Source organism: Hetaerina americana, unplaced genomic scaffold (genome assembly GCF_022747635.1).
Source record: "Hetaerina americana unplaced genomic scaffold, ioHetAmer1.1.p SCAF_32, whole genome shotgun sequence".
Taxonomy (NCBI): domain Eukaryota; kingdom Metazoa; phylum Arthropoda; class Insecta; order Odonata; family Calopterygidae; genus Hetaerina; species Hetaerina americana.
In genome coordinates, this window is record NW_027286897.1 from 1,611,916 (window position 1) to 1,756,094 (window position 144,179).

Below are 144,179 nucleotides of genomic sequence, written 5' to 3' on the forward strand. Positions count from 1 at the left end.
AAAATATATGCTAACCAAATACCATATACGTAGGTGTTTATATTTATGCATTTGTTATGCTCCTATTTTATATTTTCGTGACCAGTGATTGCCAAACTTTATTGCACCAGTGTTCTTTCAATTTCATGACAAACGTGAAAAAATGAATGCAAACTGTAACAAACATTACATGAAATAATACTTATAAAATCAATTTATACGATTTTTACTTGAAAATCAATACAATTAGACGATGGAATGTTACTTATTTACTACAAATCTGAAATAAATGACTGGGATTTACTCTATGTTACTTGGTATCATTTATCTGTGCAAAAAATAAAAATATTGAAGAAGAACTAAAAATTACATTTGCAAAATATTTTCCAAAAATAGAAATCAATGAGTTCCTCCTCTTATACCCTGAGTACAAGTGTAATTGCGGATTAAGTGTGTATTCTGCCGACCAGAATGGGAGAGCATGAGAAACTATCAGCTCTGATTGTATGTTCCAACCCCCTGTTAAATGTTTGTAAAATAATTGTTTAAGAAATCGAGTAGAAGATCATTTCACATATGCTGAGACACCATATTCAGCGGTAATTCTCCAGATGAATAAGAGACTTTGTAACATGATTGATTTGTCCGTAACCTGTAAGAAGGGGTTATGAAAGGGAATTTGCCAAAGGTTGATCCAGAGATCAATGATTAGACCAAATAAAGAAGGATATGTCAGACGAATGAGCTATTACTGCGTGAGAAAATAGTATTCTATAGGGAATCAGACGCCTTCGGTCATTTAATCTCTGGATTTAAAGGCTGATAATAAATGCATTTTGCGTTGCTGTAATTATTTCTATGTTTATTTTGAGGACTGCATCAGCCCCGATACCCTCATACGGCACTCGATAGCCACTTCATGGTGTCCGAGACCACCTTGGGGTTGACCCTAACTATGTGGGAAGAAGGAAGTCTCCTTGGAGCTAGAGGATGTGACCGTCCAGGAAAAAGATCAAGGCCTTCAAGGTCCCACCCCCCGTCTCATCCCCCTCTCCATCTCAGCGGGAGAAGAGGGGTGTGGAGAGAATTGTGGAAGGGCGGGGGCGGCAAGCTAGGGCATTGTGTACTAAGGACAAGAGTTCAAAAACTCGAAGAGATCGGAATAGGGTAAAGTCTTACTTCCTTTGCTGTCATCTCACATTCTGCGGCAGGCTGAGAGGTGGGGTTGATGCGGGGAGCGTCCACCTTTGTCGGTGGGTTCGGAAAGAAGAAATAAGTTAGTTCAGGAGAGTAGGGGATAGCGGAGCCACCGTCGCTCCCCATCATCCCCACTCCTCTCCCTTTCGCGAAACCAGACACTGCGCTGTACGCGCAGCGGCATTCTTCGATTTCTCTTCATCCCGTTCGGAGGTGTGTCAGTCGGAAGGATATCCCTTCGTTTCAGTGCTCCCTCAGCACCGCTCGGTCCTGTGTTGTGTTTTCATTCGTTTTTGTGATCGTCGGCGTGCCGGTGCGGTTGGCGAAGGATCCGCGGACGTCGGTGTCTCTTTCCCGAGGATAATCGCGCCGGAAGTTTGTGAGCTATGGACGAAGGGGCCTCCGCGGCGAGGGACCTTCCGACGTGAGTTCCCTTTATACCCTGCTTCGACTTGCGGCATCGGTCGTTGAAATCACCGAAATTGCGTGCCGAGGGGGAGATATTCCCTGTGCACCGCGTTTGGTCAACGTTCGTATTTGAGCATCACTGGGAGAGAAATTGGTTCCCACCCTGATAGACGTAATTTCTGCTTTGTTTATGTAGTGGCGATGGCTTAAAAGTCGCAGTTTAGCCTGTTGGATCCCATGTTCAAAGCCGAAGGATGGCTTTGGCTCTCCAGAAAAACCCTTGGTTGTTTTCTGTTCACCAGAGCTTTCTGGAAAACCACTCGAGGCACAGAAAAAGAAATCAGAAATGAGACACCCTACAGCAAATGTGTGAATGTCACCTACTATTGAGTCGGGGTCCCACAAAGTGTTTCAATCCGGCCAGTAGAGAGTTGGACTATTAGATTTATGCGATGTTAATAATCTGCTTCTGAAAATTTTAATCAATTTAAGAGGTTACGCCCCCATAATTATTTGAGAACTTGACGGAAGAAACGTGGAGTTACGACCCCTGATATAGTTCGTTGCATTCTTACAAATTTGAATTTCACTGATAGCCTGATTTAGTTGAAATGCATTTTTCGATGTAAGCAGACAACATGCCATTCACATCACCGCATCGTGTTTATATCACATTTTTAAGAAAGAATCCGAGAAATAAGAAGTACAGCTCAGTGTTGAAAGATATGCTTGTGATTTTTGAATATATTCTATTGTTTCAGGCTTCACTTCGTGGAAGTGTTTAATACCCATTCTAAAAAGAAAGACTTGTACTTTTCCAAAGATTTAGATTCAGATTTAAATCTGTGGAAAAGTACAAGTATTTCCATTTAGTATTGTAATTTTTGATTTTTTCCTGGCACGATTCTTGAATACTATATAACCAAGATAACATACATAAAATACATAAAACCCAGAGAATTTGTAAGATAGACATGGAGTGAATTTTTATTTCTTAATCCTTATCAATAATATTTAGCACTCTTTATCATTTTGATTTGAAATGATAATGTTCTTACGTACCTTGCCATACGCCTGTGTTGGCTTAGAAGATACAATATTATCAATGCTGAAACGATGCTATCAAGAGCTTGTGATTTTACGGAACTTTTACAGTATGTTGATATTTATCTAATTAAAAACTAGGGTTGGTTGTATGAATGAAAAGGGAAATATACCACGGAAATCTGACAGCGCAACACTGATAGTCCAGTTTCGCGGTATCCTCTACTGCATGAAAATCTCAATGTATGCATCGGAAGGTTATCTTCTTTCTTTATTATTCCGTACGTTCTGGGAATATCACTCGTCCCTGCCTTTGTATTGAAACCTACTGGGTGGTGTATTTTCTGCTGGGTTTGACGACTGAAATATTTAGTGTAATCTCTTTGTAAACCTTTGCGTCGTATAAGAAATCGCGTCCTTCAATGCTGGTGTGTTGTACTAAAGAGTTTCATATTTTCACACTTTGCGGTGCAAATGAAAGGCGTCGCAACATGTAAAAATCCTTTCTCCCCAGGGCCTGTAAAACGATGATGAATTCTATGCCGGAAGCTTGCCAGTTGCACATACAATTGCACATACGATATGCGCGTTTTCAAGTTCGAAATAGGAGAGTGGAGGAAGTAGGGGAGCGTCGCCTCTTCGATAAAATCCTCTCTCGTGCCTTTTACCGCGATCGCTCAGATTTCCAGCTGTTGGACGGCCGACTCACGGGAATTCATTATATATTGTGTGGAACAAATCTGTGAGGCTATGAAATATGAGATAATTTTTGAGTATCAGGAGTAGTTGAGAGTTTGAATATCTTGTTGTGAAGTGAGCAATATGCGAAAAATATTATGGAATGCAACCAATGATTTCTTGTACATCTATATATGATCTATATGATACCTTTATAGCCACCAAGAGGGTGTGTGGCAAGGAGTAGATGCACACTAGACTTGAATTATCAACATCATGTATTGCTTAATGATTAGAAACTAAAAGAAAGACGATGGCAATGAGTCTTACAAACGGTTAGTTGTTAACCACAGTAATTTAGTTTCAACTACTATTTTACCGATACTGGGGATACATAGTATTCATAGCATTAGTTTCATATAAGTTGGGTAAAATAATGGTGAAAAACTTGGTCAACTACAATAAAAATTATAACTGGGAACATTTGACAATAACAATTATAATGGTTCCTCATCGCTTTTGAGAAAAAAAGGCATTTATTTGTTTTTGTAAAGAGACGTGTAATTTCTATACTTTATCATTATCTCGCCTTGTACACTCTATTACATGCATCTCTCTTATGCATGCTCTCTTATATATCTCCTTCTCGTATCTCATATACATGAGATATCCTACCTACGATGAGATTTGTAAATCAGTTATAATATGCTCATAAAAGGGGCCTGTTTCTAGTTCAGATTAATAAAATAGAGATATCATATATGTTTTGGCCAGAGAGGTGCAATACACTTTTTAATTTGGATATTGCGCTTGTTGTTTATTGTTAGTTTCTAGATTTTTATGCAAATCTCGTTATTCTGAAGTTTAACTTAGCCAAAAGTTTGTTGGCATGGCACCTATTTTTGGAGCTATTGAAATGTGGAGAAAGAAATACTAGAAAATTTCGTCGGAACTCTAACAGTGCTGAAGAATATTTACTACGCTGCCAGCCATTATGTGGTGTCACTGTTGCATAATTTCGAGGAATAAGCTCTTCAATGTGGAAAATATTTCTATGTGTCATTATAAGAACAAGTTTTTTACTTAACATTGTTGTCATGGCAACTAGTTTCTATGGTTGCTTTAAGTATTATTTGAAACCTGACACGGAGAAAACAAAACTAGCCGGCATGAAAACATTGTTAAGACAAAAACTGAAGGCTAAAATTCACCTGAGAGAATTACATGCTAATTTCAATAATTCTTAAATAAATTTTCCGGCTGAACCTTATGTAGCTTTATTGTGTTGTTTCTTTGTTGATATTCATGATTCCTTAGATCATGGTTAAAACTCAGGTGTGCTCGCGTCAAACAATTTAAAATAAATACAGTATTTCGTAATCAATTTTATGTAATTGAATTCCTTGAAGTATTTCACGGAATGACTGCAATTACGTAAGGTGCGAGATCTAACAGAAAAGCTATGCCCAAGGAAGAGGATAGATGCTATCAAAAGTTTCCGCTGCATGAATCTTTATTGAAAAATATTCCTCTTATTTCATAATTTCATCATATTTATTCATCTCACGGCCGTAACTAATCAGCAAAATAAGATATCCACAAACTGGTTGAAGCTGTTATTCGGGAAGTTTCCGCGGGCACAAGACCCCCAAGCGGATTAAAAAATAACCAACCGGAGGCGCGGTATAAAAAAGGTCGGGTACCTTTTGAACAGGCATCGTACGTTTTTACGACCTATTGCTCTGGGTGGAGAGTACTCTTGAGTTCGGTTCCCGTCCGTCAACTGGGACGATTCGCCGTTAACCCCATCTCATTAACTGCGAGAGTTAACCACTCCCTTCTCTAGTCCCTCTCAACCTTTCTCGCCTCTCTAAAATCCACTCTACGCGTAGCCACCCCCTAGAGGCTGTTACTCCTTATGGTAGCGTCATCCGTGCGGTCAATAAGGGTGATAGTCTGACAAAGTGGAATCAAGAAGGGAAGTCTAAAAGGTGGCGTCCGGCGGAGGGTGGATGACGATTTTTATTTGCGTTAAAGACGATGAAAACCCATGGAATAGTTTACCTTCGTCCACCAGTGCGTATTAAGGTCGTTTTGCATGATTTTTACTTCAGTCATTCGTACCAGCACTGAAATCAGAAGGTTCAACGTGGGATGCGAACTCGGAGCTAAAACTCTCTATATCTCTCAGAATATACTTTTACACGATAGAACGCTCCTTTCAATTTTCGAATTTTTTAGCGCACACTTTTGTTTTGTTTTCGATCGACTCTAGTGTTTATGTTTCAATTCCAACAAAGATTTATGTCCGTTTACACAACAGATGTACCGACCACCGCAACGCGTCGAACGCCTCCTGGAAATTGATAAGAACTTACGAGCGTCTTATCTTATCAATTTGTACTGTCAAACCGCTGTCGACTAGCCTGTATGAAATTTTGCTATTATTGCCCAGGGTGCAAATCGGCATGTACAGAAAATAATTTAGAAAATTTCTTTCATGTATACAAAGTTTTATTGCAATTAACTTTGAAAAAACCTTTTAAAAAGAAAAAAAACAATTTAATTGGGCGTATTAAACGCGCGAAATTGTTTACGCGGTTTTCATTTATCCGTAGTTCTTTTTGTGGAGGGCAACGTCGAGTTACGATGTAGTGAAATGGCAGTGTGGACCCACGTACATGTTGGTTGTTACGTTGCTACGAATGTCATCAGTGTAAACTGGGTATTAGCATTCATCATGACAGATCCCATCCATAATTATGACGAGGAAACGGCTGTGGTATCAGATGTAATGTCATTTGCCGTACATTTACTACACTTAAAAATGGCCAAAGCATTACTTTCGTTGGAGATCGCTAAAGAACCTCACTGGTGTTTTGACGGTAATGTGCAATGCACTGCTGAATTAGAACACCATCAGTAATAGAGGTTATTTACGAATGTCTCCCATTTGTAAACTCTGAGATATTTCAATCTTCGTGCGGCGTTTTTGTCCTGGAGCACATTTTTATCGACAGATGATGGAAATTTGCTCTCTACAAAAATAATTTTGATTCCAGCACCGCAGATAATAGAAACACCTCTTCATATGTGATAGGCGAATTGAATTCAAGAATCGGCTGGAAAATAATTATCGCATTTATTTCTCTTTTCATTACTGAAAATGGAATATGGCCCGTATATCGAGTACGATTCGCCCTTTTGAACAATGCAATTTGAAGTATCCTGAATTTAGTACTGAATTCAATGCTGAAATAAGTGAAAGTTAAAATCGTCGTTTAAGGACAAAATTCGCCTATCCGGTTGATACTATTGAATTAAATTCAAAATTTTGCCAGTGAGGTGTTTTGGTGGTGGTAATTTCAACATTCGGGTTGGCGGTTTGGAACTCGGTGTCTTCAGAAATTGTCACAAAATGTTTGACGTAAAATCTAACCAGGCACCATCGGTGAAAGAGACCTCGGGAGTGACTTCTCTTTCTTTCGTTCACTCATTTTTCAATGGTTAATTTCCCACGCATTCAGAAACGGTGAAAATGGCTTCGCTAGACGCATGCTTTCTGGTTGCTCTATTGCAATCGATTGGCAAATCTCAGCTGTCCACTGTGTGTATTTTAGTGCTCTCTTCGCCCACGTATCTTGTTAATGGGAGGTATTGCCTCAGTTTGACTGCTGATGTTAGCAGAAAACATTTAGTTTTTCTGGGAATTAGTAATAAAAGTTCAGTTCTCGGATATTTTAGTAAACGATCATAAATCTCTCCTTGATTATCATCATAGGAAACAATACAACTCTTGAGAGCTTCTTTGAATCATCTCTTGATGAAGGCAGGCATATCAGGTAATAAATGATCTGCCTATAACAAAGAACCGTTTTTACGGTCCATTCATGACTTCTGAAAAACATACAATGGATAAGTGTGAAACAATAGCATATAAAGCGAAAATCCGACGAAATAGATACTAAAAGATCTTTCTGCTGTGGTCTTCAAGTCTAAAAATCTTTTCACAGGTGATGCTTGGCCTGTTGGTTTAAAATTGGTTTTTTTACTACAATGTATTTTGTGTCCCTGCTTCCGCGAAATTAATTTTGAACCTTCTCCTTTTATTCCTTTCTCATTTTTTAATGTCTTTGGGTGTCCGCTGAAACTAAAACAATTTTTTGGGGGTATTTTTATGTACATCCTCATGCTCAGTTTATGATGAGTCGATTCACTGAAGAGAACACTGATTAATAGAGCGAGTAATGAATTTTATATAGGAAAGATTTTAAATATCATGAAATAGAGCAGAAGTTTCAAAAGCAAGTATCAACTAACGCAAAATTCAAGGTTTAAACAGAATGTGAAAGCAAATTCGATCATCAAAGTTTTCATTTTCCAAGGCCAAAAATATCTAAATTTGAGGCCTTGGTAGAGTAACCAATGAATTTAATCGCAAACGTCATCCTCTATCATAATTATTTTGAAACCAAAAGAGCACGATGATCGAAGGACTGCATTGTTTCAAGATTGATTTCCTCATCGTCTCTGTGGAAAGAAATACTTACCAAATGTCGAACACAGGAGCTGAGATGAGAAGGTGGGATATTGAAGTATTATTTTCATTCCTTTCATTAACTACTTAAGCGTACCCTTACTCACGAGCTTTCGTGGGTGAAACATATACGGGGAATATGTGGACAGGCTGAGAAAAAATAGGACTTATTAAGATGAGTACTGGGGAATGGTTTAAATATCAATATTATATTTCGCTGGCTAGGCTTCATTTAGAATATGCTGCAAGTGTATAGGATCTTTACGAAGTTGAATTGATTGTCCCATCGAATCGCGTGCAGCGTAGAGGAGCTAGATTTGTAAAACGTTTTTATGATAAACTTAGTAGCGTACCCAAAATATTATAGCAGCTAGGCTGGGAATCACTCACGGATCGAAGGTTAAATTATAGACTAAACCTGTTCCATAAATTGTGATGATGTTGAAAATGTATCATTAGCCCCTTCTTACTACAGGAGAAATAATGTAAATAAAATTTGCGAGATAGTGTACAGATAGATGTAAGATATTATTTTCCCCACGAACGATAAGGGATCAGAATAACTTTACCCGACCGCAGTAGGAGTTAAATGCATTTCATTTCCAAAGTAGTCTGGTATGCAATCACTCCCTACTACACACCCTAGGTGGCTTTGCAGGGTATCATGTAGATGTTTGCAGATATTCATACTTTTGACGAGTGTGGATTCATTCCCATTCTATAGACATTTGCGTAGTTCAGGTGGCTCACAAAAGTCACGCTCGAAAGAAATCGTGGATCTTGTGACTAAGGCCTTCCTTAGGTACGGAGGCCGTTTATACATGATTATCCTTATCACAATATTTGTAGAACTGTCAGAACGTTTTGGAATGTTTATTAATCGATGGTTGGGCATTGAGTATACAACAAATGACATATTTGAGTACATCATTTTCTATTAATCCCATGAGTACATTTTATTTGAATGGCAGTAATATTATGAAAGTAACATTCTGTCATTATAAACAAGTAAGTCTATAACATGAGCTCCCTTCATATCACGGGTTCTGTGAAAGAAATGGTACGTCCATTGTGGGCAACCTGCCTATCGAGATTACCTGAACAGGACATTTAGGTTAATGTGTACTGATCCATTCAATCGTCCTGGTCGCTTAAATCGCATCCAAATATATGATAATATTATAAGAAACAAAATAATATTTTAATTATTGAATTCAAGCTCCAAATCGACATCCTCAACATGAACACGGAGTTCTAAAATTGGAGTATCCAGATATCTTCTAGGCTCCATACTCTTAAACTTCAACAAATAATCACGCAATAAATTAATATGTGGACAGTGACTTCGTATACTTAAAGATAAATTAATAAAATGAGTTAAGGATTTTCGTTTGGGGCCCAAGTGATGAAAAGTGACAATTTATGGAATTCTGTGATTGCCATTATGCCATTGAGTCCGTCTTCTTCATTCCGTCCGTCTTCATTTTCTCCTTTACGTCAATAACGTCAATTCCCATATAACCGAAACGTCATAATATTCGCCCATTTTTGGGCCATCTACCGATGCTTAAAGAAATCAAACGGACTATGAGGCTCTTTTCAGCGATCTTAACAACTTTGCCTCCTACCCCTGGCAAATTTTTAACAACAAGCCTTCCTTGGACAAGCAATCCTTATGAATGTACAATCAAAGCCTAGAAGGGATGGATATGAAATCTGCAATCATGTCTAATATCTGGAAATCAAACTATCATTGGACGTGACATGTTGGAAAGCACTTTGGGAATATCTTCGGAGCTGCACGAAGGAAACTAGGATCTATCAAGCAAGTGGCGGGGAAATTAGTAATAGTGGAGAGTGAGTAGAAAAGTTAAGAAAATCATTTTTGCTCAGAGATCATGTTGAATACCTATCAACCGTTCGGGGGCGATCCCAGACACACCTACAAGTTATCTCCGAATCAAACAAAATACCTAAAGAGAATATATTTCCGATTTTAGAAAATATAAAGGGATAAACGAAGGGGTTATATTTTGAGGTAGGCCTTGGAAGAACAAAACATTAGCTATTAAACTATCAGATCAATGCAAATAATTTGAATTCAACATTAAAACAGAGGAAATTTTCATCGTTCCGAATTAAATAGTTGTCCTAGACCATATCGAGAAGTTACGGTACTTTGTCTACCGAACAGATGGCCTTAAGGAGTCTTTTTTCTCAGAGGTCACCTTGACCTCCTTGCACCATTCATGATAAAAACAACTGTGGCTATAACGTAGGGTATTTCGTATTTCCCAAAAGCAAAACGATACACCGTGTTAATAATCGCCAATAATTCTAATGGTCGGTGATCTAACACTCCCTGCCACACGCCCTCGTGGTAGGGAGTGTTGAATAGATCCTTGCAGGATATGCAGTTATGCCTTATGCTTGTCCGTGCTCAATTGCAACAGTTAAGCTTTCTGGAGATTCAAAGGGAGATTGGGTTTTGGGGAGGGGATCGGTGGGTGGAGGAATGGACACGCGAGAGAGTTTAACAGTCCTTGGTCGACACTCTGGGTGGAGGGGTTGCGATGAGTAGGGGCGGAGTGCATCAGGGGTTAACCTTGTATGCCGAGGGGAAAGTTTGATTGGTTCAGGTTGGGAGCTGTGTATTTTACTCCTGAGATGTGAGGATCAATTGCGCCTGTTGGGGCCGAGCTCATTGACCAAATATTCAAAAACTAAGTTTGGCAATGCAAAATTTCCAATCGCTCTTTTGGTCCCGTCCAATCCTCCTTTAAAATGATTGATTGTGGTATACTAATAAGTGGGCCCTTGAGGAGCTATTCTACAAAGTGGGGAGTTGTATTATGGTAATAATTATTAATGGAACACAAGCTGTATTTTATTGTTTGAAAATTTCATCCCGTATCCTCCATATGACAGGAATTGCAATTCTTGAATTACTTAGTGTCTGTTACATCGGTATATTGATATGTAATATATGCGATACTGTGCTGTTAACTACGTGGCACATTTATGCCGCCTGAAACGGTGTCTTGGAAGGTTTAATTCCATTCAAGCTGACTCAGTGAGATAGTATATACACAATTAGGATCCCTTTTTTAACATGAAAACAAGATTCAATTGAGGGCATACACTCAATTATATATTCAAAACTCAAAACCTAAATAATATTGGTCATCTAGAACCATAAGAAACTTTATCCCTAACCGATTGTTTTGAAAGATTAGTGAGGCCACGACTTTGTAGTGTTCCAATATGGTGATAGGAGAGGAAAACAACATTGATGACTTAACGTTCCACGGAAAATACTCTTGTTATGTGCATAATAGTTTCTCCGCGACATTGTCAAAGAGGTGGTGGTTGTTCGGGTCCTATCTCTCGCCCTTTTCCCTGTTCCTCTCACGTTCCCAGTCATCTCCTCATGACGATACATATGCATATGAGTGTTTGTATATTACATTATGTATGAGTATTTCTATTATAGCATTAATCCTGTAGATACTACGGTGTAGCGAATTCATTTGACTCTTAAGTGTATACTCTGCAAACCAATAAGTCAATATTTTTTGTTATTTTCCTCTTAAAAACGGGTTTATTTCTTAGTGCTCGTAGCAATTGTCGATTTAATTGAAAAACTATTATGCATTTACAGAGCTTAATTCAGGAGCCAAAGTTGATTATTCTAATAGCGTTGTATTTACACACAAATGATTTATTGAGCAGTTATCACCACGTGGTTCGCGCGATTTTTAGATTGTTCATCATAGCCCATAATGACTTACAATCAGTGGGTTGCGACACTTTAATTATGAAAACGTGTGTTTCTCATTGAAACTTTGGCGATCCCGGACCTCAGAAGGGCGTGGTTCCTTTGGTATTTTGGAAAAAAGACGATCGATTCTCAGGCGGGCCATTAAATTGGGGGCAGAGTGAAGGCGGGAGCTGTCGGGGCGAGAGGGAAGAATTGGGGACTTCGCAAAAAATGCTGAGCTTTCGACGAATTTCTCATCCCATGACTTGCTGTTCCAACTACCTGCTTTTTCAATGAAGTTATTTTTGCTGAAATCTTTTGATGAACCTGTTGTAATACCTTGTCATGCTATTTTTTCATGCTTGAATATTAATGCTATTTTTATGACTTAGTTAGTCCTCATTTTTTTTATGAGCTCCTTGAAATAACAATGGTAGGATATTTATTCCCGAGGAGGTTTCAGAAAAAAATTCTTCCCCCGCTATGATTGCTCCGCGACCTCAATTTGCAGTAACTTGTTATCCGGACCTAACTGGTGTAAGTATTGATAATAGTTTCTTGCTTATCGCTACAAAGCTAATTGTTTGTTTACCGTTATTATGGAGAACGTTTGGGAATGGAGAATTCCTTTCATAAGCATGGATCACAGATTATTTACTGAGAAGTCATTTTACCGCGATGGTAAATGTTTGGAATCTTGAATCAAAGACAAAATAATACGGATATAATAATTAAGGAAAATAATTAGATTTCCTTTTCATTTTTGAAGATAATAACGTGAACTTAAATAGGCCTCGTACATAGTCCTTCTAATTCCATTCGACAGCTGTTCTGTTCGTGGGATCTCAGGTTTTTCCGGCGTATGGTATTCAAGAAGTTCTCTCGGGTTTCCCACCGGGTCAGGTTGCAGTACACCAGGGTACACCAACGCTGTTAACAAAATTTTGTGTTTTTAACATACCTTCGGATTTGTATTCAGTAATGTCAGTATTTTTTTATTTTTAAATTTTACCCTGACCTAAGAGATTCCTCCATTAGTTCACCAAAACAAAATTCCTTGATTCACTAAAACCAAACTCGCTGAAAATATGATTTAAGAAATACGATTATTAAAATTCTGAGACTGACTAATCCTTCAGCGTCCTCCAAGACGCTGAAACGCTTTAACGTGACGCTTGTATCGTACGAAAGTTCACCATAGTTGATCTTTAATTAAACCCTAACTGTTTTCAAGGTATTTCGCGTCATCTGAATGTAAGTGATAACAGCGTTCAGTAATTGATTTCTAATAACCCTGGTTTTGGGATGATTTTCATGTGTATAAATTTGGGTTGTTTTTGCATGAAATTTCATTACACATGGGCATTCAAAGTAAGTCAACAGCTTGAGTAAATGATCTCACTCGGTTTCTCTTGACGACTTCGAGTTCTTGAGCGCCCACATAGGGAAATCAAGAGCTGAGAGGATGCTTATCGTCAGCAAACAAACTCCTGGCATTGCAAAATTTATTACGCGAGCATTGTTTTCAAGGGAATCCGATTCCTAGATGAGGAACGCCCGAATTTCGATGGCCGTGACACATTTCTGGCCCTAAGATCAACCTTAGAGTGTTTGCAACTCCACGTTCAATTTCTCCGTCCCGAATACTGGGAAAGTACTGCTTATCGCTAGCTAGCTTTCGATAAATACACTCATTCCGATGATATAATAGACGTGTATTAAAGAGCAACGATTAATTGGATCACTTGCTATGGTTTTTCACGAAATAAATCCGCTTCAAATGTGAGATTAAAAAAAATACTTCACCTGTTAAGAGCTCATTGCCCTTTGGCGACCGAACTCAGAACCTCAAGTTACGATCTTCGTGTTTTTTTTTAGGTTTTCCGCGCGATATTTATTTGTTCAAATTTCCCTTGAAATATTATTATAAAACAATAAAATGCAGATTGGAACAACTTGAACGTATAATTCTCTCTTCTCAAGATTATTCGATACAACTATATTCGATAAAATAAGTCATCGAACAGGTTTACTGGTAAAGCGAATGGGAGAAATGTGTCACCGTTTGACGATAACTTGAACGCACCCAAATACTGAAGAACTCGGGTGACTCGGCGAGAAGAAAACATTTATGTTTATTTATACGCCGCTAAAAGAGGAGCGTGTCAGTGTACCACTGGCAAATGACACTTTGGATAAAAATATAGACTTGATTTACTTTATTGTCTTCCATTGTTTGATAAACCAGAACGATTTTGAGGCTGCACTGGCGTTTTTCATAATGTTGAGTTTGTATCAGCATCCAAATCCTACCCTGCAAGCCATTACGAGTGCTAGTGGCAGGAGTTTAATGTGTACCAGCTATTGGAGTAATTTTTGGTTAATAAAATTTGGTAGTATTTTCTGAAAATTCTATTTGTCCTGCGTGATGTTTCCTAGTGTTCTTGTCACTCTGAGAGAAATGGAAAATTTCCTTATGTTGGTCTGCTCCGCAGTCAATTCCCCTTAACTTCTTGTTGTGATCACACCCACTAATATAATACTACATCATCTCCTATGCCACCATTAAACTCGTACGATTTTTCTATTGATCAAACAGTTTATTAGTAAATATAATCTTCTCGCTTGCAGTAAATCTTAACCCAAGATACCCAATACTGGTGTGGCGCTTTGTGCTCGTCTGTGCTTATTTTTCTTCGAGTCTACGACTTCTCTTTGTATTTCATTCTCAAAATTTACAAGTAGGTTCTTCTTTGTAGAAACCCAAATACTCTGCCCAGGTTTAAGGTTAGGTCTCAGTCGGATAACGTAATTCTGATCCCTAATCGTTTGTGGGAATAATGAAATTATAGACCTGTCTGTTTTATGTAATATCCCTAATTTTATTCACAAGACCTCTCCTACCATAATACGATGGGGCTAATAATTCATTTTCAATATGATTGCTAAAAAGACATCCTTCCGATTCATCCAAGAGATTATATCTGTAATTTAACCTTTGTTCCGTGAGTGCTTCCCAGCCTCTGCGCTGCTTCTTCTACGCTGCACGCGATCCAATTCGGCCATTCAATCCAACTTCATGAGGATCCCATACACTAGCAGCATTTTCTAAATGAAGCCTAGCCAGCGAAAGATAACTCTTTAAACTCTTCGTCCCACTTCTCCGATCCTCTTCTAACAACTCCTAACTTTTTGATAGCTTTTCCATATATTCCCCGTTTATGTTTCACCCAGCAGTGGTCGTGAGTGAGGGAAACGCCTAAGTATTTCATCGAGTCTACATTTTCTATTTTGGTATTACTAATACAGTAGGCATTCGGGAGGGAATTGATCTTTTCCTAAAGAATGTGGGCGTTAATGACGTGCTCTATTTTATTATTTAACATGGACAGAGCGCATGAATTCCATCTCGTTGTTGAATTCAGGGGATCCAGAAACTCCGTATATGATCTTTGATTTCTTAGATGAACGCGTCTTTCATCGGGAGGATTATCGTTATGCTTTCAAATCTTACTCCAACCACAGTGCCAAACCTTTAGCCAAAATCTTTACGGATCAACGTTCAACTATTATGGGTCCGTGTGAAAGGAGAAAACAGTTTGCATGACACTAACTGGCTTCCGAGTTGGCTGAGATAATTTCTATCACGTTTAGTTTGCATCGAAGTTTGATCGGGTGACACGGGCTTAAGACTCTTAAACTCGCTAGAATGAGTCTCCTAGTCCTCTATATTTCTTTTATCTCGGAAGTGTGAGACCATATCTTTGACGAACGATCTTTGGTGGTTATTTCTGCGATTAAGGGTCAAGCTATTTTTACTGTTTTTTGTTGTCTGTTAATTATGTTGTCAGTTGAAATCGTGTGCGAATCCTGTAATATTGTGTTAAACTAAGAAATTCATTTAAAATTTTGCAATGAAAATGGTCTTTCTCAAGGTATTCATTGTTATTTCTGGCCAGGTAAATGAATATACTACACGTATCTCTTTGCGGGGATTCAACATATTACTTTAGCGTAATGGTCGCCGTTGGAACCGAATTTGGAAGTTTAACATCTTAAATACTGTTTTTCATTCATATAACTCTTCAGATAAGTTCAATTCCAAGCGTTTCCATTAAAAGCAATATCTTGAACTGCCATATCGATTAATATTATGAAAACTCGTTTTGGTACATTAAGTTTGCACTCATTTGAATGGGGCTATTTTCAATTTCGAAGAAAATGCTACTTATAGAAACATTCCGACTCGACTAACAGGACCGTGATTTATCTTTACGAAATCTTTCACTCAACTTACTTGCCGATGCACGTGACCACAACTTATGGCACCAATAAAGTTTTGAAAATCATTCTACTTTCCCTCTTGCTCTGTTTTTTTCTCCCTGAAAGAGAGGAAACGCGTTTGAAACAAGATGATAACCGGCTCTCACCAATGCATTCTCTTACATCACGATCTCAGGGTGAATTTTCAACGAGTATGTGGCTTCCACGGCATTCAAATTTGCAATTGCAATACGCCAACAGTTTACCACTCACAATTAAAACTTCAATAAAGCATTTATTGCCAGAGAGATTTAATGGCAGCGCGACATGTGACTTTGACTCGCCGACCAATTGAGCTCAGCATACTTGCATCAGTTCCATGCATACCTAGGCTTGAGTCACCCACTCTTGCAGCCGCAGGGCAACTTCTAACGGCTGTTTAGGTGCGCAGAGCGTCACTCGATGGTCAGTCACCCTCACTTGGCCGTGAAAAGTGTCTAAGAAGCGAGTGGAAATCCTAAGCTATGTGAAGCAATATATTACCTCGTTTGAGGATGTCTAATTCGCCTTCCGGCATGATTTCTTTCGAGTAGGGCTATAGATTCTCCACTTCTCTCAGTTACCGTCTGTGTTTTCACCAAAGGACGTGATTTTTTTGGTGAGTTAAGGTAAATCTAAGTACCGCTCAGAATTGCATATTGCAAGCAGTTGGTCGTGATGTTGAAATATCAACGTAATAAAGCAAATTGAAACGTTACTCTTTCCAACTCGTTAAGCTATTGGAGTAATCCCTTTCAGGGATGGAGTTTAATATAAGAAATTGAATAGCGTCGACATGAATTGAAACGCAGGTGTTACATTCAGGTGTTAGTCTTTTCATTAATCCGAGTTTAACTGGTACTGATTACCAGTCACCTATCGGTTGGGACCATGTAGTGAGTCGTGTGGGTAGGAGATAATCCAGGAGTTGTCAAACGTGTTTACTAAAAATCGACTTGCGGGTAGCGCCAGTCATTTTAAAGTTCAGTTGATAACACTGTCTAGAACACAGTTATCACCCGCTTGAAAATGTATAATGTTTACCGCGTCCTGTGTTTTCAGAGCAACGATTCTGAATGTGGGACGCTAAACTATTGAATGGCTCAATTCGTTTCACACTATTATCGTCTACGGCATGTCTACCGACTTGAACTCATTCATTCGGCTTTGAAGGCTCTCATTATGTATCGCTGTTGCGGTCGATGGAAATGCATTATTTTAATTTTTGTAATGGTTATGCAGTTTCCTCCCTCTTTATGTTGTTTTTCTTATTTCAATCACTTTTGGATGCCCAGCAGTACGATTATTTATTTATCTCTAACTTTAAGCTAAAAAAAAATTGCATCGCATTTTATTTTTATTTGAAATGGTTCCTTTTAAAGGAGATGCAGGTTTTGTGCTACCCAATTTTTTGTGATTTTGAAGCCTATTGTGTAAGTCTAACGCAGATAAATTGACAAACAAAATAGGATGCTACAGCTTTAAATTCGCTCTAGTCGAAAATATAATGAGCGAATAAAATACAAGGTCTGTTTCAAAAGTAAGAGGGCTGAGTCGATCAAAAAAATGTTATTGTCAGAATTGATACATTCACTCAAATCTTTTCGAAGTAGCACCCACACACCGCTGCCAGCGGATTTTCCACGCCTCGCACGTCTTCTGGAAGGCGGCACCCGGAATCCTGCTAAGCTCCCATATCACGGCCTGTTACAACGCTTCCACAGAGTTGTGGTGACGTCCTTTAATCACGGATTTGGGGGGGGGGGAACATTGTCATTTTCGACGATATTGTTTAAGAAATTTGCATCCTCACTCACATGGTCGAGAGGCTATTGGCAGATCCGCGTGCGAGTTCCCTTTTGTTCCTCTGGGCGCCCTCGCGGCACCAACTGCGCACACACGTTTCTCATGCTCATGTTTTCGGGCAAAAGTCGATACATATTACTTTTAGGCATTCCCAAACCATCAGAAACCATGGAAACACTTCATCTGCGATCCCTGTCCAAAAAAACCTTCACTCCTGCAAGAGTTTCGTCACTTTTTGAGGTCCAAGAACGTCCTCATCGTTCGGCGTCTTCAGTATCTTCTCTACCCTCTCGGAACCATTTGTGCCACTCAAAAACACCCTACACGATCTAACCATGGCAAGATCACCATAAGCTGCCTTGAGCATGTCATGAGTCTTTTTTTTTTGTTTCACGTAAAATTTGATGGCGTAGCGCTGTTCCAATAACCGGTTTATGACGGAGCGTAACGAATTCACTTTACAGAGGTTTCACTCGAAACGCACTCCGCAAGGACCTGGAGCCAACTTCCACCAACCTCCAGCCTTTCCTGAGACTCCCTAACCTCAAACCCAGCCAGAGAAACCGCCGCCCGTCCGTACGTTTATCCGGAAAAAAACAAGTCATACTATTTTTGTAACTGACCTTGTTTACCTCTATGATTTTTATTGAACATTTATGAGTACAGGTATACAAATTTTTCGAATGGTTTATTAAAGTAGGTAAACTTAGATAGAACATGAAATATGTTAATTATCAGTTAAACAATTTGTAGCAATAGTGCACACAGCTACATTACCTAGAAAACTATACCAAATCCCTCAAAACCAGTTTCTAAACTAGTAATGAACTCTTTGAAAATTCTCAGGCTTAAGCATAGCATTTATTTTAGGCAATTTTCATTCCGTATTTTGTTTTGTGAGGGTGGGGTAGTCTAGTGGGTAGAGCGCTGGGCTGGGCTCCATTCCGGGTGACTCCTCTAAGAACCCCTCAGCCTCAGCAAATCTCTCGATCTTCCAGAGAAACCACAGGCGGCACATGAAAAGGAACTGACCCCCTACCCTGACACGTGACTTTCACGAGCTATTAGGCTTAATACGTACGTGTGATTTACTTTCATGTGTGATTTAATTTCATCCAGTGCTTGATCAAACTGATACCTGTGTAGAAGTCTCATAATTGGGATTGTGCATGCATGACTGGTGACTTACCACCCCCCGTCCCATGCCCTTGCGGCGGTTTGCGGGTAATGATGTAGATATAGAATACTAGACGAGCTCAATATTCTCAGCTAACTAACTTAACCTCAGGTTGATCACCGTGGTTCATTGGTGCCGTTATGCGTAATGGCGTGGTCGGAAGAATTGCAGATTTTATAAGAAAACCAATGGTGACTTTTTTTATTCAGGAGTTGTACTCAGTGTACTTACTCTATATACACAACATGAGAGTGCACGTAAATCTAGTTCAAATATATTTTTTAAACATGAAAGAGAGAAATATAATTCTCAATTTGTACCAATATATATTCTAATGCTGGGAGAATGTGGCAAATATTAAATTCGTTAATGAGACGTTACAAGTTACGGGGATTATGCTTTCTGATTCTGAGCTCAGCTGTATTCGGCGAAGTTTTCCCCATGCCCAATCCACGGTGAAGTCAGTAGAAATGATTGAAAATACCCAATCAAACTAGCAATGGCCTGTTGAACGATTGTCTAAAAGGCTTTCATTAGTTGATGACATCGTCATTATTTTCCGTATCAACTGGCATCACCCGAAAGAGCAGATACGCATGCACAGCGATGCTGATTGTTCTTGAGTGTGTGTATGAATCCGGGTATCTTTACATTTCACCGTACATACCTGTAGACGAACGCTGCTGAGCACCAGGAACTTAGGATCGTATTCGCCTCAGGACCTCCATGAATTCACATCAATGACATTGAAAAAGAAGACCTACAATTAAAAAAAATCACATTCACCATTTCCCTGGTGTAATAGATAAGTAGGAAGGATTATAATAATTGTATCAAACCTCTCCTAGTCCTTTAATCTTAACGTTTTATCAGAAATATTCAATGTAACGAAAGAGGAATGTAGGCACCCCCAATAGTTCTTGTGCTGGTGTTGAAATTAATAAAATGATTATCGGAGGTGGAGTGATTTTGCGACTAAATAAGTTCAAAATTCACATAATAACTATAAATTATTATAATGTAGATTCATTATGCACAAAACTCATAATTAAATTCGAAAAGTTACTATACGGGATGATATGTTTTTGAATTCTTGTTAAATATGGAATAAAACCAACAAATATCTATTATGTGAGCGTGGTTTCCTAGTGCGTAAATCTCTGGGATACTGACAGGATCCAGATTAAATTCCCGATGCCTCCTCAGCACACTCTCAGCTTCACCCACACTACGTGATTTTCGAGTGCCAGATCTTCCTGGGAAGCCACGGGGGCAGAGGGCAAAGAACTTGCCTCCCTTCCCTGATATGTGAATTTAATGCACCATATTAGGTGAATGCCTTCCTTCACGTATCAAATTAACCTTCGGGTGGATTGCTGTGGTCTCTTATGTCATATAATTCATCATGGCTATTATATCGTATATATATATAGCATATAATGCACATCAAGTTAGTACTAGCGAACAAAAACACAAAAAACAAAAAAAAGAAAAGAAACTCACACGTTTTCTAATTTTCGGTGGTCAAGCCACCTCTCTCAAGGAAGAAAAGGAAGGAACTCCTTCCTTCCTTCTCTAGAGGAAGGTGGCTGAACTAATTCCAAAGTGTGTGAGTTTTTTTCTTTTTTTGGGTGTTTGTATGTTTTTGTTTTTTTTTGCTAGTGCTAACTTGATAAGCATTATTATTCACACCCGTGATACTTTCACATAATTTATACATTTATATAGTGTGTATATAAATCTATTCATTATATATCGTATATAAATATAATATTACATCATATGCAACGCATACAATGTTAACTGTGCACAGTTGTTCTATTTTTGCTTTCTATGCGAGTTATAAAACGAAAAAATCATGCTTTTCCACAGGGATGCGGTTCCTATGGTGCAAGAGAATGCCGTGGTGGTGCGGGGTGGATGCAAGACCCTCGGCAAGGGCTCCACAGCCACTCTGGTGCTCAATAAGATGGACATGACGGTGCCCAAGGGGTGCATGTAAGTAGCCATGTGGCGATGTCGGCCAACTGCTCCGTCTTCCCTGCCCCAGAATTCTTCCCCGTCCAGTCAGTGCTCTTACCCCTAATATAATGATTGGATGTTGAAGGCAAGCGCACAATATTACGGAACCACAGGGAAAAACCCTCCGTAGGGCAATTTACTGATGTTAGGTTGAAGATTTCAATTAAATATGAAATGAAAATTCAAGCGCGGGCTAAAATTGAAGGGAATGTTGGTACGTGAATGGGCAAAATGTACGTATGCCTGAAAAAGGAACATGACTCGAACTATCACTAGGTGAACAAATAACTTTGGTTATTTTTTGGTGTGATCCATATATTTTTATTTTAATAAACATTCTTTGGAAGTGGACGATCAGACATGTATTTCAAAGCTGTTTAATTTATATTATCCTGGGTGATCGAAAGTGGGATTCTGAATATCCGTGATGTTTAAATTCTAATGAAAATCCTTTAGAAATGAAAATGGAACTAAAATTATTCCCAGAAAATCTTGGTCTCAAGTCATTAAAATGAGAAACTCGAATGATTTCCACCATTCCAGCCTGAATGATATTTTAGAAGACAGAAATTACCTCGCATTTTTTTCAAAAAAATGAATAGTGGTTTATTCAGTTGTCTCTTGCTTATATTAAACAAGTGTGTATACATCTTCTCTTTTAGGTTGCCCTTGATCGTTTATATTCGCATTGAGAGGTCATAGAGCGAGGTTAAGGAAAAGATAAAAAATTGACATACCAATTATCGAAGGTAGAATAAGCTTGTCGATGACAAAGCTACACTCGGAAAGAAGAAAAATGACCTCTACGAAGGGTATTAGCTCAAATGGAGGAAATAATGAAAAAGTAAAACCTGGAGATAAACAGGAGTAAAGCTAATATAATGTTTAGTAGATGAGGTAAGAAAAATAAAATCATGTTGGCAATTGCGGGATCATCGGCGATGGCAGATTCAAAAGAGATAGAGTACATAGAATAAGGGTGGTGAAGAAGGCATACATAAGTTCACAAAAAAGTTCTATCAATAGAAATAACTACTATTGGCAAAGCAAATCATATTAAACTCTCGGTTCGTATAAACTCATGTTTTAACCGTAATGCGAGTATTCCACTCATTTCTGCGAACTTATGTATACGGATTTTACTTTTATAAACGCTGCAGGGCAACTGAAGAAAATAGGTCAGAAATGGTAAAAATTTGGTGTTACAACAGAATTACCGAAAAGGAATATTAAAAAAAACTTGTTAACGAATGGAGAAATTATTGGAAGTCAGTAAAGAGAGAAACCGGTAGAAGGCATTTGAAATATGGAGCAAGAGAGTAATTGAACAAGTCTTAGTTACCCAAGATGCGATTTTAAGAAACCAAAGAGGGAAAGTAATTCAGCTGAAGGACAAGGATGGAATTAGGTACCAAAAGTATTTGACGAAAGATTGAAGGGCGGCCTTAGCTTGATGATTATTTTCCATGGAAATTCACTTTAACCGGAAGTTCGGAGATTCCCAGAATTTTGCTCTAGAAAACGGTTTATGTTAATGATGTTTAGTCTATCTCCCGAAGTGCAAAACACAAGGTCGAACCCGCCCCTTTGGCCCGTCCTTCCACGCCCTCCTTTTCCCAAACATGCCCATGCTCAGCATACCGTCCCTTCTCCTCTTCACCTCCTATCTCCCCTCACCGCCCTACTGACCTACCCTTCTCCGCAGTCCACGCATGTACCTGACTAATCGATTTTAGTGCACATAATAATGCTGTTTTAGTACACAGCGAAAGCTTGATCAGGTGTATTGCATAAGTTTGTGTAGAAAAGTAGCAATCCTCTATTGTTATTCGATCGTGAAATAGGCCAAAAATGTTTCAACGGGCAACTTCAGTGTCATTAGCACAATGAAGAGCTTGGCAGTAAATAGGAGAGTTTGCTGTTCTTCCGCACGCCAATCTCTTTATCTTATATGTTGGGTGTAATTAAATTTGTCTCCATTTGTCTCTAAGAATTAAAATCATTATAGGATTTATTGGAAAATAAATCATGGACCATTCAAATTTCAAGCGTAAACCAACGTATTACCCATTTGTTCAATAGTCGTGGATATAAATATTTTTTGGATGACGCATTAAATTTATAATATTTATTCCACACTAGGCATTCCTTTGAAATCACATAAGTGGTTAAAAAATACCTCATTAATCAATTCAAAGGTAGGTTGGATTGGCTAGGGTAGGGCTCTCCTCTTCCTTGTAGCATAGGCATTCCGCTCATTATGCTGAAGTCAATATTTGAGCGATTTGGGCACAGGTGGGAGAATTCCTAGGAACGTATTGTTAAATTAGTCCGAAGTTAGGACGGAAAGAGTTATGTTGCAACCGTAGGCCTCATACGAGTTACGAAGCCATTGCGTGAAGCCAAATGAGTAATTTCCAAAATTTACCGGGACCTCATCAAGGTAGGTAGACCTCATCAACATTAGGTTTACAAAATGTTGTCAACAACAAAAACCGTTGAGCAGCACTGTTAACTTTCAAAAAAAATGTTTTTGCGCAACTAGTGACAAGTTTAATTAATTATGCTCTCAGTCTAGATAGTTTGCATTAAAAAAATATAAAGTTTTTAGACAGTCCCCAGCGACTATTATCTTCTGCTTATTCCGAGAACTTCAATTTGCCCTAAGGTTTCACCATTGGCAAATTGCCGCCATATATAGATTCCGCTTGGACAGATTTAACTGAATTTTCTTTTAGCCGCTAGATGTTAGAGGATTTTCCAAACCGAATTTCTTTCTTTTATTTCCGCCGCATTTTATGGGAAACATCGCCACCACTTTGGCGGTAATCAGAAAAGCGGAAGTACTCTAGGGAAGAAAAAGACCCAGGTACAAGATGACTCTTGTTTCCTTATCTGTATAAAATATCATGAAATGTTATTTTTCTCGGAATGTTAGTGCAATTCGTGTTGCGGTTTATCTGGTTCGGTAATTTTCGCAGTTTATGATCTTTGACAGAAGTCGTGAACGAAAAGACTGATCTTAAGCCGGAGTGAGGAAGATAATTTTCAAATAAAACAAAGGAAGAAGCACATTATAGCCATTGAAAGACCTTTGTTATTGGAGAACAAGACGCCAGTGATGAAATACGTGCAAGAGGAAAATAGTGTTGAATTGGCCAACCAAAGAAATTTTTCTAAAGAACAGTGAACCAACATCCAACTAATGACACTAGCGGATAGACCTTGATATGGTTTATTAAAACGTAAATAAGGAGTGAATATTTCATTCATTATGCCATTGGGATGGCAGTAGGCGAGCGAAATAATCGGTATAAAAATTTTTTGAAGGATTTTAATTGATTATTTCAAGATATTTTGAAAGTTATTGTGATAAATTATCGATAAGGTAGCGATCATTACATTTAGTCGGGCGTTAAATTTTGAAAAATGAGCGTTTCTTCAAATCAGTTCAATAAGAAAATGTATGACGTAAACTTCAGTAATTTTCCTTTAGTTTTTAATTTAACGTTCCATTTGTTATGTGGTAAAATTAGCAGGTGAATACAAAAATTATTTTAAATGATCAGAATATTTCGATCTTAAATTTTAATCTTTGAACCTAGTTTCTCAATTTCGGTAATAGCTTCCATAGTTTTGTGAGCGGATAGACACGGCAGACTGAGAAAAAAAAATTTGCACGAACGAATTTTCAGCAAAAAAAGGGAATAATTATTAAAGGTACACAGGAAAATAATGTACCTACGTCCAGAAACTGTTTGAAATTGAGTGTAAAGCTATTTAAATATATGAATTGCTGAATCTTAAAAAAAAATCGAGCCATTTGTCCCAAGTTCGAGGTAAGAAAAAATCTTCAGAATTACTTTTTCCAGTAGTTATGCAACTTGGTCATTTTTTGAAAAATGTATACGAAGCAAGCTACTGTATACATGTATAGATATAAAGCTGATACCTACGGTCAAATTGATCATAGAGTGAATGAGGATAGGCCCTTTGAGGGTTGTGTAAGGGTCAACTCGCAGATAGGCTACGCAGGATTTTCAAGAAGCCTTAGAGAGGTTCTTTAGTGAGGTATCAGAGAGAATGATGTTGAAGAGAGTCTCAAGACAAAAGAAAACTAGAATTATGGGATACAGAAGAACGTGTACAAAACAATGATTTGATAGAGGTATGAGAGAGATTTGAAAGAAGTATGCAAAGGTAAATCTGTATGGAATACATTAGTACGATGGGGTATACCCTAAAATCAGGTTCTGGCCTGACCTAAACCCTGAAATAATGCATTTTAACTTTGCATAAATTGTGAGAAAACAGCTCAAAGAGTAATACATATTAATGAAATCTTTTGATTCAGAATGGATACGCCAAAATTAGAATGAGTTTCATCATTGCTTACACGCATAATTTTTACATTCTTTCGTGTGTAAATGTTATTGGATAAGTGCCACCCACAGCATGCTTTGAGCTTGTTTTTATGATCAATTTAATATTTGGAGCGTGTGGTCGGAATAGGCGATGTGCGATCCGATCAGGGCACGCAGGCTTGCTGCTGTCTTTAATACCCTAACGATAGAAGATTGTATCACAATCAACACTCCACAGCTTCAGACAGACCTTCGCCCTTCCCTCGGTCAGCTCGAATTCAGAAATTGGCGTCACACTTAGAGAAGTATTCGGCCTTCGTGCATCGGAATTAATTTTTTCGTAAAAAAATTTGAAAATGAGGTCATTCGGCAGTGGCAGAAATTCCTTTCTAACGCAAAAATACTGTGGTCTGACGAAATACCTTCTAGCTGTTATAAAACTCTCTCCGACGAAAACTCCTCAGTGATAAACGTGACAAAAGAATCGTAAGATAACAGGATGTGCATGAAAATGCAATGAGAGAAATCTCGTTTTCAACCACGTGCCCGATTAAATAATCAGCACAAAAATTATGCTGGTTCTTTTTTTGTCCGTGGCTTGATTTTAAGTGAAAAAAAGTTTTCAGAAATTTTAAACAGTTAATAAACTGAAGGATCCGTTGATTTAAAACTTTGAGATTCACATCATGAAATATGCGTTTTACTAAAATTTTTCCATAAACGACACTCGCGACAAATTAATGATTAATTCCTATCATGCTATTTGAAAGGTTTGAAGGGTTTTGTTTAATCAGATGCATTATAACAATATTAATATAGCATGCAGTGAACTGGCGGATAACTCCTCATGAAAAGTTTGTTTTGCCGAAATTATTTGAATGCGTGGCACTGAATGCATCGATCAGATCCAGCGCAAATGAAGCCGCTATCGAACCGATGAAACTTGGTTACAATTGCGTTTGGAAGCTGTCCTGATTTCATTATCCTTGACAACGGCTTCCTCTTTCAACCAATTACCTGGTAACCATAGAGCCGTTCGAGTCCGTTTACATTATTTCTCAGCCAGTGGGCAGTGAAATCCAGGTTCCGCGACGTCGTAGGAGTCAGATTTACGAGGAAAACAATTTATGGCAGAGAGAAAGTAATCTACACCACTCAAAATCTCTTTGACTGGGTGATTTAATGCTCCAAATATGGAAGGGATGGGGAGAACAAAGGAGGAAAACAAAAATGGAATGCACTGAAGAGATTGGGAGTGAAGAAGTTGCTAAGTTATGGAAGTAGAAGAACGGGGCGAAGAGATACAACGAACAAATCTTTGGATTGATGAGCTTCAACCTAGAAGACACTCTTATGCATGGGAATTTATGAGGGTGGTTTTTTTCCCAAAACAAAATTTTCCTATAGTTGAAATGATTTAGTTGAAAACTATATTGCCATGATATCAATGAATAAAGGCCTTTAAAATAACGAGAACCAAATCAAATTCACTGAGCGACGATCATTCCACTTCTCATTCAATTTTTATAATTTTAAGATACCAAAGACATAGCTCGCTTGATTAAAAGTGATTCATAATGTATCCCTAAAGAATGCAATTATGGATTTAGCTGAGCCTATGAAAATTATGTGGTTATCAAGACATAAGTATGCGCATGCTTGAAATTCAAATACGAAGACAAGCGATTAATATTTTGCTCAAGGGATCGAACGTAGCCCCGCCCTTGTGAATACTGTTTGCTAACATTGCTCCGTGTATCATGGCATTGGAAATACCTCAGACGTTATTGTAGTACAGGAATTATGCCTCGTTATTGATACATTTTATTCCATTGAGGTCACGCTTATACTGTTGATCGGTAATCTCATGACTGGTATGACATCACGCAAAACCATACCCTTTCAAAACCCAAACTTCATTCATTCCTCTCCAGAGTTTTGTTGGTGATCTACTATCTTTGCTTCATGAGTATTTAAAAATTTAGCCCTTTTGTCTCCACATTCCATTTCCATTGTTGTTGCGGGCATTAATACTAGTCTAATAAGTCCTCTGGAAATTCGCCTCCCTCATGAATGTACGATTGAGCCCGTAAAAACTTCTTCCTTTGCGCTAACCAACTGAGCGATTCAGCAGGGATATTATCTACATGTATTCCCATATCTTGCCTCTTTTTCATTTATTTTACTGCGTTGAAATAAAGTATGCCCAATAAAGACTTAGGCTATAATATTACACCTGACATTCTATTCTCTTTCAGTGTCTCCACTCAAACTGACCTACTAGCTTTATAACCTAGTTCGCCTGTGTATTCTCTCATCTGTTCTGGTTCGAATACTCTGTTTCCCGTTGCATGTCGAATAGTTTAAACGAATTTTCCCTCCAAATTCCTGGAACTTCTTTCGCCTTTCTCTGTTGCGTACCCCTATCTTCGTATACTTCAAAGTTAATAAAAACTCCTAATTAGTTCCGCGGGAGTGTTCTCTATCCCCACAACCATGTCCATTTTCATTTCCTAGGATACCTTTTCTGTATCGCAATAAATTATGCCTGAACCTAAGTTATCCTTATCAGCATCACATCCTCTTACTATGTCTCAATTTGATGGCCTAATATCTTTACCATATAACTCTTCTATGCATTGTTCTCATGGCAGAATGTAAACCTATTTTCTGGCATCATGCATGCCAATATGAATCGACATTTAACACTAATTACTTTTTAATAATTCCTTATTAAATTTAAGAGCAGTTTTCACGCCTAAGTTTCATAAAAGTATGTTAAACAATGGGAAATGGATAGAAAAACCATGTTAAATGAATTCATAATTTGTACTAAATGAAATTATTTCAAATACCTTTTTAGCATTCTCTCATTGATAATTGCTGATTAAATTAAAAAAAAGCCCAAATATTAGCTTTATTAAAGACATTTTTGCTCGAAAAAGTTAATGAAGAGTGTTTCCTATGCTCTTTGGTGAACTGTTTAAAGCGTATCCCTATGCCAATTACGATTTGGGTATTGAATATAAAAATAATTTTGAAAGAAAGTTTAAATGCTGAAAGTAGGAACTTTATCCTGAATTTAAATTGATAGCTTAATATTATTAAATCATTAATAAATTAATCATTAAAATAAGTGATAGATTTTCAGTTTTTTTCGTTTTCCGGATGGAAATATTTTATATATTTCAAATTGTTATTTACTATTTTAAACTCACCTTTCCTTCCAGGGAAAGTTGATTAATTTCTCACTCTTGGGTTAAATAAATAGTCATGCACGGAGTTCTCAATCAGGATGCCGGTTGCGGTGACTTTGAATAGTATGAAACCGACCGGAAATCTATAGTTCCGGAGTGAAGGACAACTCTCGTATTCCTCGTAGTATTGAACTCGCTTATCGCCCCAATCGAATGGCGAATTGCAACGGAGAGCTAAATGTCACTTGAACAAAGCATTCCTATGGAACTCCGACACCACATGAACATTTTCGATGAAAAATATTCAACTAATATCTTAGAGCTAGACTTCTCAGTTTGAAAGGCATTTGGAATGGGATCTCTTCTTATTCTATGGAAAAATGTATTCAGCGATAACATTCGTCTAACTCGCTGCATTTCCGCATATCCCAGTTTACGCCGGCGTGGCGTGGCGTGTCTATCGCTTCTTTTCATCCACGTAGTAGTCCTCTTTCCATTTCCGCGTGAGAGTGCACGTCAAGAGAAAGGTGAACGAGAGGGAGCGTGGTTTTGAGGGAACCTATTAGCCTTGACCCAGTTGGATTACGGGTGAGTGGCGATAACCGGTTGGGCGAGCGACTGTTGATGGGACAAAACTTTTGATTTTCGTTCGTCTAACCTGACTCATCCAGGCATCCGCTGGGGATAAAATTATAGTGTGCGAACGTAATCACGGTTCTAACCTTGAAAGTATCACGGGCACCAACAACAGACTTAAATAACAGTTTTAATTGTCTTTATACTATACATTCAACTTCAAGCAAGTTTCTCTGGTACAGATACCTTCTAGCCATTGTAATTGTCTATGAAATTTTTATTTTTTTTAGCATCTACGGCGTTCTTTTGATATGTTTATTTTCCTTTACATTGTCTACTTACAATTCGTCACATTATATCTACTTTATTTTTAGCGTCGATGAACTGTAATAAATAGCTTTTGGCAAAGTGTTAATGGCGGAAATGTTGCAAAAAATAAATGATAAAATATTGTTTCTGCGGATGTACCAGTTTGATTCGGGAAAAGCTTCTCAACGTTCAGCGATCCTATTAAGCAAGGCAAATTAATACCAAAGGACATTTAAGTCATTATGAAGGTTGCAAAGGTAAAGGAAGAATCACATTGAGCCAAGAGGAAGGATCACCTGGGCTTGTGGAAATTCATGAGTAAGATCTAAAATGTTGCTGCTAACATGTCGAAGGAAAACACTAGTTTTTAAGAGGAAGCATTTTATTCTTTTATAATATCAGTAGCGAGTACATATATCATAAATCACATCTGAGAAATGAAGAAAAAATGCAATAATCAAAGCATGATCGATAAATTCAATGAATAAGTAAAAAAATGTTTATTCCAACCTAGGTCCCTTCTAGTTTTCGTCAGTCTATAGGGTTGGAATCTGGTCGGATTAATTGATGCGTTATATTCAGGTCTTAGGTTTTGATGTGGTGCATCTCCTATCACAACGCCTTGCTCAGGATAATTTGTTTTAACCTATGCAAAATTACATTGGTTGATGATCACGTAACTCAGCGCAGCACACCTAAACCTTTGCAGCACCTCAAAAAGCTCAAGAATTACGAAATAAAATAAATAATACTTTCTAGTCCTGAGATTTAGAACATTTCTGTTCATTCCATTTTTAAAAGTAGGTAATTTTATTTTACGATAACATATGCACACGTATGGCATTGGGAAGTTCAAATTTGAATTCCTCTTTTCTTTGTATACTACTGGAAAAGATCAAGTTTCTCACCCAATTCATACCGTCATCACCATTTAAATTCTCGATTTGCGAAACACAACCTATTACGACGGCCAATTGACAATAAAAATAAATAAAAGCACTAATGTGAACACTCTCTTTCCATCTTGTTCCATTGTGAAAACGCTGTAAATGTCGAATTTTACTGGAAGGTGTTGCCTTGTTTTTTATTTACCTACTCGTCAAAGAAGGTGTCGCCAGATTTGCGGATATTCATTTAAATCCAAATTAGACGAGACAATTCTAGGTGAGTCTTCAAAATCAATAAATACAGTTTGTAGCATGTATGTAAAAAAGGTATATCAGATTTATGGTGAGATGCTAGAGTTTATTCTTACAAGCTTAATTGAAGAGTGAACTTGCGTGAACTTCACTCGAACATGCAGAAACCACGTGCAGGATGGGTGCCGCAATTTCTTATGATATACCAAAATAATATCTAATCGATGGTTCATCCTGTTGCCTGAAAGGTTTCAAGTAAACACCGAAGGAGTTCTGACGTCGATCCATAGCTTTGGTACGCCTTTGGCCCACCACTGAATACTTAAGATGAAGGAACACTCAAAACTGTGAATAAAGAGTTACTTCCTTCCAGATTGCTGGGACATTTCCCGAGTTTCAAAGTACCCCAAGAGTGGGTTTGTCGTCCCTATGTTTACCAGCAGCCTAATTAAATTAGACAGTAAGTGCAAACGTTAGTATTTAATATGCAGTGAACATTTGGTGCATCTTTGGCCAACAAGTGGCACAGTCCTGAGAATTACGCAAATGTTAACAAATTGAGTAAATATTTCTGGAAATGCCTCTTTTTGTTGAAATTTTACCGTCAGACATTCATGTCATTTATTAAGATACGCAGCGAGAGTGGTGTATGTGGGTTGTTCTAAGAGCTTTGAAGGTAAAATCCATTTTTTTTAAGGATAAAATATCTTTACCGTGAATGAGTTATATTCTCAAGTATGGAAACAGTCACGATATAAATAAAATAAATTTGCTATTTGGATATATGCACACGAATGCATGGCAAGGTGCTGAGGTGTTTAATGATATCCGCGCAATGTATAGTACAGCGTGAGTGTTCTTTTTGCTATTCAATATGTACGACCAATGGATTGATTCACTTCAGAAAAAAACCCAGTTGCATCACAAAATGCACGATCACACAAAGTCGTGACTTCGCACTTTTGAATATTGAGGTGATGCAAGTCATATACTGCGGGGATTTCAGATCGTAACTTTTAGGTGCATTAGTGAGAATAGCAGCAATCATCCCCCAATCCAATGGATATATTTATATGGACAAATTGAATTTCGGCATTACTCCACTGGGATATGTTTCAGGTAAAGCGATTAGGATTCTAATGCGATCTTAAGAACCTCCAGATTATTATTCTATTTATCTTTTATTATAAATAAATTTATCTGGTTCTCTCCTCCCCGCTAAGCGATGGATTTCTTCATTAAACCCGGAATATGGTTAGAAATTTGATTGCCATAGTTAAATCAAAACGCACTTACGCTAGCAACATTCAAACAGTGTGTGGCGTTTAGGTTGGCCATTGTAAAAGTTTAATTAAAATCCTTCCTCGCTAAGCTACAAACAAGAGGGCTGGGGTAAATTATATTGTAAAATTGCCAAATTATGCTAAAAAGTATGCTCAGTTATACGAAGTGAATTTATTTAATCGCCAATAAAATAAATCACTAAGCAATACCACAGAATGCATTTTAACCAATTAATGTGAACATCAAATAATGGCATTTTCAGAGGATATTTAGGTGAATGATAGTGACGAATATTCCAAAAATGTAGGTTGTTCCAGGGGTAACATGCTCGTTAGATGACCTTGAAGTTTTCCCCTCCAGCGTTGATTGAAATGGGGAAAAAATGGATTCCATCTTATCCGATACCAATCGGGCGAAAAGTTTCACTTTTTTCAAATTGTATTTTAAGAATCCCTGGATGTAATATGCAATTCTTTTTTATAGTGCGATAATTATTTTCCGTTTGTACAGCCTAGCTTAATATTAATCTTATTTCTGAGTTCTGTACATTTGTCTGTTTTCTTGAGTTCCTCCGGTCCATGAGCCAAAAAACTTGCATTGATTTGAAGTTTGATCCGTTTAAAGTACGTGTGTCTATAATAAGTATTATACTGAGATTTCAAAAGTTAATAATTTATTTCTAGATACTCATGACAGTACAACTGAGACCGAAATGTTTGAAAAAGGGAAAGTTTTTAAGAGAAAACTAAGCATCGCATCGTTTTGTTAATGACTACCTATTTCATTGCGCACGTTTATATTTTGTATTGATTAATTTGAACAGTTAATTGTTGTTCACTTGTAACATTAGTATCACCATATGATATCAGTATCACCATGTGATAGTAATATCATGCTGTCATGGTCTCGAAGGAACTCATTGTTGAGTTTCCTTAGGTCCCCAAATATATGGATTCATGTATGAAAGTGAGTGCTTGAGTGTGTTCCCTTCCTTGCAGATACGGCCTTCTGGGAGCGAGTGGCTGTGGGAAGACGACCCTTCTCAGCGCCATTGTGGGCAGGCGACGCCTGGATGAGGGCAGCGTGTGGGTTCTCGGCGGAAGGCCAGGCAGCGAGGAGAGCGGAATCCCTGGAAGTAGGCTCGGGTACATGCCGCAGGTGAGGCGACGCTACATAACCCCAGACAAGTACTGTGTGTTATAATGATGAAGAAATATAGTATTTCGAATTCGAAAGGAAAGGATCGATTTAACACTATTATTTCTATCGCATCCTTAAAATGCTCTCTGTTTCTCCCATAGACAAGCATGACACGATGACATATCTGGTTCTTAAACCGATCTTAATTGATATCGAACGCTGCTCTGCATTTATGTAATCCGTGGCGGTCATAATTCTTTCTCAACTTGTCTTTTATGATTTAAGATTTTATGCTTGGCAGTTACTTAAGATAAATTTCCCTCTTGTCCTCCATTTTCCATCGTCCTCTTTTCGACCATGTCTTTGCACAACATTTAATAACGCCTGGTTACACTAATCTTTGCGATTGTAGGCTTAGGCGCCATTGAAATAAGAAATTTTCAATGTTAGCTGATGGGAAAATTTGTAGCAGAACAATTCTATGGTAAAATAACGTCGTGTAGCTCGTTAGGCGAGAGGTTCGAATTTTCAATTCCTTGCCGCGAAATTTTTTTTTCTAATGACGAGTTTAAATGGAAATTCAAGTGACAACTCGGTACGATTAGAATTTTCACAATGGGAAGGTAGTATGGCAAGGATTTTGAGCGGAACTTGGTTCTTTCTTACATTGTTCGTCATACTAACTTTGCCTTCGGACACATAAAAATTCTGTCGGTCGAAATATGGCCATCAAATGCCAAGAAGCTGCGGAGATGCCGTGACAGTAACTTTTGATGGAGCCATCCGCTAATGCGCAGTACAATGCAACCATTTCAGAATGCAAACATTATTATTCGCCTTGACCGGGATGTAATTTCACAATTTGAGGTAATTTGCGAGACACCAGTTTCAACAAAATCAATCTAAGCAATCCCATCTTTGCCAAGTGGTTAAATTTCGTCTTGATTTCCGGACATTATGCCACTATTTTTGTTAGACATTGCGGGCATTTCTAAATTGCTAATTTAATCTCTCACTTTCTGATTTACGTACGACCGGTATTTAACAGCTCTAGCAGGCTTGAATAGACGATTACCCATACTTTTTTGAGCTTCATGCGGCTACGTATCGTTCAAGATTTATTTTTTCAAGTTTTGCAAGGTAAGCTGATACTTGTTGCTCTTCGATCACTAGATCACAGCAGGGGAGGTGGTTTAGAAAGGACAAATTTCGAACGCGATATCTCCCCTCACACTGCTTGCAAACGTGGTAATGACAGAGCGAGAGAGAGAGAAAAAAAGAGAAGTTAGCCTTGAAGTTAGGGATGTAGTTTGTTGCCTCTTTCTTCAACGTACGCAGATAAAATAAGCATGCGAAGAAGTCGTTTCATTTTTCCGCATTCCGTGTGTTATTCCAATTATTGGCCAAAGAAATGTTAGCTGATGGATATCAACTAACGGTTTCAATTCATCTAATTCGTTTATTAAACGTTTACGGTGTGCATTTTCAGATGATCTGTCGTTAATTGCTCATTCGAAATGCCAACTAATCTGGATGCACTCACATAATTTGCATAAATGCATTTGGCATGCTAAAAGATGACTTAAATCGTAGTTGGCAATCTTATTTCTTTTTTGACTTAAACATATATTAAATTGTGAGCTTTTGCGTGGACTTGGTATATATCAAATTGTGCGCATGAATTCACACGACTTTATTCGTCTCCTTACGCCCTCGTTACATCTCCACGCTCCTCGGAGGATAAAAAGCAAGAAATGTCCCTCCTTCCCGTTCCTGATATTTCCTTTGAAAATTTAAGTTCGAAAATTTGACGTTAACTCCTAACCCATCAATTGAAGGAGCGGGGGAGGTCAATGCTCCCTCCCCCTTCCCAGTACCTTCCACCGATTACTGCATATCTAATAATGACTAGCATTAGATTTGTTCGCTTTCCACGCTGATGAATCTCCTTCAATAACAATTGTTCCGGAAAATAGTATATTCTTCCGGGCAACCCTAGAAATATTACGGATAACCCAACATATTTACTATCAGTATATATGTACCTTGTAGAATAGGGTTTTGGACGAACCCTGGACAGGTACTTCCGAATCATTTCTGCTCTGTGTAAACACTAAGTGCATATCTACATCGTCACCTTCGTCGGCTCCTCAAGTTTCTACATCTCTTCTTGCTGCTCAAAATCTTCTTTCAATTCATGCATTTTTTCTAACCATAAACGATAAAATGGAACATTTGTATTGTTAATTAAAAAAGAATAGAAAAGCAACTTGAGCAGATTGGTTTTGATCGGTTTTTCGTGAGATCTGGTCGACATGAATAATTTCAGTGATTAATCTCTACTTTTGAATACATTCATCATGAAATAAAAGTTTATGGGTGAAAATATGAAAAACGAGTATGCTTAAACCTCTTACTTTAATATTTGCGAACGCCAGTTTTAAATGCTGTTATAAATAATACCATCTGCTTTTTTACATAGGTATTATGGTTTCATCAATATGTTTCTTTCTTGTAGACCCAGCCAATGTTGTTTTTATTTTGGTTCGATATTTTCTCCTATTAAAAAGTAGGATACATACCCTCTGGCTTTTCATTTACTTTCCCTGGCGTATTGAGCATAAATAGGAGAAAAGGCTAATGAAAAAATAAATCGCAAATATCTAATCAAGAAGGGTTTTCTTTATTATATTTCAATTGGCAACTTGCCGCCCAATTTAATTACTACGTGGTCGCGTTTCAGAGAGAGAAAAATAATCTTCTCCATCATATTTTTACAATGTAATAATTCTATTTAATAATTTTTAAAATCATAATTTCTGTATTAAGATAATATATATGAATACTATTTCAAAATCAAATGATTTTTCATTTTCTATCTTGCACTAAAAGTGTAACGGGATGTTTGTATAATTATCTTGATCAAACAAAATATTTCGTCTTGAAAATGTAACACCTTTAACATCCCAGTTTTAGAAGTACACTCCCCGGTGGAACCAAAGTCTCTTGGCTTGAATCTCGTATTATGCAAATGCGGTAGTGTCTTAGTGTCTTCTTTTCGTCTTCACCAATACATGTCTACGTTTCAAAACAGTATCAGCTGCGAGAAAAAGTTTCGCCTTTTGATTATCTGCCACCGAAGAGCTCAAAAGAGCAATGGTGGAGTAGTGGCACTTCCCATTTGGGTAATAATTCCAATGTCGTACTTTCTAGATAATCATTAAAGTTCATGATTAGTACATCAATTCAATAGTGTGCGGCGTAAACGATTGCCAGCTAAGTACAGAAAAAATAAGTTGTCCTTTAAGGAAAACTTAGTTTTCTCACATTAATCATGGATGAGAGGAGAACTGGAAGGAAATGATGGAGGTCCAAGGAGACATACAACCTTCTACAATAGGTATTGTGTAGAGGTCACCGAGGCAGGGGATACGTGTGACCTCATACGGTAGAAAAATAACACATCCACGAGAAATTTCCTGTTCTCCACATCCCCCTTGGAAGAAAAACGACGTATTTTATGTGTTCCTATCCCTTTTTCATATCTGTATCCTTACGAATGTATATGAGGTGAACACTAATGGACACATACAAATACACACACACACAAAAGAAAATAAACCCACTCATTTTCGAATTTTTAGTGGTGTAAGCCACCTTTCTCAAGGAAGAGAAGACAAAAACTCACGTTCAGTTTACGAATCAGTTCCTTCCTTCTCTTCCTTGATTAAGGTGGCTTGGACTACCGAAAATCCGAAAACAAGTGTGTTTCTTTTCTTTTTTGTGTGTTTCAGTGTTTTTTTATTTGTTCGCTAGTGCTAACTTAATATACAATATATACATATGCACACAGAGACATATATATATATATATATATATATATATATATATGTATATATATATATATGAATATCAATATATTAATATATTGAATGTATATATATATATATATATATATATATATATATATATATATATATATATATATACATTCAAACACAAAATCCCGCCAAACGGCGAATAAATAATCATACATATAGAAACAGATATAAGGAAAAGGGATAGGAACACATATACAGGACGAACACAATCAAGGTGGGGAAGGCGGAATCGAACGGATCACAAGAGTAATAATATTTCCTTGACCGGGATTCGAACACCGGATCTTTCCACTTGCCGGGCGGATGCTCTTAACCACTTGAGCTATCGAGGAAACGTAATTTACCCTGAGATCCGTGGGTCTAATATGTTGCCAAGAGCCCCGATTCTTTAGCCAAGAGATGGCGTCAGGGGGCTGTTTCACCCAATTAGACCCACGGATCTCAGGGTAAATTACGTTTCCTCGATTGCTCAAGTGGTTAAGACCATCCGCCCGGCAAGTGGAAAGATCCGGTGTTCGAATCCCGGTCAAGGAAATATTTTTACTCTTGTGATCCGTTCGATTCCGCCTTCCCCACCTTTATTGTGTTCGTCCTGTATATGTGTTCCTATCCCTTTTCCTTATATCTGTTTCTATATGTATGAGTATATATATATATATATATATATATATATATATATATATATATATATATATATATATATATATATATGTATATATGTGTGTATACCTGTACATATATAAGATACGCATACATAAATATATATTATATTTAAGTGAATATGTATGCATAAAGGGTCTGTGCCCTACCAGCACACACCCTCGGAGCGTCTTACGGGGTATTGCGTAGATACAAATACTTCATGGACTGAAGTGAACGGCGGTTCGTTTGTTCCCTCTTGTCAGGAGCTTGCCTTGACGGAGTTCTTCACCATCCGCGAGACGTTCCTATACTTCTCATGGCTCTACGGAATACGTTTGGATGAACTGGAGAAAAAGTTGGACATCTTGGATGACGTATTGAAGCTGCCCCCGCACTCTACCCAAGTCAGATTTCTCAGGTGGGTCTCAATGGACTGCTAACTGCACTGTGCACCCACGCCGCATTCGCCCTTAACTAGACACGAGAATTGTTGTAATAATTTTGAATTTACGAGCTTCTGGTGAAAGGCGCTTTTAAAATTATAAGCGCGGAAGTATTTGCGGTTGTTATTCGTAAGTTATCGCACGAATATTTTAAAAACCATTTCCGCCGTTCTAGCTTCTGATTGAGTTAGAGATTTTTGAGTGTGAAATTGTCACATACCGTGTCTACATCCGTCGTCTCGCAAACCGGACGTTTGGGAGCAATATTCAGGAGTTGTTTTAAAACCTCAACGGCAAGACAGACCTATGTGATTCTCCGTCATAAAAGAAAGAACTGACTGTTGCTACTTGCATGTGCTTTGCCATGATTTATATTTTGTTTCTTGTGAAAGATTTTACTGTTTTCTCTAGTATCAGATCTCTCTGAAGTTATAATATCTTGGTAGTTACAAGCTTGAATTATAAATGTTTGAATCGAAATTATAGATTGAAAAGAAAAAAAATTTCTCAGCCCTATTATTGTCATAACTTACTTCCTCATTTCTTTAGACAGCGGATGATTTCGGAATTTCATTTTTTTCTCGCCTTGACTCTATTATTTTATGAAATACTACCGTAATATTATATAATTTTGTGCATTCTTGGATGCAACGATAAAGAAATAATGCGAATAGAGTTTTGTTCATAGATTCTTGTGGAAAATTGGGAAATTTATAAATACTCTTAATGTTTTCTTGGGATGAAATTTAATCGGAAATAAATAGTAAATCCCATATCAAGAACCGTGAGCTGAGGGGTAAGGCGGAGGTGAAATAGAGGTGGAGAAATTATTGGAATAGGTACTTGACGGCATAATGAGGAAGTGTCTTATATAATTATGATCTCACATATTTTTTTTCTTATTCACGGGATTCCCTCGTGACGCACATACATATAGCGTGGGGCAGCAGAGGCGCGTGTCTTTGGGTGCCGCTCTCCTACACGACCCAGAACTGATCGTCCTGGACGAGCCCACCGTGGGAGTGGACCCGCTTCTTCGCCAGAAGTAAGTACCCAATGGTTAAAGGCACTCAACGGTTCACCTCTCCACCGAGTGATTTGGGGAAATATAAATAAATGAAATAGCCTATTGACTCGATGTGATAAAAAGTAGCGGGAACGCCATAATTTCGCATAGTGCATAGTGCACGGCATTGTGCGCGATGAGATCTTTCCAAAAGGTCAAACGATCAATAAAGAGTACTACTTACAAGTTCAATGACGTTTTCGTGAAGAAATATGAACACAACGTGCGTATTTGTGGCGAAACAAGGCATGGCCTTTGCACACCCACAATGATGCATTTGCTCACACTGCTCACTGCTTGTTCGTGAATTTTTGGCCAAAAAGACTTCTGTAATCATGTCCCAGCCTCCATATTCACCGGACGTGGTCCCATGTGACTTTTTAGTGTTCCCAAAAAAAACAGAACCTCAACGGGCCGTCGTTTTACAAGCATAGATGAGAGCAAGAACTCATCGCTGCGATAGCTAAATGTAAAAACAAAGATCGAGTTCCAGAAGTGTTTTGAGGATTGAAAAAAAGCACTAGAACAAGAGTATAATATCGAATGGGGACTACTTAGAAGGGGATAGCATTAATATAGAAGAATAATTAAAATTCTTTCCAAATAACTCAAATTCTCGTTATATATTGAACGCACGTCGGATATGCGTGGAGAGTAAAACCTGTTTATCCTAATATGCTCTGCTAAAATTTTGCTTCTTATATGTACGTGCGTTTTATATGCCATCAAATACGGTGCGCTCTCCATTTAGAGGAGACTAATCCATGGAGTCAAAACTTAGACAAATCTTGATTTCGACTTGTGATCAATACTTAACCCGCCCTGTGTGTTCAGTCATGTCCAGGACCCCATGGGTGCATGAAGTTCATGAGGCAGTATGCTATTTTTTACCTTCAACTATATTTTAGTCTTTGTTATTTTTTTCTCGACAAAGTAACAAGAAAGAAATTTCCAGATAAATATTTATACTCGTAATAATCACCGAATGTGCATAATAAATAACGAGTAATTATTCTCACAAATTTTTGTGACGGTGATTCATCGAAAAAATATGCTCTTAATGAATAAGGTTGAAGCCAGCAATCCAGATGAAACGCGACATTATTTCAGCACCTTTGAGAAACCAAAATTGTTTAATATTAATGGTAAGATCATTTTTTACAAACAGCATTGCAAGAAACCTCAATCCCCTTGAGCAGAAGGACTTGATCTGTTGAATTCAATGAAGCAATGAGAAATAACGATCCAAGGGACACTGTCGTAGCTCTCCCCAGTTCGCCAACTTTTCAAGTTTCGCGAAAGGTACGCTTGATTTTTGAGTGGCGCATGGATACTGAAGTGGACCTATTTTATGAACAGTCTGTTGGTGTTTTATAATAACGTTCCGATATCAAAACCATAAATCTGATGCATACGTATCGACTTTGTATTCTGAGAATTATAATCAGATTTGAATTACATTCTAAGGAACGCGTTTCAGACCGGTTTCTAAGTTTTGCCGACACCAGATACGTGATCAAACGCAGAGGGAATAACTACGTACGCTTCGCGCAATGGACTTGTTATTTTCTGCCAGAATCACTACGACGACAGGTGGAAATATGTACAAATTCATTCTATTCTGCATTCTTATATTTCCTAAAACACCTTTAAACGCGTTTAATTCTTTTGGAAGGTTGGTAAAATTTATCATTAAAATACGTGCACGCTTTTCAGGATGGGTGAAATAGAAAGCTTTTAAGGTTATACTTCTCCATTATTATTCATTATAATGAAAAGTAGAAATAAGTCTTTGGCTCTGAAATACGAAGTACATAATTTTTTCTAGTACATTGTTCGTATTATGTAATCGTATGAGGTAACAAGCAACTGTAATCATGTAAACTAACGTAAAAGTTACGCTGCTCACGTGGGTACATATCAATCAATACTATCATTCTAGAAGGAGTACCTGGATATAAGTACAGTAAGGTAAATGAATAATATATTAGATGAATCTCTGGAAGATTTCAGGGGTATATATTTTTTTAATGTAATGTGATACTGAAAATATGTCCGTATACTATTAATGGTGGAAGAACTATCACATAAAATATCGTACTCAAAATGAAAATGACGGGTTAGTATATAACTTAGTACCGAGTAAAATACGTTCATGCCATGCCGCCAAGGACTTTCATGCTTCATAACGGACAGATTGGAAAAAAGAAAATATTCATTTCATGTTGATTGCAAAATTTTGAATTTGAGGTTACTTGTTATTTTTTCCCATTGTGTATTTTTGAGATATTTCTCGCCGAGGAGTATGGTTCATAAATTGCCTAAAAGCGCAGTGACTTTTATTTTTAATCGAAAGCTGGATGAGTTTCAATGGAATTTTTTTTCAGTATCTGGGACCACCTTCTCCACCTCACGAGCAAGGCCAATCGGACCATCATCGTGACAACCCACTACATTGAGGAGGCCAGGCAGGCGGACTATGTGAGTGGCTAAGGTTGCGTTGCAGGAAAACCAAATGGAAGAGTCCACTTTATCTAGTTTTACAAAGTCTGAACTATTAAGTAGACGGCTTTTACCGTAAACCTTCGACACTTGAATTTGCTTTTTCAGAGTATTTAAACCAATTACTTCAGATGCCTGAATGGGCTGTAGATATTTTGCGAAAATTAATTTTTTATATAGCGTCGAATATATTTAGACTCTTTTTGGGTAGAAAAGACTAATTGCCGCGTTTATATAGCCTTTTCATACGGTCAGTTGGGTACAGCATGAATAAAATCTATGAACCATAACTAAGAAGTAATTGTCGAGAAAATTGATTTATTTTGTATGCCGAATTTTAATAAGGAAATAAAATAGAATAAGATAAATTAAAAGTGCAATATAGTTCCCTCTTTCCGCATAGGACTTGAAATCAAAAAAAAATATTCAGGGAAAAAATAGAATTATATCTAGTGTGCTTATGTGGTTTTGGATAAAAATGGAACTTTTCATTTAATTCCAATGTATAGATTATTAATGCAATCAACAGAGGTATCGTTAATCCGTTTCACACATATATATATATATATATATATATATATATATATATATATATATATATATATATACATACATTTTGAATTGGATAAGGAATTGATACTATAAAATATCTGGAATAAGATCTCTATGATGAGATGTACCACTCTCCTAAGCTATGCCAATCAATAATCTTATTTTGATAGATTACCGATGACTTCGATGATTAAGGCAATAGAGAAGCAAAAAGAAGCAATAAGGATATGTAACGCAGACATTTTTCTCATCTTAATATATGTGTTTACCTTTTTCCAACGACAATAGGTAATATCTTGAATAATTAACTGAAAGCATGATTCAGGTAAGTCATATACCTGTGTATTGAGTCATATGAGTGTACAGTAAGTCATCTAGAAATATATATATATATATATATATATATACATATATACATATATATGTATATATATACATATATATATGTATATATATATATATATATATATATATATATATATATATATATATATATAGAAACACATATACATATGCCCCTACAATACCTCCAGAGTAATGCAACAGACAAATGCTTTTTCAAGAAAAGCGAATTTTTTTCATGTTTCCTTGCTGTCCCTAATAGAAAAACTTATGGTAAATGGCATATGGGTCAACTATTAGCTTAGGTATTGCCAAATATTATAAAATTACTGCTTTTTAGCCGATTAAGGTTTTTCGCAAACCTCTGTATGGTAAGATATTTGGAACCATGCCATTTTGTATCACAGAAAAATGGAAAATGTCGCCATTTTGAAGCGCTAACAGGGTACAATCATGATTTTTCTATTAAACTGACTCTGCCTCGCAAAAATTCAACTTTGATATATTGTCCAAGAAGGGTACTGGAACTGGCCCTTTCAAAAGCGACGGATGAAAACGATACTTCTGAAAGAAATTGTTGAAATTCTTTTCAGACACGTGAATATGTTTGTATACGTGTGGAATTCATTTGGAACGCATATTTTTGAATTGGAATTTATTTGGAACGCATATTTTTGAATAGCTAAGTAGGTAATGGGTATTTATCCGGGATGTTTAGAAAAACAAATTTTTTTCACTCGGCATCGATTTTTTAGGAAGGAACTTAATTTTCTTTCGCAATCCTTCCTTCATGAACAGTGCCAGCATTACATATTATTTATGCGTCCATAGGGCCTTGATGAAGACACACTCGTGTTCGTGAAACAAGGAAATTGATCGCTCCCACCACCATCAGTAATTACGATTATGGATTGTCGGAGAATCAGAAAGCCGGTGATGGACGCAAGTGGTGACAGATACGAATGTTTTTACAAGCGAATGAATCTTCACCCGTAAATCTTGCAATTTTCGATTTCATCCGCACTCGACCTCACGCCAACCTTGTGGTTTTCTCATTCGTCCTTCCCAGCCTTCGTTCGTATTCTCTTGTCTCCGTTACGCATCTAAATATTTGCAGAGCAAACTCAGGTAATATGACTGTACCCGTATCAATGTTATCCTGCCCCAAGATATCCATGCATCTCGGTATTTTTTTGATCGAAATTTTTTTAAATTAATTTTAAAATGAATTTATCGGTGCATCAACACTTGAGTTTCTAGCTCCCGGAAACTTGGAGCCAAAACGTAAGATGTTGCGTTGTCATTTTGAATTGAATGCATATGTTTTGTTTTTCTTTTCATCAACAGACATCACTTTTTGGATAGTGGATGCGATTGCACGAAATTGAAATAATAACGGAAGCAGAATAACAGGATGAATATAATAACAGAAGACACATTTAAGTAATTGAATTCGTAATTTGAGTGTTTTAACTTTCATCTGTCCACCAGTTGTCGCTGTAATACTAAATTGCATATTTGATGAGGTTCCAGGTTGAGTATTAATAGTACTTACTTCGAATATGTAATTTTTTTGTTCATTCCACCAAATGCATATTTGTGTACTGCTGCCGTATGCATGCATCTTAATAGTTTCCAGTGAAGCGAATATTTAAAGTGCTCTGTTACATCGGTGCTTAACGATCGCCGTACTCCTCCCAGCTATGCAGCTTCAAGTAAAACGGTTGCATGATTTAAGAACTTTTAAGTTGATGGTAACGCGAAGCATTATTTAGCGATTCGAATCTCAATTTTTCAAGTCCTTGGCTGCGTCACCCATCATCAATAATGGTAATCAATCGCTTTTGCAATAAAACTCTCAAAAAATTGAGAACGAGTCGTGATCAGATCTACGTAAACGGCGGCAAATATGACTTCCCTTCCTTTATCTTATTGTGAATGTGTTCTCTCATTTGTGGAGACCAAAATATAATGAGATGGAATCCTTGAAGCTTGCAGCGCACCACAAAAAAATGAAGAATAAGTCGCAAACACGTGCTCAGTCGTCCTCAAGCGAAGCCAGCATATCGCGCGAAGAGTACAATGAAGAGGATATCTGTTAGAGGAAGGGAGAAAAAACACCAACCGCGCCATTAGAGCCTGTTCATCCTGGCGGAAAGTTTCAACGCTCCCTCGTGGTCGTTGCGTGTGCGCCTGAATTGCATCTCTTTCCCCTCCCACCGCCCCCCCCCTCCCCACTCCGTCACCATGAAAATAATAGCAGCGACAGGACGGACGGTGGTTCGACTATGGTGTTCTCCTGCAATTCTAACATTGATGCTGATGTGCCATCGGTTCCAGCCGACTTCCCCGCTTCCCACCCCCTTCCCATTCATTAGGCACTTCCTTCCTCTTCCCTTTCGACTGCCTTTCAACCCATTTCCCATGCTTCTTCTGATATTCTGTACGCTCCATCGACGGATTCGAGCTTTAAAGAAAATGAGAGCTTTAAAATCACGTCCTGAGTGTTGAAATGATATCAGAAGACACAGTTAAGTGATTGCATTCATAAACTGAGTACGCTATTCATTACATAAGCTACAGGTATGTTTGCGTTTGTAGGAATGCTATCCAAGATAGGAGGGACTATAGATTCTCATTACAAACTTTGGATTTCGGTAACAGTTGAATGTAACGGACCATAGAGCATTATTTTTTCGTATTTTTTTGGGTTTGATTCGATGTGCAATGAAATAAGTGAATGGAGGTAGTTTAGTCAAGTTCATTAGGTTAACTATGGCACCAGCGGGTTTTTAATTTTAGTTTTCCACGAACGATGAAAGGAACGAATGATGATTTCCGCAGATGGAATGAGAATAATTGTCGACTAAGAATCGAAATTTGAATTTCTCTGTCTAATAAAAACTCTAAATTTAATTCTAAAATTTTTAACGGCGGCACAAGCAACTCGTCTCGCGTGCGCAGACTAGTAATAAAAATTTAGATTCTGCAGTGTATGTAAAGATGTTCATAAAGTGTCCTCTATTTTTCTAATCATAAAAATTCTCGTTTACCCCCTGATATTTTTAACTTAAGTGATAGTTCATACCTGATGTAGAATAAACCCTCGCAGAGCACCCTAGCGATAGCTTGCAGTGCACCGTGTAGATTTAGTCGAGACGGGCATTCTACTCTTAGGTTCATCCCAAGTCGTCGTTGTTTCCTCATAAATTGTCGGGTGTGAATGGTAAAAGAGCACACCAACTTCCTTTTGTCAGCTATTTCTCTATAATTGCATAGAGCTTCCTCATGACAGGTCTAATTATCCAGTGTGTGGCGAAGTAAACACTTGTGGCAAGGTTTACCAACCATTAAATCAAAGAAAACCACGTTTTATTTGATCCAATATTCAAGCTTAAGATTATTTGAAGGGTGAGGGTACGAGGTATGTACAAAAGGTTTCCGAACTTTATTTATTACAAAGAAAATACTTCACTAAAAATTTATTGGTCAGGTATCTCTTCAAAGTAGTCTCCTCCCCAACGTAAACACTTTTCGCAACGGTGTTTCCACTTTTTGAAACAGTCCTGGAACGCTTCTTCCGGAATTCTCATATGCTCTGTCGCATATTTGTCTTATCTCTGGAGTGGTGGAAAATCTTTTTCTTTTGAACGGGAATTTTAGTTATGGGAACAGGACAAGGTCACTTGGGGCTGGGTTTGGTGAGCAGGGTGGGTATGGACGTACAATGGTCTTGTTTTTGGCTAAAAACTCTCCGAGTCCTAAGAGAGGAATGAGTCGGTGTCGGAGGCGTTGTCGTGGTGAAAAAACCACTTGCCGCTCCGCCAAAGTTCGGGCCGTTTTTGCCTGAATTTCTATCTTAGGCGTTTCATAACCCCCAGTCAATTTTCATAACCTCCTTGTTGACTGCATGGCCTTTGTGTTCGTACTCGTGATGCAGAACTCCCTTTGCATTGAAAAAACAGTCAACATCACCTTGACTTTTGAACGAACTTGTCGAGTTTTTTCAGGCGGAGGGATGTCTCACCTATCCATTGTGACGATTGCCCTTTTGGCTAGATGTCATATCCATGAACCCATGACTCATCACCTGTTATGGCCCTGGAAAAGAAGTTTTATCCTCTTCAGCACGATCAAACAGTTCCTGACAGATTTGAGCTCGATGCTGTTTCCGGTCTGCTGTCATCAGGCGAGGCACGAATTTGGCGGCTACCCGATGAATCCTCAATTTTTCACTCGGGATTTCATAGCTCGAATCAATCGAGATGTCACTCTCTTCTGCAAATTCCCTGATAGTCAAACGTCGATTTGATTGGACGAGATCGTTCACTTTTTCAACTTGGGGGTCATCAGTTGATGTGGATGTTCTTACGGAATGCTCGTCGTCTTCCACTGTTTGCCGCCCCTTTTTGAACCAGGTAAACCATTCATTACACGCGGTAGTGTCCGCACCATAAGCCTCGGTAATCAACCCAAAAGTTTCCGTGAAGGATTTACCGAGTTTCTTGCAGAATTTCTCTGAAAAAATCTGCTTCTTTAAAGAGCTCATGCCCGCGGATCCGATTTTTTGCCGCACTCAACGAACACGCCTTCACATGAACGGCCGTCACTAATCAACAAAACAAGATACTCACAAAGTGGTTGAGAGCGTTTGTTCGGTAAGTTACCGCCGACGTAACGCCTCCAAGTGAATTAAAAAATAACCAACTGGAGGTGCGGTATAAAAAATTTCGGGAACTTTTTGAATAAACCTCATAGTGCACACCTCACATCTCTTCATAATCACCCGCTCTATTTCATGAAAAATTCGTCATTTTAGGGCTCAGGAGGGTGCAGATGCTCTTCGTGTGCCACCTTTACTTCCCCTGGGAAGAGCTAGAACCCGGAAAATCACGTAGAATGAAGCTGAGGACGCAAGCGAATCAATCGGTTTTGGACCCGGGTCCTTCAGTCAGTAGCTGAATGTTGTACCCACAGACCAGACACGCCCCTCATACTCAGAAATTATATTTGGTTACAAACACACAACTAATCAAATTACTGTTAGCACGTTTCCCAAATCTGGTCTAGTAAAAGGAGGAAAGGATTCGAGGGACAAAAATTCATTACGTATGTAAATTCTGGAGTCTCGACGACGAGTCCTTATTCTTTGATTTTTTTTAGTTCAATCATTAATTTCGTAACGACATCCAAATTTTTGTTCTGCATTTTCCCTTATCTCTGTCTATATACTTACTTTCTCGTTATCTATTTATACCTATGGTTTCCCCGGCAATATAAATATTTGAAATCAACGTTTCGTGATGATAAAGCAGTTTTAATGCGTGAGAAACTTGTGCCAAGAAAAGTAGTTCGGTTGAGAACACGAAAGGCGACTGTGTGGAAGGGCATCAATCACAGTGAGAACAAACTGCGAAGGTCACACACGTAAGATGCCTCCGGCCGAATGATTGGGCTATGAGAGTATGGAGGATGAGGGAGTAACCGGTCTAGCTTCTCTGTCGTTACAAAGTTTTTAATCCTCCCTCTAATCTCCTCACGCTTTAACAATGCTCTCCCTCATTCCGCGCAACTAACATCTCAATCCTGAAAGATCTTACGCCTTGTCGGCACCAACCATTTAAATGGGACTTTAAATGCCCTAATACTGAAGCGCTTGCATCAGTGGCATAATGTTTAAATTGATGGTCCATGGTGACTCCTCACTTGAGGAGAGAACAGTGAATGTTTTCAACAAAATGGCAATCGTGAACTTGTGGCAAATGCGTGTTTTTGTATCCTTCAATGGTTCTAGCATATAAATGTGTTTAAAAGCAGGAAGTGTTAATAAGGCTACCAAAAGAGGCGCAATATTTTATTTTAAAAAAATAATGCATGAGGAAATATTCCGGGCGTAAAATAATAGAACCTGACTAGAACAGATGAATAGAAGGTCACCAGGTACACGGACTGAGTTATAGGTCTTAGATAGACTGATAATTCATGACTGTTTTCAAGAATTCCATGGCATGTAGATCGCGGAGAATGAATTATTTCAAGTTTCACTGCATTCGCTGTTTCCGTGCTGACAACAGTTACGCCAGGGTCTTCCGTTTTCGTAGTGTCACCAGTTTTTCTAGCACCTTCAGGTCGAAGTGCCGATTCGTCGTTGAGTTCAGTTTGGTATAATGAGGTAATATTAATGGCAAGATTATGAGAGAAATTTAAAAAATTAATTTGACAACAAAGTAAAAAAAAATGAATCATAAAAATTCCCGTTTTAGGATAAATCTATCCTGCTTGAAAAAAAAATTGATCGGGGCACCCGTAGAACCTTCGTCAGGACGCCGAAGTGCTAATAAATAAATGAACAGATTATATCAGTTTCAGCTTATTCTTTGGCATTAACTCGGGTTAAACAGCAATGAAACCCGAGATATTCAATCTTAATTAAAAAATTGGAGCCCAAAAGATTTAAATTAAAAATTCATACGAGGGATTTTCAATAAAAAATGAACGTAGATATAGAGCGTGGTTTTGCATGGCACGGGAACATGTTCGTTGAAGATATGTGAATGGAGGCTTTTGAAATGTGGGTTTGAAGACTGATTGAATAGGTGAAGTGAAGAGAAAGGAAAACAAATGAGACGTGTTAGGCATGGTAGGGGAGTAGGAGGGATTGTTGGAAGAAATCCAAAGGAGACCGAAAAAATACGATACAGAGCATTTTGATTGGTAATGGAATGCTGAAGATTGTGATAGAAGGGAAAACGTTAGGCAAATGAAGAAGGGAAAGAAATAGGATGGACAAGTTGAACGGAATGGAGGAAGTATGCAGAGTTAATGAAGAGTTATTTTGTACCGTCAAATGTCAGGCTGTAAGATAGGCAAGGAAACGTATCGTTGTACCGTTTTATTGTCTGCTTGCATCGAAAACCTTCCCTAATCGGCAGAATACCCATAATAACAATAGTATTTTTTCAACATAACATTTTTACTCATACTCCAAATTTTGATTTATCTTTCTCAAAGTAGTTCACTTTACAATGCAACAATTTCAGAGTGTAAAAATCATTCGCCTTGACAATAGTTCTCATTAGTTGAAGCGCACTTGTCCCACCGTTTTCAAGATTTTCAAAACATGCTGGAAGCCATTGATGGGCCCTTTAAAATCTCCTCACCGTCCTTCACAACTGCTTCTGATGGTTAGGAACGATTTATATGAAGATTTTTCAGTTTGGGGTACAGGAAACGCCTACACGGGGCTAGGTCTGGACTGTTGGGAGGATGAGGAATGCACTTTATATCGATTTTTGCAAGATTTTCAGCAGTACCTTTTACAATGTTCGGCTGTGCCTTAAATGTGATGCAGCATCCAGCCTGTTGCTTTGATTCCTGGCTTTTCTGCAATTGCTTTAGCCTTAGAGAGCTATCAGGTCATCCATTTACAATTCTTTATACTGATACAGCATTCACTGAATATAAAACAATGATTTTCAACTGAAAAAATATTAACGAATGAAATACTCGTAAGTACTTTGACGGTACGTTGTAAGTTAGACACTCGAGACGAAGAAGGTGCTTGAAATAAATAATAAAGATAAATAAATACTTCTCACCAGGAAAAATGACATTATTTCAGACGGTCCTTAGCTTCTATTTGAAACATCTTACGGCACATTTTGAAGTGACTCAACCTGTTAACGGAGGCTAACTGCGTCTCATGATCCGTTTCGTTCAAAAGTCCCACTTTCCCACCATATTCCTTCGGTACTTTTATCACCATTCTTTGAGCCTGCTGGTTTCCTTGGATTGAGCGGAAACTTAAAATTTATTATAACTTATAGAATTGTTCATGGTCTTCTATTCTCTTGCCTCAAATTCACCATTTTTCGCAATTGAATATTGGTCTGACACGCTCACTTTTTTTCGTCCCCTCTACATTCAAAGTCACCATTTTCATCTAAGGCGATCACTGATTTGTTGAAAATTAATAATTGTTGTACACTCTGCCATTTTTTCATATGGGCGGCGGCTTTTGTCTGTTTGGGGCATTGTGAAAAACTTCTTTCGCTCTCCGCGCGTTGTTATCTTTTAGAGCAAATTTTTGTGCCTTTTCGTGACCGTTGGTGTTCCCAGTAGTTTCATACTATCCGAAAACGCTGTTGAAAGAAAGAAAAAGATTGAAAATGTCGAGACTAAAAAAATTGATTATTCCTAATGTCTCACTTCCCTCCCTCACAGTACGATAGAAGGTGCACGTCGTTTGCAAATTTCATCTTGGGTTCGATCAGAATGATCCAGATAAAATTGCGGTGGATAGATAAGGTGAATGTATTTTTATTAATAAATTTGTATTGTAAGTCAAGAATTGGAATGTGCAAGCTTTATGTTTATGTCACCATCTTAGAGAATGTACGAAAGTCCTAGTTAGCATTTTACTTTCTCGCAGTTTGAAATTCAACCATAGAAAGCACAAAAATCATCAAATCCTTCGGTTCTCAAAGAAAAATTTGCGTCATCTGGCCATATTAATCATTTCCAGTGGCGCCTGTGCGATTTATAAAATGAATCGAACATACTCTGCGATATTCAATGCCTTAAATCATGGTGTATGATGTGAATTGGAAAGCAAGTTTAACCTTGAATGACAGCTCCTTCCGGAATAAGAAATATTCGACTTGAAATCAGCGATAGCAATCTGTTCTTCATGTTGGTGGCGCCCTTGCATACATGTCACCGTTTTCCGGAAGCGGGAAGTGCAGCCAGGCACTGCAGCTGTGTGCGGAGGATCGAACATAAAAGAAACAGTTACGGAAAGCGTCAACCTACACCTTGTTATCCATGTATCTGCAAGCCTCGTCAGTCGTGTTCAATGTTCCCCTATCCTTCATCTCAGTACTATGTGTATGATAAGAATTTTTATGAGCAGATCGTATAAATTAACCTTCAGAAAAAAATTAGTTTCTCCTTAATTTTAGATTGCCATGATGCCGATGGGGGGAACAATCGATAATTAATGCCACAGATTTGATGTAGTTCAATAAAAATAAACGTTATGACCTTAGTCATTAAGAGCTAATCGGAATCATGTGAGAATTTTAAAGATTATTAGCAATAATTGGATTGAATCAGTCAAGTAATACATTATGCAAACTGATGGAATCTTCAAATGAGCGTAAAAAATGAAATTTTTCACCGCGGTCAAAATAACAAGGTGGATTTTTAACTTAAAGTTTTATTTGCCAACGCTGTATTAATTTTCGGGTGCCGTATCTCATTGGGAATCCTCAGGTGGCACAAGGAAAGGAACTAGTCCCCATGCCGTGAACGTTTGGACTCCACACGCGGCTGTACTTGTTAACAATCACTCACCCTTACCTATGAAACCAAATATTCGATCTATTAATGCGTTTTCGTTTAATTTATTTAAATTATAAATTAATTTGTGTTTGCCAAAGTTGCTTGATAATCAAAAGGCTCTCGAAGGAAACCAAAGTTGAATTCTATCTTCGTCAGTCGCAATCCTTTGTACTAACACCGCTTTTGTTTTTGCTAAACGTGAGTTCTAGACGACTATTCTCAAAGCGATACTTCAGATCTCAAGAGGGACTGAAATCTTCTTTCCCCTCTTAGTAATGAGACGTGGGGAGCGGTACTTTTGGGATATGTATTGGAAAAGTAAATGAAGTCGAGAATTTATTTAAAGTATGTCATGTTTAAAATATGTGATTGTTGATTTTGGGTCCATCAGTGAAAATTTTGATCAAAAAATTATATAAATAATAGAAAAATTTTTATATCCGTAAAATTTGTTACGCAAAAAAAATCAATTGCCACAGGTTATTAGGAACCTGAGTTGGGATGACCTCCAGGTACTAACGGAGCAAGGTAGACCAAACATTTTAGAATGGTACAAGAGACATGAGGTAACTTTTGACGCTAGAGAAAAATCCGACGCAATATTGTTTTATAAACTACGCATATTCTGTGAAATAAATACCTTGACTCCAGCACTGATTTATTAAAGAACTCGACCTTCCTTCGCTCAAATCAGAAAAAATATCAAGAATAAAGAACCCTATATTTGGAATGGAAAATCCTTTTAATCTGTCATTTCTTTTCTGAACACTTCATGAATATATATTATTAATACATTCCCCACAATAATTTGTAAAGATATACTCATGTTATAATATCCCCTGCCACATTTCTATGGGGTGGCTGGCAGAGTAGGACGTAGAAAACATATTTAATTTAATGGATGGGTAGAGCCCCGAATATTGAGAATTTCCATTTCAGAAGCAAAAATGAAGACGTTCGGACGTGATATTTGAGGTGCGTTACTTTCTCCATTATCCAGCATCTTGTGAGAACGAGTGATGTCGAGTTATTGAATTTTCAGAACATTTGAGAGTAGTTTTTGCAAGGGACAATATTTCGTTTAGCATGGACTTTACCGCTGCATTGGTAGGCGATACGTCATCGATTCGCCTCGAGTGAGGGCAATTAGTCAATGCTTATTCGCACAGCATGTTTGGATAGGCAAGATCACTTCCCGCAACTCCTCAGAATGGGGCGGGTTCCATGAGTTCTTTGGGGAGGGGCATGAAAGAGGTCTCATGCCAGATGGGCGTGGTGTAATTACCGATTCCGAATCATTGGCGCTGACTATAATTTATCCGATTGATCTTGCCCGGGAATTTATTCCTGCCATATTAGTAGATTTGAGAAAAAAATCTAGGCAACACAACAAATGTGAGATTCAGATTAAAATTGACATGACATTGTAACAGTGAAAGAGCTTGGAGGATTTTTCCGTAATGTGGAAAAGCTCCAAAGAAAAAGTGCGGCAATAAGAGTTATAAATTGCTGGTTTAATTATTTGGGTTTTGATTATGGAATTCGTCCTCTCTCTACGTTAATACAAATGTTTTATTAAGATAATCAAACGTTTTAATGAGAAATCTTCAAATATAATTAACCTACGCCCTACTGTTGCCTACCCCGTAGTTCCAAACATGATCGCCAGTATTTCCAGAGTTTCGTCATGCATTAAGCCGAGATACCTTGTACTATATCGTATTAATTGAACTCAAATTTATCTTTTGATACCATTCTGTCAAGGCATCTTACTTTGGACATTATGTTCACCAAAAAATATGAAGTATACATTGCTGTTCTCAGAGGAGTAATAGCTCACCATGGATTGCAGACGCGATTTACCGAGTTTTTTTAAAGACTTCTGATGTGCGTCATCATTGAGGATTTTTTTCACCAAATCGCACTCTTACACTTTAAAGTCATCATTTTGTTTATCAGGTTTTGCATACCTATCACGATCTGTGTACCATAGTCATCTGTAAAACTCGAAAGAGAATCTCCGCCCATCCTGCCGGGTCAATGCTTGTATCTCACATGTTTAGTTGTATTGTGAAAGTAACCATTACGCATATTGTCTGTTTTCCATCTTTGTCACCACCTCTTCGTAATTTCTTACTAAACAGTGACGGCAGGGAATATGTAAAATAAGTGATAATAATCATTATGAAAAAATAATTTTTCAGCGACTTTTTAAAAGTATTTTTCCAAGTTTATCGACGTCACACAACTGTTAAAACTCTATGTACGATATAATTATGCCATTTCATTTTGTCTTGCATCATTGATACGGTGGGAATTTCCAGTGCCCATAATTATGTAAGCATCGCGAGGCTATTAAGTGAGTAATTAAAAAATTAATTCACTTTCGTTCGAGTAACCTCGTGCACTGCGTTTACATTTGAGTTCAGTTCACTGCAGAATTACATGAAAAGAATAGCAATTAACAAATCGAAGCACCCAAAAAAGGGTATAGTTTCAGTATACGAGGAAACCGTTGTCTAAGAAACAAAATAAACTAAGATAAACAGTCATTGAAACTATGATAGCATTCGTTTGGAGAGTGACTGTCTATGAATCAAAGAAATGGACCATTGAAAAGTCAGGCCAGGAAAGATTAAATGTCTTCGGTACAAATTCTGAATGCGAATGCCGAATGGACGGATAATGTGTGAAATAGGAAAGACATATGAAAGAGAGTAGTCGGGAAATAGTCAATTAGGCAACGTACGGAAACTAAAGAATCAAATGGATTGGCCACACCCTGAGGAATAATGGATTAGTTAGAAACAAAACGTAGGCAAACCTGGATGGAAAGGTCCCATGAGGAAGGCGAAGGGACAACTATTAAACGATTTTGGCATGATATCGCGACACGATGTAATGTGATCTGATTTTTCTCCGATAGAGACGAACGGCAGGCTTGCAGTCACCTAAACTTCGGATTAAAATAATTTTGAAGAAGACTTCTATAAATTTCATTACCATTTTCTGTAAACAACTCCTTCCTTGTCTGTGTAAATAATGTTTTTTAGAATCGGTAATTGTAATGGGTGGGGTTGAGGAATAGGAGAAAGGTGAACGGAGGCTGGTGGGAGTGAACTTCGCCCGCCTTTATTCATAAAATAAAAAGACGTGCGCATTTCCAAGGTGCCCCTTAAGACATTAAGTTGATGAGAAAAAGTAAGGGCATCTGGGTTGAAAACTTTCGTCAAAGTTCATGGATACACCCCAATCACGCATAGTCTCAAATTGCTGCACGCAAGAGCTGAGAAAGAAATTGTGCTTTTTACGACCAGTCCGCGACATATAATTGCAAGGCCGATTTTTTGCATCCGCCTCGTCGCAACTTGACGGTAACACTCGAAGGTTTCATTTTCTCTTCCTCCGGCTTTTTAAATTCATGAGGCCGCTTAAAATGAATCTGATTTACTTTCGGTGGATTAAGATGGTATGGGATACAACTTGCGACAATTTCTGTAATTTTCAATACAGTTCTATTGTAGGTTCTAAGCTAAAAGTATTCATCATACCATATTGGCGAATTGATTGTTGAATAACTCGGGACATTTCTCATAGAACAAGCCAGAACCAACCCCGTATAGACTGTTCTCATGCAAGCCTAAATGGTAAGAGAGGTGTTCTACCAAATACAGATTGAAATCACATCACTGCGGCAACTTATATGACCTTAAAGTATGGAGCTCGGTAGACTCTCAAGGTCAGCGGCGGAAACATGCGTTGGTGGTATGTTTTCCTGAATCGAAGCCCTTCCTATTGTCGAAATCCTCTCTCTGAAATGCGTGTATCAAGCAACACCGTCCATCATGCGTAATGTTTCCGCATTTGAGACATGGGACGACGCTCTCCTAATTTCCGCTAAGAATTAGGCATGGAATTGGATTTCAAAATTTCACAACGGTAAATGAGAAAGTTCCATTCTCTTGATGAAGTTAAGTTCTCGTTATGTTAATGTTTCCCTAGCTCTGAAATGCCACCAAATGACAACTAATGAACTAATGGTTGTATAATACAAGTATATATATATATATATATATATATATATATATATATATATATATATATATATATATATAATTGTAATAATTTTTTCATGATACGGATCATTACATTGGACCACTTTAGATTTCGTAAGAGAGACATACGCGATTCTCTGTTATGACCTATGCTAGCGAAATATCTCATTCTCCACTGATTTTAATATAGGCGAGAAGTTTAATGGAAGAGTTGCAAATATATTGTCTCATCTAATGTTTGGTTATTCAAGAGCCGTAGAAAATAAAGATTGCTAAAGACACTGGTTAACTACGCCAAGGATCGGCCATTTGCGGAATGGAACGTGTTAGTCAAGGGACGATTGGATTTTTATATGTTGCTTTATAAGCTGTCGGTGCGTAGCTATAAGCGGTAGCGTAAAGAATTGAGATTACGACCAGAGGGTCCAGGTTCGATTCCCATTCTCTGGAAACTGGACACGTACAGCTTCAACCAAGCTGTGTGATTTTTATGGGCACTAGATTTTCCCAGGAAACCACTAGTAGCACAGGGAAATATTTGCCCTCCTATCCTGATGTGTAAAATTCACATACCATATACGGCTCAGTACGAGATGTGCCTCAAAACACTTATCAAAACCAATCTTGCGGCTAATTAATGTGATTTTGAAGTATTATAATTACCCGAATCATCGTTATACTTAATTGAAGTTGGAGTTCTAGACGGGTTAGTTGTACGTCTGACTCTGAAACGTTCAAAATAATCGAAGTCAGTCGAGTGGCGACTGAAACGTTGGCTAATCCATTCAATTGACATCGGTATTATGAATGGGCATGATACTGATACTGGGATAATTGAAGTTCAATACGGGTGCAGGACTGTGTGTAATTCTCCCTAAATGGAGATTATTTCAACGGGTTTGAAGCTCATTCCACCTCTATCACCATGGATGGATTCGAGGGCAAAACCTTAATGTGCCCTTTGAGAAATTTTAGTACAAAATTTTCTCTGAATATTCACTCTTAACCCTCGCCGACATTCCGAGATGTGCTTGTAAGACATATGTATATGTCATCTATTCTATAGCACCGATTTTTTACTATAAATTTTTTTTAATTAAAGAAATAACTTGGTAATTTCACGCAAACTTTATGAAAATACGATCTAGGTTTTTACGTTGGACGTCATCATTAGGTATCACATATTTTAATAGTTGGTGTGGGGTTACCAAGTTTCGTATTTCATTTTAAATATGCTGAGTAAATTCCATAAAGTTACGCCGGAAACAATTTGTTTATGAAAATCCTCCTTTTGTGAAAATGTTTTCTAATTGTTACCAGTAAACTACTTGCACCGAAAAGTTGAAATTTCTGTCGCCACAAAACATGAAATCAGTGTAGACATACACATTTTTCACAACATTGACGTCGTGATTCCATGGCTGCGGAGAATGCTTCTATGGTGGCCCATTTTGCCCATTCGAAAACCGGCTGGTCCGTGGCCAAGGCTTCTTGGGTTCGCTGTCGCGCGGTTGTCGGTCTTCTTTGAACTATCGCACCAAAGAATGCACATGTTTCGCATTCACAATCTAAATTGGCGAGGAATTTTGACGGGTATTTAACCACGTAAGTGTAGAAGATGGATGATCACGCTGTTCTTTTGCTCTAAACTACGCCATTTTAAGTACTATACCAGAATGTAAGTACCAGACGTACAAGCCCTGTGGACTGCGTGGTGTTGCTATCTATGCTTTGTGTTCATGAAGATTTCTCGCGGTATCAACCGCAGCTTTCTATCTACTCAAAGTCCCAATAAAAAAATTGGGCAACTTTAAAACTCGAGCGAACGTCGTACGAGAATTTTTCTCATCGGTTATTACTGAGAGTAAGTAAATTCGGTGCTGGTGCTGGCTTGCATAACACCGGTACGTAGAATTATTTTCCTAGGTAGCAGTACCTAGGTAAATAATCCTATGTACCGGTGTATAATGCAAGAATCCTAGGTATTCATCATTATCTAATTACCGGTATTATCACCTGATTTTTCTCGCTAGAGTTAGCCAGTAGTTGGCTTGGATGTTCAGTTGAGATTTAGATATTTTAGTACCCTATAAGCCTTCGCTAGGGTGTGTGGTAGGGGCTGAATACACACCGGACTAATTCTCACCCGAATATGACCCCTATCGCGATCGGACAATGTTATCTCTTATCGGTCGAGGAAAAAATGACATCTTAAATCTATCTGTTCTACACTTAATCTCTAATTTTATAGGTATGATCTCGCCTACCGTAGTACGATGGGGTTAATAATACAGTTTCAACATCACTGGTAAAGAGACTCCCTTCCAATTTATGCAAGATATTTAATCCGTAATATAACCTTCGCTCCGTGAGTGATTCCGAGCCTAGCTACTATTTTGGATAAGCTGCTAGGTGTATCGTGACAATTTTTTACAAATCTAGCTCCTCCACGCTGAACACGATCAAATTCGGCAGTCAATCCAACTTCATGAGGATCCCATATGCTAGCAGCATATTCTAAATGAGGCCTAACCAGTGAAATAAAACATTTCTCTTTGACCTTTTCATTAATTTACCCAGTGCTCTTTTAATTAATCCTATTTTTTTGTTACGTTGTCCATGTACACATATTCTCCACGTTAGTTTAACCCAGGAGAGGTCGTGAGTGAGGATAACGCCTAGGTATTTAATTGAGTCTACACATTCCATTTGGGTGTTCCCGATACAGTAGGCGTTCGGGAGGGAATACTCTTTTTCCTAAAATGATTTTCCTAAGTGTGTAGACTCCCATCACTACACAATTTTTTAAGTTTAATTCTAATTGCCAAGTGTCGCGTTTTATAGCATTTAGGCCATCTGCTAAAGCTGCTTTAGCCTTAGGTTTAAGGATATCACGGTAAACCAATGCATCGTCCACAAATAAACCTACCTCACTGGTGACTACGGAGTAACGTAAAAAAGGAAAAAAAAGGTCCGTTAACACTTCCCTGGGGAAAACCTGAAGTAACATGTACTGCATTTGAGCTAGCTTCATTTATGACTACTCTTTGTACCCGACCATTTAGTCTTTAGTTCAACCCCGGATATTTCTATCTATGCCATATGCTTCTAGCTTTATAAGTAGTTTATGTATTATGAGGTACTTCTGAAGGCTTTCTTAAAATTTAGAAAAACTGCGCCCACTGGAACATTGCTCTCTACCGAAATAAATATATCATAAACATAAAGCGGAAGATTTATCTCGCAGGATCTCCACTTTTGGAAACCGTGCTGATTTTTCATTAATAACTCCTGACTATCGAGGTGTCTCTTAATCGAACTAGCAGTTATACGTTCCATAAGCGTGAAAGAAATGGATGTGAGGGAAACAGTTCTGTACTTGCTCGGTTCCTCCTTGTCTCCGTTTATAAATATTAGGGTTCCATTAGCCATTTTCTAATTTATGGGAACCTTGTGATCTACCAGTGACTTATTAAATATAATTTCTAGATACGGTGCGATTTCCGGCGCTAGAACCTTAAATATACGAGGTTATATTTCATCGGGCCCGGAGGATTTATTAGGCTTAATATTTTTCAGCAAACGTTCTATTCCATCATATGAGATTTCAATTTTGGGCATCGGTTGACCGGCACTGGCGGTTTGGTAAGCTATCGGAGGCATTCGGTGAGATATTGGCGTAGACACTTTGAAAGAAGGAATTCAGTAAGTTAGCCTTTTCCAAACTGCTGGTTACTTTTCTTGCATTTATCATTTTTTAGTGAATTAACAGTTTAATAATTTTCCTGAACTTCTCTGACGTATAACCAAAATACTTTCGGATTCTTTTTCAAATTTTTCGCTGTCCATTTCCTTTTGAATTCGCTTAATAATGCTTTCCGAAATTCTTTCTTGGCCTTCGCCCTTAGATATCTTGTAATTATACGTGATCTCAATTCTTTTGTCGCTAGAGATATCACCCCTAATATTTTTCATCTTGGCGTGGCATACCCTTTGACGCCGCAACGCTTTTCATACTTCCTCGTTGTACCATCTACGTGCCGTGTTATCTTTTATAAATTTAGTGGGAATGAAATTGTTAACTGCTGAGCGCGTGATGTCAAGGAAGCAATTCCAAGCATCCTCACTATTTCGTTGATTATTATTTTTCTTAAACTTTGCAAATTGACTCTGCAGCACGCATTTTAGACCATTGTGAGGATTTTGAGGGAAACCGAATGATAGCACAGGGAAAGGAACTGGCTCCTCTACCCTAAATGCGTGAATTTCACTTTATTAGTTAGTTTATCTAATACCCTGCGATCCACCGCTAGCGTGTGTGGCAGGGGGTGATTGCACACCAGACTACCCTTTACCCAAAACACCTTTCCCTTTTAGCGCAGTCGGATGAACGTTATTTTACTCTCATCCCTTATTGCTCGAGGGAAAAGTTATATCTTAAATCAACCTATTCTGCACTTAATGTCTGGAGTTTTATTGACATGCGCATTTTCAACATCATTGTTAAAGAGACATCCTTCCAACTTATGCAAGTGGTTTAATCTGTAACCTAGCCTTCGCTCTGTGAATGACTCCCAACCCAGGGTCTCCAATAATTTTTATTCGCTACTGAGTTTGCCATAAAAACGGTTCAGGGCTGGGAATCAATCAATCGAAAACATCCTCAGGATAGGTTGATGTAGTGCAATATCCTCCTCATATTTAATCCCCGAAATGCTCCCGGTTGCCGTGTGGGCCCCGCTCGCAACCTTTTTCGGCCCTCAACTTAATCCCTCTTGTCTCCCTCCCCGTATGCCGCAGGTGGGACTCATGAGGGGCGGACGTCTGGTTGCCGAAAGCTCGCCTGCCAACCTCCTCCGCAGCCACGGCGCTGACACCCTGGAGACCGTGTTCCTGGAGCTCTGCCGTCGACAGGACACCAGTAATCTCGGCGGGAATCCGGGATGCTTTGGTGGGGGGAGGGCCGACGACCTTCCACGGGAGGAGGCTGGAGGCTGGACGGAGGCTGACCTCGGCGCCGTAGAGGTGAGGCACTTTCGAAAACGAAATCCTTCGGAGAGACGTGGTCGCGCGGGCGGCGGGAGGGGGAGGGGTCTCGCTCGGGGAATCGGTGGAAGATGGCTTAGACTTTAGTGCGTACGTTCCTGTCTATGTTGCCTTGGCCAGGCTACCCTCACCGCCCGCGATCAGGGCTGGACTAAGGAGACTTTTTGAACGTTTTCGGTGCCACTCGGATCTCAAAACTGTTAATGAATCATACGGATCTAACTGCAAATGCCATTTTATGCACATATATTGCTAACTTCTCAACTTCTCAGATTCCTATATATATATATATAACGATTGTACGGAAAAACTCACACGGGCGGCACAATAATGGGCTGACACAATATAACACAAATAGAATGGAAAAGCAACACTTGAAAGGACACTCTCACGGTAAATTGTTCGAGCTTTCGGCCCTCTCAGAGGCCATCTTCAAGTGAGTGAAGTAGGCCTCTGAGAGGGCCGAAAGCTCGAACAATTTACCGTGTGAGTGTCCTTTTAAATGTTGTTTTTCTATTCTATTTGTGTTATATTGTGTCAGCCCATTATAATATATATAAATAGGAATATATAGGTTACACACACACACACACACTCATACATACATACATACATATTTATATATATATATATATATATATATATATATATATATATATATATATATATATATATATATATATATATATATATATATATATAGAAATATAATTACTATTATTAGCGTCAAATACCACTATGAGGGTCCTTATTTATTTGTATTCGTTTTGATAGTACCTCTAGTATGTACCTGTTTGGAAATTGTATTATTTTTACATTTAAATTCTTATAAAAGGTTCTAATGTTCTGTATTGAAGGTGGAATTTAATAATAAGAACTAATTTTCAATTGGTCTGTCAGTAAATCACTTAATTAATCCCATATATTCGCCGAAGATATCCTTGTTTTGTGCTCACAATTCATTTTGTAATCGGTATTCTTGTCGACCTTGAAAAATGGGTCTAGAGATTTTATCCAATAAATATTGGCGTCGTCCCCGATGGAAATGCTAGCAGAGGTTTCATTGTGGTTGTTGGTCTCTTATTCAGGATGCCGCGTATGTGCAGGTCTGGCTCTGTCCGGATCAGGAGTTAATTCTGCCTCTGCTCAAAAGTTTGGTTTGTTATTATCATCAGTACATCCTGGGCCCATTGTCAGTCATCTGTTCAATAGATGTTATTCCTTCCAAAATTCGATTAAAATTTTGTGCGCAAAAGATTAGAATCACAACTGTAATTTCTTGAACTAACAGTAAAGAGGAGATGAATTGGGGAAAACCACCTATTGTAATAATCAAATACGGAATTTTCATTTTTTTATTTAGCCATTATTGGTAATATTGCTAATAATCAAAGACACATCCAAAACCTGTGCTGTAATAGTGTAGTACTCTCAGGTAAAATGATTTGAAAAGTGGTTATTTTCTGCATACATACATTGTCTTGTTTCTTGCTGTAATTTGGTGTATATATGATTGGTGATGGCTGTCGTAAATTCACAGGTGCATTATCCGGGATACCAAGGGTCTAAGGAAATCTCCCAGGATGCAGATCACGAGATTTCAGAGATACCCAGGCACGAAAACCTGAAAAACGTAGTAAGTTACTCCAGCGCATCGCTGCTCTCTTGTTTAATTTATCTATTTTGAACCAAAGTACTTACTCCATCGGTTTTATGCTCTTCTGCCACCGTAATCATTCAGTTTTATTGTACATATAATATGTTTTAGTCATTTCTTGGCATCATCGACAGTAGTGAATACCTCAATCGCTAATTTACATATTTTTCTATGGCATTCCATATTTAAGAACAAGAAAACTCTTATTTTCAGGATTAAAATTTGTATTTTATCCATTCAAGAACTGATATGTATGAGGTAACATTTTTTGTACATATAGCTAAATCACCCTTGAATGCTTTTCCATCCGTTAAATGGAAGTTTATAATTGCGTCGACATAAATTGATTTTTATCTCTTCAAGCGCTGAAACAAATTGAAGCTTAAAGCTTGACCATTGAATGGAAGAAATAATACAAGTAGCATTCTAAGCTCATTTCTGTTTTCGGATACGAGATGGGGAACATGAGGAACGACAAACTCCTTTCAAACAACCTTGAGAACATCATTTCGAATAAAATTGTGTCGAAATAATTTCACTCCTGTTTTTACTGAATAATATAAATGGTTTTCTTCGAAAACTTCTTGTGTTAGACACGTAGGTTTAACGTGGCCTGTTTGCCTTCGCCAATCAAGGACTATTTTAGTATCTCTTGCTTTCACTCTAGGTCTTGGGTTTTTCTTCGGCGTCAACTTTTTGCATGCGCCTATTTCAATCTATTTTTTTATCATGAAGAAGAAAGTAAATTTTAAGAAGTCACTCATGATGACCCAGCATTCTTGTAAATGACCAGGGCGCTACACTAAAGACATATCAAGTTCTCAATTTTATTTTCTTTCAGTTAGCGGTACGTAGCCTTCAGCTTACCTGTAAATGTTACGTTTAAATCTGGTAGAGTCATATGATGGTCCCACGTTAATCATACATATTTTTCCTTAAGTTGAAGCTCTCTCTGTTCTAATCCAGGATCGTGTAGACAAGCGGACGAAATCTGTCAACAATCGAAAAAAATCTCTCTCCCATCAATTTGGCGAGTGGAAGGCGTTGCATTACAAGAACTGGATAAGATTCATCAGGAATCCTGGGTGAGTGTGTCTGCTTTTTGAGACAAGGGTAAATAGCATTACGATAAACATCTTTCTAAGCTACAAGAAAACATCCCTAAAGCATATATTTGTAGAATAGCGTGCTACTCATTGTTGGTAATTAAATACTTAACAATTTTCAGCACAGTATTTATTGTTACCGATTGAATACGACGCTGCAGTGTCATCGTAAAGGTGAAATACACTAATTGATAACCAAAAATGGATACTTGAGCCAGTGCTGTCGACCAAACTGAGATATGGGATTGCAAGTTATTATACAAATTGTTAGAAGAGCTAAGTTGGAAATCACTCACGGAGCGAACGTTAAAATACAGATTAAATCTCTTGCATTCATTGGAAGGATGCCTCTTTAGCGATGATGTTGAAAATGTATTATTAGCCACATCGTACTACGGTGGGAGAGATGAAGTCAATATAATTAGGAAGATTAAGTGAAGAATGGAAAGATTTCAGTTACTATATTTCCCAGGAACGATAAGGGATCAGAATAACGTTATCCGACCGCACTAGGAGGGGAAAGTATTTTGAGCAATAAGTAGTTTGATGGATGATCACCCCCTGCCACACACCCTAGCTTAGGCTTGCAAAGTACTATGTAATATAATATGTAATACAAGTCAGGGTATTTGATCCCCAGCTCTGGAGGAATGCGCGTGAATGCGACGATTATAGGATATTTTTTTCTGGCATTGAGCCACATGTCTGGTGGAGTTAGCCGCCATTTGGTTAACTTGAAATTACATGAAGATTGTGAATCGACTTTTTTTCTCTCAGCTCTTTTCCCCGTACCAAGTTTTAACGCTGCCTTTCATGCAGCAAATATGTGGAAATGACTTGGTAATAAATTATTTGCAGTTCTCACCAATTATTTCCATTAATTTCGGTTGATGATTAACAAATGATTAAGCAGTCATTTAGATGTAAGGTTATCGGAAACTCCAATCGCACCAATGAAAGTTGCATTTAAAATCAGTGAATTATTAAACATTCGGTGGCGTTCGAATGACATTTAATGGAAAGAAACGGAATATCATTTGACTTAAAACCTAGAAATAAAACCTGCTCGTAAAAAAGTACGACATTCGAATCATTACTACTTATTATAAAGCGGATGATGCCAATGCTCAAGTTTTACCTCGTACTATTAATTAATTTTCGCATATTGGAATTATATGTAGTAATTAAACATACACGTGTTCCATCAATGTAGTTATTCGCATATATATTCTTCAGTCGCATATTAGTGCTTTTGATTCAAATTATTCAAAGATCAGACATCTAAGTGGAACAGAAAGTCGTTCTGAGGTAGGTTGTAATTTTTTATCGAGTATTTTTTTGAAAATATTTTTGGAAAGCCTTCGAAAGAAATGCAGATCAGGAAATGGCTCCGATTGAACATGATTATGGGTCCCATAAAACTTAACGGTGTGTAGGCTACCTTACGCATGCTTTTAAATGCTGACAACGAGTTGGTATGCCAAATAAAGATCGGGTATCTTTTAGTGCATTGCACCTGCGGGAGGGTTGCGTTGGAATCTTGAAGGCTTTAAAAGAACAACGCGGTGAAAAGAGAGGAGTTTTGGTTTTGGTAGTCTTTTCGCGAGAAGCAGGGGGGTTGGCGATTATTTTATTAATTAATCTCTCTAATTTTATTGATGTAATCTCTCCTACCATAGTACGATGGGGGTAATAATAGATTTTCAACATTACTGCTAAAGAGGCATCCTTCCATTCAATGCAAGAGCTTCAATCTGTAATTAAACCTTCGCTCCGGGAGTGATTCCCAGCCTAGCTCCTTTTATATTCTGGATACGCCACTCAGCTTATCATTAAAACATTTCACAAATCCAGCTCCTCTACGCTGCACGCGATTCAATTCGGCAATCAATCCAACTTTATGAGGATGACATATTCTAGCAGCATATTCTAAATTAGGCTTAATCAGCGAAATGTAGCATTTCTCTTTGATCTTTTCATTAAATTTACTAATAAGTAGAAAGTGCTCTCCTAATGTCCTTCTTCTTGTGGAAAAATTTTTGGGAAAATTTCAGTGTCGGTGATATCAGTGGATAACCAGCTTTCTGTTCCAATAGGCATATCAGTTCCTGTGATTTTAATAATGTGATAATATTCTGCAAATTTGCTTTCTAAACTTTGGCCATCCACTATCAATGCAGAAAATGTTTATTAAATGAAAAACACAATGTATTTTTCCACTGTTCTTTATTTTGCTACAACTATTTACAACGCTTAGGTGTCATCATCAGGTACTAATTAGTACCAAAATAAAAAACAGTGGAAAAATACACTGTGTTCTTCATTTAATGAACATGAACTTCCACAAAGTTGAGCCAGAAATCATCGAATATAGATGCTTCCTTGACATATTTGCTGTTTGAATTTTTAACCGAGGATCGTTTTCTTATTAATTAATAATGAATCCCTTATAAAATTTTCTGTTCAATGATATTTGATTCATATCAATTGACCTATGGTGTGCATAGTAATCTCTAGTAATCCCTAGTTTAAATCTAATTTAATTTAAAGATTTCTATATATATATATATGTATATATATATATATATATATATCTTAATTTAAAGATAAATAATTTTTCTTTTTTGTTTTTGATGGTTCCTGTGGTAAAATACTTCTCCACTCCTAAGCTCTAACTACCTGGGCACAAAATATCCTTAGACTCCATAATATATGTTAAAATAATCCATTATTTGGCTCTGCGTACTTCATATCATAATTAATTTCATCCAAAATACCTATTCTTTCCCCCATCTCGCTTTCCTAATGTTCGCCCCGTCTATCACCTTCTCCAGCATCCCATTGCCTCTCACTATCGCCTTTTGTCTCTCTTATCACTTGTCCTATATTTTTAAAAAAGATTTCCGAACAGCCTTTTTTTCTTCCCCTACCATATTTTTAAACTCATCGTCGGTTTTCTTTTCTATGGATTTTATTTATTTCGTTCTTCTCCGCACCCACATCGGAAAAACCTCTAGTCTACGCTTGTTCAATTACCTCAGCTACCAGGTTTCCGAGTCGTATAAAATTACGCCCCATATAAAATTTTTCAAAAGTATTTCATTTAAATATTTGCATAAGGATCCTGTCGTTAACTCCCGCCTCTTTTTAAATACTTATTTACTCAATGCATTCTTCTTTTTGCGTCCCCACTACGCTGCTTACCTTCATCAAAATATTTCCCTAATAGGTGAACTTTTTACCTGTTCTAGGTTGTCCCTCAACTTTAATGTTTATTTTAACATTCTCTATTCACTGAGAATATATTTGCCTTCGTTTTCTGATGATTGATTTTCATCCCATACGTATCACACTTATTTTGTCGTGCGTAAGTAATGGTTATAGTCCTTTGGGTGAGAGGCTAACTTCTTCAACTCTCTGTCAAACCGGATCTGCCTCAAATAAAACTGATTTCAAGTTCTCCCCTTCTATTTTCACTCTAGCCTCTTGGCTTCTCATGCCTCTCTTGCAATTTTATCCGCATATTTTTTATCTACATGTATTTTCAAAAGAACAGGTTATAAAGGGCACTTATGTCTTACTCCTCTTTCTAGCATTGCATGTCCCTCTCTCCCTCTCCCTCTATCCCTCTGTCCATTCGCCATCCGCATTAGTCTTAAGACATGTTCAGGTTGCGGGCAAGTTAAAGTATTTCGGGAGATGCCGCAACAGTCATCCACCGATGGGGATCGAAATGCATAAATTTCGCAGCATTAAAATGATTCACCTTGACCGAAACTCGAACCAGGATCTCTTCAACTTCCGGTCGAGAGCTTGAACCAATTACGCTACCGAGGCGTCCTCTCAATTGTCCAATTTAGCCAATTAAGCAACCGAGGCGTCCTCATTGACTGGCGAAATGCGAACACCTTCGGTTGCTTATGACATTGAATGCATGGTAATGCGTCATAACAAATTGATCCCTTAAAGCCTCTAGCAATTAAATTTGTCATAGGAAGCCTTGATAGCTTGATTGGTTAAATCACTAAATCGGAAATCCAGGGGTTCCGATCTGAGTCCATGTCAAAGCAAGTGATTATTCACAGTGAAATTTTTGTATTGAGGGTAAAGTCGCCGATCCCTCCAGTCTACTTCTATGTTCTGCAAAGTGTTCATTTAAATTTGCTTTACCTCTGTCGAACGACATCTCTAAGTCCACGAAGCTTGAAGATACAAGCTGGTTTTATACTATTTTTCTTTGTACTTGTGACATTAGTATTGCTATAGCATCACGCGTACCTTGGCTGATAACCCAAACTAATCTTTTCCTGAGTACTCATTTGCTCTCTTCTCCATCCTTCTGTTGATGGTCGTAAGCAATAATACCTTTGCCGCATTTGAAACCAAACTTTCGGGAAGTTTGGTTATTCCTCACATACTATTGCTTTTCCCATTTTTTGGGATAGGTATCGGTATATATCATTCAGGTATCTTACAAAGTCTTCAGGCAAAATTCCTCCATTATTAATCTACGAATGAGACCATAAAAATCTTCGTTCGCCGTTTTCGTGATTTCGTGAGTAATTCTGCAGGGATTTTATCTTTACCCATACCTCTCCTTGTGGTTCAAGATCAGGGCAGGTGGAGAACTAATGCGAACCAACTTCAGCGTCGATCACTGAAGTAGAGAAGATATGAAGCCACGCTATCCTAGATCATGCATCCACAAATAGGGCACTGAAATTATGTGCTTAAATATCATGTCAAGGTTTTATTTTTCCCATTTAGTGACAGCGCCCGGAAAACTATTATATTCGTAGACTTCCAAAGTACTTCTTTCAGAGCCTAAACTTCTTTCGCCTTCAGTTATTTATTTCTTCAGCTCATGCCCATTGAAACAAGCCCACCATTCTGTCCCTCATTTATGCAGTTCAAAATTCCTTTTTCCTTCCTTCATTTTTCCCGGATTCTTGCAGTCTTTATCATACCGCAACCTCCAAGTATCTCTTGCGTCCACAGCGTTTCTCTTTAAACGTTTCCAGGTAATTGATAATTCCGATCAGCTCCCTTCTCCATCACCAAAGGGCCTTCTTTACTTGTCTCTAACACATTCTATCTGCTCTTCTCAGCAATAATATCTATAATAGCTCATATTCAACCTCAAAAATGGACCCCACGGTCATGCACGATCATTCTTTTAGTGGCTTCGGTTCTGATGGTTCACGATCCCTTCTTGACGAAAATATTAGTTTTTGGAAAAATTCCAAAACCTGCCGTCAGTTGGTAGAATACCTTGAGTGAAAGTATAGTGCCTGCATTTATATTAATGGCAATTGCTATAATAATCACTGACGATAGGTAGTTCTTAGTTATCTTTCCTTCCATGTGCATCTGGGCGAGTCCATTTCTTATCATCGACTCCATTCCCTCTCTGCAGTGTCTGTGGCTTTGTGTTCGGCTTCCCAATCTTCCAAATCGTCCTGTACTTCATGGCCATTGGGGGAGACCCACATGGACTTCCGATTGCAGTCGTCAACCAGGAGACCGGTGTGTTCGAGGACGGCGTTTCCTCCGGACCAGTTAACTGCTCGGAGTATTCCTTGGAAGGTTTCTGCAATGACACAGCCGTTAGCTGCAGGTATCTACATACACTGCAGAGGAGCAAATACATGACGGTGAGTTCCCTCGATGCTCATACAAAACAACCTAAAAATAATCTCATTCGAGCGCTCTTTTCGCTCTCGGTACAAGGGTAAGGTGAGATATTATTAAATACATAGTGACGATTAGTTTTTTCGAAACCTGAAGTTAAGGATTTAAATGTTTTCCAGCCGTATGCCCGTGATGAATTTTCTTGGGATTTTCACCGAGTTACATTTGCATTGCTGCGGACGTTTCAATAAACGACTCATTCATCATCTTTAGGGTTTAATGGCAATGCAGCCCTGACCCTGGACTCTGGGGTGACCATCAAACTCTGAAGATGATGGGCGTGTCGTCTTTTGAAACGTCGACAGCAATGCACAATTAATTCTAAGTATGAAATGATGCGCGGATACTGCATTACAAGTAGTTAGGCTCCTCGTGGATAAGGATAGCTGCAATAAAAGCAATGATCTGAATAATAATTAGATTCCATCATGGAATACGAATGAAAAAGCCGCTAGATTGACACAAGATAAATGTTTAAATTATAAAATGGTAGCTTCAATCTAAAAATATTATTATTTCTAAAAGTTTACACATGAGTCCCGATACATTTCTGCGCAAATTTGTACGGATTTTATTGTCATCCAGTTCAATTACTCTTGCCTCATAGCCGTTAAAAAATATATTTATTATCTCCCGAAGCGGAGACAGAAGTGGATTTGCTCATTTAAGAGAGCAATCGTATTTCTCTTCTCAACGCTGGACTTCAAACAAAATAAAAGGGAATCATTAGTATTCTGTCCCACGTTCCTTAACTTGTTAGGTCTGGGCTGGATTGAACGAAGTCTGCATATAAGTGTGAGAGAAGACTGTTAGAATTTGACTGAACTTTTCTCATAATTATTAATCTTCAGGTAACTGAATATTTTTTATCTCAAGTGAAATTTTATATTGAAAAAATTTATTTCTCTTGAGTTCCCATATCCATAATGCCGAATTTGAAACTTATTCTACTGATTTAACCCGTCTGCAAGTTACGTCGTCACCCTTTTGCAAACTCAACTTATTAGGGAAAAATGTCTGACGGTTTTGATCTAAGAAATTGGAATTTATTGCTTTATGAATTATGATTTTATTAAATTTTACTTATTTTTATCGCAACTCTACTTGTATAATGTTATTTTTTTAATTTTATTAATTACTTTTTCCATTCAATGCAGCTACAATTCTTATTATCCTTCATGGGTGGTGCAGTGAAATATTACTAATAATTTATATTTCCTTATGGATACCCTTTAGCCTAGAAACCGACGAGTACATAAAAAAACTGCCGCAATAATTACAGTATACAAATAGTAGGATTGCTTTATTCCTTTTCATTTTCTTCAACTCACTGTCAATTCCATAGCACGGTAAAGGTGCAACCAATCTAAGCATGTTTCCATTTAGGCTTAGACTTAAGACTGCATATAAAGCTTTTGGAATCTCAAAGCCATCGATGAGTTTTTCCAATGTTTATGTTTAAAACATTCTTTGTAGCTCTTGGGGAAAATTAGTTACCACCAGTAATTAGTGTATTGAGGGAAGCTTGTCGGTTGGCGACGTAAACTGAGTCTGATTAGAGAGCAAAAGTGAGATTCACCATACTTACGGCCTCCGTGGGCTTGCAATTGACCCGGGAACGTACTTGCAACGTCACCCAAGATTGGCACACATCTTAATTGCCGGATGCAATCCTTTGAATGCGATGAAACTGGAACCTATGTGACCTCAACTTCGAGGTCGAAATTCACGACCGTTGATAATGAACTTATGTTACCTATTTATATATGACCTTGCATCACGCCAAACCCCGTGGGAAGGAGGAACAGATCATTTTGAAATTATGGTGCAACAAAAATACGAGGAAATCACGCGAATTTCGTCTGTCCAAATAATGCTACCTAATGAATGTACGAGGAAGTTTCTTTTCGTACTGATTGCGGATAGACTAGACACGTATTATCGATTCTACATCAGAAAGTGTTGGTAAAAGTTTTAAAAAATGTGGAGAGGAGGTGGGATAAAAGAATACATGTGACAAATTATTAGAGAGTGTTGACAAAAGGCGAAAAAACGTGGTTTGATGAACGCATCATCTACGTATGTAAAGCTAAGTGAAAGTAAACATTTTCATGAGACGGGCGTTGACGTTAAGCTCCCAAAAATATGACCTTAGGTAACCTTGTATCACCGTTCCTTTGGTTGTGATGGAAGCCTTTATGTCTATTAATCAGATTATAATGTGATCACAATTTATCATCCAAAATTATAAATTATTCGCAAAATATCAACATGCAGGCAGGCAGATAGACTTTGGATGGTCTCTAACGCCTATCACGTATTTCATATCGCGTGTACTTCTTTTTATTTTCCCTGTCATACTTCCTTCTTCAGCTTCTCGTACTTTCTACCAAACATCCTATTCTCTTCGACTCCCTTTTCCAAGCTTACCTACTTGTAAATTCACCTCTCTATTGTTGTTTTAAACATCTCACTGCATTTCCATGTATGTTACGTATCTTTCAACTACTTTTTCTGCCATCTTCGGAATACACCCAGCAAAGTCCTCTCTTCTCCTGCTACGTTTAAAACTTCATCGTTGGGCTTCTTTTATTTCCAGTTCACTTTCTTCTTTCCCCTCTACATCTCAAAGGTATATAATTTACGTAGTGGCATGGTCTAAATTATGGAAATATAGAGCAAACGACGTATACGGAGCCTCATTTTGAGCTATACGGTCATCACTCCGGACTTAAAACGTGTATTATGGGTCTGATGGTGGGTGGTGCATTAACATTGAAACATGTGGTACACAATAAATCGCTGTGGAAAACTATAATTTTTAATATTTCGGAAGTCTCTAATTTATGTCCAATCTCTTGTCTCAAAGACAAGGTTTCCTGTTCGTAAAATGCTATGCCTCTTACCAGTATGTTTTTGTCGTCTTTATGTAGCGTGCCTGGCATCAATTACCTACTTCTTGGAAATCCTTATTTCGGCAACGGAAATCTTCTCCCAATATTCCTGCTACACGCCAAAAATATATGGCAGCTAAATTAGAAAATAACAGCATTCATGATTTACCATATACTAGGTACTTATTCACAGTTGGTACAGATATGTGTCTATTTGTACATAACATCCCCCAAGCTGCTGTATGGGCGTGTGGCCGGAGGTGTTAGACCTCCAGCCATACATGCACATAATGAGTTCATACATCAGTATGAATCGGAATATATTTGAATATATGGATAGTTCTCGATGAGAGAGGTTTTGGGCAAGCATTTGAAATAGGGTGGCGAAATATTAAAAATTACACGGTTCGGTACTGTTAGTTGACACTGAAAACAAAATGATGAACAAACTAATATTTACGTAGAGGTAACATTATTTGGTTTCGCATGTGATTTTATTCTAGTTAATGGATGGTGACCGAACACCCCCCGCCACACGCCCTTGTGGCGACTTGCTGGGTATTACCTACGTAATACCCAGCAAGATGTAGAAAACATATCGATGTAGAAAACAACATTTGGATAATGCGACAGCTATACACTGGAGATTTAAAATTGTGTAGGCATCCACTTCAAAAGTGCATTTTCATCACTCCTTTATGAGTCCATCATGAACTTGCAGATACGATTCGACAGCTAGATTTGAATTGTAATTCGATTCTGTAGGAATTAATCAATCCATTACTAATAGACTCCAGTGTCTCTCCGGGGTTGAGTTCCGATATTTGCTTCAAGATCATTGAAGCGACAGCGCATAGGATTGTCGTGTTGTTTCCGCGTTGTCGCTTCTTTCTACGTTGTGCCGGCCGCTTCAGCCTTTGGCGAGAGTGCTTGGTTCTGATTGGTGGGAGGAAAAATACTCACGGAAGGGCCGCGGCACGAACGTTTTGATAGTTGTTGACGCGAGTATCGGAATTTTGTCATTTTACTTCCACGCGTGACGCTTTGATTCGCGTTCGCTCGAGAATCTACAAGGTGAATTAATTCTTCTACGCGCGTTTACGCGAGAATCTGGGCGGTAACGTAATTTTTCGAGGTGCGTTCACGCGAGAATCGGAATGGTAACGTAACACTCCGACGCTTTTGAAAGGGATCGGGACGGTAACATCCATTCAGCACACCTGAAGCGATAATCGGAACGCTCGCTGTGATCGGTATCGAGGATTTGAATTACCGAAATTATCGAATTTTCTGAGCTTTCGCGTTTATCAGGACCATTGTATGCATCAAATAGCTTTAACTCAGGCGTTAAACATAGCAATATACTTAAATATGAATCCCCATACAAGAGTTAAATATCGACTAATGCCAATTTTGATTCACGTATTAGGATGGATTCTTGGAATTGACTCGGATGGCGACTGAGCCGCTGTCTCAATTGCCATCCTATTGGGTTCTAATATACTTCAACCCAAACCGGGGGGATCGAGATGGTGCGGGGGCTAACGTACTGGCTTCCCACCCTGAGGGCGCGGGTTCAAATCCCGGCGGTGTTGAACATTTTTCAGAGGTATCTCGAATTCTACTTCAGATCCTTTGTGGAGGGCACTTTGAGTGAGTACGCCGTCCGTCGGATGGGAAGTTAAACTGAGGACCTTGGCGCCTTTCGTAAAGAGTAGGCTAATGCCAACGCCGGGTTTCTCTCCACCCTTCATCCTTTCCTGTCCATCCCCTATGGCGCAAATGAACTTAGCTGTCGGTCGCCTCCCCTAAAAACTACTACTTCAACCCAAACGCCCGGACGCGTGCAGAATAAACGGTAACCACCAGGTTTTCTATTTAAGATATTTATCACGCAGAGTGGTAGCAACATCATTAATTTATTAAATTACAAAAGAGTAATTCAATTCTCCGAGATCATTCATGATTGTCGGTTTCAGCTTAGCTACCGGTAGCCATAACCATGATATTTTGGAACGTGTGCCCAAGGCTCGTCTTCCGCACCGAGTTGGTTTCATATGCAAATCGATAAAAATCGATCATTTTCAGGGGGTCAACTCCTCTGAGTTTCAGTGGTATAACCATCACTCTTGGTTAAATCTATTGTACCGACATCGAATATTTAATATAAAAGAAATCATCAATCGAAATTCGATTGAGTTGATCAACCAAGGAACCACCTAGATGTAGGCCTATTTCGGGTAGGTTCCTTTCTGACTCTACCAACTCCGATATCCAGGGCAGGCTTCAGGTTCGTTTGCGATTAATTTCCTTGTGCGCCATTAATTATTACGTATCAAGTCGGCGGTATTGTCCGAGAGCACTACGGTAGGTTCTCACACGGGAGAAAGACTCCCCTCTCCCATCCCCCACCTCCCGCTGTTACGCAACGCACGCTTCCGTATAGTTTCGTTCTGGCCACTTGTTGACATTGAAGCGCCGCGGAGCGCGAAGAACGGCGCCCGCACCTTCGCTCCATTTCCCTCACCGCCCGCGGGAGAGCTTTCTCCCCCGCGTCGTCCCGTCTGTCACCGGCCTCGTGACGCGCACGCCCCGTTGTGTCAATGACGCGGTCCGCTGCTCCGTTCCCCTCATTCTGCCCCCACGCTTGTTTCCATCGTCTCTTCCCCGAATTCTACCCCACCCGCCCACCCATTTCCCCACCTACCCTCTCGCCTCTCCCCATCCTCCCCTCATCTTAGTCTTCTCACCTTCACTTCCCTCACCGCAACGGAGAAATGTGCCGCGAGAGAAAGCCGCCCCGGTTATCGTCATTGGACCGTTTCCGATGCGCAGTTGTTTCGGAGAACGGAACGCACACCTCGGTTTTCGGCTGACGAACGAACTGGCGAGAACGGTCCAATTCGAAGGACCCTCTTTTGCCAGTAACAACCCTCGGTGCTGTGAATTTGTTTATTTCTCTACTGTGTTTGGTCGAGCTTGGCGCGTGGACGGGTAGGTTTATCTTATCTCACGAATATTTGCGTCAATTAACACGACTTATTCTATGTAAGTATCTCTTTGGAAAAGAAATTGTATTTTTCTTCTGGGAAGCATTTTTTTCGCGGTAAATTTTAATGTGGGAAATTCATGGAGGGATTTTGAAAAAAAACGCCGATAAATACTCTTTACATAGCATTCCAACAAGTCACTGGCCCCTGTTCTACCCTAGGATTTTTCAGAAGCGAAACCATTGCCATCGAAAATATCCAATTTTAGCGATATCACGTTTGTTGGACGTGGCGTTGCATTGTAGGCCCAGAGTAAAATTTTATCAATAATAATGAAACTCGGACGGTTTCTCCCTCCACCCTCTCTTGTCCATCCCATTTCAAAAATTTTTTCTTATTGCCTCCTGAACTTGCTACGATATATTTTTCTGATAATTTGCTCGCATTTGCCTAGGTGTTTTTTTATGTAAACGATAACTGTTTTGATTTTATCATCAAACTATTAAGACCTGTAATGGTAAACACAACTCCTGAGACCAAATCAATGTAATTCAAAAGCTGTGGAACCTTGGGTTCGCTGAAAAGAAAATCCTCTGACATACGTACACCTATGTAACTCACCAACTTTGATGAATTATTAATTCTACTTTAAATCTCCATGGCAGATACCCCTCCCACAAGGCGCTTGACTGCCTGCTTCAACACTGTAATCTGTTGCAATAAAATTTTCGATAATGTTTAGAAATGGTCAGTTTTCAGTATAGATATTTCTGCATTTCGTTATTGTCGTTTACCGTTATGCATGGGAAATTGGGAATTCCTATGGGAATAAAAATTCTTATGGGAATAAAAAATTATCGTCAATGGTAAACACGAATTTTTTACCTTTGTTGATATTTGTGATAATATTTCCTGTTTCAAGTATAAACTTATTACCTAAGTTGGTGCGATTGGAATTCCTATGTTCGCTTTTATGATATTTAGTAACGGGACTGATTATTATTTTCATCGATTACAGTATCACCTTTTATGGTTTAAAATAAAGCCTCAGCGAGCACAAAGTAGAGTTAGAAATAATTGCTCAAATTTATTCAGTATCCTTCTTTTGAGATGCTCTGTGAGAGATCATTTTTTCCATGTATTTCCAATCAATTGTGAGAAAATGAAAAGTTAATAATTTCGCCGACATTGGGCATTGTAAAATATTCTTACTTTACTGCCAAAAATTCTGAACCTTTTGCACACGTCCTGGCTGAGGAATTTAAATTACTACTTTTACCAATTAATTCATTACCAGCTGTATTAGACAGTTGAATTCCGTGCTCGCTTGCTAACCCAGAGGTCGCGATTTCGAGTCCCGCCAAGGACATGGATACTACAGTGATTCGATCCCTGAGAAAAGCCAGGAGTGGCTTAACGGAATTCCAGGGGTAAACAGGCCATCATATACGCCCGGCGAGCAAAGATATTACTGTTCCAGATAGTATTTCGGGTGTACATATTAGCTCTGTTCAGAATCTCGAATCTTTTCGAGAGAGCTAAAAAGGCAACAGAACCCCTCAGAACTAAGAACGCGTGCTTTGAATTGAGTTTATGATGGAAATGATTTGGAATGGGGAATATCGAGAATATCTCACGAGAATATAACTGATGATTAATAAATGGAAGAGTGCTACTCCGAAATTCTCCTGGATTAGGCCATTCAAACATTAGCAAGGAACCACGTCGACATGCTTTGTCTGGTTCTCGCTTGTGCCTTGGCTTGGATATTTGCGTGATAAACTCGGAATTACAATAGAGGTAGGTATATATGAGCATTATTCAACCTGCGGAATGTTTAGCTATTTCCCTAATTATTTCTAGTTTCTCATTACCACCATATTTCATGATTTCCTCGAGGATAACTAACGAATATGGAATATCCAAACTAGTTTTATTTTCTGTTCCGTAAGGATAATTTCCGTTTCGTCATTTCATGTGAATAAGTCGTTATAATCTTTAACATTTGCACCTGAATTAACAATATTATTACCATACTAATGTATTTGTCCCATTCAGCAATGGTATACCGGAATACGAGATTGAATACTTTATATGGCAATTAAAAATATGAATACTCACCCTAATTTTACACATTCCATTGTCTACTAATTCTGTCCAACTAAAATAAATAAATGAGTAAGTTCATCGACACAGGTGAGAGAATAATGTACAGAAGTCGGGCACAAACTGGTTCTTCAAAGTAAAAAATATGGGTGTGAGTAAACGGTGTTTCGAAAGGTGGTTCGTGGAAGGATACAACAGAAATTCAATATGACCAGCAATGCATATTCAGGAGATGAAAGTACAGATGCGTGTATATTAGCAATAGGTAGATATATTACAAAATTTGTTATTCAGTAAATGCTTGCAAAAGATAATTATCGAATCTAGCCGAAAGTAACCAAAAAGAACTTATAACACTTAACCGAGGTTAAATGCTTTGAGTGAGTTTTTATTCGTGGGCACGTCCTCTAATATTCGATGCATTTCTTCCGGAAATTCGTTTCAGATGCAAATTCTCTCGTTTTTGCACGTGATCTTGAGGATTTGCAAATCGCGTTTTGACTGCGCGGAGATGACCTAGATCCTAGATTGGGGGCACGCTCGACCTTTATCGTTTAACGCCACCCCATTAGGGCACCAACGGTCTCACTTGCATTAGTCCTAGAGTATTTTCCCCCTTCCTACATGAAAATGGTTCGATATTTCTCCCAATCCATTTATTTTTCATTTCAGAAAGTAGCATTTCCAAAATTTATTTTAAATGAATTTTCATTTACATATCCAAAGACCACTTTGGTATCCTTTGCGATGAATCTGGAAATACGTCTAGAGACATCTGTACAAATGATTGAGACCATCTTATGGGAAACAATTTACAACTTTGACCTAAAACCAACACCTCGCATATTTTGACACCAGGAACATTAAAAAAATCGAATTTGGTACCTATTGAATATACAGGGTTCGTCCGGAAAATAAGTGTACTGACTCCTGGGCTGGGCGCGCCGCTCCAGGCGCGCCCAGTACCGCTCTGACGGGCTGCGATTGGAGGGGGGTATGTTGGCAAGTGACGCTGAAAAAGGCAGGCTCTGAGCTGTGGTGTAGTGAGGAGCTCTATTAACGCGAACCTCCACGCTCGACCCACGTCACGGAACGCGATGCCGAAGTTTTTGGAGCAGCGTTATTCCATCAAATTTGCGGTAAAGCTTGGGAAATCGTCTACCGAAACTGTCGGTATGATTAACCAGGCTTACGGGGAGTCAGCCATGTCCAGAAACATGATCTTTCGGTGGCACAAGATGTTCGTGGAGGGCAGAGAAGAGGTCGACGACGAGTCTTCGAGAGGTTCCCGATGATGCCTTCGCGGGAGCGTTCCAGGAATGGGAACGCCGCTGGAACAAGTGTATCGACTCACAAGGGTCCTATTTTGAGGAATATTAGCTTAAGATATGTAAAAGTGTAATACATTTTTTTTCCTGAGCTCAGTACACTTATTTTCCGGACGAACCCTGTAGCTCCATATATATTCCTCGCACTTTTTTGCAGTTGTCTACTGGGTAAAGGTAGGGTAGGTACTTGATGGACTCAGAAACTTCACACTAGTGTACTCCTAAGCTCTAGCTAGCATAACTCAAAATATTCTTTTCTGTCGCTCGTGAAAAGAAGGTGTAGTACAAGCACCTTAAGTCGATATGTAAAGAAAAGTTAGGGAAGAGTTTAATTTGGAGCGTAGTTTTGCACAGCTCAGAAACATGGTCATTAAATAAAATAAGCACAGCTTGGAGATTTTTGAGACTTGGGCGTGGAGAAGAATATATAATATAAATGGAAAGGATAAACAATCGAAGAAGCTATAGGCATTGCAGGGGAAAAGAAAGGTTTGTTATTGGAAAAAATTCGAAGAAGCCACTTCAAGTAGATGCCGAATATTGAGAGGCAATCGGACGCTGAAGAAGGTGATAGAGGGAAGAATGCTGGAAAAAAGTGGTGGAGGGAGAAAAGAATTGGCATTTTGGGGGAAATTAAGGGAGGTAGAGCTAAAGAACGAGTATTATGTCGTGTGGGATTTAAATCCCACACGACATTTAATTATATATATTAGGTAATCTACCGGTTAAATAAGGTTTTGGTTGGACACAACTACCACACAAATATTTGTTTCTCCTGAAAAAATACAACCCAACATCCCACCCCACAACAAGTCCCTCTTCATCCCTGTGTACTTTCATCCTCCCTTCATCCCGTCCAACATCTTTTGGGAATTGGAGATAGTCAACGTTTCGTTCTTACTGTTGCAAACTTCGACAGCGACTAAATCAGGAATGTCTACGTTTGTACTAGTATATGTGCCTCGATGAGATAGCCGTTAGTCATTGTTTGCCATATTTGAAATTTAAAAAATATCAATCGGTCCGTTACTACTCTTTGGTGGTTAGATGTCTTTACCACACAGAGCTGAAGGAAATTCATCTTCCTCATTGAAATTAGATGGCCGTTGCTTCTCTAATCAGGTCAGGAAAACATAACCAAATTTTCGCTCAAAACTTTAGATTTATCGAAGTGTATTGCCTATATCGTGATATAGGCAATCGTGATTATTATTAGGTAATCTACAAGTTAGGGTAGGTTTGTGATGGGAACAACTCCCAAATAAATATCTTATCTCTCATAATAAAACACAACTCAACATCCTACTCTACAACAAGGGAGCTCTGCTCTTCATCTCCGTGTACTTCCTTCCTTCTTTCATCCCGTCCAGCATCCCTATCATATTCTCGCCCCTTCCTCGTTTGCCTAATAGTATCCCCTCTTTCACAGTCTTCGATATCCCACTGCCGGTCAATACTCCCTTCATCCACTTTTCCTGCCTCCTAATGATTTTTCCCAATAATCCCCTCTCCTCGCCGGCCATCCTTAGTACTTCCTCATTTGTTTTCCTTTCCGTCCATTTCACCTTCTCCATACCCATATTTCAAAAGCCTCCAAAGTTTTAACAAGCTTTTTATTAAAAGCCTTACTCAACGTCCCTGTCATCAGTTCCCTTCTAATAGACAAAGCTCCTTTGCCTAACGCAATTTGACATTGACCGCGCGTGCCTCTCTCTTCCTTATGTACCTACTACTGTGACCATTTTGGTCCAAAATACTTCCGGAATACGTACACTGTTCCACTTTCTCCAGTTTTTGCCATCCTATTTTGTTTTAAAGCTTAGTTCTTTCTGGAAAACCGCATCACATTTGGTTTATTTACAATTATTGCAGACCCTTGGCTGACTGACAAACTAGAGCTTGGTTATCAGCAGGACTAACTGATTATCATTTCTACCCTCAGTTCTTCCCATGCCTCTTTAATTATTTCCTCTTAATATACGTTGAACAGCACAGGTGATAATTCAAAACCCTACCTCTCCCTAACACTGCCCATCCGAACTCACGGTCCCCCACTCCCACCTGAGCAGTCTGAGACATGTAGAGGTTGCGGATTAGCCTCCTGTCCCTCCAAACGTGTATTCTGCAATGTATTCATTAGTTTCCCCCAATTCACTCAATCAAATGTCTTCCGAAATCGACAAACTAGGCAAATATGTTCTGATTGTATTCTATATTCCTCTCTATTAGTGACCTCTTTACTGCTATGGCATCACGTATGCCTCTTACCTTCCGAAGCCCAAACTGGTCATCTCCTAAGTAACCATTTGCCCTTCAAAATAGGAACTAACACTGTTTCAAAAAGTCTTCCGGCCAGAGTCCTTCTTCATAGATGCTACAAATCCGTCCATAGTCTCTTCCTAGTAGTAGTATTTAGGGGAGGTGACCGACAGATTAGGTCATTTGCGCCATAGGGGATGGACAGGAAAGAATAAAGGGAGGAGAGAAACCCGGCGTCGGCATTAGCCTACTCTTTACGAAAGACGCCAAGGGGTCCGCAAGTTAACGTCCCATCCGACGGACGGCGTACTCACTCAAAGTGCCCTCCACAAAGCACCTCAAGTAGGGGCGAGATACCTCTGAAAAATATTCAATACCGCCGGGATTTGAACCCGGGCCCTCTGGGTGGGAAGCCAGTTCGTTAGCCCCCGCACCATCTCGATCCCCGTAGTCTCTTCCTTCTGCATTTTCCTGAGTTCCGCAGGAATTTTATCTTCTCCCACGGCCTTATTTGATTTCATCTCACTGATGCTCTTTCTATCTCATCGTCGAGTATGCCTGGACCTAAGCTATCTTCATTTACGTCATATTCTCTTTCTACGTATGTCTAAAGCTATGTTCTTTACCATACAGGTCTTTTTCTGTTTCAACTATAGTCTTACCCGACTTATCTCTAACTGTTAACACAGATCTTCCCTTATTACTTCCCATCTCATCCTTCCCGATAATGTTTTAACCCTCTTCTATAGCGCACCAATTTCACCCTTCCTCTGAAAACTCTCCACATCCTCGCACTGCGTCTTCTACCACGCTTATTTTACTCTATTTGTTATCCGTCTCAATTTATTATTCAACTCTTTGCACTTTCTTCTGCCTAACTCCATCTGTTTATTCTTCCATTTCCTTCTCTCATCTACCTTTCTAATCATTTCATTTGTGTTCCATGGTTTCCTTTTCCTTCTCCCATTAACAGTTTCTATAGTTTATTTTGCGGACTCTGATATCCCTTTTTTGATGTATTTCAATTTTTCCTCGATATTCCTCAGCTCTTTTCCCTCTTTTGTGATTTTCTCTAACATCATCATCAGCATTTCAATCCTATGATTGGTTTACTGTATCCCTCCATTCTTCCCTATTTAGTGTTGATTCCCTCAGCATGTTAATGTCTTCGACAATCGCCTTGACTCATTTGATGCCCAATTCTTGTGCTTCCTTTATTGCCTCTTCTAGATATACGTTGAATAGTGCTGGCGAGAGGTTGCATCCTTGTCAAACTCATTTGTTTATTTTGGCTTCTATTTTCCTTCCGTTTTTCATTCGCATGGTTGTTACCTGATTCTTGTAGGGATGATGGATTATTCTTCTGTCGTTGTAGTCTAATCCAAGCGCTTCAAGTATCTTGAACATTTTGCTCCCTTTGGCATCGTCGAAGGCCTTCTCCAAGTCAACGCATACCACATATATTGCCTTGTTTACATGGATCAATTTTTCGGGAAGTGCCCTCAAGCTGAGCATTGCCTCTCTTGCTCCTCGGTTTTTCCTGAATCCGAATTGGTTTTCTAAGAGGTTTCCTTCTATCCTTCAATTCTTTGGCTGATTATCCGAGTAAGTATTTTCGATGCGTGAGAAGTCAGGCTCAATGCTCTGTGTTCTTCGCATTTATCTGTTCTGGTTTTCTTCGGTATTGCAATCATTACACTCTTCTCGAAGTCCTCAGGTAGCCTTCCACTGCCGTAGATATCTTTCATCATTTCAAATAGGGTATCCTTTGCATTGACCCCGAGTGCTTTGATAATTTCTCCGTTTATTTTATCAACTCCCGGTATCTTGTTGTTCTTCAGGTCTTTCGCGGCTCCGTCAAGTTCACTTCTCAGTATCTCCGGGTCCCGTTCGTCTTCTTCTATCATGCTTTCTTCCGTAAGTAAGTCTCCTTCAAGTGGTTCGGGCTCTTGATAGAGATCTTCAGTGTATTCCTTTCATCTCTTCCCAATGTCTTCTTCTTCTGTCAGTATCTTTCCATTAGCATCTCGGACGTCGTAGGATTTTGTTTTTGTTACTCCGAATTGTGTCTTCGCCAGTTTATAAGCAGTTTTATTGTTTCCCTTCTTTATGTTGTCATTGATTTCCCCGCAGCAGCTTTCTATTCACTCTTCCTTGGCCTCTTTGCCCTCTTGTATGACTTGGTTCCACAACTTCTTGTAAAGGGCTTCCTCAGTTTCAATTCTTGGATTCTTTTATTTTCTTTTTTCCTCTATGAGGTTTATTATTTGCATTTGAATTTCCTCTGTAGCATGCTGATTATATTTCCTTGCCATTCCCATTAATGCTTCTACATTCCATTCTCTGACCCCTGCACAACTGTCTCCGGCAGAATTCTCCCTGCCTTGTTTTTGAAACGGACGCTACACTTCCCAGCAACTAAACTGTGGTCAGAATCCGCATCCGCTCCCGGGAAGCTGTGCGAATTAGTCACATTGTTCCTAAACCTGGGCCTAACAAGAATATAATCTGACTGATAACTTTCTGAGTTTCCTGGCATTTTCTATGTATAACTACGCCTTTTGTGGTGTCTAAACCAAGTGTTGGTGATGACGAACAACTGTCTCCGGCAGAATTCAATTGCTTTCTCCCCGGGGTCATTCCTCGTAGCTTAACTACCGTAACTATCGTAGTCTCCCACCTCATCACCATCTCTTCCTTCGCCTACCGTCGCATTCCAATCCCCCATCACTATCAAATATTTCCCTGCAGGAACACACGCGATTTTGTTCTCTAACTGATCGTATATCCTAGCGACCTCTTCCTCCTTGTGATTGTTTAGAGCAATGCATACCTAAACAATGACCAAGTTCGTCGGTTCTGCTTTTATCTCTTTTATCCGTTAATTGTTCTGTGTTGACGACGTTTCTTCCAAACTTTTTATTTAATATAATGATAACTCCTTGCCGGCTCTCGTCCCCTTCGCTGTTCGAGTATATTACTTTATTACTATCACTCCAGTAAACCTCGCCATCCTTCCATCCTACCTTGCATAGACCTAAAATATCTATAATACCTCTTTCCATCTCGCTTTATATTCTCTAATTTTCCTGTCCTCAAATTTGTCCCAACATTCTATTTTTTTTTCTAACTAATTCGGTCTTCATCTGCATCTTTTGTGCTACTGCTGTCGAAATTGCTTTGCAAGGCTTTCATGAGATGACGACCGCGAATCCTTGCCTCTCCCGCTGCCGGGTACTACACAAGGCCTAATGGGCCGAGTGCCGTGGCTGCCAAGACTCATTTTCTCTATACTGCTATGAGTCTTACTTGAAGAAGCGCTAATGGAAAGCCAAAAGCGTAAACTTAAGTATTTTTTTTCATTTGTGTCACTAACTCTGCGAGGTTGAATTTTATGTCGCATGAAATCATCTTTCATAATTCATCTTTGTTAAATCTATCGGCTACATAAAAGTACCATGTTGTGAAAGTTAAATATGTATCTGCTCCTAAAAATCTTGGGAGAATCAATTTGTAATAATTTCTTGAGTTGAAATGGGGTAAAGTGTAAGCATAAGATTTGTAGACTAAACTTGCATATTTTATCATCTTTTTTCCCTCACCCCCACAAGCCGGAACTATACTCTGACCGTGAATCAGCATTTGATGCTGTTCGCCAAGGTAAGGCATGGGGTGCTGTGGTGATCCCTGAGAACTTCACCAAGGCACTGACAGCTAGACGGGAAGATGGTCCTGAATCAGAAAGGAGCCTCATTGACTCAGGAGATGTGGAGATTCATCTCGACATGACAAGTGAGTGGTCAGACTGACTTACTCTTAAATCATGATTAACCGTGGCACTCGTTTAGTATGTGTTGAGGCATTATTTGTCATTAACCAAATTCTGTGATGAAATTCATTGCATTCAGAACAAGTGAAATAGAAGCCTGGGGACTATTTCCAAAAAAACCAAGTCAATTTCCCTTCCTTGTGATATGCAAATATATTACCCTTTAATGACAAGCATTCTACTCCAAAACTTATTGCATCAATATGTCACAGAATCTGGTTGAAAATATATGGTACTTTCTATTAAATACATCACCATTTTTAAAGGACTTGTAAGTTGGCTTATAGCTTAGAGGAATGAGCCACTTATATGAAACTGACTTTGTAAGCTATTAGCAATGCTTAGGAGCATAAGCCGGTGACATCATGAGGTAAAAGGTAAAAGGAATGATACCAATTAATCATGAAATACTGAAAAATAATTATTTCTAATTTTATTTCTTTGTGGTTTTATGTGAGTGAATTTGAAGGGCCTCATTTTGAAATTGACATAATATTTCCCAGCACCCTCAGAAAAATCTTTATAATTTAAATGTGATTTTCTGTCAGAATAAGATCTGTCTGGGGAGAATCATAGTTTGAACATACTAGAGGGCTGCTTCTTGAGTTTCAGTTTGTGCATAATTTTAAACACTTTGTGCACTAATTTTTAGTGTTGTATGGTCATTTGAATCAGGTTTCAAACCAACCATTAGCTTGCACCACAGGTTACCCAAGAAAATGATTTTATGCATAGAGATTACAACTATACACCTTAACTATGGAAGAAATCTGAGGACTATTGAGCATTACTGGCTAGTGAATTCTGGGTGGAATCATATTTTTAGGACAATAATGAACGAAAATCCAACTATCTGAACTATCAAAGCGCTGAATGTTTTCACTAGGCCCTTCATTCTGCTAGTTGTGGTTTGATTGAATATCTAGGCATTTGATATGCCACTCTAACTGCAATGAGCATCATTAGATTCATTACAATTTACATGATGTACTAGCAAAATAATCTTTCTGTCCCTAGCTTTGAGCTGTTATTTTTTATTACAAGGGAAATAGATAAGGATATGTATTATGCCCTTATTCTTTAATCCAATACAACTTATTTTCTTGTTGATAATTTTGTTGCTGTGGTTTAGGTTCAAGACTTGGTAATTAATGTCTTATTGATCACAATATGTTCATATGCATCTCTCCCACCCTAAGACCATATTATATAGTCTAAATTTCCAGTTTCCTCATTTCATAGAGTATATATTTGTAAACCATATAGGCTGTAAAAAGTCATATTTTCCTCTCCTTGGGCTTGATGCCATAATGAATCATTAGCCTAATTGAATTATATTGAATTCAAAAACTAATTTCCTTTAATTTTTAATATTGACATGAAATTTTTGCATTTAACCAACAGGAGCTTCAATGCCCAGGGTTTAAAGTTTATTTCATAAGTAACTTCATGATTATATATTATGATTATGTAGATTGGGTCCTTTTAAGATGTGGATAAAGACTGGAAAAGACTGGAAAAATTAAAATGAATGGATAGAAAAGCAAACAATAAAATTATAGGCATGGAGGTGGGAGAGAGGGTTGTCAGGAGAAATCCAAAAGAGGCAGAAAGAGTGGATGTAGAGTGTTTTCGTTGGTAAGGGAATGTTGTAGACTGCGATAGAGTGGAGAATGTGAGGTAAGTGATTCAAGAGGATGAGAAGGATACAGAGGTACATTGAACAAAATGAAGGGAGGCAGAAAGTACATAGAATTATTGAAGGGTTTTTTGTATTGGAAGATATCATATTATGGGGTGTTAGTTGAGGTTTCAAAATGTAATGGTGTTTGCTCAGGGTGGCCAATCTGACCTAATTTAACTTGGTAATTAACATTCAAAATAATATATGCTCCTTTTCTATCATTAAAATGTAAACATTTCCTTAATTCTCATCTTTTTACATTCTTTTATATTTAAGGTCAGCAGTTGTCTACATTAGTACAGAGGAGGCTAATAATAGATTTGCAAGATGTTTTTGTGGGAGTAATTACTGACTGTGGTCTTAGTTCCAGAATTGGATCTGCTCCATTGAAGGTGAGTAATTACTAATTTTTTCTACTCCAGTATAATGACTTTAGTAATTTTACTCCGAAGAAATATAGATATTGTTTATGATTGTCCTTGATGTTTTATTTAATATTTGTAATCTACCATAATAGGTGGAAAACATGGCTTTCTTTGGATTGGTGCTGAATAAAAAAATATAAAAATATCATATGAGCAAAAACTGTGCAGACATATATGCATAAGCATATTGTTTTATGCTAGCTGTACATAAGATATCTAGGAAATTAGGGTCCCTAGTTGAAAGGATTAGTCTCTTGTGTTGATATCAATAAGTAAAGTATGACCTCCCACAAGCACTAGCATTTTCTATATATCAGTTGGCTCTCCAAACAGAGTCATCTCATATGACATGTATCTTGTTTGTTTTTATTTGAATCTGAATGCTTTTAGGAATGTATATTGAATTGATTATGGTTATGGCATATTTATTTTTGATTTCAGTTCAATGAGCCAGTTTTTGGGGTTAGGGAGCCTACTTTCCAGAGCTTCACAACACCTGCTGTCATCATTACGTGAGTTATATGTTACTTTTACAGAACTTCTATTTAATTTGTAATTTATTACATGCACGATGTTAATGCTGGCTTCATTAGCTTATTATACAGGAATGTTCTATACTTGAATTAACTGGCAACCTTAGTTTTTACCTTCTGTGCAGTCCTATGACATTCATGGTTAAACTCAAATTATCACGAAGAGTAATTTTCTTTTAACCTAAGCTTTTTTTTATCTGTTTGATAGAGAATTAATTATCAAAGGAGTAACTTGTTTTTAAATTCATGTTACTTGTATGCACCTGCCTATATATTTTTTGTAATTCTATATTTGCAAGAAATTTCAGCTATAAAGTTAGAGTATTTTCCCCTAAACATTGCTTCCAATACATTACTGGATGTGTGCAGAATTGATTTGTTGATAGCCTTCGTACCCTGCTTGATATTTTTCATTATGCCCAGTTTTTTCTCTTTTTCATATCATCCTCAATTAAGTCCCATTTTGAAGGTATTTTTTTTCTTTTATCTTTCAGGACAGTATTTTTTCTAGCATTGGGATTGACAGTTACTCTTATCATTACTGAGAAAACAGAAGGCATTTGGGATCGAACAATGGTTATGGGTGAGTAAAATACTAACTGAGCAGCAGCTATGCTAAAAGAAATTTTTTCAGAATGTAATTCCTCAGAGGTATGCTTACCCAAAAGATGGGGTACTTCCTGTAGTAAGTAGGTGCTGAAACTGTCTTTTTCTGAATGGGTCATTGGGTATTTTTTGGGGATTAGTAGTTATGTCATCCTCAGAGGGATTTGAGTTCAATAACCTTTAGAATTTCTATTCTATGTTATTGCTTTAAAGCTTTGATTGTATGGGTTGGTTGTAGGAGGTTTCTCTAAAACTATGTTATCATTATAAATTGCTTCTGCAATGCTTATTTGATTGAATTAAGTTCAGGCCTGTAGAAAAATTTCTCAAGTGCTTAAACAATACAGGGAAATAGAGTAATGAATTCAAATGATCAGTATTCTGAGAAAAATGGGATGGGTTACTCAAAAGATTCTCATAAACTAAAACCATTCCACAATAAAAGAATGGTTTTGATAGGACAGGCTAGAGCTTTCACTATGCTCAAAGTGTGTGTAATTCAATGAATCCCATCTGTCCAATGTATGATGCCTTGCAATCCCCACACTGTTGGTAAACTCAACTCCATTGAAGTGACTCCGCAGGATCTTTCACTGATGTTAGTATGGTTTTGAGATTTTTTTGTTGTAAAAAGCTGTTTTAATATTAAGTCTTAGAGGAGTTTTAAAAACTATGATAGAAACTTCCCCTGTATATTTTTTGCATCGCCAAGACTTTTCTCTGTGGGGTGAAAGGCATAAATTTATCTCAGGGATATTTGTTTTTTTTTGTCATTAATTTATCTATGGTTTGTTCTGTGTAACCGTTAGCCACTGCTATTTATTTGATGGTGGCTATTTCTCCATGAAGAGCTTTGGGTGTTAAGGGTATAGCCAAAGCTCGATAAATCATGCTATCAAAAGCTGCTGTTTTTTGGGTTAATGCGTGTTTGGAATTGTTGTGCATGACCTAGTCCGTGCATGTAAGTTTACCGGGGATGGCAAAATTGTGTTGTCCATTTACTATTGAGATGCTTAGGTCAAGAAAATGTAATGTTTCATTTTCTTGAATTTCCATTATGAATTTAATGTTTCTGTGTATTGTGTTAAATAAGGGTTAGCAAATTTTTTGGTTGTCTTTTTGTTCCCGACCATGGGCATGATATGTCATTTACATATCATAACCAACAGTGCACTTTTATTAAGAGGGGGTTTTCACTGTTGAATAATCCTATTTCTAAAATATTTAAAAATATTTTGCACAATATCGGCAATCTGGTTTGTGCTCACTTTAATTAGGGCTGTTAGTTCATCACTGATGTTATTTAGTGCCTTGGCATCATGATTAGGTGAAAAGATTATAGATGTCAAACAACACTGGAAAGGACTTTTTTGGCAGGGTTATTTTTTAAAAAGTTTTGGCTGGTTCTGTTGAATTTTTAATATTGTATGTGGCACAAAACTTTGATTGTTCTATTAATTTTTCCTTGGCCATCTTGGCTAGCGAATTCACAAGGCAGCCAAGGCCAGAAACTACAGGGCATATGCGGGTGGATGGTTTATGAATTTTGGGCATGCCGTAAACCCTGGGAGCCACAGGACGCATCTCTATCACTTTCTACTTTTCTTCGGGGTTGAATGTGTTTGCATGTGAACTTGTTGTTTATTTAAGGACAGCTATGAAGAAAAATGATGGAAATGTTTCATGTTTCTCTTTGAGTTGTGTACTAGAATCAGAAGTGTCACATTATAAGCTGTAGTCTTGTCTATTTTATTTAATTATCGGTGATAATAATCATGGTTGCTCTTAGAAATCACTAAAGATGCCAATATTTAGAAAAACCAAAACCATCATAATCGACGTGAACGTTGATTTGAAAGCATTCTTAGAGGTCACTCAAGAAATAATATGCTAGGTGAAATTCACATATTAAGAATAAAGGTAGCCTGTTACTTTTTCTTTGTCACTTGTAGGTGAAGGTGAAGCATGCATATTTTCATACGGCTTGAGTAAAGCTGGGACCTAAACTTGGTCAAATACCCAAATTATATAAGAAATAACCACAGACCCTACCCTAAAATATATGGTTGATAAAATTTAATTTGTATTTTTTCCCATTATCTGAAATAAAAGTTCAAGAAAATGCTTACGGATATGGGCCAGGAAGTGAGAAAGGTTGGTTCATCTGTGCACATTTGTGTTTAGTCACACCATCTTCATGATGACGATGGTGCACCAAAGTTTACTCAAGGCTCTACAAGATTTTTTTGAGATAGCCCTTGGGTAGGAGTGCTAAAAGAGAAGTTTTCCCAGCGTATGAGAATGTTTACCAGAATTCATAGATGAGTGTTGGAGAGTGAATGAATATTCTCTTATAATTTGAATGCCCAAATAAATATTGGTTATCAATTTCTGTGCTTGCATTCTTTGCCCATCTGGTGAAAATAACTGTATACATGCCAAATCATTTCCAGTGCTTATCAATTGGCCATATTTTTCTCTCATTCCCATTGTCTCTTAATTTAAATTTTCAGGAATAAAACCAGTTCAGTTGCTGCAGACTCACATAGAATGGCAGATACTATTAATCTTTGGCCAAATATTTGAAGTTGCAATACTGATGATATATGTGTACCAAGTGGAAATAAGAGGATCTGTCTTTCTGCTCCTTCTGCACATGTTTCTCCAGGGATTAAGCGGAATGTCCTTTGGTGCGTATTATAACTATATTTCAGTATATCAGAATAATATACATATAATGAGATAATTTTCCTACTGCTGTAACTAATGCCTATATTTTCTTTCCTTTTAGGATTTCTCATTTCTAGTTGCAGCTCTAGCATTTCAGAAGCAAACTACATGGCAACTGGCAGCTTTCTACCCATGATTGTCATGAGTGGTTAGTTGAGACTATTTTACTCTGCATAGGCTCTTATTTTTGTCAAAAACCAAAAAATTTCTAATGAATGCATGAATGATTTCGAGCATTATAGGGGATCGTTCAGGAAAGGTACTTCTAACTATTGAAATTGTGAAAGGCTCAGAAATGCAATTTTAAAACATTTTTGTATTTTCAGAGATCTTATAACTTTCAAAATGTGTAATGTTTACTGAATGCAGTAAACCCTCAGCTATCCATGTTAATAGGTGCATGAAAAGGATGAATAATAAAAAAAAACATGGATAACTGAAAGATATACTAAACATGGTTGTGATATGAGCTAAAGAATATGTACAGAGACTCTACTTTTTCATTCCTTGTGATTAACTCAAGTTTTTTATCAGTGGAAGGATCAATTTTTTCCCATTTTTCAGCCATTTTTATGTGGTGGAATCATAGTTTGACAAAGAATACAGAACTATAATCAAGTGAATATCAGGATGCATTTTCCTCAGAAAGCTAAACAACTTGCGTAGCCAGGAAAAGAGAAATTATAGGTGACGGATGAATATTGACAATTGATGGCTGATATGGGCTCACACTTGTCCTAAAATGCCAATTAAAAAATGCAGTGTATATAATTAATGACTTGTTTGTTGGGTAGTAGTAGTATTTAGGGGAGGCGACCGACAGCTGAGGTCATTTGCACCATAGGGGATGGACAGGAAAGGGTGAAGTGTGGAGAGAAACCCGGTGTTGGCATTAGCCTACTCTTTACGAAAGGCACCAAGGGGTCCACAGCTTAACGTCCCATCCGATGGACGGCGTACTCACTCAAAGTGCCCTCCACAAAGCACCACGAGTAGTGGATCGAGATACCTCTGAAAAATATTCAACACCGCTGGGATTTGAACCCAGACCCTCTTGGTGGGAAGCCAGTTTGTTAGCCCCCGCACCATCTCGATCCCAACTTGTTTGTTTCATAATCCAACTCTATATTTGCTTTCCTTAAAGGAGAAAATGGAATTCTCTGGGCTAATGAATGTAAGGGAAACGGTAATGAGAAAGTACAGTAATTTTAAATTAAAATATTACATACTTTTTGTAATTTTCGATTTTGTGATCACAATTAAAACAAATGTAAAGTATATTGCAAAATTTCAATGCATTAAATTATCTTTACAATTGTAATTTTAATGAAATTTTGAGTTGCTAGGGAGAGAGAATGGCATGGATATTCTCCTAAACAAATAATCTGCAAACAAATTTTCAATAGTTCACTGTGTATCACTAAGTCACTGCATTAACATTCATTCTCTGTTTCTCTATCATCCCCTGAGGATGAATTCACTCTTATTCTTCTCCCTGGATTAGTTCTTAAGAAGAAAACTCATTCAAACACTCCCAAATCATATGAAATTCCCTCATCAACTTTTGTGTAAGCGATGCAAAGATTTTATTTTCTTATTTCAGGTCACATTTATTCATCTGGAGCCTTTTTTCAAATGCACAAGTCTAGTGAATAAAATCATATCATAATTACACAAAATATATTTTTGTAAAATTGTTTTTGTTTATGATATGAAACTGTGCCATCTCAATCAATTTTACAAAGACCAGCTATTAAGTATTCTAACTCACCTCTGTGTTGTCACAGTCTAAACAAGCTAATTGATTATTTAGCAAAGAAAGATTAATTAATAAGGCTAAATTATAGTTTAGCTTAAAAGAAATTGTTATAGAGGTTTGGTACAATTTAAAGGCTGAATTACAGAAGGTAATTCAGAAAGGATGTTCAAAAAAGGTGTCATAAACTTTTGATATAAAGCATGGTTTTGTGCTGTAAGGACACATGATCATTGAAGCAGGATGATAGGAATCTTTTTGGATGGGATGGGATGATAATAGGAGTCTTTTTTGATGTGGGTGAGGGAAGAATGGAAAGGGTAGAATGGATGACAGACAGGATTCTTTCAGAGCATTTTGATTGGCATTGGGATATTGAAAACTGTGGTAAAGGGGTTACAGGCAAGAGAGTTAGAGGGAGGAAAGGGGTTAGCATGTTGGATAGATTGAAGAGAGGTAGAAAATATGTGGCATTGAAGAAGGTTTTAATGTAGTGTAGGGTGTCAGATTGTCTTGTCAGGATAGGGGTGTTAAAACTGTACCCTTCCAAATCCTATATTAAATGATACACAAACAAATAATAATAACTCACACCTATGCCTTTATTGATTTTTATTTTTACACTATGGATTTCGAAAATTATTGTTTTGGTCATATGTTTACCATTCTTAACCCTAGTATTCACTATATAGCTCTAATTTAAGTTGTAAAATAGTTATGAGGTGTGTGGTAAACGGTAATCAACATTATGATAATTTTTTGTTTTATCTTTTCTTTAGGAGCTATGTGGCCCCTGGAGGGGATGCCTCTAGTGTTTCGTTACCTGGCCTATGCCATGCCCAGCACCATGGCAACTGAGTCATTACGCAGCATCATGTTCCGTGGCTGGGGGTTCAGCATGTCCACAGTTTATCTGGGGTTTGTGACCACACTTGCATGGATACTGTTCTTTTTGATTTCTTGTTGGCTTATCATGAAGTACAGGAAAACATGATATTCAATCCTTCCAAAGTGTGATATTTCCAATGTAAATTCTCAATACCAAACAACGTCTGGTCTTTCCTACATGACATTAAGTACCAGTGTTAATTATGAATGTTCATTGCATGTTCTGGTGTATGATACAGTATTATGTAGAAGATTAAACTTTGGAGTTAAACAGGACCATAAAATCTTAAGCCACTTCCAGACAGTGTTAGTAGTGCAGGAGTATAGTTTCTTCTTGTTGTATGTGCCCTATTGATGATTGTGTATGCAAAGTTAAGGAGATCAAAATTGTGGATAAAATTTTATGTTATTGAAACATGAGTATTTAATATGCTCACAGTTTAGACATTTCTCAATCCTATTCCATCAATGTAAGCCAAAGCATGACATATCATATGAGTAAACCATCAAATTAGCTGATCACTGCTGAGGAAGTTTTACTATTATCAAAACTAGACAATTTCAGCACACTGGTTGGAAATTAATTAAATATTTCTCTTTAATTATTAAAATTTTAGCTTAGATACATATATTGGCATCAGTTAAGCGTATTTCCATCCTTAGAACTAATTGCAATATGATCTATGTCTTAGATCTTTCATCCTTGGTCTACTTATTTCAGGCATGCAAAATTTTCTTGGCAGTTATAGGAATAATAAAAACTTACTACTTTTAAGGAGTCAACCTTAAAGTAGTAAGTTTATTAATAAAAGGTAATTAATAAAAGGTAATTTGAGACTCTGACCTTAATTAAGGTTCTTTGTGCTGCATCATTGATAAAAAGCACCAACACCAAACATTATTTTCCCATTAATAATGGGGTTATACAATGATTTGGGAAGAGTTTTCACTTGGATTAACCAACTTCAATGCTCTTTTTATAAATTGGTCAAATTTTATGTATTATTTTAGCATTGGTTGTCAATGGTATTACCTATATTCCATAATTGTTCTACACCAGTAATTAATATTCCTGTGATATGTGTATAAGTTGGTGCCCAGGTTTTGTGAATATAGATTACATATTTGCAAAACGGTTTTGTTCTGTAGAGTTAATGATTCATTTTTCTGTGCATTGCTCATATCCCTTTTGTTTGCTCTAGTACACAAGACCTCATTTTTTAAAACTTGTTTAGAGCACTCATGTGACATTAAATGTTACAGACTCTGCTGTTGGCTTGAATAGTAGTAATGGTAAGTGCATTCCAAGAGTTTCTCAACAAATGGAGTATCATTTTAGAAATTGTTTTTGAGTAATATATGATATGTATTTGTAACATAAAAAGGAACAATGTATTTTTCCACAGAATTTTAATTGGAGCAACTCGTTTCACTATGATACCGCATCATCATGTACAAAGATACAATTTTCAGTGAGTAAATATACATATAATATAAGTTGTAGGGGCAGGGTTGTGTTGAAATCACTGTAAGTCTTTTGGTAGCTCATTAGCTACAAGTGGGCGAGTATGTGACTTTGTGAGGTAGGGATGGGAGTTAGTCAAAATACCATATGGAAGCAGCGGGTGGTTGATTGTGTGTGTTGGATTGAGGGACTATGGGATAATGGCACAATAGGATGATTACAGTGGAGGGGCTAAGGAAGGGGAGGGAGGGAATATTTTTGCTCTTATAAAAATACATGGGAATCCTCAATTATCTTTATGGTATATGGTAATTGATACCATATCATAGTGAAATGCACCATATCGATGAAAAAGTGTCATGGAAAATAACATCATTTCTTCCTATGTTATAAATACATACAACTTTCACTAACTTCGTTAGTTGTATATATCAGCTAATATAAGATGTATATACTGACAGCATAAATTTTGTTTAGGATAAACTTCATAATTCTTGTTGAGAATTAAAGTTTGTAAATGCATGTACGTGATAGTTTATTTGAGTTGAGGGATTTCTTGTATACTGGACAAGAATATAAATTGATATCTAGTCATTGAGATTCATTGTGCATAAATGACTTGGATTCTAGAAATGATGAAGTAATGGCTATGAATGAAAAGGTACTATATTCTAAATATATTAAATTGTCTGCTAAAAATGTACAGAGCAGCAAATTCCCATGTCACCAAATAAGTCATAGTGTATTTTTGTTTGTGTAAATTAAAGTGTTGAACTATCATTCTGGTTCATTTTTGTGTGACAGAGAAAGTGAATTATGAACAAAAATGAAGATGGACAAAGGGAGTTTGGAAATATTTCATTGCCCAGTGAAGCCTTTCGAATTATGTACTCATATGTTTTGGAATTACATAAAGCCAACTTCCTCTTACCTCGCTGCTGATATACTTTACCTCAGCCTGATTAAACAAATGAGCTAATCAAACCAAAAAAAATTCAAAAATAATTTCACTGAGGTATATTTAATTGAATGTTGCATGTGTTTTGTCATCTTCTTTATTACAAAAGACAGAAATATCTATTTTTAATATTTTTAATAATAATAGATTCTACTTTTCCTCCCACTGGCATTCATATTACCCAAAAAACCGAAAGATATGAATCAGAGTTTACTTTAAATTAGAGCATAAAATCTTATCAATGAATAATAATATTTAATTAAATTAAAGTAAAAATAAATCAATTAAAATAAAAATGTTACAAATTGGTTTGTATTTGGTTGATCTAACTTAATGACTAGCTTAATGTTGTTTTCGGCTCCTCTTTGTAGTTAAGAAATATTTTATCCATATGATCATTGAATACTTTTTACAAGGAGTTATGTCTTTTGCAGACATGTTCAATCTTTTTTACTAATCACTTTCCACTGGTTTCTAATCTATTGCTTTGCTCATCTAAGCCTCACTTCAGGTCAAAATCAATCTTCAAGAAATTAGAGTTACAAATAATTTGAACCTACTATTCTCTGAATTTCTGGAAGATAATTTTTAGCATTTAAAACAGGAAATGGCACCTTCAGAAAGCACGATCAAAAAGCTAGAAAGTGAAAATTTTAATTGAGCCAGTGATTTCTCTCAATGTTGCTTACATTAATTAATGAGTAGTACCTCCAACCAGGGCTTATTAAAATTAAACTATGAACATACATGAAGAAAATAAGAGCAACATTTGCATTGAAGTAAACTGATGATAAGGAATAGATAATCCTGACAACTAATTGGGTGCATAAAATTCTTTAACAACAGTTTTAAAAACGATTGAGGGAAAAGCCAGAAATTAATACAAAGAAGCATAAACCACTTTGGATTGTGACAACATTCTGAAGGTAAGTTCATGTAGTATAAAGCGAGGCACTATTACTTTCTCATTTCAAACCATAAAACCATATCTAAGGGTACCTATTGCACAAAATTGTTTTCATCCATTACATACATTGTACTGTATTATTTTATCTTAGGACTGTCTTCGAGCATCCCTCTAAGTTTTATTGTAGCAATACAAATTCCTGGAATTACGAAACAGCATATTACACAATATTTTTTTATAACCAAAAACCATAATAATACGATTGCATTCCACCAAATAACAACTGATTAATAAATAAAAAAGGACTTTAAAAAGCAACCAAAAGAAGAATAGAAATCCATTAATATTTAACACTAACATGTTTCAGAATCTGGCGAAAAGATTAGTAAATATTATTAGCTATGAAATAAAAACGGTATCTACGAAAAACTAAACATATGCTATTTGAAACCAACCCTTAAACAGCATATATTTCTCCCTTCGAGTCAGGAGAAAAATTATCCAAATACTGCCTCTCAAACAATACTTTCCACATCGTAGCGTAGGAAAGCATTAGAAAAGATATTAACCCAAAAGAACAAGAGTAGATGGGTTCATAATTACTCGCACTTGGGCGAATGAAGTGTCGAACGTTTTATAAAACCTTCCCATTAGGTACCTTCTACACTATTACGCCAATATTTTATTCTCCTCGAATAAAATGAACACAGAGACTTTTAAACAAAGTTTTGTTGGTGGGAATATTGACGATCCAATTGAAAAAAGAAAAGAAATAGGAAATAGAAAGTAGCCACCGGTTGGGTCATCATAAAAAAAACCGCATATTTCGTTGTTATTTAAACTTTTTGAGAAACCCTCTTACATGTTAAAAATCCGAGTTTTTCGATGGATGATATCAGGCGCGCGTAACCTGTGAGGAGGTATGAAGCCAAGAGGTTTTCTACTAGAAGGTCATACTTGACTTCTCCCAGAGAGGCGGGGCTTATAAGGTTATATTATACTTACCTTGCTCCTCCCACTGGATGCCTCGACCAATGACGTACGACTTCGAAGTCTAGAGGAGAGGAAACTGTTACCCGCGGCTGCTGGAGGAGGAGAAGTCAAGTGGAACGTTTTTCATGGATACCTTCTGCGAGAACACCTCCTAGCACGTTATACGGGCCTGTTAGTAAATCCCATTTTAAGCTGGTTAGAGCGCTTCCGAAGCTCTCGCCTGCGTTCAGAGGGTCACTATCTCCGATGTTTTTGTACAATGGACTTCCTCACAAATATGAGCCGTAATTGCGGAGCAATATACGATATTTGTATCAATTATTGAACAAAATTACGAGGTACCTCTAAGGGTGGAACAAAAAGTTAAAATAACAACGAACCTTGCGGTTTTCTTTAAGATGACCCGACTTGTGGGTACTTTCATTTATAGAATTTTTTGCCTTTTTCAATGGGATCGTCAATATCCCCACCGACATTACTATGTTAAGTTGAAAGAAATGTGCGCATTTGCATGTACATTTTATTCGAGAATAATAAAACATTGGCGTAATAGGTAAAGACATACCCAATGAGAAGTTTTAATGTAACGTTCAGCCATTTGTTCCCTCATACGGGAGTAATTTTGAACCCATATGCCAAAGTTCTTTAAATGTACTATGTTTTCTAATGAGTCTTTCACAAGTGTTTGGAAAGCAGTGTTAAGTGCAGTATTTCGTCATTTGGTACCATAACTCGAACGGAGAAATACATGCCAATTACGGGTTACGGTCGTATAGGATGTGAAAGAAGTTTCGTATATACCGTTTATATTTAATAACTAATTCTTTTTACTTATCTTTGCGCCCGAACATAAAACACGATTATGTTAAGCATTGGTTTCTTCTTTCGGGGGTTTTAAATATCCTTAATTATTAATGAATAATTGACAGTGACGTAATCGGGTGCAGTCGCATATTTTTTCTGTGGTAATAGTTTCTTTCTTTTTCCAGGACCTTGTACTGTTACGATAATACTTAAACGTATGCTGGAGAAAAAACTTTTCATTTTTTTTATATTTACCTTCCCTGATTGGAAGCTTACACATATCTGAACCCCATATAATGCAAAATAATTATTGTTATTAGGTTTCTTTTTGACAACCTGGGTGTAAATGACCTGTATTTTATTTAAAATGACATTTAAATGAACAATTTAATTGCCGTGATATGCTGGTCCACTCATTAACAATGTTCATGATTCTAAAAAGCCCTGCAAATCTTACGACTGCGAGTGCTTTTGTAGATAAAATAATGCAACGCAATGTACCTGTTAAATAAAAATAGCTGTCCAAATTACTAATGAATTTCAGTCAAGATAAGATGCTTAAATTAATATGTTAACTTACATCCCCAGGCTTCTCAGGTACCGGACGCTAAGCCAAGGTGTCCTCAAGAAATCCTCGTTAGACGTGCGAATGCACTGCTACATTTCTTGCGTTAGACTAATTTTATTAATCCCATATGCCCTCCTAAATAGACACGTCAATTGTTCACATCTGATTACAAGTAATTATTTTAGGTTTTTCTCCTGATTTAAAAAAAATATTTACGTCAAAAGATCGATATCACATTTCTAAGTGTTCAAGTCAATAGATTAACAACAGGAAAAACCTGTATTACGAACAAATTGAACAAAAACAGAAGCGAAATCACACACCCCGCCGGTGACAGTAGCGCGAAGCGTTCCAGAAAGCTAAAAATCCGAATTTTTCGATGGATGGTATTAGGCGCGCATAACCTGTAAGGAGGTATGAAGCCGGAAGGTACTCTTATGGAAGGTCCTACTTGACTTCTCACAGAGGGGCGGGGCTATTGGGTTTTATTTTACTTACCTTGCTCCTCCCACTGTGTGCCTCGACCAATGACGTACGACTTCGATGGATAGAGAAGAGGAAACTATTATCCGCGGCTGCTGGAGGAGGAGAAGTCAAGTGGAACGTTCTACATGGATACCTTCTGCGAGAACACCTCCTAGCACGTTATACGGGCCAGTTAGTAAATCCGTTTTTAAGCTAATTAGAGCGCTTCCGAAGCTCTCGCCTGCGTTCAGAGGGTCACTATCTCCGATGAATTTGTACACTGGACTTCCTCACAAATATGAGCCGTAATTGCGGAGCAATATACGATATTTGTATCAATTATTGAACAAAATTACGAGTTACCTCTAAGGGTGGCACAAAAAGTTAAAATAACAACGAACCTTTCGGTTTTTTTTTGATGACCCGACTTGTGGGTACTTTCATTTATAGATTTTTTGCCTTTTTCAATGGGATTGTCAATATCCCCACTGACAAAACTATGTTTAGTTGATATAATTGTGCGCATTTGCATGTACATTTATTCGAGAAGAATAAAACATTGGCGTAATAGAAAAAAAAACCCAATGATAAGTTATTTTTATTTAACAGGTACATTGCGTTGAATTATTTTATCTACAAAAGCACTCGCAGTCGTGAGATTTGCAGGGCTTAATGGAATCATCAACATTGTTAATGAATGGACCAGCATATCACGGCCTTTAAATTATACGTTGAAATGTCATTTTTAATATTCTACAGGTCATTTACAACCAGGTTGTCAAAAAGAAACCTCATTACAATAATTATCTTGCATTATATGAGGTCCAGATGGGTGTAAGCTTATAAACAGAAAAGTAAAATATAAAACAAGCAAATGAAAAGTGTGTGCTCCAGCATACGTTTAAGTATGATCGTAAAAGTACAAGGTCCTGGAAAAAGAAAGAAACTACTACCACAGAAAAAATATGCGACTGCTCCCGATTACATCACTGTTGATTATTCATTATTAAATTAGGATATTTAAAACCCCCGAAAGAAGACACCAATGCTTAACATAATCGTGTTTTCTTTCCGGGCGCAAAGATTAGTAAATGGAATTAGTTATTAAATATAAACGGTATATACGAAACTCCTTTCACATCCTATACGACCGTAACCCGTAATTGGCATGTATTTCCCCGTTCGAGTTATGGTACCAAATGACGAAATACTGCACCTAACACTGCTTTCCAAACGCTGGTGAGAGACTCATTAGAAAACAAAGTACATTTAAAGAATTTTGGTATTGGGTTCAAAATTACTCCCACATGACGGAACAAATGGCCGAACGTTACAATAAAACTTGTCATTGGGTATGTTTTTACCTATTACGCCAATGTTTTATTCTTCTCGAATAAAATGAACATGCTAATGCGCACATTTCCTTCAACTAAACATAGTTTGACGGTGGGAATACTGACGATCCCATTGAAAAAAGCAAAAAAATCTATAAATGAAAGTACCCACAAGTCGGGTCATCTTAAAAAAAACCGCAAGGTTCGTTGTTATTTTAACTTTTTGTGCCACCCTTAGAGGTAACTCGTAATTTTGTTCGATAATTATACAAATATCGTATATTGACTCGCAATTACGGCTAATATTTTTGAGGAAGTCCAGTGTACAAAAACATCGGAGATAGTGACTCTCTGAACGCAGGCGAGAGCTTCGGAAGCGCTCTAACCAGCTTAAAATGTGATTTACTAACAGGCCCGTATAACGTGCTAAGAGGTGTTCTCGCAGAAGGTATCCATGTAGAACGTTCCACTTGACTTCTCCTCCTCCAGCAGCCGCGGATAACAGTTCCCTCTCCTCAAGACTTCGAAGTCGTACGTCATTGGTCGAGGCATCCAGTGGGAGGAGCAAGGTAAGTAAAATTAAACCCCTTAAGCCCCGCCCCTCTGGGAGAAGTCAAGTAGAAACTTATCCGAGAATACCTCCTGGCTTCATACCTCCTCACAGGTTATACGCGCCGGATACCATCCACCGAAAAACTCGGATTTTTAGCCTTCTGGAGCGCGTCGCGCTACTGTCACCGGCGGGGTGTGTGATTACGCGTCTGTTTTTGTTCAATTTATTCGTTATACAGGTTTTTCCTGGTGTTAATCTGTTGACTTTAACACTGAGAAATATGATATCGATCTTTTAACTTAAATATTTTTATACAATCAGGGGAAAAACTTAAAATAATTACTTGTAATCAGATGTGCACAATCGGCGTATCTATTTAGGAGGGCCGATGGGATATATAAATTTAGTCTAACGCGAGCAATGTAGCAGTGCGTTCGCACGTATAACGACGATTACTTGAGGACACCTTGGGTTATCGTCCGGTACCTGAGAAGCCTGGGGATGTAGTTAACATATAGTTTTATGCTTCTTATCTTGACTCCAATGCATCAGTAATTTTGGAAGGTATTTTTATTTAACAGGTACATTGGGTTGAATTCTTTTATCTACAAAAGCACTCGCAGTCGTGAGATTTGAAGGGCTAAATGGAATCATCAACATTGTTAATGAATGGACCAGCATATCACGGCCTTTAAATTATACGTTGAAATGTCATTTTTAATATTCTACAGGTCATTTACAACCAGGTTGTCAAAAAGAAACCTCATTACAATAATTATCTTGCATTATATGAGGTCCAGATGGGTGTAAGCTTATAAACAGAAAAGTAAAATATAAAACAAACAAATGAAAAGCTTGTGCTCCAGCATACGTTTAAGTATTACCGTAACAGTACAAGGTCCTGGAAAAAGAAAGAAACTACTACCACAGAAAAAATATGCGACTGCTCCCGATTACATCACTGTTGATTATTCATTATTAAATTAGGATATTTAAAACCCCCGAAAGAAGACACCAATGCTTAACATAATCGTGTTTTATGTTCGGGCGCAAAGATTAGTAAAAAGAATTAGTTATTAAATATAAACGGTATATACGAAACTCCTTTCACATCCTATACGACCGTAACCCGTAATTGGCATGTATTTCCCCGTTCGAGTTATGGTACCAAATGACGAAATACTGCACCTAACACTGCTTTCCAAACGCTGGTGAGAGACTCATTAGAAAACATAGTAAATTTAAAGAACTTTGGCATTGGGTTCAAAATTACTCCCACATGAGGGAACAAATGGCCGAACGTTACAATAAAACTTGTCATTGGGTACGTTTTTACCTATTACGCCAATGTTTTATTCTTCTCGAATAAAATGAACATGCTAATGCGCACATTTCTTTCAACTAAACATAGTTTGACGGTGGGAATATTGACGATCCCATTGAAAAAAGCAAAAAAATCTATAAATGAAAGTACCCACAAGTCGGGTCATCTTAAAAAAAACCGCAAGGTTCGTTGTTATTTTAACTTTTTGTGCCACCCTTTGAGGTAACTCGTAATTTTGTTCGATAATTATACAAATATCGTATATTGACTCGCAATTACGGCTAATATTTTTGAGGAAGTCCAGTGTACAAAAACATCGGAGATAGTGACTCTCTGAACGCAGGCGAGAGCTTCGGAAGCGCTCTAACCAGCTTAAAATGGGATTTACTAACAGGCCCGTATAACGTGCTAAGAGGTGTTCTCGCAGAAGGTATCCATGTAGAACGTTCCACTTGACTTCTCCTCCTCCAGCAGCCGCGGATAACAGTTTCCTCTCCTCAAGACTTCGAAGTCGTACGTCATTGGTCGAAGCATCCAGTGGGAGGAGCAAGGTAAGTAAAATTAAACCCCTTAAGCCCCGCCCCTCTGGGAGAAGTCAAGTAGGACCTTATCCAAGAATACCTCCTGGCTTCATACCTCCTCACAGGTTATGCGCGCCGGATACTATCCACCGAAAAACTCGGATATTTAGCTTTCTGGACCGCGTCGCGCTACTGTCACCGGCGGGGTGTGTGATAACGCGTCTGTTTTTGTTCAATTTGTTCGTTATACAGGTTTTTCCTGGTGTTAATCTGTTGACTATAACACTGAGAAATATGATATCGATCTTTTAACTTAAATATTTTTATACAATCAGGGGAAAAACTTAAAATAATTACTTGTAATCAGATGTGCACAATCGGCGTATCTATTTAGGAGGGCATATGGGTTATATAAATTTAGTCTAACGCGAGCAATGTAGGAGTGCGTTCGCACGTATAACGACGATTACTTGAGGACACCTTGCGTTATCGTCCGGTACCTGAGAAGCCTGGGGATGTAGTTAACATATAGTTTTATGCTTCTTATCTTGACTCCAATGCATTAGTTATTTTGAAAGTTATTTTTATTTAACAGGTACATTGCGTTGAATTATTTTATCTACAAAAGCACTCGCAGTCGTGAGATTTGCAGGGCTTAATGGAATCATCAACATTGTTAATGAATGGACCAGCATATCACGGCCTTTAAATTATACGTTGAAATGTCATTTTTAATATTCTACAGGTCATTTACAACCAGGTTGTCAAAAAGAAACCTCATTACAATAATTATCTTGCATTATATGAGGTCCAGATGGTTGTAAGCTTATAAACAGAAAAGTAAAATATAAAACAAACAAATGAAAAGTTTGTGCTCCAGCATACGTTTAAGTATGATCGTAAAAGTACTAGGTCCTGGAAAAAGAAAGAAACTACTACCACAAAAAAAATATGCGACTGCTCCCGATTACATCACTGTTGATTATTCATTATTAAATTAGGATATTTAAAACCCCCGAAAGAAGACACCAATGCTTAACATAATCGTGTTTTCTTTCCGGGCGCAAAGATTAGTAAATGGAATTAGTTATTAAATATAAACGGTATATACGAAACTCCTTTCACATCCTATACGATCGTAACCCGTAATTGGCATGTATTTCCCCGTTCGAGTTATGGTACCAAATGACGAAATACTGCACCTAACACTGCTTTCCAAACGCTGGTGAGAGACTCATTAGAAAACAAAGTACATTTAAAGAATTTTGGTATTGGGTTCAAAATTACTCCCACATGACGGAACAAATGGCCGAACGTTACAATAAAACTTGTCATTGGGTATGTTTTTACCTATTACGCCAATGTTTTATTCTTCTAGAATAAAATGAACATGCTAATGCGCACATTTCTTTAAACTAAACATAGTTTGACGGTGGGAATATTGACGATCCCATTGAAAAAAGCAAAAAAATCTATAAATGAAAGTACCCACAAGTCGGGTCATCTTAAAAAAAACCGCAAGGTTCGTTGTTATTTTAACTTTTTGTGCCACCCTTAGAGGTAACTCGTAATTTTGTTCGATAATTATACAAATATCGTATATTGACTCGCAATTACGGCTAATATTTTTGAGGAAGTCCAGTGTACAAAAACATCGGAGATAGTGACTCTCTGAACGCAGGCGAGAGCTTCGGAAGCGCTCTAACCAGCTTAAAATGGGATTTACTAACAGGCCCGTATAACGTGCTAAGAGGATTTCTCGCAGAAGGTATCCATGTAGAACGTTCCACTTGACTTCTCCTCCTCCAGCAGCCGCGGATAACAGTTACCTCTCCTCAAGACTTCGAAGTCGTACGTCATTGGTCGAGGCATCCAGTGGGAGGAGCAAGGTAAGTAAAATTAAACCCCTTAAGCCCCGCCCCTCTGGGAGAAGTCAAGTAGGACCTTATCCGAGAATACCTCCTGGCTTCATACCTCCTCACAGGTTATGCGCGCCGGATACCATCCACCGAAAAACTCGGATTTTTAGTTTTCTGGAGCGCGTCGCGCTACTGTCACCGGCGGGGTGTGTGATTACGCGTCTGTTTTTGTTCAATTTGTTCGTTATACAGGTTTTTCCTGGTGTTAATCTGTTGACTTTAACACTGAGAAATATGATATCGATCTTTTAACTTAAATATTTTTATACAATCAGGGGAAAAACTTAAAATAATTACTTGTAATCAGGTGTGCACAATCGGCGTATCTATTTAGGAGGGCATATGGGATATATAAATTTAGTCTAACGCGAGCAATGTAGGAGTGCGTTCGCACGTATAACGACGATTACTTGAGGACACCTTGGGTTATCGTCCGGTACCTGAGAAGCCTGGGGATGTAGTTAACATATAGTTTTATGCTTCTTATCTTGACTCCAATGCATCAGTAATTTTGGAAGGTATTTTTATTTAACAGGTACATTGGGTTGAATTATTTTATCTACAAAAGCACTCGCAGTCGTGAGATTTGCAGGGCTTAATGGAATCATCAACATTGTTAATGAATGGACCAGCATATCACGGCCTTTAAATTATACGTTGAAATGTCATTTTTAATATTCTACAGGTCATTTACAACCAGGTTGTCAAAAAGAAACCTCATTACAATAATTATCTTGCATTATATGAGGTCCAGATGGGTGTAAGCTTATAAACAGAAAAGTAAAATATAAAACAAACAAATGAAAAGCTTGTGCTCCAGCATACGTTTAAGTATTACCGTAACAGTACAAGGTCCTGGAAAAAGAAAGAAACTACTACCACAGAAAAAATATGCGACTGCTGCCGATTACATTACTGTTGATTATTCATTATTAAATTAGGATATTTAAAACCCCCGAAAGAAGACACCAATGCTTAACATAATCGTGTTTTATGTTCGGGCGAAAAGATTAGTAAATGGAATTAGTTATTAAATATAAACGGTATATACGAAACTCCTTTCACATCCTATACGACCGGAACCCTTAATTGGCATGTATTTCCCCGTTCGAGTTATGGTACCAAATGACGAAATACTGCACCTAACACTGCTTTCCAAACGCTGGTGAGAAACTCATTAGAAAACATAGTACATTTAAAGGACTTTGGCATTGGGTTCAAAATTACTCCCACATGACGGAACAAATGGCCGAACGTTACAATAAAACTTGTCATTGGGTATGTTTTTACCTATTACGCCAATGTTTTATTCTTCTCGAATAAAATGAACATGCTAATGCGCACATTTCTTTCAACTAAACATAGTTTGACGGTGGGAATATTGACGATCCCATTGAAAAAAGCAAAAAAATCTATAAGTGAAAGTACCCACAAGTCGGGTCATCTTAAAAAAAACCGCAAGGTTCGTTGTTATTTTAACTTTTTGTGCCACCCTTTGAGGTAACTCGTATGTTGTTCGATAATTATACAAATATCGTATATTGACTCGCAATTACGGCTAATATTTTTGAGGAAGTCCAGTGTACAAAAACATCGGAGATAGTGTGACTCTCTGAACGCAGGCGAGAGCTTCGGGAGCGCTCTAACCAGCTTAAAATGGGATTTACAAACAGGCCCGTATAACGTGCTAAGAGGATTTCTCGCAGAAGGTATCCATGTAGAACGTTCCACTTGACTTCTCCTCCTCCAGCAGCCGCGGATAACAGTTACCTCTCCTCAAGACTTCGAAGTCGTACGTCATTGGTCGAGGCATCCAGTGGGAGGAGCAAGGTAAGTAAAATTAAACCCCTTAAGCCCCGCCCCTCTGGGAGAAGTCAAGTAGGACCTTATCCGAGAATACCTCCTGGCTTCATACCTCCTCACAGGTTATGCGCGCCGGATACCATCCACCGAAAAACTCGGATTTTTAGTTTTCTGGAGCGCGTCGCGCTACTGTCACCGGCGGGGTGTGTGATTACGCGTCTGTTTTTGTTCAATTTGTTCGTTATACAGGTTTTTCCTGGTGTTAATCTGTTGACTTTAACACTGAGAAATATGATATCGATCTTTTAACTTAAATATTTTTATACAATCAGGGGAAAAACTTAAAATAATTACTTGTAATCAGATGTGCACAATCGGCGTATCTATTTAGGAGGCCAGATGGGATATATAAATTTAGTCTAACGCGAGCAATGTAGCAGTGCGTTCGCACGTATAACGACGATTACTTGAGGACACCTTGGGTTATCGTCCGGTACCTGAGAAGCCTGGGGATGTAGTTAACATATAGTTTTATGCTTCTTATCTTGACTCCAATGCATCAGTAATTTTGGAAGTTATTTTTATTTAACAGGTACATTGGGTTGAATTATTTTATCTACAAAAGCACTCGCAGTCGTGAGATTTGCAGGGTTTTTGGAATCATCAACATTGTTAATGAATGGACCAGCATATCACGGCCTTTCAATTATACGTTGAAATGTCATTTTTAATATTCTACAGGTCATTTACAACCAGGTTGTCAAAAAGAAACCTCATTACAATAATTATCTTGCATTATATGAGGTCCAGATGGGTGTAAGCTTATAAACAGAAAAGTAAAATATAAAACAAACAAATGAAAAGCTTGTGCTCCAGCATACGTTTAAGTATTATCGTAACAGTACAAGGTCCTGGAAAAAGAAAGAAACTTCTACCACAGAAAAAATATGCGACTGCTCCCGATTACATCACTGTTGATTATTCAATATTAAATTAGGATATTTAAAACCCCCGAAAGAAGACACCAATGCTTAACATAATCGTGTTTTATGTTCGGGCGCAAAGATTAGTAAAAAGAATTAGTTATTAAATATAAACGGTATATACGAAACTCCTTTCACATCCTATACGACCGTAACCCGTAATTGGCATGTATTTCCCCGTTCGAGTTATGGTACCAAATGACGAAATACTGCACCTAACACTGCTTTCCAAACGCTGGTGAGAGACTCATTAGAAAACATAGTACATTTAAAGAACTTTGGCATTGGGTTCAAAATTACTCCCACATGAGGGAACAAATGGCCGAACGTTACAATAAAACTTGTCATTGGGTATGTTTTTACCTATTACGCCAATGTTTTATTCTTCTCGAATAAAATGAACATGCTAATGCGCACATTTCTTTCAACTAAACATAGTTTGACGGTGGGAATATTGACGATCCCATTGAAAAAAGCAAAAAAATCTATAAGTGAAAGTACCCACAAGTCGGGTCATCTTAAAAAAAACCGCAAGGTTCGTTGTTATTTTAACTTTGTGTGCCACCCTTAGAGGTAACTCGTAATTTTGTTCGATAATTATACAAATATCGTATATTGACTCGCAATTACGGCTAATATTTTTGAGGAAGTCCAGTGTACAAAAACATCGGAGATAGTGACTCTCTGAACGCAGGCGAGAGCTTCGGAAGCGCTCTAACCAGCTTAAAATGTGATTTACTAACAGGCCCGTATAACGTGCTAAGAGGTGTTCTCACAGAAGGTATCCATGTAGAACGTTCCACTTGACTTCTCCTCCTCCAGCAGCCGCGGATAACAGTTCCCTCTCCTCAAGACTTCGAAGTCGTACGTCATTGGTCGAGGCATCCAGTGGGAGGAGCAATGTAAGTAAAATTAAACCCCTTAAGCCCCGCCCCTCTGGGAGAAGTCAAGTAGGACCTTATCCGAGAATACCTCCTGGCTTCATACCTCCTCACAGGTTATACGCGCCGGATACCATCCACCGAAAAACTCGGATTTTTAGCCTTCTGGAGCGCGTCGCGCTACTGTCACCAGCGGGGTGTGTGATAACGCGTCTGTTTTTGTTCAATTTGTTCGTTATACAGGTTTTTCCTGGTGTTAATCTGTTGACTTTAACACTGAGAAATATGATATCGATCTTTTAACTTAAATATTTTTATACAATCAGGGGAAAAACTTAAAATAATTACTTTTAATCAGATGTGCACAATCGGCGTATCTATTTAGGAGGGCATATGGGATATATAAATTTAGTCTAACGCGAGCAATGTAGGAGTGCGTTCGCACGTATAACGACGATTACTTGAGGACACCTTGGGTTATCGTCCGGTACCTGAGAAGCCTGGGGATGTAGTTAACATATAGTTTTATGCTTCTCATCTTGACTCCAATGCATTAGTTATTTTGAAAGTTATTTTTATTAAACAGGTACATTGCGTTGAATTATTTTATCTACAAAAGCACTCGCAGTCTTGAGATTTGCAGGGCTTAATGGAATCATCAACATTGTTAATGAATGGACCAGCATATCACGGCCTTTAAATTATACGTTGAAATGTCATTTTTAATATTCTACAGGTCATTTACAACCAGGTTGTCAAAAAGAAACCTCATTACAATAATTATCTTGCATTATATGAGGTCCAGATGGTTGTAAGCTTATAAACAGAAAAGTAAAATATAAAACAAACAAATGAAAAGTTTGTGCTCCAGCATACGTTAAAGTATGATCGTAAAAGTACAAGGTCCTGGAAAAAGAAAGAAACTACTACCACAGAAAAAACATGCGACTGCTCCCGATTACATCACTGTTGATTATTCATTATTAAATTAGGATATTTAAAACCCCCGAAAGAAGACACCAATGCTTAACATAATCGTGTTTTCTTTCCGGGCGCAAAGATTAGTAAATGGAATTAGTTATTAAATATAAACGGTATATACGAAACTCCTTTCACATCCTATACGACCGTAACCCGTAATTGGCATGTATTTCCCCGTTCGAGTTATGGTACCAAATGACGAAATACTGCACCTAACACTGCTTTCCAAACGCTGGTGAGAGACTCATTAGAAAACAAAGTACATTTAAAGAATTTTGGCATTGGGTTCAAAATTACTCCCACATCAGGGAACAAATGGCCGAACGTTACAATAAAACTTGTCATTGGGTATGTTTTTACCTATTACGCCAATGTTTTATTCTTCTCGAATAAAATGAACATGCTAATGCGCACATTTCCTTCAACTAAACATAGTTTGACGGTGGGAATATTGACGATCCCATTGAAAAAAGCAAAAAAATCTATAAATGAAAGTACCCACAAGTCGGGTCATCTTAAAAAAAACCGCAAGGTTCGTTGTTATTTTAACTTTGTGTGCCACCCTTAGAGGTAACTCGTAATTTTGTTCGATAATTATACAAATATCGTATATTGACTCGCAATTACGGCTAATATTTTTGAGGAAGTCCAGTGTACAAAAACATCGGAGATAGTGACTCTCTGAACGCAGGCGAGAGCTTCGGAAGCGCTCTAACCAGCTTAAAATGGGATTTACTAACAGGCCCGTATAACGTGCTAAGAGGTGTTCTCGCAGAAGGTATCCATGCAGAACGTTCCACTTGACTTCTCCTCCTCCAGCAGCCGCGGATAACAGTTTCCTCTCCTCAAGACTTCGAAGTCGTACGTCATTGGTCGAAGCATCCAGTGGGAGGAGCAAGGTAAGTAAAATTAAACCCCTTAAGCCCCGCCCCTCTGGGGAAGTCAAGTAGGACCTTATCCAAGAATACCTCCTGGCTTCATACCTCCTCACAAGTTATGCGCGCCGGATACCATCCACCGAAAAACTCGGATTTTTAGCTTTCTGGACCGCGTCGCGCTACTGTCACCGGCGGGGTGTGTGATAACGCGTCTGTTTTTGTTCAATTTGTTCGTTATACCGGTTTTTCCTGGTGTTAATCTGTTGACTTTAACACTGAGAAATATGATATCGATCTTTTAACTTAAATATTTTTATACAATCAGGGGAAAAACTTAAAATAATTACTTGTAATCAGATGTGCACAATCGGCGTATCTATTTAGGACGGCAGATGGGATATATAAATTTAGTCTAACGCGAGCAATGTAGGAGTGCGTTCGCACGTATAACGACGATTACTTGAGGACACCTTGGGTTATCGTCCGGTACCTGAGAAGCCTGGGGATGTAGTTAAAATATAGTTTTATGCTTCTTATCTTGACTCCAATGCATTAGTTATTTTGAAAGTTATTTTTATTTAACAGGTACATTGGGTTGAATTATTTTATCTACAAAAGCACTCGCAGTCGTGAGATTTGCAGGGTTTTTGGAATCATCAACATTGTTAATGAATGGAGCAGCATATCACGGCCTTTCAATTATACGTTGAAATGTCATTTTTAATATTCTACAGGTCATTTACAACCAGGTTGTCAAAAAGAAACCCCATTACAATAATTATCTTGCATTATATGAGGTCCAGATGGGTGTAAGTTTATAAACAGAAAAGTAAAATATAAAACAAACAAATGAAAAGCTTGTGCTCCAGCATACGTTTAAGTATTATCGTAACAGTACAAGGTCCTGGAAAAAGAAAGAAACTTCTACCACAGAAAAAATATGCGACTGCTCCCGATTACATCACTGTTGATTATTCAATATTAAATTAGGATATTTAAAACCCCCGAAAGAAGACACCAATGCTTAACATAATCGTGTTTTATGTTCGGGCGCAAAGATTAGTAAAAAGAATTAGTTATTAAATATAAACGGTATATACGAAACTCCTTTCACATCCTATACGACCGTAACCCGTAATTGGCATGTATTTCCCCGTTCGAGTTATGGTACCAAATGACGAAATACTGCACCTAACACTGCTTTCCAAACGCTGGTGAGAGACTCATTAGAAAACATAGTACATTTAAAGAACTTTGGCATTGGGTTCAAAATTACTCCCACATGAGGGAACAAATGGCCGAACGTAACAATAAAACTTGTCATTGGGTATGTTTCTACCTATTACGCCAATGTTTTATTCTTCTCGAATAAAATGAACATGCTAATGCGCACATTTCTTTCAACTAAACATAGTTTGACGGTGGGAATATTGACGATCCCATTGAAAAAAGCAAAAAAATCTATAAGTGAAAGTACCCACAAGTCGGGTCATCTTAAAAAAAACCGCAAGGTTTGTTGTTATTTTAACTTTGTGTGCCACCCTTAGAGGTAACTCGTAATTTTGTTCGATAATTATACAAATATCGTATATTGACTCGCAATTACGGCTAATATTTTTGAGGAAGTCCAGTGTACAAAAACATCGGAGATAGTGACTCTCTGAACGCAGGCGAGAGCTTCGGAAGCGCTCTAACCAGCTTAAAATGGGATTTACTAACAGGCCCGTATAACGTGCTAAGAGGTGTTCTCGCAGAAGGTATCCATGTAGAACGTTCCACTTGACTTCTCCTCCTCCAGCAGCCGCGGATAACAGTTTCCTCTCCTCAAGACTTCGAAGTCGTACGTCATTGGTCGAAGCATCCAGTGGGAGGAGCAAGTTAAGTAAAATTAAACCCCTTAAGCCCCGCCCCTCTGGGAGAAGTCAAGTAGGACCTTATCCAAGAATACCTCCTGGCTTCATACCTCCTCACAGGTTATGCGCGCCGGATACCATCCACCGAAAAACTCGGATTTTTAGCTTTCTGGAGCGCGTCGCGCTACTGTCACCGGCAGGGTGTGTGATTACGCGTCTGTTTTTGTTCAATTTGTTCGTTATACAGGTTTTTCCTGGTGTTAATCTGTTGACTTTAACACTGAGAAATATGATATCGATCTTTTAACTTAAATATTTTTATACAATCAGGGGAAAAACTTAAAATAATTACTTGTAATCAGATGTGCACAATCGGCGTATCTATTTAGGAGGGCATATGGGATATATAAATTTAGTCTAACGCGAGCAATGTAGTAGTGCGTTCGCACGTATAACGACGATTACTTGAGGACACCTTGGGTTATCGTCCGGTACCTGAGAAGCCTGGGGATGTAGTTAACATATAGTTTTATGCTTCTTATCTTGACTCCAATGCATCAGTAATTTTGGAAGTTATTTTTATTTAACAGGTACATTGGGTTGAATTATTTTATCTACAAAAGCACTCGCAGTCGTGAGATTTGCAGGGCTTAATGGAATCATCAACATTGTTAATGAATGGACCAGCATATCACGGCCTTTAAATTATACGTTGAAATGTCATTTTTAATATTCTACAGGTCATTTACAACCAGGTTGTCAAAAAGAAACCTCATTACAATAATTATCTTGCATTATATGAGGTCCAGATGGGTGTAAGCTTATAAACAGAAAAGTAAAATATAAAACAAACAAATGAAAAGCTTGTGCTCCAGCATACGTTTAAGTATTACCGTAACAGTACAAGGTCCTGGAAAAAGAAAGAAACTACTACCACAGAAAAATTATGCGACTGCTCCCGATTACATCACTGTTGATTATTCATTATTAAATTAGGATATTTAAAACCCCCGAAAGAAGACACCAATGCTTAACATAATCGTGTTTTATTTTCGGGCGAAAAGATTAGTAAAAAGAATTAGTTATTAAATATAAACGGTATATACGAAACTCCTTTCACATCCTATACGACCGTAACCCGTAATTGGCATGTATTTCCCCGTTCGAGTTATGGTACCAAATGACGAAATACTGCACCTAACACTGCTTTCCAAACGCTGGTGAGAGACTCATTAGAAAACATAGTACATTTAAAGAACTTTGGCATTGGGTTCAAAATTACTCCCACATCAGGGAACAAATGGCCGAACGTTACAATAAAACTTGTCATTGGGTATGTTTTTACCTATTACGCCAATGTTTTATTCTTCTCGAATAAAATGAACATGCTAATGCGCACATTTCTTTCAACTAAACATAGTTTGACGGTGGGAATATTGACGATCCCATTGAAAAAAGCAAAAAAATCTAAAAATGAAAGTACCCACAAGTCGGGTCATCTTAAAAAAAACCGCAAGGTTCGTTGTTATTTTAACTTTGTGTGCCACCCTTAGAGGTAACTCGTAATTTTGTTCGATGATTATACAAATATCGTATATTGACTCGCAATTACGGCTAATATTTTTGAGGAAGTCCAGTGTACAAAAACATCGGAGATAGTGACTCTCTGAACGCAGGCGAGAGCTTCGGAAGCGCTCTAACCAGCTTAAAATGTGATTTACTAACAGCCCCGTATAACGTGCTAAGAGGTGTTCTCGCAGAAGGTATCCATGTAGAACGTTCCACTTGACTTCTCCTCCTCCAGCAGCCGCGGATAACAGTTTCCTCTCCTCAAGACTTCGAAGTCGTACGTCATTGGTCGAAGCATCCAGTGGGAGGAGCAAGGTAAGTAAAATTAAACCCCTTAAGCCCCGCCCCTCTGGGAGAAGTCAAGTAGGACCTTATCCAAGAATACCTCCTGGCTTCATACCTCCTCACAGGTTATGCGCGCCGGATACCATCCACCGAAAAACTCGGATTTTTAGCTTTCTGGAGCGCGTCGCGCTACTGTCACCGGCGGGGTGTGTGATAACGCGTCTGTTTTTGTTCAATTTGTTCGTTATACAGGTTTTTCCTGGTGTTAATCTGTTGACTTTAACACTGAGAAATATGATATCGATCTTTTAACTTAAATATTTTTATACAATCAGGGGAAAAACTTAAAATAATTACTTTTAATCAGATGTGCACAATCGGCGTATCTATTTAGGAGGGCCGATGGGATATATAAATTTAGTCTAACGCGAGCAATGTAGGAGTGCGTTCGCACGTATAACGACGATTACTTGAGGACACCTTGGGTTATCGTCCGGTACCTGAGAAGCCTGGGGATGTAGTTAACATATAGTTTTATGCTTCTTATCTTGACTCCAATGCATTTGTTATTTTGAAAGTTATTTTTATTTAACAGGTACATTGCGTTGAATTATTTTATCTACAAAAGCACTCGCAGTCGTGAGATTTGCAGGGTTTTTGGAATTATCAATATTGTTAATGAATGGACCAGCATATCGCGGCCTTTAAATTATACGTTGAAATGTCATTTTTAATATTCTACAGGTCATTTACAACCAGGTTGTCAAAAAGAAACCTCATTACAATAATTATCTTGCATTATATGAGGTCCAGATGGGTGTAAGCTTATAAACAGAAAAGTAAAATATAAAACAAACAAATGAAAAGCTTGTGCTCCAGCATACGTTTAAGTATTACCGTAACAGTACAAGGTCCTGGAAAAAGAAAGAAACTACTACCACAGAAAAAATATGCGACTGCTCCCGATTACATCACTGTTGATTATTCATTATTAAATTAGGATATTTAAAACCCCCGAAAGAAGACACCAATGCTTAACATAATCGTGTTTTATGTTCGGGCGCAAAGATTAGTAAAAAGAATTAGTTATTAAATATAAACGGTATATACGAAACTCCTTTCACATCCTATACGACCGTAACCCGTAATTGGCATGTATTTCCCCGTTCGAGTTATGGTACCAAATGACGAAATACTGCACCTAACACTGCTTTCCAAACGCTGGTGAGAGACTCATTAGAAAACATAGTACATTTAAAGAACTTTGGCATTGGGTTCAAAATTACTCCCACATGAGGGAACAAATGGCCGAACGTTACAATAAAACTTGTCATTGGGTACGTTTTTACCTATTACGCCAATGTTTTATTCTTCTCGAATAAAATGAACATGCTAATGCGCACATTTCTTTCAACTAAACATAGTTTGACGGTGGGAATATTGACGATCCCATTGAAAAAACCAAAAAAATCTATAAATGAAAGTACCCACAAGTCGGGTCATCTTAAAAAAAACCGCAAGGTTCGTTGTCATTTTAACTTTTTGTGCCACCCTTAGAGGTAACTCGTAATTTTGTTCGATAATTATACAAATATCGTATATTGACTCGCAATTACGGCTAATATTTTTGAGGAAGTCCAGTGTACAAAAACATCGGAGATAGAGACTCTCTGAACGCAGGCGAGAGCTTCGGAAGCGCTCTAACCAGCTTAAAATGGGATTTACTAACAGGCCCGTATAACGTGCTAAGAGGTGTTCTCGCAGAAGGTATCCATGTAGAACGTTCCACTTGACTTCTCCTCCTCCAGCAGCCACGGATAACAGTTTCCTCTCCTCAAGACTTCGAAGTCGTACGTCATTGGTCGAAGCATCCAGTGGGAGGAGCAACGTAAGTAAAATTAAATCCCTTAAGCCCCGCCCCTCTGGGAGAAGTCAAGTAGGACCTTATCCAAGAATACCTCCTGGCTTCATACCTCCTCACAGGTTATGCGCGCCGGATACCATCCACCGAAAAACTCGGTTTTTAGCTTTCTGGAGCGCGTCGCGCTACTGTCACCGGCGGGGTGTGTGATTACGCGTCTGTTTTTTTTTATTTCAATTTGTTCGTTATACACGTTTTTCCTGGTGTTAATCTGTTGACTTTAACACTGAGAAATATGATATCGATCTTTTAACTTAAATATTTTTATACAATCAGGGGAAAAACTTAAAATAATTACTTGTAATCAGGTGTGCACAATCGGCGTATCTATTTAGGAGGGCATATGGGATATATAAATTAGTCTAACGCGAGCAATGTAGGAGTGCGTTCGCACGTATAACGACGATTACTTGAGGACACCTTGGGTTATCGTCCGGTACATGAGATGCCTGGGGATGTAGTTAACATATAGTTTTATGCTTCTTATCGTGACTCCAATGCATTTGTTATTTTAAAAGTTATTTTTATTTAACAGGTACATTGCGTTGAATTATTTTATCTACAAAAGCACTCGCAGTCGTGAGATTTGCAGGGCTTTTTGGAATCATCAACATTGTTAATGAATGGACCAGCATATCACGGCCTTTAAGTTATACGTTGAAATGTCATTTTTAATATTCTACAGGTCATTTACAACCAGGTTGTCAAAAAGAAACCTCATTACAATAATTATCTTGCATTATATGAGGTCCAGATGGGTGTAAGCTTATAAACAGAAAAGTAAAATATAAAACAAACAAATGAAAAGCTTGTGCTCCAGCATACGTTTAAGTATTATCGTAACAGTACAAGGTCCTGGAAAAAGAAAGAAACTACTACCACAGAAAAAATATGCGACTGCTCCCGATTACATCACTGTTGATTATTCATTATTAAATTAGGATATTTAAAACCCCCGAAAGAAGACACCAATGCTTAACATAATCGTGTTTTGTTTCCGGGCGCAAAGATTAGTAAAAAGAATTAGTTATTAAATATAAACGGTATATACGAAACTCCTTTCACATCCTATACGACCGTAACCCGTAATTGGCATGTATTTCCCCGTTCGAGTTATGGTACCAAATGACGAAATACTGCACCTAACACTGCTTTCCAAACGCTGGTGAGAGACTCATTAGAAAACATAGTACATTTAAAGAACTTTGGCATTGGGTTCAAAATTACTCCCACATGAGGGAACAAATGGCCGAACGTTACAATAAAACTTGTCATTGGGTATGTTTTTACCTATTACGCCAATGTTTTATTCTTCTCGAATAAAATGAACATGCTAATGCGCACATTTCTTTCGACTAAACATAGTTTGACGTTGGGAATATTGACGATCCCATTGAAAAAAGCAAAAAAATCTATAAATGAAAGTTCCCACAAGTCGGGTCATCTTAAAAGAAACCGCAAGGTTCGTTGTCATTTTAACTTTTTGTGCCACCCTTAGAGGTAACTCGTAATTTTGTTCGATTATTATACAAATATCGTATATTGACTCGCAATTACGTCTAATATTTTTGAGGAAGTCCAGTGTACAAAAACATCGGAGATAGTGACTCTCTGAACGCAGGCGAGAGCTTCGGAAGTGTTCTAACCAGCTTCAAATGGGATTTACTAACAGACCCGTATAACGTGCTAAGAGGTGTTCTCGCAGAAGGTATCCATGTAGAACGTTCCACTTGACTTCTCCTCCTCCAGCAGCCGCGGATAACAGTTTCCTCTCCTCAAGACTTCGAAGTCGTACGTCATTGGTCGAGGCATCCAGTGGGAGGAGCAAGGTAAGTAAAATTAAACCCCTTAAGCCCCGCCCCTCTGGGAGAAGTCAAGTAGGACCTTATCCAAGAATACCTCCTGGCTTCATACCGCCTCACAGGTTATGCGCGCCGGATACCATCCACCGAAAAACTCGGATTTTTAGTTTTCTGGAGCGCGTCGCGCTACTGTCACCGGCGGGGTGTGTGATTACGCGTCTGTTTTTGTTCAATTTGTTCGTTATACAGGTTTTTCCTGGTGTTAATCTGTTGACTTTAACACTGAGAAATATGATATCGATCTTTTAACTTAAATATTTTTATACAATCAGGGGAAAAACTTAAAATAATTACTTGTAATCAGGTGTGCACAATCGGCGTATCTATTTAGGAGGGCATATGGGATATATAAATTTAGTCTAACGCGAGCAATGTAGGAGTGCGTTCGCACGTATAACGACGATTACTTGAGGACACCTTGGGTTATCGTCCGGTACCTGAGATGCCTGGGGATGTAGTTAACATATAGTTTTATGCTTCTTATCTTGACTCCAATGCATCAGTAATTTTGGAAGTTATTTTTATTTAACAGGTACATTGGGTTGAATTATTTTATCTACAAAAGCACTCGCAGTCGTGAGATTTGCAGGGCTTAATGGAATCATCAACATTGTTAATGAATGGACCAGCATATCACGGCCTTTAAATTATACGTTGAAATGTCATTTTTAATATTCTACAGGTCATTTACAACCAGGTTGTCAAAAAGAAACCTCATTACAATAATTATCTTGCATTATATGAGGTCCAGATGGGTGTAAGCTTATAAACAGAAAAGTAAAATATAAAACAAACAAATGAAAAGCTTGTGCTCCAGCATACGTTTAAGTATTACCGTAACAGTACAAGGTCCTGGAAAAAGAAAGAAACTACTACCACAGAAAAATTATGCGACTGCTCCCGATTACATCACTGTTGATTATTCATTATTAAATTAGGATATTTAAAACCCCCGAAAGAAGACACCAATGCTTAACATAATCGTGTTTTATTTTCGGGCGAAAAGATTAGTAAAAAGAATTAGTTATTAAATATAAACGGTATATACGAAACTCCTTTCACATCCTATACGACCGTAACCCGTAATTGGCATGTATTTCCCCGTTCGAGTTATGGTACCAAATGACGAAATACTGCACCTAACACTGCTTTCCAAACGCTGGTGAGAGACTCATTAGAAAACATAGTACATTTAAAGAACTTTGGCATTGGGTTCAAAATTACTCCCACATCAGGGAACAAATGGCCGAACGTTACAATAAAACTTGCCATTGGGTATGTTTTTACCTATTGCGCCAATGTTTTATTCTTCTCGAATAAAATGTACATGCTAATGCGCACATTTCTTTCAACTAAACATAGTTTGACGGTGGGAATATTGACGATCCCATTGAAAAAAGCAAAAAAATCTATAAATGAAAGTACCCACAAGTCGGGTCATCTTAAAAGAAACCGCAAGGTTCGTTGTTATTTTAACTTTTTGTGCCAACCTTAGAGGTAACTCGTAATTTTGTTCGATAATTATACAAATATCGTATATTGACTCGCAATTACGGCTAATATTTTTGAGGAAGTCCAGTGTACAAAAACATCGGAGATAGTGACTCTCTGAACGCAGGCGAGAGCTTCGGAAGCGCTCTAACCAGCTTAAAATGGGATTTACTAACAGGCCCGTATAACGTGCTAAGAGGTGTTCTCGCAGAAGGTATCCATGTAGAACGTTCCACTTGACTTCTCCTCCTCCAGCAGCCGCGGATAACAGTTTCCTCTCCTCAAGACTTCGAAGTCGTACGTCATTGGTCGAGGCATCCAGTGGGAGGAGCAAGGTAAGTAAAATTAAACCCCTTAAGCCCCGCCCCTCTGGGAGAAGTCAAGTAGGACCTTATCCGAGAATACCTCCTGGCTTCATACCTCCTCACAGGTTATACGCGCCGGATACCATCCACCGAAAAACTCGGATTTTTAGCCTTCTGGAGCGCGTCGCGCTACTGTCACCGGCGGGGTGTGTAATAACGCGTCTGTTTTTGTTCATTTTGTTCGTTATACAGGTTTTTCCTGGTGTTAATCTGTTGACTTTAACACTGAGAAATATGATATCGATCTTTTAACTTAAATATTTTTATACAATCAGGGGAAAAACTTAAAATAATTACTTGTAATCAGATGTGCACAATCGGCGTAATTATTTAGGAGGGCAGATGGGATATATAAATTTAGTCTAACGCGAGCAATGTAGTAGTGCGTTCGCACGTATAACGACGATTACTTGAGGACACCTTGGGTTATCGTCCGGTACCTGAGAAGCCTGGGGATGTAGTTAACATATAGTTTTATGCTTCTTATCTTGACTCCAATGCATCAGTAATTTTGGAAGGTATTTTTATTTAACAGGTACATTGGGTTGAATTATTTTATCTACAAAAGCACTCGCAGTCGTGAGATTTGCAGGGCTTAATGGAATCATCAACATTGTTAATGAATGGACCAGCATATCACGGCCTTTAAATTATACGTTGAAATGTCATTTTTAATATTCTACAGGTCATTTACAACCAGGTTGTCAAAAAGAAACCTCATTACAATAATTATCTTGCATTATATGAGGTCCAGATGGGTGTAAGCTTATAAACAGAAAAGTAAAATATAAAACAAACAAATGAAAAGCTTGTGCTCCAGCATACGTTTAAGTATTACCGTAACAGTACAAGGTCCTGGAAAAAGAAAGAAACTACTACCACAGAAAAAATATGCGACTGCTGCCGATTACATTACTGTTGATTATTCATTATTAAATTAGGATATTTAAAACCCCCGAAAGAAGACACCAATGCTTAACATAATCGTGTTTTATGTTCGGGCGAAAAGATTAGTAAATGGAATTAGTTATTAAATATAAACGGTATATACGAAACTCCTTTCACATCCTATACGACCGGAACCCTTAATTGGCATGTATTTCCCCGTTCGAGTTATGGTACCAAATGACGAAATACTGCACCTAACACTGCTTTCCAAACGCTGGTGAGAAACTCATTAGAAAACATAGTACATTTAAAGAACTTTGGCATTGGGTTCAAAATTACTCCCACATGACGGAACAAATGGCCGAACGTTACAATAAAACTTGTCATTGGGTATGTTTTTACCTATTACGCCAATGTTTTATTCTTCTCGAATAAAATGAACATGCTAATGCGCACATTTCTTTCAACTAAACATAGTTTGACGGTGGGAATATTGACGATCCCATTGAAAAAAGCAAAAAAATCTATAAGTGAAAGTACCCACAAGTCGGGTCATCTTAAAAAAAACCGCAAGGTTCGTTGTTATTTTAACTTTTTGTGCCACCCTTTGAGGTAACTCGTATGTTGTTCGATAATTATACAAATATCGTATATTGACTCGCAATTACGGCTAATATTTTTGAGGAAGTCCAGTGTACAAAAACATCGGAGATAGTGTGACTCTCTGAACGCAGGCGAGAGCTTCGGGAGCGCTCTAACCAGCTTAAAATGGGATTTACAAACAGGCCCGTATAACGTGCTAAGAGGATTTCTCGCAGAAGGTATCCATGTAGAACGTTCCACTTGACTTCTCCTCCTCCAGCAGCCGCGGATAACAGTTACCTCTCCTCAAGACTTCGAAGTCGTACGTCATTGGTCGAGGCATCCAGTGGGAGGAGCAAGGTAAGTAAAATTAAACCCCTTAAGCCCCGCCCCTCTGGGAGAAGTCAAGTAGGACCTTATCCGAGAATACCTCCTGGCTTCATACCTCCTCACAGGTTATGCGCGCCGGATACCATCCACCGAAAAACTCGGATTTTTAGTTTTCTGGAGCGCGTCGCGCTACTGTCACCGGCGGGGTGTGTGATTACGCGTCTGTTTTTGTTCAATTTGTTCGTTATACAGGTTTTTCCTGGTGTTAATCTGTTGACTTTAACACTGAGAAATATGATATCGATTTTTTAACTTAAATATTTTTATACAATCAGGGGAAAAACTTAAAATAATTACTTGTAATCAGATGTGCACAATCGGCGTATCTATTTAGGAGGCCAGATGGGATATATAAATTTAGTCTAACGCGAGCAATGTAGCAGTGCGTTCGCACGTATAACGACGATTACTTGAGGACACCTTGGGTTATCGTCCGGTACCTGAGAAGCCTGGGGATGTAGTTAACATATAGTTTTATGCTTCTTATCTTGACTCCAATGCATCAGTAATTTTGGAAGTTATTTTTATTTAACAGGTACATTGGGTTGAATTATTTTATCTACAAAAGCACTCGCAGTCGTGAGATTTGCAGGGTTTTTGGAATCATCAACATTGTTAATGAATGGACCAGCATATCACGGCCTTTCAATTATACGTTGAAATGTCATTTTTAATATTCTACAGGTCATTTACAACCAGGTTGTCAAAAAGAAACCTCATTACAATAATTATCTTGCATTATATGAGGTCCAGATGGGTGTAAGCTTATAAACAGAAAAGTAAAATATAAAACAAACAAATGAAAAGCTTGTGCTCCAGCATACGTTTAAGTATTATCGTAACAGTACAAGGTCCTGGAAAAAGAAAGAAACTTCTACCACAGAAAAAATATGCGACTGCTCCCGATTACATCACTGTTGATTATTCAATATTAAATTAGGATATTTAAAACCCCCGAAAGAAGACACCAATGCTTAACATAATCGTGTTTTATGTTCGGGCGCAAAGATTAGTAAAAAGAATTAGTTATTAAATATAAACGGTATATACGAAACTCCTTTCACATCCTATACGACCGTAACCCGTAATTGGCATGTATTTCCCCGTTCGAGTTATGGTACCAAATGACGAAATACTGCACCTAACACTGCTTTCCAAACGCTGGTGAGAGACTCATTAGAAAACATAGTACATTTAAAGAACTTTGGCATTGGGTTCAAAATTACTCCCACATGAGGGAACAAATGGCCGAACGTTACAATAAAACTTGTCATTGGGTATGTTTTTACCTATTACGCCAATGTTTTATTCTTCTCGAATAAAATGAACATGCTAATGCGCACATTTCTTTCAACTAAACATAGTTTGACGGTGGGAATATTGACGATCCCATTGAAAAAAGCAAAAAAATCTATAAGTGAAAGTACCCACAAGTCGGGTCATCTTAAAAAAAACCGCAAGGTTCGTTGTTATTTTAACTTTGTGTGCCACCCTTAGAGGTAACTCGTAATTTTGTTCGATAATTATACAAATATCGTATATTGACTCGCAATTACGGCTAATATTTTTGAGGAAGTCCAGTGTACAAAAACATCGGAGATAGTGACTCTCTGAACGCAGGCGAGAGCTTCGGAAGCGCTCTAACCAGCTTAAAATGTGATTTACTAACAGGCCCGTATAACGTGCTAAGAGGTGTTCTCACAGAAGGTATCCATGTAGAACGTTCCACTTGACTTCTCCTCCTCCAGCAGCCGCGGATAACAGTTCCCTCTCCTCAAGACTTCGAAGTCGTACGTCATTGGTCGAGGCATCCAGTGGGAGGAGCAAAGTAAGTAAAATTAAACCCCTTAAGCCCCGCCCCTCTGGGAGAAGTCAAGTAGGACCTTATCCGAGAATACCTCCTGGCTTCATACCTCCTCACAGGTTATACGCGCCGGATACCATCCACCGAAAAACTCGGATTTTTAGCCTTCTGGAGCGCGTCGCGCTACTGTCACCGGCGGGGTGTGTGATAACGCGTCTGTTTTTGTTCAATTTGTTCGTTATACAGGTTTTTCCTGGTGTTAATCTGTTGACTTTAACACTGAGAAATATGATATCGATCTTTTAACTTAAATATTTTTATACAATCAGGGGAAAAACTTAAAATAATTACTTTTAATCAGATGTGCACAATCGGCGTATCTATTTAGGAGGGCATATGGGATATATAAATTTAGTCTAACGCGAGCAATGTAGGAGTGCGTTCGCACGTATAACGACGATTACTTGAGGACACCTTGGGTTATCGTCCGGTACCTGAGAAGCCTGGGGATGTAGTTAACATATAGTTTTATGCTTCTCATCTTGACTCCAATGCATTAGTTATTTTGAAAGTTATTTTTATTAAACAGGTACATTGCGTTGAATTATTTTATCTACAAAAGCACTCGCAGTCTTGAGATTTGCAGGGCTTAATGGAATCATCAACATTGTTAATGAATGGACCAGCATATCACGGCCTTTAAATTATACGTTGAAATGTCATTTTTAATATTCTACAGGTCATTTACAACCAGGTTGTCAAAAAGAAACCTCATTACAATAATTATCTTGCATTATATGAGGTCCAGATGGTTGTAAGCTTATAAACAGAAAAGTAAAATATAAAACAAACAAATGAAAAGTTTGTGCTCCAGCATACGTTAAAGTATGATCGTAAAAGTACAAGGTCCTGGAAAAAGAAAGAAACTACTACCACAGAAAAAACATGCGACTGCTCCCGATTACATCACTGTTGATTATTCATTATTAAATTAGGATATTTAAAACCCCCGAAAGAAGACACCAATGCTTAACATAATCGTGTTTTCTTTCCGGGCGCAAAGATTAGTAAATGGAATTAGTTATTAAATATAAACGGTATATACGAAACTCCTTTCACATCCTATACGACCGTAACCCGTAATTGGCATGTATTTCCCCGTTCGAGTTATGGTACCAAATGACGAAATACTGCACCTAACACTGCTTTCCAAACGCTGGTGAGAGACTCATTAGAAAACAAAGTACATTTAAAGAATTTTGGCATTGGGTTCAAAATTACTCCCACATCAGGGAACAAATGGCCGAACGTTACAATAAAACTTGTCATTGGGTATGTTTTTACCTATTACGCCAATGTTTTATTCTTCTCGAATAAAATGAACATGCTAATGCGCACATTTCCTTCAACTAAACATAGTTTGACGGTGGGAATATTGACGATCCCATTGAAAAAAGCAAAAAAATCTATAAATGAAAGTACCCACAAGTCGGGTCATCTTAAAAAAAACCGCAAGGTTCGTTGTTATTTTAACTTTGTGTGCCACCCTTAGAGGTAACTCGTAATTTTGTTCGATAATTATACAAATATCGTATATTGACTCGCAATTACGGCTAATATTTTTGAGGAAGTCCAGTGTACAAAAACATCGGAGATAGTGACTCTCTGAACGCAGGCGAGAGCTTCGGAAGCGCTCTAACCAGCTTAAAATGGGATTTACTAACAGGCCCGTATAACGTGCTAAGAGGTGTTCTCGCAGAAGGTATCCATGCAGAACGTTCCACTTGACTTCTCCTCCTCCAGCAGCCGCGGATAACAGTTTCCTCTCCTCAAGACTTCGAAGTCGTACGTCATTGGTCGAAGCATCCAGTGGGAGGAGCAAGGTAAGTAAAATTAAACCCCTTAAGCCCCGCCCCTCTGGGGAAGTCAAGTAGGACCTTATCCAAGAATACCTCCTGGCTTCATACCTCCTCACAAGTTATGCGCGCCGGATACCATCCACCGAAAAACTCGGATTTTTAGCTTTCTGGACCGCGTCGCGCTACTGTCACCGGCGGGGTGTGTGATAACGCGTCTGTTTTTGTTCAATTTGTTCGTTATACCGGTTTTTCCTGGTGTTAATCTGTTGACTATAACACTGAGAAATATGATATCGATCTTTTAACTTAAATATTTTTATACAATCAGGGGAAAAACTTAAAATAATTACTTGTAATCAGATGTGCACAATCGGCGTATCTATTTAGGAGGGCAGATGGGATATATAAATTTAGTCTAACGCGAGCAATGTAGGAGTGCGTTCGCACGTATAACGACGATTACTTGAGGACACCTTGGGTTATCGTCCGGTACCTGAGAAGCCTGGGGATGTAGTTAAAATATAGTTTTATGCTTCTTATCTTGACTCCAATGCATTAGTTATTTTGAAAGTTATTTTTATTTAACAGGTACATTGGGTTGAATTATTTTATCTACAAAAGCACTCGCAGTCGTGAGATTTGCAGGGTTTTTGGAATCATCAACATTGTTAATGAATGGACCAGCATATCACGGCCTTTCAATTATACGTTGAAATGTCATTTTTAATATTCTACAGGTCATTTACAACCAGGTTGTCAAAAAGAAACCTCATTACAATAATTATCTTGCATTATATGAGGTCCAGATGGGTGTAAGTTTATAAACAGAAAAGTAAAATATAAAACAAACAAATGAAAAGCTTGTGCTCCAGCATACGTTTAAGTATTATCGTAACAGTACAAGGTCCTGGAAAAAGAAAGAAACTTCTACCACAGAAAAAATATGCGACTGCTCCCGATTACATCACTGTTGATTATTCAATATTAAATTAGGATATTTAAAACCCCCGAAAGAAGACACCAATGCTTAACATAATCGTGTTTTATGTTCGGGCGCAAAGATTAGTAAAAAGAATTAGTTATTAAATATAAACGGTATATACGAAACTCCTTTCACATCCTATACGACCGTAACCCGTAATTGGCATGTATTTCCCCGTTCGAGTTATGGTACCAAATGACGAAATACTGCACCTAACACTGCTTTCCAAACGCTGGTGAGAGACTCATTAGAAAACATAGTACATTTAAAGAACTTTGGCATTGGGTTCAAAATTACTCCCACATGAGGGAACAAATGGCCGAACGTAACAATAAAACTTGTCATTGGGTATGTTTCTACCTATTACGCCAATGTTTTATTCTTCTCGAATAAAATGAACATGCTAATGCGCACATTTCTTTCAACTAAACATAGTTTGACGGTGGGAATATTGACGATCCCATTGAAAAAAGCAAAAAAATCTATAAGTGAAAGTACCCACAAGTCGGGTCATCTTAAAAAAAACCGCAAGGTTTGTTGTTATTTTAACTTTGTGTGCCACCCTTAGAGGTAACTCGTAATTTTGTTCGATAATTATACAAATATCGTATATTGACTCGCAATTACGGCTAATATTTTTGAGGAAGTCCAGTGAACAAAAACATCGGAGATAGTGACTCTCTGAACGCAGGCGAGAGCTTCGGAAGCGCTCTAACCAGCTTAAAATGGGATTTACTAACAGGCCCGTATAACGTGCTAAGAGGTGTTCTCGCAGAAGGTATCCATGTAGAACGTTCCACTTGACTTCTCCTCCTCCAGCAGCCGCGGATAACAGTTTCCTCTCCTCAAGACTTCGAAGTCGTACGTCATTGGTCGAAGCATCCAGTGGGAGGAGCAAGTTAAGTAAAATTAAACCCCTTAAGCCCCGCCCCTCTGGGAGAAGTCAAGTAGGACCTTATCCAAGAATACCTCCTGGCTTCATACCTCCTCACAGGTTATGCGCGCCGGATACCATCCACCGAAAAACTCGGATTTTTAGCTTTCTGGAGCGCGTCGCGCTACTGTCACCGGCAGGGTGTGTGATTACGCGTCTGTTTTTGTTCAATTTGTTCGTTATACAGGTTTTTCCTGGTGTTAATCTGTTGACTTTAACACTGAGAAATATGATATCGATCTTTTAACTTAAATATTTTTATACAATCAGGGGAAAAACTTAAAATAATTACTTGTAATCAGATGTGCACAATCGGCGTATCTATTTAGGAGGGCATATGGGATATATAAATTTAGTCTAACGCGAGCAATGTAGTAGTGCGTTCGCACGTATAACGACGATTACTTGAGGACACCTTGGGTTATCGTCCGGTACCTGAGAAGCCTGGGGATGTAGTTAACATATAGTTTTATGCTTCTTATCTTGACTCCAATGCATCAGTAATTTTGGAAGTTATTTTTATTTAACAGGTACATTGGGTTGAATTATTTTATCTACAAAAGCACTCGCAGTCGTGAGATTTGCAGGGCTTAATGGAATCATCAACATTGTTAATGAATGGACCAGCATATCACGGCCTTTAAATTATACGTTGAAATGTCATTTTTAATATTCTACAGGTCATTTACAACCAGGTTGTCAAAAAGAAACCTCATTACAATAATTATCTTGCATTATATGAGGTCCAGATGGGTGTAAGCTTATAAACAGAAAAGTAAAATATAAAACAAACAAATGAAAAGCTTGTGCTCCAGCATACGTTTAAGTATTACCGTAACAGTACAAGGTCCTGGAAAAAGAAAGAAACTACTACCACAGAAAAATTATGCGACTGCTCCCGATTACATCACTGTTGATTATTCATTATTAAATTAGGATATTTAAAACCCCCGAAAGAAGACACCAATGCTTAACATAATCGTGTTTTATTTTCGGGCGAAAAGATTAGTAAAAAGAATTAGTTATTAAATATAAACGGTATATACGAAACTCCTTTCACATCCTATACGACCGTAACCCGTAATTGGCATGTATTTCCCCGTTCGAGTTATGGTACCAAATGACGAAATACTGCACCTAACACTGCTTTCCAAACGCTGGTGAGAGACTCATTAGAAAACATAGTACATTTAAAGAACTTTGGCATTGGGTTCAAAATTACTCCCACATGAGGGAACAAATGGCCGAACGTTACAATAAAACTTGTCATTGGGTATGTTTTTACCTATTACGCCAATGTTTTATTCTTCTCGAATAAAATGAACATGCTAATGCGCACATTTCTTTCAACTAAACATAGTTTGACGGTGGGAATATTGACGATCCCATTGAAAAAAGCAAAAAAATCTAAAAATGAAAGTACCCACAAGTCGGGTCATCTTAAAAAAAACCGCAAGGTTCGTTGTTATTTTAACTTTGTGTGCCACCCTTAGAGGTAACTCGTAATTTTGTTCGATGATTATACAAATATCGTATATTGACTCGCAATTACGGCTAATATTTTTGAGGAAGTCCAGTGTACAAAAACATCGGAGATAGTGACTCTCTGAACGCAGGCGAGAGCTTCGGAAGCGCTCTAACCAGCTTAAAATGTGATTTACTAACAGCCCCGTATAACGTGCTAAGAGGTGTTCTCGCAGAAGGTATCCATGTAGAACGTTCCACTTGACTTCTCCTCCTCCAGCAGCCGCGGATAACAGTTTCCTCTCCTCAAGACTTCGAAGTCGTACGTCATTGGTCGAAGCATCCAGTGGGAGGAGCAAGGTAAGTAAAATTAAACCCCTTAAGCCCCGCCCCTCTGGGAGAAGTCAAGTAGGACCTTATCCAAGAATACCTCCTGGCTTCATACCTCCTCACAGGTTATGCGCGCCGGATACCATCCACCGAAAAACTCGGATTTTTAGCTTTCTGGAGCGCGTCGCGCTACTGTCACCGGCGGGGTGTGTGATAACGCGTCTGTTTTTGTTCAATTTGTTCGTTATACAGGTTTTTCCTGGTGTTAATCTGTTGACTTTAACACTGAGAAATATGATATCGATCTTTTAACTTAAATATTTTTATACAATCAGGGGAAAAACTTAAAATAATTACTTTTAATCAGATGTGCACAATCGGCGTATCTATTTAGGAGGGCCGATGGGATATATAAATTTAGTCTAACGCGAGCAATGTAGGTTGCGTTCGCACGTATAACGACGATTACTTGAGGACACCTTGGGTTATCGTCCGGTACCTGAGAAGCCTGGGGATGTAGTTAACATATAGTTTTATGCTTCTTATCTTGACTCCAATGCATTTGTTATTTTGAAAGTTATTTTTATTTAACAGGTACATTGCGTTGAATTATTTTATCTACAAAAGCACTCGCAGTCGTGAGATTTGCAGGGTTTTTGGAATTATCAATATTGTTAATGAATGGACCAGCATATCGCGGCCTTTAAATTATACGTTGAAATGTCATTTTTAATATTCTACAGGTCATTTACAACCAGGTTGTCAAAAAGAAACCTCATTACAATAATTATCTTGCATTATATGAGGTCCAGATGGGTGTAAGCTTATAAACAGAAAAGTAAAATATAAAACAAACAAATGAAAAGCTTGTGCTCCAGCATACGTTTAAGTATTACCGTAACAGTACAAGGTCCTGGAAAAAGAAAGAAACTACTACCACAGAAAAAATATGCGACTGCTCCCGATTACATCACTGTTGATTATTCATTATTAAATTAGGATATTTAAAACCCCCGAAAGAAGACACCAATGCTTAACATAATCGTGTTTTATGTTCGGGCGCAAAGATTAGTAAAAAGAATTAGTTATTAAATATAAACGGTATATACGAAACTCCTTTCACATCCTATACGACCGTAACCCGTAATTGGCATGTATTTCCCCGTTCGAGTTATGGTACCAAATGACGAAATACTGCACCTAACACTGCTTTCCAAACGCTGGTGAGAGACTCATTAGAAAACATAGTACATTTAAAGAACTTTGGCATTGGGTTCAAAATTACTCCCACATGAGGGAACAAATGGCCGAACGTTACAATAAAACTTGTCATTGGGTACGTTTTTACCTATTACGCCAATGTTTTATTCTTCTCGAATAAAATGAACATGCTAATGCGCACATTTCTTTCAACTAAACATAGTTTGACGGTGGGAATATTGACGATCCCATTGAAAAAACCAAAAAAATCTATAAATGAAAGTACCCACAAGTCGGGTCATCTTAAAAAAAACCGCAAGGTTCGTTGTCATTTTAACTTTTTGTGCCACCCTTAGAGGTAACTCGTAATTTTGTTCGATAATTATACAAATATCGTATATTGACTCGCAATTACGGCTAATATTTTTGAGGAAGTCCAGTGTACAAAAACATCGGAGATAGAGACTCTCTGAACGCAGGCGAGAGCTTCGGAAGCGCTCTAACCAGCTTAAAATGGGATTTACTAACAGGCCCGTATAACGTGCTAAGAGGTGTTCTCGCAGAAGGTATCCATGTAGAACGTTCCACTTGACTTCTCCTCCTCCAGCAGCCACGGATAACAGTTTCCTCTCCTCAAGACTTCGAAGTCGTACGTCATTGGTCGAAGCATCCAGTGGGAGGAGCAACGTAAGTAAAATTAAATCCCTTAAGCCCCGCCCCTCTGGGAGAAGTCAAGTAGGACCTTATCCAAGAATACCTCCTGGCTTCATACCTCCTCACAGGTTATGCGCGCCGGATACCATCCACCGAAAAACTCGGTTTTTAGCTTTCTGGAGCGCGTCGCGCTACTGTCACCGGCGGGGTGTGTGATTACGCGTCTGTTTTTGTTCAATTTGTTCGTTATACAGGTTTTTCCTGGTGTTAATCTGTTGACTTTAACACTGAGAAATATGATATCGATCTTTTAACTTAAATATTTTTATACAATCAGGGGAAAAACTTAAAATAATTACTTGTAATCAGGTGTGCACAATCGGCGTATCTATTTAGGAGGGCATATGGGATATATAAATTTAGTCTAACGCGAGCAATGTAGGAGTGCGTTCGCACGTATAACGACGATTACTTGAGGACACCTTGGGTTATCGTCCGGTACCTGAGATGCCTGGGGATGTAGTTAACATATAGTTTTATGCTTCTTATCTTGACTCCAATGCATCAGTAATTTTGGAAGTTATTTTTATTTAACAGGTACATTGGGTTGAATTATTTTATCTACAAAAGCACTCGCAGTCGTGAGATTTGCAGGGCTTAATGGAATCATCAACATTGTTAATGAATGGACCAGCATATCACGGCCTTTAAATTATACGTTGAAATGTCATTTTTAATATTCTACAGGTCATTTACAACCAGGTTGTCAAAAAGAAACCTCATTACAATAATTATCTTGCATTATATGAGGTCCAGATGGGTGTAAGCTTATAAACAGAAAAGTAAAATATAAAACAAACAAATGAAAAGCTTGTGCTCCAGCATACGTTTAAGTATTACCGTAACAGTACAAGGTCCTGGAAAAAGAAAGAAACTACTACCACAGAAAAATTATGCGACTGCTCCCGATTACATCACTGTTGATTATTCATTATTAAATTAGGATATTTAAAACCCCCGAAAGAAGACACCAATGCTTAACATAATCGTGTTTTATTTTCGGGCGAAAAGATTAGTAAAAAGAATTAGTTATTAAATATAAACGGTATATACGAAACTCCTTTCACATCCTATACGACCGTAACCCGTAATTGGCATGTATTTCCCCGTTCGAGTTATGGTACCAAATGACGAAATACTGCACCTAACACTGCTTTCCAAACGCTGGTGAGAGACTCATTAGAAAACATAGTACATTTAAAGAACTTTGGCATTGGGTTCAAAATTACTCCCACATCAGGGAACAAATGGCCGAACGTTACAATAAAACTTGCCATTGGGTATGTTTTTACCTATTGCGCCAATGTTTTATTCTTCTCGAATAAAATGTACATGCTAATGCGCACATTTCTTTCAACTAAACATAGTTTGACGGTGGGAATATTGACGATCCCATTGAAAAAAGCAAAAAAATCTATAAATGAAAGTACCCACAAGTCGGGTCATCTTAAAAGAAACCGCAAGGTTCGTTGTTATTTTAACTTTTTATGCCAACCTTAGAGGTAACTCGTAATTTTGTTCGATAATTATACAAATATCGTATATTGACTCGCAATTACGGCTAATATTTTTGAGGAAGTCCAGTGTACAAAAACATCGGAGATAGTGACTCTCTGAACGCAGGCGAGAGCTTCGGAAGCGCTCTAACCAGCTTAAAATGGGATTTACTAACAGGCCCGTATAACGTGCTAAGAGGTGTTCTCGCAGAAGGTATCCATGTAGAACGTTCCACTTGACTTCTCCTCCTCCAGCAGCCGCGGATAACAGTTTCCTCTCCTCAAGACTTCGAAGTCGTACGTCATTGGTCGAGGCATCCAGTGGGAGGAGCAAGGTAAGTAAAATTAAACCCCTTTAGCCCCGCCCCTCTGGGAGAAGTCAAGTAGGACCTTATCCGAGAATACCTCCTGGCTTCATACCTCCTCACAGGTTATACGCGCCGGATACCATCCACCGAAAAACTCGGATTTTTAGCCTTCTGGAGCGCGTCGCGCTACTGTCACCGGCGGGGTGTGTAATAACGCGTCTGTTTTTGTTCATTTTGTTCGTTATACAGGTTTTTCCTGGTGTTAATCTGTTGACTTTAACACTGAGAAATATGATATCGATCTTTTAACTTAAATATTTTTATACAATCAGGGGAAAAACTTAAAATAATTACTTGTAATCAGATGTGCACAATCGGCGTAATTATTTAGGAGGGCAGATGGGATATATAAATTTAGTCTAACGCGAGCAATGTAGTAGTGCGTTCGCACGTATAACGACGATTACTTGAGGACACCTTGGGTTATCGTCCGGTACCTGAGAAGCCTGGGGATGTAGTTAACATATAGTTTTATGCTTCTTATCTTGACTCCAATGCATCAGTAATTTTGGAAGTTATTTTTATTTAACAGGTACATTGGGTTGAATTATTTTATCTACAAAGGCACTCGCAGTCGTGAGATTTGCAGGGTTTTTGGAATCATCAACATTGTTAATGAATGGACCAGCATATCACGGCCCTTCAATTATACATTGAAATGTCATTTTTAATATTCTACAGGTCATTTACAACCAGGTTGTCAAAAAGAAACCTCATTACAATAATTATCTTGCATTATATGAGGTCCAGATGGGTGTAAGCTTATAAACAGAAAAGTAAAATATAAAACAAACAAATGAAAAGCTTGTGCTCCAGCATACGTTTAAGTATTATCGTAACAGTACAAGGTCCTGGAAAAAGAAAGAAACTACTACCACAGAAAAAATATGCGACTGCTCCTGATTACATCACTGTTGATTATTCAATATTAAATTAGGATATTTAAAACCCCCGAAAGAAGACACCAATGCTTAACATAATCGTGATTTATGTTCGGGCGCAAAGATTAGTAAAAAGAATTAGTTATTAAATATAAACGGTATATACGAAACTCCTTTCACATCCTATACGACCGTAACCCGTAATTGGCATGTATTTCCCCGTTCGAGTTATGGTACCAAATGACGAAATACTGCACCTAACACTGCTTTCCAAACGCTGGTGAGAGACTCATTAGAAAACATAGTACATTTAAAGAACTTTGGCATTGGGTTCAAAATTACTCCCACATCAGGGAACAAATGGCCGAACGTTACAATAAAACTTGCCATTGGGTATGTTTTTACCTATTACGCCAATGTTTTATTCTTCTCGAATAAAATGTACATGCTAATGCGCACATTTCTTTCAACTAAACATAGTTTGACGGTGGGAATATTGACGATCCCATTGAAAAAAGCAAAAAAATCTATAAATGAAAGTACCCACAAGTCGGGTCATCTTAAAAGAAACCGCAAGGTTCGTTGTTATTTTAACTTTTTGTGCCAACCTTAGAGGTAACTCGTAATTTTGTTCGATAATTATACAAATATCGTATATTGACTCGCAATTACGGCTAATATTTTTGAGGAAGTCCAGTGTACAAAAACATCGGAGATAGTGACTCTCTGAACGCAGGCGAGAGCTTCGGAAGCGCTCTAACCAGCTTAAAATGGGATTTACTAACAGGCCCGTATAACGTGCTAAGAGGTGTTCTCGCAGAAGGTATCCATGTAGAACGTTCCACTTGACTTCTCCTCCTCCAGCAGCCGCGGATAACAGTTTCCTCTCCTCAAGACTTCGAAGTCGTACGTCATTGGTCGAGGCATCCAGTGGGAGGAGCAAGGTAAGTAAAATTAAAACCCTTAAGCCCCGCCCCTCTGGGAGAAGTCAAGTAGGACCTTATCCGAGAATACCTCCTGGCTTCATACCTCCTCACAGGTTATACGCGCCGGATACCATCCACCGAAAAACTCGGATTTTTAGCCTTCTGGAGCGCGTCGCGCTACTGTCACCGGCGGGGTGTGTGATAACGCGTCTGTTTTTGTTCAATTTGTTCGTTATACAGGTTTTTCCTGGTGTTAATCTGTTGACTTTAACACTGAGAAATATGATATCGATCTTTTAACTTAAATATTTTTATACAATCAGGGGAAAAACTTAAAATAATTACTTGTAATCAGATGTGCACAATCGGCGTATCTATTTAGGAGGGCATATGGGATATATAAATTTAGTCTAACGCGAGCAATGTAGTAGTGCGTTCGCACGTATAACGACGATTACTTGAGGACACCTTGGGTTATCGTCCGGTACCTGAGAAGCCTGGGGATGTAGTTAACATATAGTTTTATGCTTCTTATCTTGACTCCAATGCATCAGTAATTTTGGAAGTTATTTTTATTTAACAGGTACATTGGGTTGAATTATTTTATCTACAAAGGCACTCGCAGTCGTGAGATTTGCAGGGTTTTTGGAATCATCAACATTGTTAATGAATGGACCAGCATATCACGGCCCTTCAATTATACATTGAAATGTCATTTTTAATATTCTACAGGTCATTTACAACCAGGTTGTCAAAAAGAAACCTCATTACAATAATTATCTTGCATTATATGAGGTCCAGATGGGTGTAAGCTTATAAACAGAGGAGTAAAACATAAAACAAACAAATGAAAAGCTTGTGCTCCAGCATACGTTTAAGTATTATCGTAACAGTACAAGGTCCTGGAAAAAGAAAGAAACTACTACCACAGAAAAAATATGCGACTGCTCCTGATTACATCACTGTTGATTATTCAATATTAAATTAGGATATTTAAAACCCCCGAAAGAAGACACCAATGCTTAACATAATCGTGATTTATGTTCGGGCGCAAAGATTAGTAAAAAGAATTAGTTATTAAATATAAACGGTATATACGAAACTCCTTTCACATCCTATACGACCGTAACCCGTAATTGGCATGTATTTCCCCGTTCGAGTTATGGTACCAAATGACGAAATACTGCACCTAACACTGCTTTCCAAACGCTGGTGAGAGACTCATTAGAAAACATAGTACATTTAAAGAACTTTGGCATTGGGTTCAAAATTACTCCCACATCAGGGAACAAATGGCCGAACGTTACAATAAAACTTGCCATTGGGTATGTTTTTACCTATTACGCCAATGTTTTATTCTTCTCGAATAAAATGTACATGCTAATGCGCACATTTCTTTCAACTAAACATAGTTTGACGGTGGGAATATTGACGATCCCATTGAAAAAAGCAAAAAAATCTATAAATGAAAGTACCCACAAGTCGGGTCATCTTAAAAGAAACCGCAAGGTTCGTTGTTATTTTAACTTTTTGTGCCAACCTTAGAGGTAACTCGTAATTTTGTTCGATAATTATACAAATATCGTATATTGACTCGCAATTACGGCTAATATTTTTGAGGAAGTCCAGTGTACAAAAACATCGGAGATAGTGACTCTCTGAACGCAGGCGAGAGCTTCGGAAGCGCTCTAACCAGCTTAAAATGGGATTTACTAACAGGCCCGTATAACGTGCTAAGAGGTGTTCTCGCAGAAGGTATCCATGTAGAACGTTCCACTTGACTTCTCCTCCTCCAGCAGCCGCGGATAACAGTTTCCTCTCCTCAAGACTTCGAAGTCGTACGTCATTGGTCGAGGCATCCAGTGGGAGGAGCAAGGTAAGTAAAATTAAACCCCTTAAGCCCCGCCCCTCTGGGAGAAGTCAAGTAGGACCTTCTCCAAGAATACCTCCTGGCTTCATACCGCCTCACAGGTTATGCGTGCCGGATACCATCCACCGAAAAACTCGGATTTGTAGCTTTCTGGAGCGCGTCGCGCTACTGTCACCGGCGGGGTGTGTGATAACGCGTCTGTTTTTGTTCAATTTGTTCGTTATACAGGTTTTTCCTGGTGTTAATCTGTTGACTTTAACACTGAGAAATATGATATCGATCTTTTAACTTAAATATTTTTATACAATCAGGGGAAAAACTTAAAATAATTACTTGTAATCAGATGTGCACAATCGGCGTATCTATTTAGGAGGGCATATGGGATATATAAATTTAGTCTAACGCGAGCAATGTAGGAGTGCGTTCGCACGTATAACGACGATTACTTGAGGACACCTTGGGTTATCGTCCGGTACCTGAGAAGCCTGGGGATGTAGTTAACATATAGTTTTATGCTTCTTATCTTGACTCCAATGCATTAGTTATTTTGAAAATTATTTTTATTTAACATGTACATTGCGTTGAATTATTTTATCTACAAAAGCACTCGCAGTCGTTAGATTTGCAGGGCTTTTTGGAATCATCAACATTGTTAATGAATGGACCAGCATATCGCGGCCTTTAAATTATACGTTGAAATGTCATTTTTAATATTCTACAGGTCATTTACAACCAGGTTGTCAAAAAGAAACCTCATTACAATAATTATCTTGCATTATATGAGGTCCAGATGGGTGTAAGCTTAGAAACAGAAAAGTAAAATATAAAACAAACAAATGAAAAGCTTGTGCTCCAGCATACGTTTAAGTATTATCCTAACAGTACAAGGTCCTGGAAAAAGAAAGAAACTACTACCACAGAAAAAATATGCGACTGTTCCCGATTACATCACTGTTGATTATTCATTATTAAATTAGGATATTTAAAACCCCCGAAAGAAGACACCAATGCTTAACATAATCGTGTTTTATGTTCGGGCGCAAAGATTAGTAAAAAGAATTAGTTATTAAATATAAACGGTATATACGAAACTCCTTTCACATCCTATACGACCGTAACCCGTAATTGGCATGTATTTCCCCGTTCGAGTTATGGTACCAAATGACGAAATACTGCACCTAACACTGCTTTCCAAACGCTGGTGAGAGACTCATTAGAAAACATAGTACATTTAAAGAACTTTGGCATTGGGTTCAAAATTACTCCCACATGAGGGAACAAATGGCCGAACGTTACAATAAAACTTGTCATTGGGTATGTTTTTACCTATTACGCCAATGTTCTTTCTTCTCGAATAAAATGAACATGCTAATGCGCACATTTCTTTCAACTAAACATAGTTTGACGGTGGGAATATTGACGATCCCATTGAAAAAAGCAAAAAAATCTATAAATGAAAGTACCCACAAGTCGGGTCATCTTAAAAAAAACCGCAAGGTTCGTTGTTATTTTAACTTTGTGTGCCACCCTTAGAGGTAACTCGTAATTTTGTTCGATAATTATACAAATATCGTATATTGACTCGCAATTACGGCTAATATTTTTGAGGAAGTCCAGTGTACAAAAACATCGGAGATAGTGACTCTCTGAACGCAGGCGAGAGCTTCGGAAGCGCTCTAACCAGCTTAAAATGTGATTTACTAACAGGCCCGTATAACGTGCTAAGAGGTGTTCTCGCAGAAGGTATCCATGTAGAACGTTCCACTTGACTTCTCCTCCTCCAGCAGCCGCGGATAACAGTTTCCTCTCCTCAAGACTTCGAAGTCGTACGTCATTGGTCGAGGCATCCAGTGGGAGGAGCAAGGTAAGTAAAATTAAACCCCTTAAGCCCCGCCCCTCTGGGAGAAGTCAAGTAGGACCTTATCCGAGAATACCTCCTGGCTTCATACCTCCTCACAGGTTATGCGCGCCGGATACCATCCACCGAAAAACTCGGATTTTTAGCCTTCTGGAGCGCGTCGCGCTACTGTCACCGGCGGGGTGTGTGATTACGCGTCTGTTTTTGTTCAATTTGTTCGTTATACAGGTTTTTCCTGGTGTTAATCTGTTGACTTTAACACTGAGAAATATGATATCGATCTTTTAACTTAAATATTTTTATACAATCAGGGGAAAAACTTAAAATAATTACTTGTAATCAGATGTGCACAATAGGCGTATCTATTTAGGAGGGCATATGGGATATATAAATTTAGTCTAACGCGAGCAATGTAGGAGTGCGTTCGCACGTATAACGACGATTACTTGAGGACACCTTGGGTTATCGTCCGGTACCTGAGAAGCCTGGGGATGTAGTTAAAATATAGTTTTATGCTTCTTATCTTGACTCCAATGCATTAGTTATTTTGAAATTTATTTTTATTTAACAGGTACATTGCGTTGAATAATTTTATCTACAAAAGCACTCGCAGTCGTGAGATTTGCAGGGCTCAATGGAATCATCAACATTGTTAATAAATGGACCAGCATATCACGGCCTTTAAATTATACGTTGAAATGTCATTTTTAATATTCTACAGGTCATTTACAACCAGGTTGTCAAAAAGAAATCTCATTACAATAATTATCTTGCATTATATGAGGTCCAGATGGGTGTGAGCTTAGAAACAGAAAAGTAAAATATAAAACAAACAAATGAAAAGCTTGTGCTCCAGCATACGTTTAAGTATTACCGTAACAGTACAAGGTCCTGGAAAAAGAAAGAAACTACTACCACAGAAAAAATATGCGACTGCTCCCGATTACATCACTGTTGATTATTCATTATTAAATTAGGATATTTAAAACCCCCGAAAGAAGACACCAATGCTTAACATAATCGTGTTTTATGTTCGGGCGAAAAGATTAGTAAAAAGAATTAGTTATTAAATATGAACGGTATATACGAAACTCCTTTCACATCCTATACGACCGTAACCCGTAATTGGCATGTTTTTCCCCGTTCGAGTTATGGTACCAAATGACGAAATACTGCACCTAACACTGCTTTCCAAACGCTGGTGAGAGACTCATTAGAAAACAGTATTTTTAAAGAACTTTGGCATTGGGTTCAAAATTACTCCCACATGAGGGAACAAATGGGCGAACGTTACAATAAAACTTGTCATTGGGTATGTTTTTACCTATTACGCCAATGTTTTATTCTTCTCGAATAAAATGAACATGCTAATGCGCACATTTCTTTCAACTAAACATAGTTTGACGGTGGGAATATTGACGATCCCATTGAAAAAAGCAAAAAAATCTATAAATGAAAGTACCCACAAGTCGGGTCATCTTAAAAGAAACCGCAAGGTTCGTTGTTATTTTAACTTTTTGTGCCACCCTTAGAGGTAACTCGTAATTTTGTTCGATAATTATACAAATATCGTATATTGACTCGCAATTACGGCTAATATTTTTGAGGAAGTCCAGTGTACAAAAACATCGGAGATAGTGACTCTCTGAACGAAGGCGAGAGCTTCGGAAGCGCCCTAACCAGCTTAAAATGGGATTTACAAACAGGCCCGTATAACGTGCTAAGAGGTGTTCTCGCAGAAGGTATCCATGTAGAACGTTCCACTTGACTTCTCCTCCTCCAGCAGCCGCGGATAACAGTTTCCTCTCCTCAAGACTTCGAAGTCGTACGTCATTGGTCGAAGCATCCAGTGGGAGGAGCAAGGTAAGTAAAATTAAACCCCTTAAGCCCCGCCCCTCTGGGAGAAGTCAAGTAGGACCTTATCCAAGAATACCTCCTGGCTTCATACCTCCTCACAGGTTATGCGCGCCGGATACCATCCACCGAAAAACTCGCATTTTTGCTTTCTGGACCGCGTCGCGCTACTGTCACCGGCGGGGTGTGTGATAACGCGTCTGTTATTGTTCAATTTGTTCGTTATACAGGTTTTTCCTGGTGTTAATCTGTTGACTTTAACACTGAGAAATATGATATCGATCTTTTAACTTAAATATTTTCATACAATCAGGGGAAAAACTTAAAATAATTACTTGTAATCAGATGTGCACAATCGGCGTATCTATTTAGGAGGGCATATGGGATATATAAATTTAGTCTAACGCGAGCAATGTAGGAGTGCGTTCGCACGTATAACGACGATTACTTGAGGACACCTTGGGTTATCGTCCGGTACCTGAGAAGCCTGGGGATGTAGTTAAAATATAGTTTTATGCTTCTTATCTTGACTCCAATGCATTAGTTATTTTGAAATTTATTTTTATTTAACAGGTACATTGCGTTGAATAATTTTATATTCAAAAGCACTCGCAGTCGTGAGATTTGCAGGGCTTAATGGAATCATCAACATTGTTAATGAATGGACCAGCATATCACGGCCTTTAAATTATACGTTGAAATGTCATTTTTAATATTCTACAGGTCATTTACAACCAGGTTGTCAAAAAGAAACCTCATTACAATAATTATCTTGCATTATATGAGGTCCAGATGGGTGTAAGCTTATAAACAGAAAAGTAAAATATAAAACAAACAAATGAAAAGCTTGTGCTCCAGCATACGTTTAAGTATTACCGTAACAGTACAAGGTCCTGGAAACAGAAAGAAACTACTACCACAGAAAAAATATGCGACTGCTCCCGATTACATCACTGTTGATTATTCATTATTAAATTAGGATATTTAAAACCCCCGAAAGAAGACACCAATGCTTAACATAATCGTGTTTTATGTTCGGGCGAAAAGATTAGTAAAAAGAATTAGTTATTAAATATAAACGGTATATACGAAACTCCTTTCACATCCTATACGACCGTAACCCGTAATTGGCATGTATTTCCCCGTTCGAGTTATGGTACCAAATGACGAAATACTGCACCTAACACTGCTTTCCAAACGCTGGTGAGAGACTCATTAGAAAACATAGTACATTTAAAGAACTTTGGCATTGGGTTCAAAATTACTCCCACATGAGGGAACAAATGGCCGAACGTTACAATAAAACTTGTCATTGGGTATGTTTTTACCTATGACGCCAATGTTTTATTCTTCTCGAATAAAATGAACATGCTAATGCGCACATTTCTTTCAACTAAACATAGTTTGACGGTGGGAATGTTGACGATCCCATTGAAAAAAGCAAAAAAATCTATAAATGAAAGTACCCACAAGTCGGGTCATCTTAAAAAAAACCGCAAGGTTCGTTGTTATTTTAACTTTGTGTGCCACCCTTAGAGGTAATTCGTAATTTTGTTCCATAATTATACAAATATCGTATATTGACTCGCAATTACGGCTAATATTTTTGAGGAAGTCCAGTGTACAAAAACATCGGAGATAGTGACTCTCTGAACGCAGGCGAGAGCTTCGGAAGCGCTCTAACCAGCTTAAAATGTGATTTACTAACAGGCCCGTATAACGTGCTAAGAGGTGTTCTCGCAGAAGGTATCCATGTAGAACGTTCCACTTGACTTCTCCTCCTCCAGCAGCCGCGGATAACAGTTTCCTCTCCTCAAGACTTCGAAGTCGTACGTCATTGGTCGAGGCATCCAGTGGGAGGAGCAAGGTAAGTAAAATTAAACCCCTTAAGCCCCGCCCCTCTGGGAGAAGTCAAGTAGGACCTTATCCAAGAATACCTCCTGGCTTCATACCTCCTCACAGGTTATGCGCGCCGGATACCATCCACCGAAAAACTCGGATTTTTAGCTTTCTGGAGCGCGTCGCGCTACTGTCACCGGCGGGGTGTGTGATTACGCGTCTGTTTTTGTTCAATTTGTTCGTTATACAGGTTTTTCCTGGTGTTAATCTGTTGACTTTAACACTGAGAAATATGATATCGATCTTTTAACTTAAATATTTTTATACAATCAGGGGAAAAACTTAAAATAATTACTTGTAATCAGATGTGCACAATCGGCGTATCTATTTAGGAGGGCATATGGGATATATAAATTTAGTCTAACGCGAGCAATGTAGCAGTGCGTTCGCACGTATAACGGCGATTATTTAGGACACCTTGGGTTATCGTCCGGTACCTGAGAAGCCTGGGGATGTAGTTAACATATAGTTTTATGCTTCTTATCTTGACTCCAATGCATCAGTAATTTTGAAAGTTATTTTTATTTAACAGGTACATTGCGTTGAATTATTTTATCTACAAAAGCACTCGCAGTCGTGAGATTTGCAGGGCTTATTGGAATCATCAACATTGTTAATGAATGCACCAGCATATCGCGGCCTTTAAATTATACGTTGATATGTCATTTTTAATATTCTACAGGTCATTTACAACCAGGTTGTCAAAAAGAAACCTCATTACAATAATTATCTTGCATTATATGAGGTCCAGATGGGTGTAAGCTTATAAACAGAAAAGTAAAATATAAAACAAACAAATGAAAAGCTTGTGCTCCAGCATACGTTTAAGTATTACCGTAACAGTACAAGGTCCTGGAAAAAGAAAGAAACTACTACCACAGAAAAAATATGCGACTGCTCCCGATTACATCACTGTTGATTATTCATTATTAAATTAGGATATTTAAAACCCCCGAAAGAAGACACCAATGCTTAACATAATCGTGTTTTATGTTCGGGCGAAAAGATTAGTAAAAAGAATTAGTTATTAAATATAAACGGTATATACGAAACTCCTTTCACATCCTATACGACCGTAACCCGTAATTGGCATGTATTTCCCCGTTCGAGTTATGGTACCAAATGACGAAATACTGCACCTAACACTGCTTTCCAAACGCTGGTGAGAGACTCATTAGAAAACATAGTACATTTAAAGAACTTTGGCATTGGGTTCAAAATTACTCCCACATGAGGGAACAAATGGCCGAACGTTACAATAAAACTTGTCATTGGGTATGTTTTTACCTATTACGCCAATGTTTTATTCTTCTCGAATAAAATGAACATGCTAATGCGCACATTTCTTTCAACTAAACATAGTTTGACGGTGGGAATATTGACGATCCCATTGAAAAAAGCAAAAAAATCTATAAATGAAAGTACCCACAAGTCGGGTCATCTTAAAAAAAACCGCAAGGTTCGTTGTTATTTTAACTTTTTGTGCCACCCTTAGAGGTAACTCGTAATTTTGTTCGATAATTATACAAATATCGTATATTGACTCGCAATTACGGCTAATATTTTTGAGGAAGTCCAGTGTACAAAAACATCGGAGATAGTGACTCTCTGAACGCAGGCGAGAGCTTCGGAAGCGCTCTAACCAGCTTAAAATGGGATTTACTAACAGGTCCGTATAACGTGCTAAGAGGATTTCTCGCAGAAGGTATCCATGTAGAACGTTCCACTTGACTTCTCCTCCTCCAGCAGCCGCGGATAACAGTTTCTTCTCCTTAAGACTTCGAAGTCTTACGTCATTGGTCGAGGCATCCAGTGAGAGGAGCAAGGTAAGTAAAATTAAACCCCTTAAGCCCCGCCCCTCTGGGAGAAGTCAAGTAGGACCTTATCCGAGAATACCTCCTGGCTTATACCTCCTCACAGGTTAT

General features: G+C 38.1%; 1 protein-coding gene across 1 annotated transcript; it reads left to right on the forward strand.

Annotated features, from left to right (window-relative positions):
- The first annotated feature begins 1,394 nt into the window (after positions 1 to 1,394).
- LOC139691313 (ABC transporter G family member 20-like) lies at positions 1,395 to 95,706 on the forward strand. Its single transcript, XM_071589078.1, has 17 exons — positions 1,395 to 1,600; positions 20,761 to 20,886; positions 32,778 to 32,937; positions 37,706 to 37,860; positions 38,823 to 38,930; positions 41,339 to 41,432; positions 60,545 to 60,769; positions 62,331 to 62,426; positions 63,414 to 63,532; positions 68,970 to 69,207; positions 84,433 to 84,613; positions 86,611 to 86,726; positions 87,201 to 87,271; positions 87,787 to 87,875; positions 90,412 to 90,588; positions 90,690 to 90,776; positions 93,164 to 95,706. The coding sequence occupies exons 1-17, from the start codon at positions 1,563 to 1,565 to the stop codon at positions 93,376 to 93,378; spliced, it is 2,295 nt and encodes a 764-aa protein (XP_071445179.1). The 5' UTR covers positions 1,395 to 1,562; the 3' UTR covers positions 93,379 to 95,706.
- The last annotated feature ends 48,473 nt before the right edge of the window (positions 95,707 to 144,179 follow it).

What these genes read in the sequence shown, in the direction of transcription:
- LOC139691313 (XM_071589078.1), top strand. Translation starts at nt 1,563, where the DNA reads ATGGACGAAGGGGCCTCCGCGGCGAGGGACCTTCCGAC. An exon ending in ACCCAAGTCAGATTTCTCAG is followed by an intron (nt 37,861 to 38,822) that starts GTGGGTCTCAAT and finishes ACATACATATAG; the next exon opens with CGTGGGGCAGCAGAGGCGCG. An exon ending in GACCCGCTTCTTCGCCAGAA is followed by an intron (nt 38,931 to 41,338) that starts GTAAGTACCCAA and finishes ATTTTTTTTCAG; the next exon opens with TATCTGGGACCACCTTCTCC.